Here is a 144179-nt window from a genome sequence, read left to right on the forward strand (position 1 = left end):
ATCTTAATGATATTTAGTGTTCCAGTCCATGAGCATGGAGTGTTCTTCCAATTATTTAGGTTTTTTAAAAAAATTTCCTTTAGCAATGCATTATAGTTTTCTGAATACATCCTTGGTTAAGTTTATTCCTAAATATTTGATTCTTTTAGTTGCTATTGTAAATGGATTTTTTCCTGACTTCCTCCTCAGATTGCACATTACTAGTGTGGAGAAACACCACTGATTTTTGTGTATTGATCTTGTATCCTCACACTCTACTGAAATCATTTATTAGCTCTAGCAACTTAGTTGTAGATTTTTGGGGACTTTCTGAATATACAACCATATCATCTGCGAATAGTGAAAATTTTAGTTTTTCCTTTCTGATTTGGATTCCTTTTATTACTTTTTCTTTCCTGATTGCTCTAGCCAGAACTTCTAGCACTATACAGAACAACAGTGGTGACAATGGGCAAGCTTGTCTTGTCCCTGATTGCAACAGGAAAGCTTTCAGTCTTTCACCATTGAGTACAATGTTCGCTGTGGGTTTTTCATATATAGCCTTTATCATATTGAGAAAGTTTCCTTCAATTCCTATTTTTTCTAGTATTTTTTATCAAGAAAGGAAGCTGTATTTTATTCAAATGCCTGTTCTGCATCAATTGAAAAGATCATGTGATTTTTCTTCTTTGATTTATTAATGTGTTGTTCTATGCTGATTGATATTCTTGTGTTAAAACAGCTTTGCTCAAATGTGGCCAGTCTTGAAGCCAAACTCAGCATGTAAATGCATTGCCTTCCCCCCAGTGTGGGACATGACTCCTGGGAATGAGCCTCCCTGGCATCGAGGGATTACTACCAAGTACCAGTTGATGATGTGGCTAGAGAACAACCTTGAATAAAAGGGTCAACTCAATCCAGCAGAATATCTCAGTCTACATATAATACCAGGAGTTAAAAATGCTTTTTGACCTTGAATAAAAGGGGAAAATGGAAAGGACAAATGAGTTTATGTGGCTATGAGTCTCCAAAAAAGAGCTGGGAGGTCATCAGAGGGTTTGCCCTTATGCACACCTCAGCAGAGTCCCAGAGACAGCTAAAGTAGATACAGCCCCAGGTATTGGTTCTTCTGTGGGCTACAGAGACCCACAGGTTCTGTGGTCATGGCAGATGGACTTCAGTGCCATCTCAATTGGCCCTACTTTGGAGTTTGTGTTCCTGAGTGTGATGGAGTTGGACTCGGGTGTGATCTTTGTTCACAATCCTCTCCTGTCACTTTTACTGGACCTGTGCTTGGTGCTGGGCTTTAGTGTATACTCAGGGGACCTGAATCTCTGGACTGTCCGTGTGATAGCCAGGTCCTGAGCCTCAACAGACTTGCAACTCCTTCCCTCTGGTTTATTGGACTTACCCCAGCCAACTAACAGGGAGGTGAAGAAGGTCAACCACCACACCAGGGAGCCAAGAAGTGCCTACAACTGCAAACAGGAGAATTGCATCCATCATCCAAGTGGAATCTAAGCACCCTCTTGATACAGAGGTGGAGCAGACATAACCATCCCAGGGTCCACAGAATGGAGGAATAGAGTATGGATTAGAGTGGACTTATGGATACTCTTTTCTGGAACTAATGTGATTAGTAATGGAAGTAAATGTAGCATTGAGATGGAGAAAGTGGCCATGGTAGCTGCTGAGGGTGGGGAGTGGGAAGAAGAGTGTGATGTGGGGGCATTTTCAGGACTTGGAGTTGTCCTGGGTGGTACTGCAGGGTCAGTTACTGGACATTGTATGTCCTCCCATGACCCACTGTGTGGACTGGGGGAGAGTGTAAACTATAATGTGGATCATTGACCATATGGTGCAGCAGTGCTCAGAGATGTATTAACCAAGTGCAATGAATGTCCCATGATGATGGAGAAGGTTGTTATGGGAGGAGTGGGGTGAGGGGGGTGGGGGGTATATGGAGATCTCATATTTTTTTAATGTATCATTAAAAAAAATTTTAAAAATAAAATAAAACAGCCACTTGATTATGATGAATAATTCTTTTAATGTGTTGTTGGATTCTATTAGCAAGTATTTTATTGAGGATTTTTTCATCTGTATTCATTAGAGAAATGGGTCTGTAATTTACTTTTTTTTGTTATATCTTTATGTCTTTGGACTTAGCGTGATATTGGCTTCTTATAATGAGTTTAGTACTGTTCCTTCTTGTTCAATCTTTTGAAAGAGCTGGAGTAAGATTGGTATTAAACCTTTGAATCCTTGGTAGAACTCATCAGTGACACCATTTGGTCCTGGACTATTGATTTTGGGGAGCTGTGTTTTGATGACTGTTTCAGTCACTTTACTTGTGATTGGTTTGGTGTGGTCTTCTATTTCTCCTAGGGCCAGTGTAGGTTATTTGTACATTCCTAGGAATTTTTACACTTCACCTATGTTGCCTAGTTTTTTGGCATAAAGTTGTTCATTGTATCCTCATATGATGTCTGATTTCCCCTTTTCATTTTTTATTTCATTTATTTGCATTTTCTCTCTCTCTTTTTTTAGTCAGTCTAGCTAAGGGTTTGCTGATTTTGTTAATCTTCTTGGAGAACCAACATTTGGTTTTGTTAATTCTCTCTGTTGTTTTCTTGTTCTTAATTTCATTTAGTTCTGCTCTGATCTTTCATTCCTTCTTTTTGCTTTGGAATTAATTTACTGTTCTTTTTCTAGTTCCTCCAGCTGTGTAGTTAGGTCATTGATTTTAGCTCTTCATACTTTTTTAATGTAAACATTGAGGGCTATAAATTTTCTTCTCAATGCTGCCTTTGCGGCATCCCATAGGTTCTGAAATTATAATTCATCTCAAGATATTTATTGATTTCTCTTGAAATTTCTTCTTTGACCCACTGATTATTTAAGAGTGTGTTGTTTAATCTCCTTATATATGTGAATTTTCCCTTTTTTGCCACTTGTTGATTTCCAACTTTATCCCATTATGATGAGAGAAAGTGTTTTGTATAATTTTGATTTTGTTGAATATATCAAGATCTGCTTTGTGACCCAACATATGGTCTATCCTGGAGAAAGATCAGTGAGCACTTGAAAAGAATGTATATCCTGCTGTCTTGGGGTGCAATGTTCTGTGTATGTCTATTAGGTTTAGTCCATATATCATATTTTTCAAGCTTTCTGTTTCTTTATTGATTCTCTGCCCAGATGTTCTATCCAATGCTGAGAGCGGTGTATTGAAGTTTCCAACTATTATTGTAAAGACATCTATTTTGGTGGCAGACTTGGCCCAGTGGTTAGGGCCTCCATCTACTACATGGGAGATCCACAGTTCAAGCCCCGGGCCTCCTTGACCCGTGTGCAGCTTGCCCATGAGCAGTGCTGATGTGCACAAGGAGTGCCCTGCCATGCAGGGGTGTTCCCCACGTAGGGGAGTCCCATGCACAAGGAGTGCACCCAGTAAGGAGAGCCGCCCAGTGTGAAAGAAAGTGCAGCCTGCCCAGGAATGGTGCCACACACACGGAGAGCTGACACAACAAGATGACGCAACAAAAAGAAACACAGATTCCCATGCTTCTGACAACAACAGAAGCGGACAAAGAAGACGCAGCAAATAGACACAGAGAACAGACAACTGGGGTGGGGGGGGGAAGGGAGAGAAATAAATAAATAAATCTTTAAAAAAAAGACATCTATTTCTCCTTCAGTTTTGCCAGTGTTTGCCTCATGTATCTTGGGGCATCCTGGTTAGGTGCATATATATTTATGATTGCTATTTTTCCTGGTGAATCATCCCTTTTATTAATATGTGATGTCCTTCCTTGTCTCTAATAACAGTTTTGCTTTTAAAGTCTATATCATCTAATATCAGTATTGGTACTGCAACTTTTAAAAAAAATTATTGCATGCATGGAATATTTTTTTGCAACCTTTCACTTTCAGTCCATTGGTATCATTGGGTCTAAGGTGAGCCTATTGCAGACAGCATATAGATGGCTTATATTTTCTTATCCATTCCCACAGTCTGTGTCTTTTGATTGGGGAGTTTAATCCATTAACACTCAATGTTATTATTGTAAAGGCAGTACTAATTTCATCCATTTTGATCTTTGAATTTTATGTCATTTTATTTTTGACACTTTTTGTTACTGTTGCTGATACAGTCATCATTTCTAGACTCTTCCAAGCACCTCTGTCCTGTTTTTTCAGGCTGTAACACTCCCTTTAGTATTTCCTGCAAAGTTGTTCTTTTTGTTATAAACCCTTTCAATTTCTGTTTATCTGTGAACATTCTAAACTCACCCTCATTTTTGAAAGATACTCTTGCCCAGTATAAAATTCTTGGCTCAGGTTTTCCTCTTGCAGTATCTTAAATATATCATACCACTCCCTTCTTGCCTCCATAGTTTCAGGTGAGAAATTGACATTTAATCTTACTGGGTACCCTTATATGTTATGCATTGATTTTCTCTTGCTGCTCTCAGAATTCTCTCTTTGTCTTTGACATTTGACATTCTGATTAGAATGTGTCTTGGAGTTGGTATATTTGGATTTATTCAGATGGGAGTGCGTTGTGCTTCTTGGATATGGATATCTATGTTCTTCAGTAGGGTTGGGAAATTTTGTACCATTATTTCTTCAAATATTCCTTCTGTCCCTTTTCCCTTCTATTCTCCTTCTGGGACACCCATGGCATGCATGTTTGTACATCTCTTGCTGTCATTTAGTTCCCTTAAATTCTGTTCATTTTTTCCCATTCTTTTCTTCACTTGTTCCTTTGTATGCTTGCTTTTGGAGACCATGTCTTCCAGCTCACAAATCCTTTCTTCTGCCTCCTCAGATCTGCTGTTATATGCCTCCAGTGTATTTTTCATTTCACTTATTGCACCTTTCATTCTCATAAGGTCTGCTAGTTTTCTATGTATGCTTTCAAATTCTTCTTTGTGCTCTTCCAATGTCTTCTTAATCTCTTTAGTTATCTCATTGAGTTTAAAGAGATTTGTTTGAACATCTAAGATTAGGTGTTTGAACTCCTTTATGTCACCTGTAGGCTTATCTTGTTCCTTTAACTGGCCCATATCTTCCTGCTTCTTGGTATGGATTGTAATTTTTTGTTGGTGTTTTTCCATCTGACTTGCTAGATGTATTTATTCTGGGTGCAATTTCTCCCTTTAGTTTAAGGCTTTCTTGCATTTTCTCCCTTGCTGGTTGGGTAGTAGAAGCCAAGGATGTAGTTAGTGCTGTAAGCTGTGGAGGATGAAGCTGCCCACATTGCCCCAGGAATTGGTGAAGCTTCTCTTAACTTTGTCCTCTGTCAGGGATAGGGACAGAGCTGCAGCTGTGTATAATAATTCAAGTTGGGCAGGACAAGACTGTCTGTAGTTGCCCATAGCAAGTGATGAAACTTCACACCCCTTCCTCCTCTACCTTGGGGGAGGAGGGGATGGAGCTATAGTTGTGAACAGCAATCTATCCGTGTGGGTGCAAAATGACCATAGTTGCTCAGGTAAACTGACGCAACACCAGACTCTCTCCCTGCCAGTGGTGGGTTTGGACTCTCTGGAGTGCCCAACAATCTAATCTGTGTGGGCCAAATATGCCTGAAGTTGCCCTGAGAGGCTAAAGGAGTACATTTCCACCCCTTCTGCCCTTTAGAGGTGGAGATGGGACCAGCAATGCCCAACAGTTCAGTTCCTGTAGGCTGAAAGTACCCACCATTGCCCAGAGTGGATGAGGAAGCACCAGCCCCCTCCTATCCCATGGGGTTGTGAGGGTGGTTCTACGGGTGCCCAGCAGTTCAGTCTTTTAGACTGCCATTACCTAAGGCTACCTGCCGTTGCCCAGAGATGCTGAAGAAACACCAGTCCCCTCCTATCTATTAAGGCATGTGGTTGGACCCACAGGCACCCAACAGTTCAGTACCTGTAGGCCAAAAGACTCACCATTGTTCAGAGAGACTATGGAGACACCAGACCCCTCCTATCTTATTGTGGGTGGGGGTGGATTCATAAGCATCCAACAGTCCAATTCATGCAGGCCAAAGGGCTGCTATTGTTCAGAAAGACTGTGGAAACAGACCGTTCATTTCCTATTGGGGGTGAGTGTGGATCCACAAGTGCCCACCAGTCCAGGCTATGTGGCAAAAGCACCTGCAGTTACCCAGAGAAGTTGGGCAAACAGAGTCCATCTCTTGTCCTTTTGGGGATGGGGGTGGATCCACAGGTGCCCAATGGTCTGGCTTGTGCAGGCCAAAAGTGCCTGAAGTTGCCTTGAGAGGCTGAGGGAACACCAGCCCCCTCTTATTCTGGGGGGGAGGGGGGCAGAGGTGAAGATGGGCTCAAAGGCACTCAACAAACCAGTTTGTGTGGGTTGAAAACATCTGCCATCATCTGGAAAGGCCAAGGATACCCAGCACTTTTCCTATCCTATTGGGGTGTGGGGATGTAGCCCCAGGTGACCGACTATTCAGTCTGTGCTGGCCGAGAGCACTTGCAGTTGGAAAGCCTGGTGCATGTCCCACCAACCTCCTCTCTGCTGGAGGTGGCTGAAGCTTAGGCTAGGGCTGCAATTAGATTTTGGTGGAAAGAAGCCAGTACCTAACTCCACTGGATTTTCAGTCAGCCCCGCTTCCACTCATGTCGGGGGCAGAGTCAAATGGCAGCTACTGGCTTCCCTCTGACCTGGACAGGTTCAAAGTTAGGTTGTACCTAGGATTATACTTCAGCCTGCTGAATCCACTAATCAGTAGCTGGAGTGGGTGCCATGCTGTGTCTTCCTCCCCCACTTTTTTGGGAAATGGAGCTTCCAACTTCAGACATGTAATATCTCCTGAGGTGGCTTGTGCCACAGGCACTGTGGAGGCTCTACTCATGAATCCTCTGTGCAGATGGGCAGTCTCCTCCTTCCACAATCTCAAGGATGTTGCAGGATATTCCTCTGGTCTCCTGGGGCCCCCAAACAGGTGCTTTAGGTAGTTCTGGGTGACCACCAACTGCCCTTTATCATGAGCTGACCCCAGGAGCTCCTTACTCTGGCATCATCTTGGCTTCCCCCTACCCCACCTATGTCTTTTGAATAGGGAGTTAATTCATTAATATTCAGTGTTATTACTATAAAGGCAGAACTGACTTCAGCCATTTTGTCCTTTGGTTTTTATATGTCATATCTTTAAAAATTTTTTTTTAATTTTTATTTTTTATGATGTACTGGGGAATGAACCTAGGACCTCACACATGGTAAGCTGGTTCGCAGCCACTGAGCTACATGCTACATTTGCTCCCCAATGAGAGTTGGTTTTTTTCATTTGTTTGTTTTTAGGAGGTACTGGAGATCAAACCTGGGAACTTGTACATGTGAAGCAGGTGTTCAACCACTTGAGCTACATCTGCTCCCTGCCGTATCTTTTTATTGTCTCTTTTTCCTTTACTGCAACCTTATTTTTTGTATAGTTGATCTTTTGTCATATATGTGACTGATTTGTTCCCCATTTTTCTTTCTGTATATTTAAAAATACTTTATTTGTGGTTACCCTGGTGTTTTTATTACACAACCTATATCAATATCATACTAATATGAAACGATACCAACTTAGCTTCAGTAGCATATATATTCACTTCTCCTATATCCCTGTTTCTAATTTTTATCTTGTTTTTCTCCTACTTTACCATTTTATATTTTGCACATCCATTATCAGGAAAGATGCCTTATTCCTGTTCAAATGTGTTCTGATTTTTATATGAATTGAAGAGTAGAATTGTATATTGAATATACAGTATTATTGGGTTTTGCATTTACCTTTTAGTTACCTTTACTTATGATATTCATTTCCTCACACTACTCCAAGCCACTCTCTCCTGTTTTTTCCTTTCAACCTGCAGACCTCCCTTTAGTAATTCTTGTAGGGCAGATCTTTTTCTTTTTTTTTGGTGATGTCTCTTGGTTTCTGTTTATCTGTGACTATTTTGAACACTCCTTTATTTTTGAAAGACAGTTTTGTTGGATAAAGAATTTTTTGGCTGGCAGGTTTTCTTTCTCAGTACCTTAAATATATCATACCACTGCCTTTGCACCTCCATGGTTTCTGATGAGAAATTGGCTCTTAGTGTTATTGAGGATACCTTGTAGGTGATGAATCACATTTCTCTTGCAGCTTTCAGAATTCTCTCTTTATCTTTGGCATTTGACACTTGGATTAGTATGTGTCTTAGAGCAAGTCTATTAGGATTTATTCTGTTTGGATACATTGTGCTTCTTGGACATGTATATTTACGTCTTTTGCAAGAGTTGGGAAATTTTTGGTCATTATTTCCTCGAATATACTTTCTGCTAGTTTTTCCTTCTCTTCTGCTTCTGGGACACCAATGATACATACATTTGTGTACTTTGTGCTATCACTCAAATCCCTGACACATGGCTCAATTTTTTTCTATTCTTTTCTCTATCTGTTCTTTTGACTGTATGATTTTTATTGTCTGGTCTTCTAGTTTGCTTCTCTGTCTTCTTCTGCCTGTTCACATCTGTTGTTGTATGCTTCTAGTGTATTTTTGATCTCTACAACTGTGCCTATCATCTCCATAATTTATGTTATGGTTTTCCTTATACTTACAAATTCTTTATGCTCACACATCATTTTCTTAATATCCTTTATCTCTTTTTTAACTTTTAAATTTTTATTTTAAAAAGAAACTTAGATTACATAAATGTTACCAAAAAATATAGGGGATTCCCATATGCTCCACTCCCTAGCCCTCCCACATTTTCCCACATCAACAACATTCGTCATTAGTGTGGTACAATTGCCACAATTGATGAGCACATCTTGGAGCATTGCCACCAAGCATGGATTATAGTTTACATTGTAGTTTACACTCTCTCCAGCTCATTTTTGCAATTTATTACAAGATACACAGTGGCCTGTATCTGCCATTGCAAGTCATTCAGGATATTCCCAAGTTCAAGAATGCCCCCAAATTACACATATTTTTCCCTCTCTCTTCCCTCAGAACCTCCCGTTGCCACTGCCTCCACATCCATGATAACTGTTCCTCCATTGCTAGGATCACAACAAAACCACAGTAGAACAACTGTAAATCTACTCTAATCCATTATCGATTCCCCAATCCTAAAGATTATGTGATGGTGATGCCCACTCCACCACTAAGTGAGAGGGGACTTAGATCCCATGGGGCAGATGGATAGGACTTTCTTGCTTGCAGTTGCGGACACTCTCTGTTCTTTGAGATGGTTGTTGTCAATCATCATCTCCTTCTTAGTTGTCCTGGGTGAGTTCAACGAATTGGAGAGTAGGTGTTTCAAATCTGTTGAGATTCAGGGCCCAACTGGCACATGGACAGCCCAAAGATTTAAGTCTCTTACACACATACCTATCAATTCTAGTACTAACTATAGGTTCAAATAGAGGGGCAGAAGAGCCATGTGTAGGGAAAACACAACTGAGTCCAACTTTATCACACTGGGGAGCACAAATTCCAAAGTATGGCCCACTGGCAGGGCACCAAGCTCCCGAGGTGTCTGCCTTTCTTATAGTGTCTGGATGTCTCCAGAGCCCTCAGGAACCCCACTATTTTAGGTTATATTTATTTTGGCAGTCAGTGAGTTCCTGCTGAGATGTGCTTAAGCGAAACCTCTGGAATGACCTCCTGACTCACTTTGAAGTCTCTTAGCCATATAAACTCATTTATCTTTACCTTTCCCCATTTCGGTCAGTCTTTTTCCAGTTGCATTGCTAGTTGGTGCTTGGTAGTAATCCCTCAATACCAGGGAGGCTCATCACTGAGAGTCATGTCCCATGCTGGGGGGAAGGTAATGCATTTAATGTGCTGAATTTGGTTTAAAGAGAAGCCACATTTGAGCAACAGGGAGGTTCTCAGAAGGTAACACTTAGGCACCTGTAGCAGTTTGATATATTGATGAATTCCAAAAAGAAATACTGGACTATGTTTGTAACCTGGTCTTTTCCTCTGGGCATATGAGATTATATTGGATTGTGTCAGTAGGGAGTTGCGTACCCGCCCCTTGGTGGGTGGGGACTCACAGATAAAAGGCATGGCAAAGGACAGAGTTTAGGGTTCTTAATGTTGGAGTTTTGATGTTGGAGTTTGATGTTGGTCTTAAGCTGGAGCCCTGGGGAGAGAGACAGAGCCATTCACCTGATAGTCCACAGCTGACTTTGAGGAGAGAGGCAAAGTCTAGAGAGCCTCATAGTCTACAGCTGACCTTGTGGAGAAAACAGAGGAGCTGAGCCTGGAGGAACCCAGGGAGCCTGAATCCTCACAGACATCGGCAGCCATCTTGCTCCAAAATGTGAAAAATAGACTTTGGTGAGGGAAGTAACTTATGCTTTATCTGTAAGCTCCTACCCCAAATAAATACCCTTTATAAAAACCAACCAATTTCTGGTATTTTGCATTTAGCACCCCTTTGGCTAATACAGCACCCTATAATACTATGCTAAGTTTCAATTTCCAAAGTAAAGGTTTGCAAGTACAGTCATCAATATCAAGGGCCCATCAGTGGTCCATCTTCCTTCACTAGTCACTGCCCCTTTACTCAGGGGATTATTGCTCTCCCATTAGAGAATGTGGCAGAGCTCTCCAGGATGGGAATTTGATATTCCTTTGGTTATTGTGTGAATCTCTGTCAACTATGACAATGCTCCATGATCACTTGAACACATTCATATGCCTTATAGTTATGTCCCAGGAGAACCTCCTCTCATGCATCCCCCATTTCTGACACCCCACACAAATGATCCTCCCCTGCCATAGTTGTAACCCTTCTGTGATCCAAAATTTCTTCAAAATTGAAGCCAACAAAAAACTGAATACAATTAATATGAAAATGATATAATAATGACAGTTTAAAATTAACATATAAAATACAAAAACATTTTTTAAAAGTTTGAAATAATAAAAAGTAAAAAATTAATTTTTTTTGATATTGTGTTTTTCATCCCTGTAAGATCTGTTGTCTTGTATGTACAGTGACATTTGCTTCCATTTATTTGCCGTGTCTTGTGTTTTTTTTTTTTCGTTTTGTCTTCAAAGAAGTTTTAGGTTACAAAAATGTCATGTACAAAATATAGGTGATTCCCATATACCCAACAACCTCTTCTGTTTCCCCTTTCCCCTATTATCCAAATTTTCCTTAGTCTCCTTAAATTGAATGAGATTTGCTTGAACTTCTTTGATTAGGTGTTCTAAATTGTGTCTCCTCTGAAGTTTTAATTTGTTCCCTTGACTGGGCCATATCTTCCTGTTTCTTAGTATGGCTTGTAATTTTTTGCAAACATCTAGTTATCTGATTATCTTTTTTTAAAAAAAATGCCCATAGTTAATTTATTGATGTTTTACAAATATAAACAATCAGATGAGAGTTCATTAAATATTATTTTAAGAACAACTGAATTTTTGACCAATAATACTATTGTCCAAAATCAGATATATCAATACTTGTACAACTCATGGACAGTAAGGTTATTGACAAATATCTAAGAACTTTATATAATTTCTGAAATGTTTATATTAATATTTTATCCTATAAATTTAACCAACAGAAAGTTACAAAATCCTTTTTAATTTGATAACACTTCCTATGCAACTAACATATCAAATAAAACTAGTTTTAAAACTTCTCTTTTTGCAACAAAGAAAAAAATCTTTTGTGATTTTCCAGTGGTCCTCTGGAAAATCCCAAAAGAGTTTGAGATCAAGCAGATATCATTTATAGTTCAATTTTTAGAAGGAACATGTCAAAAGTTGTCAGATTTTAACATTTTGTTAAACAGCATGCTATATCCTCTCTTAACTTTTTTTTTAAAGATTTATTTTAATTATTTCTCACCCCCCCCCCCCGGTTGTCTGTTCTCTGTGTCCATTTTTTTACTGCATGTTCTTCTTTGTCCGCTTCTGTTGTTGTCAGTGGCACGGGAATCTGTGTCTCTTTTTGTTGCATCATCTTGCTGCGTCAATTCTCCGTGTGTGTGGCGCCATTCCTGGGCAGGCTGCACTTTCTTTCACGCTGGGCGGCTCTCCTTCCTGGGTTCACTCCTTGTGTGTGGGGCTTCTCCACCCGGGGGACACCCCTGTGTGGCATGGCACTCCTTGAGCACATCAGCACTGCGCATGGGCCAGCTCCACACGGGTCAAGGAGGCCCGGGGTTTGAACTGCAGACCTCCCATGTGGTAGATGGACGCCCTAACCACTGGGCCAAGTCCGCTTCCCTCTCTTAACTTTTAAAATCTTTTGTTGTCACTTTCATTAAGTAGGGAACTAAATACTGTTTTCACAATTTCCCTTGATCCTGTTTAACAAAATGTTAAAATCTGATTATTCTTTTCTTTTTGTAAATTTTCTCTCTTTATTGAGATTTTCTTTTTGTTCATTCATTGCTTTCCTTATACAATTTAGTTCTTTCTGTGTAGTTGCCTTTGTCTCCTTGAGCACATTGAATATCATTTAATTTTTATTTAAAAATGTATTATTTATATCAATGTTACAAGTTGCTCAATAAACACAAGACAATAATTACAATAACAATAAATCTGCTTTGGGCTTTGGTCAGTGGTTACACACACAACCATTTTTGTTTATTCCTCAATCCTGAGGGTTTGTGGACAATGTCTGTTCCAACTGCTTCAGGCTGAGAAGGAATGCAGACATTATGGGGAAGAAGAAGAAATTGTTTTGCTTGCAGTTGAAGATAAACTTCATTTTTGGGTGGAGGTGGTCTATCTTCATCATTTTGTTATTTGTCTAGGGCAGGACTGAAGAACTGAAGAGTATAGTTGACCACATATCTGCAAATCTGCTTATCTTGATGAGTTAACTCTGACGGTCAGTTTTCCCCTCTTGTCTAGAATTTTATTGCATTAGGCTCTTCTTTGACACTTTTCCAGCTTATTCTAGACTTTCAGACAAGTGTGTGCTTAACTGATCAGATTTCCTTAGCTCTTCTTCATATGATTCTTGCCTGGATAAGTTGTGCAGTTTTTAAGATTGCACTTTTTGTGCAATTGCTTCGCCTCCAGGAGAAAGCTTCCTTTCCTCTGTTCCTTTTCTGGGAATCTTGATCTGTTCTGTTTGTTTTTGTGCAGAATTTCCCCCTAAGCTCTTATGATTTGTTTAAATTCTTTCCTTCACTCGTTTCCCCTTTTTCCTTCTTACATTTTTCAATTCTGAGACCTGTCCTATCTCTATAGCAGTTCAGTCCCCTCCCCCCTTCTTTTCTGCGAGGCTTATCTTCCTCTGGCTTCTTTCCCATTAGGGTATCCTGTCCTGGGGAGCCAAATGGGGTCAATCCAGAAAAGTGGGTCACTGTAGAAAAAATCCATTCTGCAATCAGGTCAAACAGCTGACTGAAACTGGATTGACTGAGGGCACAACAGTTCTTGCCAGCCGTTCTCTCACAGTTTTTCTCACCTCTCCCCAAAAGGGGCTCTTTTGTAAGCTGCAGTACTCAGCAGCTTGTGTTCTGCCCTGGGTGTCTGCAGACTTCCAGTTTCTGTGCCTGGATATGCCTGGAGTTCTGTAATCTCTGTCTGTTGTGGGAGGGATCCAGGCCATCTGCCTCTGTGCTACTCCCAAGGTAAGTGAAGGGGAGGGGAATGGGAAACGACTGGCAGTCTGGTACGAAATTTTTCTACCTGATATTTTCTTTTTCTTTGGCTCAGCGTTTTTGCAGTCTTTCTCCACACTCTACCATCCTCCAGAGTTCTAAGCAAGTGGGATTTGTCCTTTTATTTGATAAATCTCTGAAGAGGCTTTTTCAGGGGATGTCTTACACTGTCATATGGACATGTCACTATCAGGAGTTGTCTATGACATGTAGGCTAGGTTGACCTCATTTGTAAAGCTAATGAGTTGTATTTTATTAAGGGGAAATGTTTGAGTACAATTTCAGCATCTTCTCTGGTTTGGAGGTTATTCAGATTTTTACTTTAACTTGAGTCAATTTTGATAGTTGATACTTTTCCTAGAAAATTATCTACTTCATTTAGGTTCTCAAATGTATAAAGTTGTTCTTAACCTTTTAATATGTTCTTAACCTTTTTTAATATTTCCCTTGTATTCTAAGTTATATATTTTTTGTCATATTCTGATCTTCATTTTCAGGATGAGGTTTGGGATGGTTGTGGTTATTTTATTACACTGAAAAAGAAAAGAAACAGTCTGTTTTCTAATCTCTTCTCACCAATATCTACCACCTATCAACCCCCAAGTCTTACTTATCAGTGGCAAACACTTTAAATGCTTTTAGTTGTTTTTCCCAGTATTTACCTCCATATTTCTGAATGACATGCTTATCCTGTTGTTTCTTTTTTTAATTTTTGTTGTCTTTTGTTTATCCAATTTTTGAAGTAATCTATTAATGGCTTAGTATGAATTATGAGGTTTAGTGTTCTCACATGACTCCTCTTCCACACATTTCCCTCTGTATAGTCTGTTAATTAAACAATTTTTGGCTAAATCATTACTCAATGATTGCTTTATTATGATTCTACAGATACTTTATATAGGTAAATCATGGCATATACTATTGGTACATTTCCTTTATTATTGCATTTTTTACTTTTCCTGGAGTTAATAACTACCTTTTTTGTTTGTTTAGCCTATTTTTTTTATTTTATGTGTATATATCACTAATTTTTCTCTCAAACTCTGATAGAACTGTAAAACTTCTGTCAATATAGTCAAACATTTCAGATAATCTGAAGGTTCAATCTTTTATCTCAAGGGTATTTCCTTCTGGAGCCTCCCTTCCTTTATTTCTAATCTGAACTGGCTTTTTTTTCAGCTTGTGGTTCAGTGGTACAGTGTTGATCATTTGTGTACTGAACAACATATCTTGGTGTAAATAAAGTGAGAAATAGAGACATAGAAAGAAAGAGGAGAAAGAGAAATAAGCGATAATTGATGAATGAACAATCACAATGATATCTAAAATATCTAATAAAATGACAATTATAGTTGACAAAATATGTAAAAGTATAAAATTTTTTAATAACAATTAATGAAATTGATCATGTAGACATATGTATATATAAACAAATTTTGTACTCAACAGCCTATAAATATTGACCAAACGTTAAGCAGCAAAGGATCCATAAATCTCCAAAAGCAAAAATCATACAGACCATATTCTCTGACCAAAATGTAATAAAATCAGAAATTACTAATTAAAGTATAGCAAAAAATGGTTATATCTACTTATATTCTTCAAGAACAACTTTCTAAATAAATCTTAGGCTTATGAGAGAATCAAACAAAATTTAAATTTAGAAATGAATAAAAATGAGAAAATATACATCTAAAGAAATATTACATAGGGAAATGGATGTGGCTTAAGCGATTGGGCTCCCATCTACCATATGGGAATTCCAGGGCTTCCTGGTGAAGGCAAGCTGGTCAGAGTGGAGAGCTGGCCCATGCAGAGTGCTGGCCTGTGTGTAGAGCTAGCCCACCAGGAGTACTGGGCATGGAGTGCTGGCACAAAAAGATGATGCAACAAAAAGACACAGAGGAAATACAATAAGAGACACAGCAGACCAGGTAGCTGAGGTGGTGCAAACGACTGAGTGCCTATCTCCCACTCCAGAAGGTCCCAGGTTCAGTTCCCAGTACTGCCTAAAAAGAAGAGCAGACAGTGAGTGCAAACATGGGGGGAGGGGCAGAGAAATGAATGAATAAATAATTTTTAAAAAGACTATTTAAAAAATAAATATTATGTAGCTGAAGTGGTAAGCAGGGGGAAATTTAAACCTTAAATATAGTTGTTTAAAAAAACACAAAATCATAGAATGAATTGACAAAGCATTAAAAATCCAGAAAGAGAATCTAAATGGAAGGAATTAATAAATATAAAAGCAGAAATTAATGATTCATGGGTTGACAAATTTCTTCTGTGAAGTTTCAGATAGTATATATTTTAAGTTTTGCAGCTTTTATGGTCTTTGTCTACTAAAATCTGCCATTATAGCATAAAAGCAGTCATAGACAGCACATTATAAGTAAATGGGTGTGGCTGTGTTCCAATAAAACTTTATTTACAAAAACATGCTACCTTGGTTAAGAGAAATCAGTGTCCTCTGGGCAGTGCTGCTTTAACATTATTGATTGTAGATGTGCTGTTCAAAAGGAGTTTATGTAGAATTCAACCTTGTAACATTGATGAGCACCTGGAGTCATAATATTAATTGTTCCTTAAGATTGCCTGTGTGAGCTGCCTTTGTGAGCTGTTTCCAAAAGGAAAGCAGTTTCTCTTGGAGAAGTCAGGGAAATTGAATTGAAAGCCTAGATCCAGAAACTTTCTGATATAAGAATTTATCTATTTTAAATTACCTAAGTTCAGGAAACGAAGAAGGAACAGGAGATCTTCAGGACAAAATGAAGTGTTCCTAAGACCTGAATTAAGTCAACTTGGCCAGTCACAGTATCATTAGCTTCTGACAATTAAAGATTGTGTAAGGGATATACCACTCTGTCCAACAACCTCACTACCAGGTAGTATATAACAATATGATAGCAAGTGCCAGCCTGAATTCTACCCCACAGACAGGTATTTACTAGGAAGCAAGCAGAAACACCAACATAGTCCCATATTCACTGTCCTTTTAGACATTTCAACATTACTTTGTATGAAAAGCTCATTCTGCACATGGTGCAACCAATATTCTAGTGGCATGATTAGCCAAATTTCTAGCTAAAACATTATAGAGTCTTCTTTTAAGTGGTGAACAAATGCATTCAGGGTGCTGTTTGTAGGTGTTAGGCTGACGGTTTTGTCAGAATTTTAAATCTTGTTCATGTCAGGACAGAACACCTACCTGCTTAATATTTCTTGAACATGATTAATTTCCCCACAAAATTATTTAATTATATCCCACAGCCCTTATGCTAAATGTTGACTTGGGTGCGTATTTAGATAAGATTTTAAATGCCCTTGCCATAGCCATGTAAGGGGTATGGGTTCCTAATTAAGATCCTTCATACACTAATCTCCCCTGGAGTGTGGATTCCTGATTAGCATATTTCAAATGTAAACTAACTGCCTCTAGGATATACATTGAAGACTAACTTACATATCCATATTTATCATTATGTTTACACTGAATTGTTTTTTTGTCTGCCATAACAAAATCACAAACTTGATGGTTTAAAACAACAGAAATTAATTTTCTCACAGTCCTGGAGGCCAGAAGTCTGAAATCTTGGTGTTCAGAAGGCCACATTTCCCCCTGATGTTGGTAGGATTCTGTTGGTGACTTGCTGGGAATCCATGGCATTCTTTGGGGTGTGGCCTAGCTCAATCTCTGCCTCCATCACAGGACTGTTCTTTCTCTCTATGTGTCCACTTCTCCCTTCTTATAAGGACATGCCATATTGGTCCTAATCCAATTTAGACTCATCTTAATTAATCATATCTAATCCAATTTAGACTTATTTTAATTAATCATATCTTTGATGATTAATCCTAATCCAATTTAGACTCATCTTAATTAATCATATTTTCAATGATCCTATTTCCAAATAGTATCACGTTCACAGATCTGAATGTTGGGACTTGAACATATGTTTTGGGGGGACACAGTATAATTCATAAAAAGTAGTATAACCTCCATGACAGTCATGACCTAAAATATTTTTTACCCTTCAAAAATGTTCCCTTCTGCTGCTATGCAGACATTCCTTCTGTTTTTAGGCATGTATATTTATAAGTTTTAATAATTTTTATATATTCCAGATGTATTAACTCTCTTGTAATTAGGAAGTTTCCTGCTTTATCTTGAATTTTTTTGGTCTGATATTCATGTAGCCACTTCAGATTTCTGATGTTTATTATTTTCATAGCATATTTTTAAAGTCTTTTACTTTTCGTCTACTTGTGTGACAGCCATTATTTGAAAAATTTAATCTGCACAATCTTGGTCATTTAATTGGAAAGACTATTTACATTTTATGTAATTACTGATATGGTTATATTTAGGCTTGTGATTTACTATTTGTTTTTACTTGTCTTATCTCTTTTTGTTCTTCTGCTCTTTCATTCCTGGAAAATATATTTTTATTATTTAATTTTAATTCTTTTATTGGCATTCTAGATGCATTTCTTTGCACTATTTTTCCAGTTCCTGTTCTAGGGTTTACAATATACATTTTAAACTTAACATAGTCTACTGAGATTTAATATTGAATTTTTTCAGGTAAAATTTAGGAAACTTGTAACAATATATTTCAATTCCTTCCTGTCTTAGTGATATTATTGATATATAGACACACATATATTACATCTATATATGATATAAACTCATCAGTAATTTTGCTTTAAGCAATCATATATATGTTAAAAATGGGAGGAGAAAATATAGTATTTGCATTTACCTTCATATTGTGAATTTCTAGTGTTCTTCATTCCTTCCTGAATATTTGAGTTGTGATCTAGTGTTATTTCCTTTCAGATGAAAGAGTATTCTTTAGCATTTCATCTAGTGTTTCTGGTAATGAAGTCCTCAATTTTTGTTAATTTGAAAATGTCCCAATTTCCCTGTCATTTTTGAAGGATAGTTTTCTTCGATATAAAAATTGTGATTGGCAGAATATTCCTTCAGCACTTGGAATATGATATTTCAGTAGCTTTTGTAGGTTGTGATGAGATGTAAACTGTTAATCTTATATCTGGTTTCCTGCCTGAAACATGTCTGTCTTTCTGGCTGCTTTCAAAATTTTCTCCTTGTCTTAGGCATTCAGGTAATTGACCATGATGTGCCCAGGAGTGGTTTTCTTTATGTTATTTCTGCTTGAAGTTTGTTGGATTTCTTGACTTTGTAACTTATTTTTCTCTTCAAATTTGGGAAGTTTGGGCCATTTATTTAATAATTTTTATTCTCTTTTTTCCAATTCCCTTTTTTCCACTGGGATTACAATAACACTTTTTTTGCCAACTGCTTCATATTGCTCTATAGGTATTTTTTTGTCTATTTATTTTTTTAATGTTACATTCAAAAATATGAGGTCCCCATATACCCCCCACCCCCCTCACCCCACTCCTCCCCCCATAACAACAACCTCCTCCATCATCATGAGACATTCATTGCACTTGGTGAATACAACTCTGAGCACTGCTGCACCTCATGGTCAATGGTCCACACCATAGCCCACACTCTCCCACAGTCCACCAAATGGGACAGACATACAATGTCCGGTAACTGTCCCTGCAGCACCACCCAGGACAACTCCAACCCCAGAAAATATCCCCACATCTCATCTCGTCTTCCCATTCCCTACCCTCAGCAGCCACCATGGCCACTTTCTCCACACCAATGCCACATTTTCTTCGATTACTAATCACAATAGTTCATGAATAGAATATCAGTAAGTGCATTCTAATCCATACTTTATTCTTCCATCCTGCAGACCTTAGAATGGTTGTGTCCACTCCACATCTATATCAAGAGGGGGCTTAGATTCCACATGGATGCTGGATGCAATTCTCCTGCTTTCAGTTGTAGGCACTCTTGGCTCCCTGGTGTGGTGGTTGACCTTCTTCACCTCCATGTTAGCTGAGTGGGGTAAGTCCAATAAAACAGAGAGTAGGAGTTGCAAGTCTGTTGAGGCTCAGGGCCTGGCTATCACATGGTCAGTCCAGAGATTCAAGTCCCCTGGGTATACACTAAACCCCAGTACCAACTACAGATCCGGTAAAAGTAACAGGAGACGCTTGTGGACAAAGGTCACATCTGAGTCCAGCTCCATCACACAGAAACACAAACTCCAAAGTAGGGCCAACTGACATGGCACTGAACTCCATCTGCCATGACCATAGAAACTGTGGATCTCTGTAGCCTTCAGAAGAACCAATCCCTGGGGTTGAATCTACTTTATCTGTCTCTGGGACTCTGCTCCAGGCATAAGGGCAACCCCTCTGATAACCTCCCAGCTCTTTTTGGAGACTCATAGCCATATAAACTCATCTGTCCTTTCCATTTCCCCCTTTTATTCTGGTCAAAAAGCATTTTTAACTCCTGGTATTATATGTAGACTGAGATATTCTGCTGGCCCGAGTTGACCCTTTTATTCAAGGTCATTTTCTAGTTACATCATCAGCTGGTACTTGCTAGTAATCCCTCGGTGCCAGGGAGGCTCATCCCCAGGAGTCATGTCCCATGCTGGGGGGAAAGCAACACATTTACGTGCTGAATTTGGCTTCGAAACTGCCTACATTTGAGCAACACGGAGGCTCTCAGGAGGTAACTCTTAGGCACCCTGCAGCTCTAGGCCTTGTTCTTATTTCAGGTGCACAGGCTTAAAAGCATAGTTGCAAGGGCTCATTGTTGGACCTTCCTTCTTTTTTGGTCTTTGCCATTGCACTTGGGGGATTGTTGCTGTTCCTTTAGGTACTGTAATAGAGCTCCCCTGGCTAGGAACTCAGCACTCCCTCAGTTGTTGTTTTTAATTGTAACCACTATGAAAATATCCAAACATTTTTATGTACCCTGGATATATGCCCTGGAGAACTCCCTGCCAACCATGTGTACCCTGTCAATAACATTCCACACCAGTATTTCTCCCCTGCCATTGTTGAACCTCTCTGTGATACAAAACTTCTTCAAAAATGAAGCCCAATGTATTGCCAGGTTCCATTAATAGTATAATGGAATATAGTGATGAGTTTAAAGGTTAGATATAGAATACATATTCATTTAGAAAAATTACAGTAAAAATAATTTGGGGTATCAAAAAATTTAAAAATGCAAAACCATTGTTTTTGATGTTTTGCCTTCCATCACTCCAATAAGAGTTACCCTGTATGCAAATGGGCAAGGCAACTTCTTCCATCTTTTCCTCAGTGTCTACATCCTTTCTTTTTCTTTTTTTTCCTAATTATTAAGCTTATCTTCACAAAAGTTTTAGATCACAGTAATTCATATATACAATAGAGGGTATTCCCACATATCAAACATAAAACCCTTTTCCCTTCCACAGCAATAATCTCTTTACATATTCATACTATATTTACTGAAACTGATGTACAGATATTGAGACAACAGCTTTCAAACAAGGTAACATTTGGGTTTACATTATGGTTTATATTTTAGACTATACAATTTTCTAAATTTTTAGTTGTCTTATGTTTTACATTATGATTTACATTTTAGACTATCAGCCCCTATACATTTTTGGTGTAATTTAACATGTCATATCCATCCTTGCGTAAGCTTGTGGACCACTTCTATTGCACTCACATTTACATTGATTCCATCTATTCAATACCTCTTTCCCCCTCCTCTCAGGGCCCACAGTGACAGCCAATCTTCATTGCTTGAAGGGCCGTGTTCAGAGATACTTGCAATAGTGTTGAGGGCTTGACATGCTCAACTGCCCTAATGCATTGGGAACCACCATTTCTCTTGAGACATACAGTTCTCTCTATTTGAGAACATCAGTCCTCCCCAGGATGTAGGTATACCTTCCCTCTCATTATATGGGTCCCTATCCAGTGATATAACCCACTATGGCAAAATGAGCACACACACGCTCCCTAGAAGCCTGTCCTGCATCAGATTATCCCCTTTAAGCATCTTAAACAGGTAACCTTCCTTATTATATTTTTGAAAAAGTTTTCTCAGCATTATACTCTCAACCAAATACCTTACAATCTCCTATGTTCATATGTTCTCCTACTATCCCCCCAATTTCTTGGACAATATTACCCATCCTCCCATCCCTAACTCCCCTCAAGCCTGCAAAGCCCCACCCAAAGGTAACCCTATGCCCCCATTTTATCCCTTCCTTCTACAAATACTTACCTCCAGCTTATCATAGATTTCACCCATGTACGTGTCAGCTTATCACCTTCCTCTACCCCCCAATTTCCTTTAAGCCTATCATCCAGTCTCTAGCTCTCTGAGACAGCTTGGTTTACTTATTTCATATCATTGCGGTCATGTAGTATTTATCCTTCAATGCCTGGGTTGCTTCACTCAACATAAGGCTCTCAAGATTCATCCATGTTATCACATGTCTTTGTAGTATATTCATTCTTAAGCCGAGTAGGATTCCATTGTATGTATATACCACATTTTATTTAGCCATTCATCTGTTGATGGGCATTTGGGTTGATTCCAAATTTTGGCAAGAGTGAACAATGCTGCTATTGGTGTGCATATATTGGTTTGTGTCCTTGTTTTCAGTTCTACTAGGTATATACCCAGGAGTGGAATTGCTGGGTCATATGGCAAATCTATAGCTAGTTTTTTGAGAAACCGCCAAACTGTCCTCCAGAATGGCTGGATCCTTCTGCATTCCCACCAGCAGTGGATGAGTGTTCCAATTCCTCCACATCCTCTCCAGCATTTGCAGTCTTCTGTTTTTTTCCTAGCAGCCCATCTTATGGGAGTAAGATGGTATCTCATTGTAGTTTTGATTTGCATTTCCCTAATAGCTAGTGATTTGGAGCATTTTTTCACGTGCCATTTAGCCTTCTGTATTTCTTCTTTGGAGAAGTGTCTGTTTAAATCTTTTTCCCATTTTTAAAATGGGTTGTCTTTTTATTTTCAAGATATAGGAGTTCTTTATAAGTGCAGGTTATAAGTCTCCTATCAGATATTTGGTTACCAAATATTTTCTCCCATTGTGTAGGCTCTCTTTTCACTTTCTTGACAAACTCCTTTGAGGTGAAGAAGGCTTTAATTTTGAGGAAGTCCCATTTATGTATTTGTTCTTTTACTGGTCATGCTTTTGGTGTGAAGTTCATGAAGGCATTTCCTATTACAAGGTCCCGTAGATGCTTCCCTATACTGCTTTCCAAAGTCTTTATGGTCTTCACTATTATATTTAGGTTTTGATCCATCTTGAGTTGATTTTTTATAAGGTGTGAGATAGTAATCCTCTTTCATTCTTTTACATATGGATATCCAGTTCTCCAGGCACCATTTGTTGAATAGGCCATTCTCTCCCAATTGAGAAGGTTTGGTGGCTTTATCGAATTTTATATGACTATATATATGAGGATCTATATCAGAACTCTCAATTCAGTTCCATTGGTCTGTGTGTCTCTCCTTGTGCCAATACATGCTTTTTTCAGTACTGTAGCTTTGTAGTATGTTTTGAAGTCAGGTAGTGTGATTCCTCCAATTTCGTTTTTCTTTTTAAATATGTCTTTGGCTATTCGGGACCTCTGTCCTGTCCAAATAAATTTCATAGCTAGTTTTTCTAGTTCCTTGAAGAATGCTGTGTTGATTTTTATTGGGATTGCATTGAATGTGTAGATCAGTTTTGGTAGGATAGACATCTTAATAATATTTAGTATTCCTATCCATGAACAGGGAATATTCTTCCATTTATTTAAGTCTTTGATTTCCTTGAACAGTCTTGTGTAGTTCTCTGTGTGTAAGTTTTTTACATCTTTAGTTCAATTTATTCCTAGGTATTTGATTTTTTTTACTGTTGTATTTGTTTCTTGACTTCCTCCCAAGCTTCCTCATTATTGGTGTACAGAGTGCTACTGATTTTTGCACATTGATCTTATAACCTATGACTTTACTAAACTCATTTTTGAGTTCTAGAAGCTTTGTTTTAGACTTCTCAGGGTTTTCTATGTATAGAATCATGTCATCTGCATATAATGAACTTTTGACTTCTTCCTTTCCAATTGAATGCTTTTTATATGTGGTTCTTGCTTCAGTGCTCGAGCAAGTACTTCTAAGACAACATTAAATAGAAGAGGTGATAGTGGGCATCCTTGTCTTGTTCCTGATCTTAGAGGGAAAGATTTTAGGATTTCACCATTGTAAACGATTTTGGTTGTGGGTTTTTCATATATACTCTTTATCATGTTCAGAAAATGTCCTTGTATTCCAATCTTTTGCAGTGTTTTTATCAAGAAAGGGTGCTCTATTTTGTCAAATGCTTTTTCTGCTTCTATAGATATAATCATGTGATTTTTTCCCCTTCAATCTGTTTATATGGTTTATTCCATTGATTGATTTTCTTATGTTGAACCAACCTTGCATACCCGGATTGAGTCCCACTTGGTCATGGTGTATAATTCATTTAATGTGTTGTTGAATATGGTTAGCAAGTATTTTGTTGTGTATTTTTGCATTTAGGTTCATTAGAGAAATTGGTCTGTAATTTTCCTTTCTTGTGGTGTCTTTGTTTGGCTCGGTACTGTGGTAATGTTGGCATCATAGAATGAGTTAGGTAATGTTCCTTCTGTTTCAATTTTTTGGAAGAGTTTCAGCAAGGTTGACCTTAGTTCTTCCTGGAATATTTTGTAGAATTCACCTGTGAAGCCATTTGGCCCAGGGCTCTTCTTATGTGGGATGTTTTTTAATGACTGATTCTATCTCATTACTTGTGATTGGTTTGTTGAGATCACCAATTTCTTCTTTCGTCAATATAGCCTGCTTATGTGTTTGTAGGAATTTGTCCATTTCCTCTGAATTGTCATTTTTGTTAGAATATAGTTTTTCGAAGTATCCTCTTATGATAGTCTTTATTTCTTTGGGATCAGTGGTGATGTCTCCTTTCTCATTTCTTACTTTGTGTATTTGCATCTTCTCTGTTTTTTTCTTTGTTAGTTCAGCTAAGGGTTTGTCAATTTTATTGATCTTCTCAAAGAACCACCTCTTGGTCTTGTTTATCTTTTCAAGTGCTTTCTTATATTCTATTTCATTTAGTTCTGCTCTTATCTTTGTTATTTCTTTCTTTCTCCTTCCTGTGGGGTTACTTTGTTGTTTTTTTACTAATTCCTCCAAATGTGCAGTTAGTTCTTCAATTTTTGCTCTTTTTATGGCTTTAAATTTCCCTCTCAGTCCTGCTTTTGCTGCATCCCATAAGTTTTGGTATGTTTTGTTATCATTTTCATTAGTTTCAAGGTAGTTATTAATTTCTTTTGAGATTTCATCTTTTACCCACTGTTTTTCTAAGAGTGTGCTAATTAATTTCCATATCTTGGTGTGAAATCTGGGCCTCTGGCCCTTGCAGAGTTCCACCTTCACTTCACTATGGTCAGAGATATTATTTTGTATGATTTTAATCTTTCTGAATTCATTGAGCCTTTCTTTGTGGCCTAGCATATGGTCTATCTTGGAGAATGATTCATGTGCACTTGAGAAAAATGTATATCCTGCTGTATTCGGGTGTAATGATCTGTGTATGTCTATTAGGTCCTGCTCCTCTAATATACTGTTCAAAGTTTTTGTTTCTTTATTGATTCTCTTTTGAGATGTTCTCTCCAAAGTTGATAGTGGTGTATTAAAGTCCCCCAGTATAATTGTAGAGGAATATGTTCTTTCACTTAATTTTTCCAGTGTTTGCCTCAAATATTTGGAGGCACCCTTGTTAGGATCATAAATATTTATGATTGTTCATTCTTCTTGACACATTATCCATTTCACTAATATGTAGTATCCATCTTTGTCTCTCACAATTGTTTCTCATTTAAAGTGTATTTTGTCTGATATTAATATAGCTACTCCTGCCTTTTTTTGGTTATTGTTTGCTTGTAAAATTGTTTTCTGGCCATTCACTTTCAACCTCCCTGAATCCTTGGGTCTAAGATGTATTTCTTGTAGACAGCCTACAGATGGGCCATATTTCCTTATCCAGTCTTCCAGTATGAATCTTTGAAAAGTGAGTTTAATCCATTGACATTCAGTGTTATTACTTTCAAGGAATTATTTACATTAGCCATATTTTCTTTGGACTTGTGTTTGTCATATTTTGTTTGTTTTTTTCTTGTCTTTTTTTCTTTTTTGTTGCTCTTACACTCTCCTCCAACTCTGCCTCTCCTGTTTTTTTCTTTCTTCCTGCAGAACTCCCTTTAGTATTTCTTAAAGGCAGGGTTCTTGTTGACATACTCTTTTAATTTCTGTTTATCTGTGAATATTTTGAACTCTTCATCATTTTTGACTACTAGCTTAGCTGGGTAGAGTATTCTTGGTTGGAAATTTTTTGCTTTTATTACCTTGACTATATCATACCACTGCCTTCTTGCCTCCATGGTTTCAGATCAGCCCTTAATCTTATGGAGTCTCCCTTGTATGTGATGGTTCCTTTTTCTCTTGCTGCTTTTAGAATTTTTTCTTTGTCTTGAGCATTTGATAATTTGACAAGAATATGTCTTGGGGTGGGCCTGTTGGGATTTACGGTATTTGGGGAGCATTGTGCTTCCTGGACATGTACATCCATCTCCCTCAGTAGATTTGGGAAGTTTTCAGCCTTTATTTCCTCCAACACACCTTCTGTCCCCTTTCCCTTCTCTTCTCCTTCTGGGATGCCTATAATACATATGTTTGTGCATTTTGCATTGTCATTCAGGTCCCTAAGTCCCAGCTGGGTTTTTTCTATCTTTTTATCGGCCAGTTCTATTATTTGTTTGATTTCAGATGTACTGTCTTCTGTTTTGCTAATTCTCTCTTCTAATCTGTTGCTATTTGCTGAGAGTGTATTTTTGATTTCTTGAACTGTGATATCTATTATCTTTTTGTGTATGTCTGCAATTTCTTCTGTATTATCTCCAAGTGTTTTCTTCATATTGTTAATCTCTTCCTTTAGTTCATTATGTTCATCTCTAATATATGTTTTGAGATCTTTAATTACTTGTTAGATGTTCTGTTCCTCTTCCTGATTTTTAGTTTGTTCATTGGATTCATCTAGGTTTTCCTGATTATTGGTTTGGTTTGTAGTTCTTTTTGCTGTCTGTTCATCATTTTATCTTGATGGGTTTAATCAGTTCCTTAGCTTCTTTGTCTAGTCTTGGGGATTAATTAGTTGTTGTTCATGCATAAGTGTTATGTCTTCTCTTTGTCACTTTGTTCTTCTTACTCTATTTTCTTGTTGCTGGCTAAGTTCACTTTGAAGGAAAATATTAGGGCCAGGGAAAGAAAAATGAGTAAGAAAAGAAAATGTATAAAGCAGTATTGGTAATAAATGTTAACAGAGCAACAATGTGAGATCTAGGAGAATAGTATTAGACTCATGTAACTTGTGTAGAGTTACAGCAGTAAGTAGAGTACCTATAATGAGACAGTCAACTGAATATGGGGAGGAATATAGTATGAATTAAAAGGTCAGTGTTTTCATGAGAGAGGGAAAGAGAAAAGAAAGACACTAATATCAAGAGTGGATAAAAGACAGAAAACAGAACTGAGGTATTAGAAATAAAAAGTCAGACAATTTGGGGCCAAAGAAAGGGAGGTGGAATTTAAGAGAAACAGTAGATGATGGATGATAGAAAGATGTAGGGGAAAGTGGATAGTGTAGGTGGCCAAAATCAGTACACACAGATATTGGAAATGGAGGATGAGGAAACACAGCAACTGTGAAGTGTTCCCTGCAGAACCTATTATATAAAGAAAATAAAATAAAAAAGAAGAAAAAGAGAAAAAAGAAAAAAGAGAGAAGAGAAAAGGTGGGGGCAAAGAAAAGGGCAGCCGAATCAAGCAAGAAAAAGAAAAAGGGAAAAAACTAAATAAATGAAAAAGGACCTTGGGGGAGAAAATGAGAGAAAAGATCAGGAGACAATGCAATATTAGCAACCACGACAAAAAAAAAAAAAAAAAAAAGAACCAACGTTTCAAGCTAGGATACCACTTTGTAGTTAAATAAAATGCTTAGGGATCTGTCCTTCTCCCTTTCTCCCTTCCTCACTTCTCTCTCTCCCACGGCAGCAAGAAAGCTCCCTGAGAGGTCCAGTAGGAGATTCATGTGGGTCCTTGTTGGACCAAATCAACACAGAAGACTATGACTCTTTATTTCCAGTGTGAGAGCACCTACACCTCACCAAAAACCCCAAATATGCTACTGGAAGCTTGGATAGCATGTACTACAGTCCCTCCCCCTTAGGTGTGCTAGAGGAGGTCTAAATGAATTTCTGACTCCACCTTCTCCCAGACCGAGTTTTCTATCCCAGGACATTTAGGGAAATTGGGCTTCCTCAGCAGATTTGCCTCTGCTTTCTTCCCAGACTCTCCCCAGGTCAGCTGGTATACTCCTCCAAGCTCAAGAAGAAAAAAAAAACCAGCACAAAATGCAGAGGGCTAGGATAATCAAGGACCTCAGACAGACTTCAGGGCATGGTGGGTTCGGGAATGGGAAGTCCGTGATATTGCAGACTCAAGGTGTGTGAGTCTCTGGAGCATGGGTTACCAGGATTTAGGGGATACAGACCTGGGAACCATGCATCTAGTTAACACAGGGTTTGGGAACACCACAGCACAACAACAATTTCAGGGATCCTGTGGCTGGGCCATCAGCCCTAGGGGGAAGGGTCCCACCAACAACTTCTGACCTCCATGTAAGAGACCCAAAATTCTACTTCTTGCAAGAATCTCTTCTGTCACTGTCTCACCAAACCTATATCCAGACACCTCCTGCCCTGCAAGTACCTGAAACAGCCTGGTCCAGCAGGACTCTGACCCTACTCAGCTGCTTCTCTGCAGGAGAGATTATGAGGTGCACTCATTCAGATGCCATCTTGCCCCCACTCTATAGGTCTTTGAGGATCTTTTCATTATTCTCCAATCTTTTCTGTTCTTTGGACTAAGTGATTTATATTTATTTATCTTCAAGTTCATGAACTCTTTTTTCTGATAGCGCCAATATGTTATTGAGTTTATCTAGTGAGGTTTTTAAATTATTCAATTTTTCTTTATTACTTTCCTCCAAAATTCTTTACATATATTTAAGATTCAGAGTTCTTAATAATATGTCTTTAAATTCAGCTTATAACTAATGTTTTGATCAAGAAATGTAGCCTTAATGCTTCTACTATGTAAATCTAACCTAAAATCACAATCCTTGGTTTGTGATTTTAGCTTAGAGTTTTTATTTCAGTTATAGAATTTCCTTTCTTTGGTTTCTTATTCTCTGCTGAGATTCTCTCTCTGTTTTTTCATTGGCACCTTATTTTTCTTCAATTTTTGAACATAATTTTTGAAAACTCTTGGAATACATTTATATGATCTGTTTTGAAGTCTTCGATCAACTCAACATATGGAATATTTTGGAGTCAATTCTTTTGAATGCCTTTTCCCCCCTGATTATGGGCCACATTTTTTGTTCCTAATTATGTCTAGGGATTTTTGGTTTGATAACAAGACATCACAGATTAAACGTTTTAGCAAATCTCTATGTCATGTACTTCTGATGATATTTATTTTAAGCAATTAATTTACTTGGATTCAAACCGCAAATGTTGTCTTTAATATATGTAGATGCTGATATCTATGCTCTGTTCTTATATCTCTACTTCAAACTTCTAGATGTTTTCTCAACTCTTATCACTGACATCTCTAGCTGGGAAGGATGTAGTTTTATTCACTGCTGATTTCCACAGCTATGGCTGTAGGGGCTGAGCAGTGTTTTTTGGCTAGTATATTAGTTGTCCATTGCTGCATAAAAATCACCCCCAAACCAAGAAGCTTAAAATATGTATTATCTCATGTACTTTCTTTCTTTTTTTTTTTTTAAAGATTTATTTATTTATTTAATTTCCCCCCTCCCCTGGTTGTCTGTTCTTGGTGTCTATTTGCTGCGTCTTGTTTCTTTGTCCGCTTCTGTTGTCGTCAGCGGCACGGGAAGTGTGGGCGGCGCCATTCCTGGGCAGGCTGCTCTTTCTTTTCACGCTGGGCGGCTTTCCTCACGGGCGCACTCCTTGCGCGTGGGGCTCCCCCATGCGGGGGGCACCCTTGCGTGGCACGGCACTCCTTGCGCGCATCAGCACTGCGCATGGCCAGCTCCACACGGGTCAAGGAGGCCCCCGGACCTCCCATGTGGTAGACGGACTTTGGGTGTAAAGTGTATGAAACCATTTCCGACTACAAGATTTCATAGATGTGGAGCAGGTGTAGCTCAGTGGTTGAGTGCTTGCTTCACATATACAAGGTCCCTGCTTTGATCTTCAGTACAACCTTAAAAAGATCTGTAGATGCTTCCTTACATTATTTTCTTTTTTTTGTCTTTATTCATTTTTTCAATGTTACATTAAAAAAATATGAGGTCCCCATATATCCCCCAACCCCCTCACCCCACCACTCCCCCATAGCAATATTCTCCTCCATCATCATGAGACATTCATTGCATTTGGTGAATACATCCCTGAGCACTGCTGCACCTCATGGTCAATGGTCCACATCATAGCCCACACTCTCCCACGTTCCATCAAGTGGGCCAAGGGAGGACCTACAATGTCCGGTAATTGTCCCTTCAGCACCACCCAGGACAACTCCAAGTCCCGAAAATGCCTCCACATCTCATCTCTTCCTCCCATTCCCCACACCCAGCAGCCACCATGGCCAATTTCTCCACACCAATGCCACATTTTCTTCGATTACTAATCACAATAGTTCATGAATAGAATATCAGTAAGTCCACTCTAATCCATATTCTATTCCTCCATCCTGTGGACCTTGGATTGGTTGTGTCCATTCCACATCTATGTCAAGAGGGGGCTTAGATTCCACATGGATGCTGCATGCAATTCTCCTGCTTTAGGTTGTAGGCACTCTTGGCTCCATGGTGGGGTGGTTGACCTTCTTCACCTCCATGTTAGCTGAGTGCAGTAAGTCCAATAAACCAGAGTGTAGAAGCTGAAGTCTGTTGAGTCTCAGGGCCTGGCTATCATATGGTCAGTCCAGATGTTCAGATCCCCAGGGTATATATTAAACCCTAGCACCAACTACAATTCTGGTAAAGTAACAGGAAAGACTTGTGAAAAGAGATCACATCTGAGTCCAGCTCCATCACACAGAAACACCAACTCCAAAGAAGGGCCAACTGACATGGCACTGAACTCCATCTGCCATGGCCATAAAACCTGTGGGTCTCTGTAGCCCTCAGAAGAACCAATACCTGAGGTTGTATCTACTTTATCTGGGACTCTGCTCAGGTGTGCATAAGGGCAACCCATGATAACCTCCCAGGTCTATTTTAGAGACTCATAGCCATATAAACTCATTTGTCCTTTCCATTTCCCCCGTTTATTCTGGTCAAAAAATATTTTTAACTCCTGGTATTATATGTAGACAGAGATATTCTGCTGGTCCAAGTGGAACATTTTATTCAAGGTCATTTTTTAGTTATATCATCAGCTGGTACTTGGTAGTGATCACTTGGCACCAGGGAGGCTTATCCCAGAGTCATGTCCCACACTGGGGGGAAGGCAACGAATTTACATGCTGAGTTTGGCTTTGAGACTGGCCACATTTGAGAAACACGGAGGCTCTCAGGAGGTAACTCTTAGGCACACTGCAGCTCTAGGCCTTGCTCTTATTTCAGGTGCACAGGCTCACAAGCATAGTCATTAGTATCAGGAGCTCATTGTTGGACCCTCATTCTTTTTTGGTCTTTGACTTTGCACTTGGGGGATTGTTGCTGTTCCTTTAGGGACTGTGATGGAGCTCCCCTGGCGAGGATCGTAGCACTCCCTCAGTTGTTGTTTTTAATTGTTTCCACTATGAAAATATCCAAACACTTTTATGTACTCTGGATATATGCCCTGTAGAACTCTCTGCCAACCATGTGTCCCCTGTCAATAACATCCCACACCAGTATTCCTCCGCTGCCATTGTTGAACCACTCTGTGATCCATAACTTCCTGAAAAGTGAAGCCCAATATATTGCCAGGTTCCCTTAATAGTAAAATGTAATATAGCAATGAGTTTAAAGGTTAGATATAGAATATATGTTAATTTGGAAAAATTCTACATCCTATCTTTTTCTTTTCTTTTTTCTAATTATGAAGCTTATCTTCACAAGAGTTTTAGATCACAGTAATTCATATATACAATATACAGTACTCCCACATATCCAACATAAAACCTTTTTCCTTCCACAGCAATAATCTTTTATCATATTCATACCATATTTACTGAAACTGATGTACAGATATTGAGACAATAACTTTCAAACAAGGTAACATTTGTGTTTATATTGTGGTTTATATTTTAGACTATACAATTTTCTAAATTTTTAGTTATCTTATGCTTTACATTATGATTTACATTTTAGCCTATAAGCCCCTATATATTTTTGGTGTAATTTTACATGTCTTATATCCATCCTTGCATACTCTCGTGAACACTTCTATTGCCCACACAGTTACATTGGCTCCATCTATTCAATAACTATTTCCCCCTTCCCTTAGGGCCCAGGGTGACAGTCAAACTTCATTTCTTGAAGAGACATGTTCAGAGATACTTGCAATAGTGTTGAGGGCTTGACATGCTCAACTGCCCTAATGCATTGGAGGCCACCATTTCTCTTGAGAGATACAGTTCCCTCTATTTGATGACATCAGTCCTCCCCAGGATGTGGGTCTACCTTCACTCTCATTATATGCATCTCTACCCAATGATATAACCCACTCTGGCAAAATGAGCATTCACATATTCCCTAGGAGTCTGTCCTGCATCAGATTATCCCCTTTAAGCATCTTAAACAGTTAACTTTCCTTATCATATTTTTGAAAAGGTTTTCTCAGCATTATACTCTCAACGTACACCTGAAAATCTCCTATGTTCGAATGTTGCCCCACCCTCCCCCCAATTTCTGGGGCAATATTACCCATCCTCTCATCCCTAGCTCCCCTCAAGCCCGCAAAGCCCCACCCAAAGGTAACCCTATGTCCCCATTTTATGCCTTCCTTGTACAAATACTCACCTCCAGCTTATCATAGATTTCACCCATGTAGATGTCAGCTTACATCCTTCCTCTACCCCCTGATTTCCTGTAAGCCTATCATCCAGTCTCTAGCTCTCTGAGGCAGCTTGGTTTACTTATTTCATATCATTGAGGACAGGTAGTATTTGTCCTTCAATGCCTGGGTTGCTTCACTCAACATGAGGTTCTCAAGATTCATCCATGTTATCACGTGTGTTTGTCGTGTATTTGTTCTTAAAGCTGAGTACTATTCCATTGTATGTATATACCACATTTTATTTATCCATTCATCTGATGATGGGCATTTGGGTTGATTTCAATCTTTGGCAAGAGTGAACAATGCTTCTGTGAACATTGGTTTGCATATAGAGGTTTGTGTCCTTGTTTTCAGTTCTGCTGGATATATACCCAGCAGTGGAATTGCTGGGTCATATGGCAAACCTATGGTTAGTTTTTTAAGAAACTGCCTAACTGTCCTCCAGAATGGTTGGGTCCTTCTGCATTCCCACCAGCAGTGGATGAGTGTTCCGATTCCTCCACATCCTCTCCAGCATTTGTAGTCTTCTGTTTTTTTTCATAGCTGCCAATCTTATGGGAGTAAGATGGTATCTCATTGTAGTTTTGATTTGCATTACCCTGATAGCTAAAGATTTGGAGCATTTTTTCATGTGCTTTTTAGCCATTTGTATTTCTTCTTTGGAGAAGTGTCTGTTTAAATCTTTTTCCCATTTTTTAAATGGGTTGTTTATCTTTTTATTTTCAAGATATAGGAGTTATTTATATATGCAAGTTATAAGTCTCCTATCAGATATATGGTTACCAAATATTTTCTCCCATTGTGTAGGCTCCCTTTTCACTTTCTTGACAAACTCCTTTGAGGTGCAGAAGGCTTTAATTTTGAGGAGGTCACATTTATCTATTTGTTCTTTTGCTGCTCGTGTTGTTGGTGTGAAGTTCCTGAAGCCATTTCCTATTACAAGGTCTTGTATATGCTTCCCTACACTGCTTTCCAAAGTCTTTATGGTCCTGCCTCTTATATTTAGGTCTTTGATCCATCTTGAGTTGATTTTTGTATAAGGTGTGAGATGGTAATTCTCATTCATTCTTCTACATATGGATATCCAGTTTTCCAGGCACCATTTGTTGAATAGGCCATTCTCTCCCAGTTGAAAGGGTTTGGTGGCCTTATTGAAAATTATATGGCTATATATATGAGGATCTATATCAGAACTCTCAATTTGGTTCCATTGGTCTGTGTGTCTCTCCTTATGTCAATACCATGCTGTTTTCACTACTGTAGCTTTGTAGTATGTTTTGAAGTCCGGTAGTGTGATTTCTCCATTTTCGTTTTTCTTTTTCAATATGTCCTTGGCTATTCGGGCCCTCTTTCCTTTCCAAATAAATTTCATAGTTAGTTTTTCTAGTTCCTTAAAGAATGCTGTGTTGATTTTTATTGGGATTGCATTGAATGTGTAGATCAGTTTTGGTAGGATAGACATCTTAATAATATTTAGTATTCCTATCCATGAACAGGGAATATTCTTCCATTTATTTAAGTCTTTGATTTCCTTGAATAGTCTTGTGTAGTTCTCTGTGTGTAAGTTTTTTACATCTTTAGTTTCAATTTATTCCTAGGTATTTGATTTTTTTAATGATATTGTAAATGGTATTTGTTTCTTGACTTCCTCCTGAGCTTGCTCATTATTGGTGTACAGCAATGCTACTGATTTTTGCGCATTAATCTTATAACCTGTGACTTTACTAAACTCATTTATGTGTTCTAGAAGTTTTGTGGTAGACCTCTCAGTGTATTCTATGTATAGGATCATGTCATCTGCAAATAATGAAATTTTGACTTCTTCCTTTCCAACCGAAATGCCTTTCATATCTGGTTCTTGCCTCAGTGCTCGAGCAAGTACTTCTAAGGCAATGTTAAATAGAAGGGGAGAGAGTGGGCATCCTTGTCTTGTTCCTGATCTTAGAGGGAAGGATTTTAGGATTTCACCATTGTAAACGATGTTGGTTGTGGGTTTTCCATATATACTCTTTATCATGTTCAAAAAATTTCCTTGTATTCCAATCTTTTGGAGTGTTTTTATCAAGAAAGGGTGCTGTATTTTGTCAAATGCTTTTTCTGCATCTATACATAAAACCATGTGATTTTTTTCCTTTAATATGTTTATATGGTGTATTACATTGATTGATTTTCTTATGTTGAACCACCCTTGCTTACCCGGAATGAATCCCACTTGGTCATGGTGTATAATTCATTTAATGTGTTGTTGAATACAGTTAGCAAGTATTTTGTTGAGTATTTTTGCATCTAGGTTCATTAGAGAAATTGGTCTGTAATTTTCCTTTCTTGTGGTGTCTTTGTTTGGCTTTGCTACTAGGGTAATGAGGGCATCATAGAATGAGTTTGGTAATGTTCCTTCTGTTTCGATTTTTTGGAAGAGTTTCAGCAGGATTGTTGTTAGTTCTTTCTGGAATGTTTTGTAGAATTCACCTGTGAGGCCATCTGGCTCTGGGCTCTTTTTAGGTGGAAGGTTTTTAATGACTGATTCTATCTCTTTACTTGTGATTGGTTTGTTGAGATCATCAATTTCTTCTTTCATCAATGTAGGCTGCTTATGTGTTTCTGGGGATTTGTCCATTTCCTCTGAATTGTCATTTTTGTTGTAATATAGTTTTTCAAAGTATCCTCTTATGATAGTCTTTATTTCTGTGGGGTCAGTGGTGATATCTCCTTTCTCATTTCTTATTTTGTGTATTTGCATCTTCTCTCTCTCTCTTTTTGTTTTTGGTTAGCCTCACTAAGGGTTTGTCAATTTTATTGATCTTCCCAAATAACCAGCTCTTGGTCTTGTTTATCTTTTCAAGTGCTTTCTTATTTTCTATTTCATTTAGTTCTGCTCTTATCTTTGTTATTTCTTTCTTTCTTCTTCCTGTGGGGTTACTTTGTTGTGTTTTTACTAGTTCCTCCAAATGTGCAGTTAGTTCTCCAATTTTTGTGCTTTCTTCTTTTTTGATGTATGAATGTATGGCTATAAATTTCCCTGTCTGTACTGTTTATGCTGCATCCCATAAGTTTTGGTATGCTTTGTTATCATTATCATTAGTTTCAAGGTAGTTATTAATTTCTTTTGAGATTTCCTCTTTGATCCACTGTTTTTCTAAGAGTGTGCTGTTTAATTGCTATATCTTGGTGTGAAATCTGGGCCACTGTCTCTTGCAGATTTCCAGCTTCACTCCACTGTGGTCAGAGATATTATTTTGCATGATTTCAATCTTTCTGAATTCATTGAGCCTTTCTTTGTGGCCTAGCATATGGTCTATCTTGGAGAATGATCCATGTGCACTTGAGAAAAATGTATATCCTGCTGTATTCAGGTGTAATGATCTGTATATGTTTATTAGATCCAGCTCCTCTAATACACTGTTCAAATATTTTGTTTCTTTAGTGATTCTCTTTTGAGATGTTCTGTCCAAGTTGATAGTGGTGTATTAAAATCTCCCACTATAATTGTAGAGGCATCTATTCTTTCACTTAATTTTTCCAGTGTTTGCCTCACATATTTGGAGGCGCCCTTGTTAGGACCATAAATATTTATGATTGTTCATTCTTCTTGAGAGATTGACCCTTTCAATTATATGTAGTATCTTTCTTTGTCTCTCACAATTGTTTCACATTTAAAGTCTATTTTGTCTGATATTAATATAGCTATTCCTGCCTTTTTTTGGTTATTGTTTGCTTGTAAGATTGTATTCCAACCATTCACTTTCAGCCTCCAAGAATCCCTGGGTCTAAGATGTGTTTCTTGTAGCATATGGATGGGTCATATTTCCTTATCCAGTCTCCCAGTCTGAATCTTTTGATAGGTGAGTTTAATCCATTGACATTCAGTGTTAATACTTTCAAGGTATTATTTATGTTAGCCATATTTTGATTGGACTTGTGTTTGTCATATTTTATTTGTTTTTTTCCTTCTCTTTTTGTCTTTTTTGTTGTTCTTACACTGTCCTCCAACTCTGCCTCTCCTGTTTTTTACCTTTCTTCCTGCATAACTCCCTTTAATATTTCTTGAAGGGGAGGTTTCTTGTTGGCGTACTCTTTCAGTTTCTGTTTATCTGTGAATATTTTGAACTCTCCATCATATTTGGATGCTAGTTTAGATGGTTAGAGTATTCTTGGTTGGAAATTTTTTTCTTTTAGTACCTTGACTATGTCATACCACTGCTTTCTTGCCTCCATGGTTTTAGATGAGAAATCAGCCCTTAATCTTATGGAGCCTCCCTTGTATGTGATGGTTTTCTTTTTTCTTGCTGCTTTTAGAATTTTTTCTTTGTCTTGAGCATTGGATAATTTGACAAGAATATATCTTGGAGTGGGCTTGTTGGGGTTTATGATGTTTGCGGTGCATTGTGCTTCCTGGACATATACACCAGTCTCTCTCAGTAGATTTGGGAAGTTTTCAGCCATTATCTCCTGCAACACCCCTTCTGTCCCCTCTCCCTTCTCTTCTCCTTCTGGGATGCCTATAATATGTATGATTGTGCGTTTTGCATTTTCATTGAGGTCCCTGAGTCCTAGTTGGATTTTTTCTTTTTATTGATCAATTCTACTATCTGTTTGATTTCAGATGTTCTGTCTTCCACGTCGCTAATTCTTTCCTCTGCCTCTTCTAATCTGCTGCTATTTGCTGCGGGTGTATTTTTGATTTCTTGAACTGTGGTGTTCATTCCCATCATATGTGTTATCTTTTTGTGTATGTCTGTAATTTCCTCTCCAAGTGTTTTCTTCATATTGTTAAACTCTTCCTTTACTTCATTAAGTTGGTCTCTAATATATGTTTTGAGATCTTTAATTACTTGTCTGATGTTCTGCTCCCCTTCCTGGTTTTTAGTTTGTTCAATGGATTCAGTCATATTTTCCTGATTATTGGTTTGGTTTGTAGTTTTTTGTTGCTGCCTGGTCATCATTTTATCTTGACGGATTTAATCACTTCCTTAGCTTCTTCGTCTAGTCTTGGGGATTAATTAGTTTTTGTTCTTGCATTAGTGTTATGGCTTCTCATTCTCACTTTGCTCTTCTTACTCTAATTTCTTATTGCTGGCTAAGTTCACTTTGAAGGAAAATATTAGGGCCAGGGAAAGGAAATTATGTAAGAAAAGAAAATGTGTAAAGCAGTATTTGTAATAAATGTTAACAGAGCAACAATGTGAGTTCTGGGAGAATGGATATTAGACTCATGTAAATTATATAGAGTTATAGCAGTAAGTAGAGTACCTATAATGAGACAGTCAACTATATGGGGAGGAATATAGTATGAATTAAAAAGCCAGTGTTTTCATGAGAGAGGGAAAGAGAAAAGAAAGACAATAATATCAAGAGTGGATAAAAGACAGAAAACAGAACAAAGGTATTAGAATCCAAAAATTAGACAATTTGGGGACCAAAGAAAGGGAGGTGGAATGTAAGAGAGACAGTAGATGATGGAGGATAGTAAGATGTAGGGGATAGTGGATAGTGTAGGTGGCCAAAATCAATTCACACGGAAACAAGGAATTTGAGGATGAGGAAACACAGCAGATGTGAGGCGTTCCCTGCAGCACCTATTGTATAAATAAAATAAAATAAAATAAGAAGAAAAAGAGAGAAAAAAAAAGAGAAGAAAAAAAGGGAGGGTGGACAAAGAAAAGGGACGGAAATAAGCAAGAAAAAGAAAAGAAGAAAGAAAAAAATGTAAATAAATGAAAAAGGACCTTGGGGGATACAATGGGAGAAAAAACCAGGAGATAATCCAATATTAGCAACCAAGACAATAAAAGAAAAAAGATAAAAAGGAAAAAAACCACAAACACCGAGGTCTAGGACAATCAAGGACCTCAGTTGGACCTCAAGGCGTGGTGGATTCAGGGATGGGAAGTCTGTGATATTGCAGACTCAAGAGGTGTGAGTCTCTGGAGTGTGGGCCACCAGGGTTTAGGGGACACAGAGCTGGGAACCACGCATCTGGTTAACAGGGAGCCTGGGAGCACCGCAGTGCAACACAGCCTTCAGGGATCCCCGCAGCTGGGTGCCAGCCCTAGGGGGAGGGGTCATGCCTGTAAACTTTGACCTCTGTGTCAGAAATCCAAAATTCCACCTCTCACAAGAGTCTCTTCTGTCACTGTCTCACCAAATCGACTTCAGGACACCTCCTGCTCTGCAAGCCCCTGAAACAGCCTGCTGGGGGTGCCACTGTACTACAAACAATTCAGGGACCTCCGCAGACAGGCCGCCAGCCCTAGGGGGAGGGGCTCTAGCCAGAAGCTCTTACCTCCATGTCAGAAACCCAAAATTCCATGTCTTGCAAGAATCTCGTCTGTCACTGTCTCACCAAATCGACTTCCAGATACCTCCCATCCTACAAGCCCCCGAATAGCCCACTCAGGGCTTGGGAACTCCCCAGCGCAGCAAAGCCTCCAGGAATCACCACTGCTGGGTCGCTAGCCCCAGGGGGAAGTGTCCTGTGCACAGCCCTGATCTCCATGAAAGAGACCCGAAATTCTATCTTTTACAAGAATCTTCTCTGTCACCGTCCCACCAAGTCGACATCCAGACACCTTCTGCCCTGCAAACATCCGAATCAGCCTGGTGCAGCAGGACTCCAACCCCACTCAGCTACCTCCCTGCAGGAGAGACTATAAGGTGCAATCACCTAGATGCCATCCTGCCCCACCTCCTCCTTACATTATTTTCTAAGAGCTTTATGGTCTTGGTTCTTATTTTTATGTATTTGATCCATATTGAATTAATTTTTGTGAAGGTCATGAGATGATGATCTTCTTTCATTCTTTTGGATATGGATATACTGTTCTCCTAGCACCATTTGTTGAAGAGGCCATTATGTACCAGTTGAATGATCTTGGTGACTTTGTTGCATATTGGTTGGCCATATATGCATGGGTCTGTATCAGAACCCTCACCTTGGTTCCATTGGTCAGTATATCTATCCTTGTGCTAATACTATGCAGTTTTGACCACTGTGGCTTTATAGTATGCTTTGAAGTCAGGTAGCATGATTCCTCCAATATAGTTTTGCTTTTCCTATATCCTTTAAGATGTGCCAAGTTCTTTCCAAATCATAACTCATTTAATCTTCACAATAGCCTGGTGTGATAGGTATACTGTACAATTATCACATTTAGCAGATGAGGAAATCAAGCCATACAGAGTTTAAATTATTTGCTTAAGTGGCAGATGTTGGATTTCAGAGTCTGTGTGCCTAACTGCTACACATACTTTCATAATTACTGAGGAATTAGAGAAAATTTATTTTAGAGTCCTCAGAACATTATATTGACCAGTAAAATTATACTATTGCAACAATACTTTCAAGATTTTATCAAGACATGAACATTGAAAAATTTATCCTTTATGATTGAAAGAATATTGTGTGTTTCTCTCTCTTGCTTTTATTTTTTATTTTTCCTAGAAGCAATGACTTCTGCTTTAGGTAATGGGAAAATCCACTTTGCTCTATTTTGTACCACCCAACTTATACTACAAAGACCTGATTTTCCTCCTTTCTCTTTGGAAGAGCTTTTCTCCCCCAAATTTGTATGTAGAGTAGCTGCTGTCTATCTGGGGGCAGAGGAATTGACTTATAATTGAGTTGTGGATGTTATTGTTCTATGTTCATATTATCTGAGAAGTGACAATGGTTTTAGAGAGGTTTGAGAGTTTGTGAGCCTCAGGTGGTACAAAAAGGCTGGGAGGAGGGGAAGGCTTGCTTGTCAAAGGGATTTGGTCTGGAAAGAGTAATTAAGTCTGATCTTGAAGCTGCTCAGGGATTGAGTGGATTGTGGGACTGAAACAGCTGCCAGAGTTGAGAGTAGAAAGAGATTGGCTCCTGGTTACTAGGTAAAAAAAGGGTCTAGTTCAGACCATTTCTGCAGGCAAAGTCCAAAGTACACTGCTGACTTGAGAATCACAAAGCTTTAAGGAGAGCTGTTTTAGCTTGAAGCTGATGAGGAACCTGGGCCTGGGATAGAGACACCTCTGCTTTTTCGAGCATTTAGATATTAGAGAAAACTGGCACAACCCTGTGGATACGAAAATAGTATGAATGCCATAAAGACAAGTAATCTAAAAGGTCAGAGGTGGGGCCCTTGGCTGTAGAATACAAGGATTGTGAAACAGAGAAGATTTGGAAGAGACTAAAGAACAGTATTAACCCAAGATTGCAAATGAAAGATAAATAGTGAATGCCCTTAACCTGACTATAGATATGCTATATTGCAGTGGACAGCGTGAGACAGGAAAACGACTTGGGAAATGAATGCCAAGGGCTGGACTTTAGAGGCAAAATGGTGCTCTGCCCTCCATTTAGTATAGTACAATGTTACCTAGTGTCTGGAGTGGGGAACACTTCCTTTGGAGGATGTCCTGGAGTTATGTCACATCACATTTCTTCTCTATCTCATTTGAGAATTTTCACTGTTTCATGTATTTTTCTAGATGGCCACCTCATGGATGTTTGTCCTTCTGTTTGCTCCCTGTCAACCTTTTTAGCTCTGGCAATTTACCTTTTGATGAAGTGACTAGTCACAGTCTCCTTGAATTTTGTTTTAACCTCATGTTTTAGATCCACGTGGATCTTCTTCATTGGTGAGACCCATTATTCAACATTTGATTTCTTACAAAGATAAGACCTAGTATTTGGGGATGATTTCTATTTTTAAATGTGGTCATATATGTGATATTTCATTTAGTCCCCCAGATAACCTGTGACCAAGTGTATCAGTCATGATGTTGGAAGGAAATAGAAAGATGCTCCATTAGAGCAACTGAGGAGAGTTTAATAAAGGGACTATTTACAAAGGTGTGACTCACAGTTAAAGTGGAACCAACAAGTGATGTTGAAGCATCCTAGGTGGTAGCCATTACCGCTCCTAAGCTTCTAGTCCCCTAGACCTGAAGGAGCAAAGGAAGATTGGAGAGAGTGTAACTTTTTGGAGAGGGCCATCAGACAGTAGGTAAAGAGACCCTTACTCAAAGTAAGGATGCAGCCAACCCTAGATGACCCAGCTGGGAGGATGCTAGATGGAATAAATGCCTTGACCTCATTTTCTTGCTGACCTCTTATCTCCAGCAAGTGCCTCCCATTAACTGAACCCACTGGAAGCCAGTAATCAAGGGATCTCCTTGATGTAACCCCTATAAGTTAGCTTCCTGGGACACAAAGGATAGTGGAGAAGCAGGAAGAGTGTTATTTAGCACACCTAGGTCAGCCCTATATTATCTTTATCTAATCATTGATAAATTTTTTAGGATTAAATGAGATGAATGTGCCTGAACAGAATTTGCTAGAATAATGCTTCCATAATTAGTTCCATAATTTGTTAAGCTGCCTTTTGTCTATTATTTTATTTTTTGAAGTTGAAATAAAGTTTACTTTAAAAAATAACTAATGGGCATGACTGTGTTCCAATAAAACTCTGGTTACAAAAAAAGCACGCTATTAAATCCAAAGGTTTGGCTGCTCTTATGAAAGTATCTCCCATAATCTTTTGAAGAGTTTATTATCTCTTTGCTGGTAAAAAATCTGAGGCTCTCTAAGGTGAACAATGACTGATAAATTTTTGTAGATTGACTAGAATGGGACCCTAAATACAGAAAAGCAATAATTTGTACTAGCCTTTCAACAAATAACTAGAGAAGCCCCTAATTTTTGTTTTTTTTAAAAAATCTATATGCTCTTTAAAACACACATTATTGTCTGTTATGCAGACTTTCATTCACAATGCAAGCACAAAATTAGAAAGCAAGATCCTATTTGTGACTTAACCGGTAACTGGACAATTAGAATGCATGGTGCACTTGGAAAATTCTTTCCTAATGTTTATGTTTGCCGTCAATCAGAATTGGCCCTTCCTTCAGGGCTCGCTTAATGATGCAGTGAATAAAATGAATTCTATTTTCTACAGTAATAAATACTATATTCTTTGCAAGCATATATACCGTACAATTGTTGGAAAATTATTTGCTTTCCTGTTCCCGATATATCATTAAAGGACACATTGTCGCCTTCCAGCTAATTAGAAAATCTGTGTTTCTATTCATTTCCTTGATGAGATCTTGAATAGACTTTAGAAGATTCAGGAAGTCCTTTTGTTCCATTCCTTGCAGGAATGGTGTAACAGAAATAATCATTCATAATGAAAATAATCATGATCAAAGTCATGCTTCTTTAATATTGAAAGGACAGCATGTTCCAGTACTTTAAACAATCTGGTTTAAGGAATTCAAATCTTTTTCTCAGATCCCAGAAGCATTTTCTCTGAGCAGGAGTTCCTTACGCAAAAACTGTTTGTGTTGGAGTTTGAAGGGTAGCTTTAGCATATGCATTCCCTGGACAGGACTAAAACTCATTTGCATGTGTCATTTCTATAAATAATTATTATAGTGTTCTTCTTATGCAGAGATGATATTGCTGACCCAAAGTCATTCAAACATATTCATGGAGATGTGCTCTCAATAGCAGGGTGGGTTTTTACTATTTAACTCATACCCCTCCCTCTATTCTTCTTGTGATCAATGGGGCACATGGGGCCAGGTGGCTCCCATGAGGATTAAATATCTAACCTGGGCCTCAGTGATGTGATTCTCTAACTGAGCAAACTGCTTGGTCTAGTATAACCTATCTTTGAAGAATTTCCAACAAGTGTTGAATAACAGGGTGAAGAGCAATGGCAACATGAGATGGAATCAGACTGAGAATACAGGGTAGAAGATAAGGGAATGAATTGATGATGGAACTTAGCAAGAGGTCACAGAGGTCTGGAAGCAGATAGTCAATTCAGAATAGTGGTAAATTCAGACACCAAAGGTAAAAATAAAGCTGTGGGTCACATGTAAGTAGAAAAATGAAGGTCAAGATATGTGAAGAATTAAAGACAAAGACCAATCAAGGGTAGAAGATGGGTATATAGAAAAGAATCAGGGAAGCAGATTTGGTCTAACAGATAGGGTGTTAGCCTAGCACATGGGAGGTCCAAGGTGCAAACCCAGGGCCTCCTGACCCATGTGATGAGCTGGCCCATGCGCAGTGTTGATTCATGCAAGGAGTGCTGTGCCACACAGGGCTGTCCCCCAAGTAGGGGAGTCCCATGTGCAAGGAGTGTGCCCCGTAAGGAAAGCCGCCCAGCGTGAAAAAAGTGCAACCTGCCCAGAAGTGGTGCCACACACATGGAGAGCTGACACAGCAAGATGACACAACAAAAAGAGACACAAATTCCTGGTGACACTGACAAGAATACAAGTGGACACAGAAGAACATACAGTGAATGGACACAGAAAGCAGACAACTGGCAGGGGGGCAGGGAAGGGGAGAGAAATAAATAGAAAATAAAATCTAAAAAAATAAAAAGAAAAGAATCAGCATGTTTAAAAGAACACCTAAATGTAGAGGAAGATGGGAAGTTTGAAATCAAGGCAATTTGGAACCAGAAGATGTGTAGGGACCAATGGAAAAAATTGGTAAGGGATAGACATAAAATTCTAGTTAAAAGGAATGATTTCAATCTAAGACATTTTTGCCATCTCTGCCTCCTATTGGAGGGTGTTATGTTAACATTGGGTATTACCAAGAAGGAATATGGTGAGAGGACCTCTTAAACTATGCAAACCCTAGCCTAGCCACTCTTTCTTTCTATGAGAGATATTTATTTTTTTAAAGAAAAGATTTATTTATTTATTTATTTACTTTATTTCTTTCTCTCCCCTTCCCTGCCCCCACCCCCAGTTGTCTGCTCTCTGTGTCCATTCACTGTGTGTTCTTCTGTGTCCACTTGTATTCTTGTCAGCGGCACCTGGAATCTGTGTCTCTTTTTGTTGCATCATCTTGCTGTGTCAGCTTTCCATGTGTGCTGCACCATTCCTGGGCAGGCTGCACTTTTTTCATGCTGGGCAGCTCTCCTTACGGGGCACATTCCCTGCACATGGGTTTCCCCTACGTGGGGGACACCCCTGCTTGGCACGGCACTCCTTGTGTGCATCAGCACTGTGCGTGGGCCAGCTCATCACATGGATCAGGAGGCCCAGGTTTGCACCTTGGACCTCCCATGTGGTAGACGGATGCCCCATCCGTTGGGCCAAATCAGCTTCCTGCATGAGGGATAGTTAGATTCAGGTCAAAGCAAAGGAAACAAAATAATGATTTATTATTACCTGGGATTTTAGCTTTAAACCCTAGTGCAAATGTCAAGTGAGGAACTTCTGGGGAAGATGGCAGTGTAAGGAGCTCCAGGACTCAGTTCTTCCACCTAAACAACTATTAAATAGTCAGAAACTTTCTTAAATAACTAATTTGAAACTCCAGAGTCCAGAAGAACACTGTACAGTGTCCAGGCAAGAGCTGAAGGAAGAGACTGATAAATTATGGTAAATAACTAGTAAATTGCTCTTTCTATGAGGCAGCTAGTGGCACCCATCCCCCATTCTCAAGGCAGGCTGCTGCAGGGTCCAGTTCCTGGCTAGCTGCTGACAACAGAAAGGTACTTAAAAATCATCTTTCCCAAGAACAGGGGTGAACACAGCCAATCATGACTTTTTTTTTTCTCCTTCTTTATTATTTTTTAAATGTTACATTAAAAAAACATGAGGTGCCCATATACCCCCCACCCCTCTCACCCCACTCCTCCCACATCAGCAACCCCTTTAATCATCATGGCACATTTATTACATTTGGTGAATACATTTTGGAGCACTGCTGCACCACATGGATAGTGGTTTATCAGTGTAATTGTCGGGCAATGGAAGTGTTCCACAAGATCATGCAATGATGGATATAGGACATATTAAACTACACCGAAAATGTATAAAAGTCTATAGGCTAAAATGTAAACCATAATGTAAAACATAAGATAACTAAAAATTTAGAAAATTGGGATCATAGCTTTTGATTAGCAAATTTGTATCACTAGATCCTGGCTCTGAGGACCTTTATTGTTTCAACATATCACAGACAAAGGCATTAATAGCCATTGTTTCAGTCCTCCCCAGGCAGGGGAAGAGGCAGTGGATATTTAAAGATTCAGCACTTCCTCAGAGCTCTGGGGTACAGTTAACTGAAGGGCTGCATATGCTAGAAAGACCAGGAAAGCTCAGGTTTGGGGATCCATTGGAGAAAATTTTGGGACCCTTCCTGACCATCTCCATGGGGTACTTTGGAACTGGTCTGTGCCCTCTTCATGAGTCCCTGGCCCTGTTATGTCCCTGAAAGCCCAACTTGGGAAAGACCTCCAAGTGGTGATCCTCTTCCCAGAATTTGCCCTCTAGGAAAAAAGCATGAGACAACAAAAGGAGTGTGAAAAATGATCGAGGCAGACAGTCTATGACAAAAGTCTGCCATCTTCAAATATCTGAGAGAGGGAGGTTTTCCCCTAGGTTTTGAAACAGAGGGGACAACTAAACTCCTGTAAATAAGGGAACTCCAAAACAACCGACAAGCAAAAGGCCAGGATGAGACAGATGCCCAGAAAGCCTGGGAAAGCCTTGCACACTGATTTGCCTTGGACAGACTTTCCTGATAAGAGGGCTGATGGTCAAGAAAATCTCTCTTATCACCAGCTCGTTATGAAACTAAGAGACAGATATCCCAGGGAGTAAATTCAGAATTAATGTTTATTTATTTATTTTTTCTTCTTTTTTTAAAAAAAATATATTTTAAAAAAGATACTTAGATTACATAAATGTTACATAAAAAAATAGAGGGGATTCTCATATGCCCAATTCCATACACCTCCTGTATTTTCCCACATTAACAACATCCTTCATCAGAGTTAACATTTTAAAATATTAATATGTATGGTACACGACATAAATTTTAATATGTGTGGTGCACAGACAAACAAAGAAGCAAGAAGTAATAGCAAATCCAAAGGAGGAGACTGAAAGTACAGAAAATGAGAATGTGGACATACCAAACAACCTTTAAAAATGATCTTAAAAATGTTCAAGGAGATGAAGGAAAGTGTAGAAAATGAACTAAAGGGTATCAGGAAAACAATGAATGAATAATATGAGAGTTTAAGTAGAGTTAGAAATGTTGAAAAGGAACCAACCGGAACTACTGGAGTTGAAGACCACAAAAACTGAAATGAAAAATATCCAGGATGGTTTCAAGGGCAGACTGGAGCTATCAGGACATTATATATCCTGCCATAATTCTTGAATGGACTGGGAGAGAGTGTAAACTACAATATAAACACCAAACAGAATAAACATGAAGAAAAAATACCCTGTCACATATTTATTACATTATAAAAAGCAAAGCACAAGGAGAGATTTCTGAAAACCACAAGAGAAAAGCCATGTGTTATATATATAAATTAGATTGGGTCCCAACCTAATCAGAAACCATGGAAGCAAGAAGGCAGTGGGTTGAAAAAATAAAATGATAATGGAAAACAATTGTCAATCAAGAATTTCATATCTGATGAGACACTTCTCTTTCAAAAAATGAGAGTGCAAGTAAGACACTCTCAGAAAAAAAAAGCTGAGGGAGTTAATCACCACTAGACCTGCCCTATAAACAATGCTGATGGGAGTTCTTCAAACTGAAAAGAAAGAACATTAGACTGGGGTTCAAAGCAGCATAAAGAAATAAAGGCCTGTGGTAAAAGTGACCATTTGGGTAATTATTAATGCCTGTATTATTGTATTGTACTGTTTGGTAGGTAAGTCTAATTCTTACTTCCTACAGGTGCTAAAATACAAATGCATAAAAAGTAACAATAGATCTATGTTTTTGGAAATACAATGTACAAAGATATAAATGATAGAAAGTACATAAAAATGGTGGAGTGACAGAGGGGTATAGGAAGCATATGTCCATGCTTTTGAAGTTAAGTTGTTAGCAAACCAAATATAATTGTTATATACTTAGGATGTTAAATTTTAACCCCTTGGCATCCACAAGGAAAACAGATGAAAAATATATTTAGTTGGAAATGAGAAGACATGCAATATGGTACAACACAAGAAAGCAAATAAATATAAAAGTAGGCTTTAATGGAAACGATGGAGAAAAAATGTATTAGACTTAGAAAGGCTAAATAACAAAATGGCAGAAGAAAGTCCTCTATTACCACTAGTGATTTTAAATGTAAATGCATTAAACTCTCCAGTCAGAAGTCAGAGATTGGCAGAATCGATAAAAAGCATGCTGCCTATAACACACTCACCTTAAATTCAAAGATATAAGTAGGTTGAGAGTAAAAGGATGAAAAAAAGTATATCATGGACACAGTAACAAAATGAGAATTGGGGTGGCTATACTAATATCAGATAAGATAGACATAAAGTCAAAAACAGTTATGGAGGACAAGATGGTCATTACTTACTGAGGAATGGGACAATTCAACAGGAATATGTAACAATTATAAATATATATGCACCTAACAGCAGAACCCCAAAGTATATGAAGAAAATACTGACAGAGTTGAAGGGAGAAATTGACAGTTCTACATTAATAGTATGAGACTTTAGCATACCACTCTCAGTAATGGATAGAACATATACTCAGAAGATTAATAAGGAATTACAGGATTTGAATGATACATTAAATAACAAAAGAATACATAGATAAATGGGACCGCATCAAGATTAAAAACTTTTGTTCCTCACAGAATTTTAACATGAAAATAAAAAGACAACCTACACAATGGGAGAAAATATTTGGAAACCACATATCTAATGAAGGTTTAATATCCAGTAAGAAAAAAAATCCCTCAATTTAACAACATAAAGACCAACAACCCAATTTTAAAATTGGGCAAAAGTCTTGAACATACATCTTTCCTGAAAGCAAATGAAAAGATGTTCAACATCATTAACAATCAAGGCAATCCAAACCAAAACCACAATGGGATATCATTTCACACCCCTTAGAATGGCTACTATTTTTAAAAACCAAAAAAATAATAAGCGTTGAAGAGGATACAAAGAAAATGAACACTCATTTCTTCCTGGTGGCAATGTCAAATGGTACAGCCACTGTGGCTAACAGTTGGCGGTTTCTCATAAAGCTAAGTATAGGACTACCATATGACCTGGCACTCCACTACTAGCGTATACCCAAAAGAATTGAAAGCAGAGACTCAAACAAATATTTGCACACTGATGTTCATAGTGGCATTATTCACAACTGCCAAGAGATGGAAGCAACCCAAGTGTCCAACAACAGATAAATGGAAAAGTAAAATATAGTATATACACACAGTGGAATATTACTCAGCCATAAAAGGAATGAAGTACAGATACAGGGGACAACATGTATGAACCCTTAAGATATCATGCTGAGTAAAGTAAGCCAAATACAAAGGACAAATATCGCATGATATCACTGATATGAACTAAATATAATGAGCAAATTAATAAAGTCAGAATTCACAATATAGATTATCAGGGTATGTGGTGGAGATAGGGAATGTGACATTCAGGCTTGAAATGTACAGAGTTCCTATTTGGAATAAAGGAAATGTTTTGATAAGGGATGGTGGTGATTGTAGCACAACATCTAAAAGCACAAAAATATACATCCAAATATGATTAAAAGGGAAAATGCTAGATTGTATATATGGTAACAGAATAAATATTTTTAAAAGTCCATGGAACTACACTACTCAAACAGTGAACCCTAAGTTAAACCATGGACCTTAATTAATAGTACAATTATTAATATGTGCCATCATCAATTGTAACAAATGTTCCATAGCAGTGCAAGGTGGTATATGGGAATCCTGTATTTTATGCATGATTTTTCTGCAAACCCACAACTTCTTTAATAAAGAAAAAAAATGTCAAGAGAGCATGGCTGAAATATATTGGGGATTTCCTTTTTCTTCACCTAGAGTCCTAAGTGGCCCTCTTCTATAACTACAATCACACATCTCCAAATTTTACCATTCAAATGAGACATCACCAACACACTTGCAGTATAAAAAGGTTAAAGGAATTATTTCAGGCAAGAAGAAACTGTACCAGGTGGAAATCTGGATCTGTACCGGAGTGAAGAATACTTGAAATTATAACTATGTGCATAAAGATAATGATTTCTCTTATTATTTAAATATCCTTAAAAGATAATGGGGGAAGTGCATGTGGATCAAGTGACTGGGCTCTGATCTACCACATAGGAGGTCCTGGTTTCAGTTACTGGGGTCTCCTGGTGAAGGCAAGCTGGCCGGTGCGGCGAGCTGGCCTGTACAGAGAGCTGGCCTACGTGGTGAGTTGACACAACAAGATGACACAACAAAAATGAGAAACAGAGGAAAAAGACAATGAGAGGCACAACAAACCAGGGAGCTGAGGTGGCTCAAGCTATTGAGTGCCTCTTTCCCATGTCAGAAGGCCCCAGGATTGGTTCCCAGTGCCTCCTAAAGAGAAGTAGACAGGCAGACACAGAAGTATGCAGTGAATGGACACAGAGAGTAGACCCAGCACAATAATAAATCTTTAAAAAAAGATAATGGACTGTTTACCGCAATAATAATAACAAAATATTGTGGGATTTATAATACATGTTAAAGTAGAGTGCATGGCAATAGCCCAAAGGTTAAAAGAAGAAATAGAAATACAGTATTTTAAGATTCTTGTAGTGGTATAATAACATTCAAAGGTAGGATGTAAAAAAATTAAAGATTTGTACTATAAGTTCCTAAAATCACCACTAAAACAACACAACAAAATATAGCCAATGAGCCAAAAAAGGAGATAAAATGAAAATAATACTCCAAATAAAAAGGCAGAAAAAGAGGAGAGAGGGAACAAAGAACAGGTGCAACAGTAAGAAAACAAATATTATGGTGGTAGAGTTAAATTCAACCATATCATTAATCATATTAAAGATAAATGGTCTGAAAGCCCCAATTAAAAGATTGGCAGACTGGATATAAAGCAAAACTCAATTAAACTGCTGCCTAACAATCTCAGTTTAAATATAAAGAAACAAGTAGGTTAAAAGTAAATTTACGGAAAAAGAGCTACCATACTAACACTAATTAAAAGAAAGCAGCAGTGACATTATTAATAATATCATGTAAGTATATATTAGACTGAAGACATTTACCAAAGATATTTTATAATTATAGAGTTCAATTAATCATGAAGATATAACAATCCTAAAAGTTAATGCACCTATTAATAACAGAGCTTCAAAGTACAAGAAGGAAAAACTGTTAAAATGAGGACAAATAAACAAATCCACATTTATGGTAACCCCTCTCTCAATAATTGATATAGCAAATAGAAAATCTGATAAGTAAGAATATAGAAGACTGGAATTTTGCTGGGGGGGCGGGGCAAGATGGTGGCTGAGTGAGCTTACCTGATGGTCTCTCCTGCAAAGAAGCGGCTGGGCAGCATTGGAGGTTCTTCGGGACCAGGCTGTTTCAGGATTTTTGCAGGGCAGGAGGTGTCTGGACATCGATTTGGTGGGAAGGTAACAGAGAGGATTTGTCTATAAGATATAATTGAGACTCTATTGCACAGAGGTGGGAGCTGTGCACAGGACACTCCCTCCTGGGGTGGGTGGAGCCGTGGCACTGGCACTGTGGCTGCGATTTCTGGAGGCGCTGTGGTACTGGGGAATTCGTGAGCCCTGAGCGGGCTGTTGGGGGGTTGACAGGACGGGAGGCCTTCGCAGACCGATTTGGGGAGACAAATGGGGGTTTTGTTGCGAAGTGGGGAATTTTTGATTTGGGACACAAGTAATAGCGCTTCCGCCTGGAGCCCCACCCCCCCCAAGCCTGGCTGCCGATCTGCAGCAGACTTAGATTGCTGGCAATAAAGGGACGCCACCAGGAGGCTGTTACAGGGTCTGGCGGGGTGGGAGACGTCCGGAAGCCGATTGCGGAATATTTTGCGAAGTGTGGGAATTTCGGTTTTGGACTCTGTTGTCGGTGTTTCCAGCTGGAGCCCCACCCCCCGGGCCTGGCTGCTGAACTGCGTCATTAAATTGGCTGCAGTGTAGAGGCGCCCCCAGGTGGCCCTTCCGGGAGCTTACAGGGTGGGAGGTATCCTGAAGTCAAATTGATGATACATCCACTGAATAGACTCCAGTGAGTGAGTGAATTGTGGGGTTCAGACACATAAGATAGAGTTTGCGAATGTGACCTCACCCATAGGGCTGGAACCCAGCTGTGGGGATCCCTGAAGGCTGTGTTACACTGAGGTGCTCCCAGGCTCCCTGTTAATCAGATTTGAGGTTGCCAGGTCTGAGTCCCCTAAACCCTGGTGGCCCACACCCCAGAGACTCACACCTCTTGAGTCTTCAATATCTCAGACTTTCCATCCCTGAATCCATCACGCCCTGAGGTCCATCTGAGGTGCTTGAATGTCCTAGCCCTCAACGTTTCCTTTTTTTCTTTTTTGTTTTTTTTTCTTTTGTTCTTATTTTTTTATTTTATTTTATTTTTTATCCTTTTTAATGTCCTGATGGCTAACATTGCATTATCTCCTAGTCTTTTCTCCCAGCGTATCCCCCAAAGTCTTTTTTTGTTTTTTTTGTTTTTTGTTTTCAGTTATTTAGGGTTTATTTTGTTGTTGTTATTGTTGTTGCTGTTGTGGTTGTTCTATATCTTTTTTTCTTTTCCCTGCTTGTTCCCCTCCCTTTAGCCACCCCCTTTTTCTTTCTCCTTTCTTCTCTTTTTTTTCCTTTTATTTTTTCTTCTCTCTCTTGTCCCTCATTTTCTTCTTATTTTATTGTATCTTAATTATACAATAGACACTGCAGGGAACACCTCACATTTGCTGGGTTTCCTCATCCTCTGCTGCCTCATTTCTGTGTGAATTGATTTTGGCTACCTACACAATCCCCTTTCTCCTACATCTTGATATCTCCCATCATCTACTGTCACTCCTATATCCCACCTCCCTTTCTTTGATCCCCAAAGTGTCTAACTCTTAATTTCTAATACCTTTGATTTGTTTTCTGTCTTTTATCCACTCTTGAAACTGTTGCCTTTCTTTTCTCTTTCCCTTGCTCACAAAAACAATAGCTTTTCAATGTATACCATATTCCTCCCATATTCAGTCGACTACCTCATTATAGGTACTCTACCTACTGCTATAACTCTACACAACTTACATGAATCTAACATCCATCCTCCCAGATCTCATATTGTTGCTCTGTTAACATATATCACCAATACTACTTTACACTTTTTCCTTGCTTACACAATTGCCTTTCCCTGGCCCTAATACTTTCCTTTAAAGTGAACTCAACCAGCAATAAGAAATTAGAATAAGAAGAACAAAGTGACGAAGAGAAAATAAAACACTTACGCAAAAACAACAGCTAATTAATCCGCAAGACTAGACAAAGAAGCTAAGGAACTGATTAAACCTGTCAAGATAAAATGATGACCAGACAGCAACAAAAATCTACAAACCAAACCACTAATCAGGAAAACATGGCTGAATCCAATGAACAAACTAAAAACCAGGAAGGGGAGCAGAACTTCACACAAGTAATTACAGATTTCAGAACATTTATCACCGACAGATTTAATGAAGTAAAGGAAGAGGTTAACAACATGAAGACAAGACTTGGAGGGGAAATTGCAGACATATGCAAAAAGATAACAGATATGATGGGAATGAACACCACAGTTCAAGAAATCAAAAATACACTTGCAGCAAATATCAGCAGACTAGAAGAGGCAGAGCAGAGAATTAGTGATGTGGAAGACAGTACATCGGAAATCAAACAGATAGTAGAATTGGTTTATAAAAAGATAGAAAAAATTCAGCTAGGACTTAGGGACCTGAATGACAATGCAAAACACTCAAACATACATATTATAGGCATCCCAGAAGGAGAAGAGAAGGGAAAGGAGTCAGAAGGAGTGTTGCAGGAAATAATGGCTGAAAACTTCCCAAATCTACTGAAAGAGACAGATGCACATATCCAAGAAGCACAGCACACCCCAATCGTCATAAACCCCAACAGGCCCACCCCAAGACATATACTTGTCAAATTATCCAACGCTCAAGACAAAGAGAAAAGAAAACCGTCACATACAAGGGAAGCTCCATAACATTAAGTGCTGATTTCTCATCTGAAATCGTGGAGGCAAGAAGGCAGTAGTATGATATAGTCAAGGTACTAAAAGAAAAAAAAAAAGAAATACTCTATCCAGCTAAACTAGCATCCAAAAATGATGGAGAGTTCAAAATGTTCACAGATAAACAGAAACTGAAAGAGTATGCCAACAAGAAACCTCCCCTTCAAGAAATTCTAAAGAGAGTTCTGCAGGAAGAAAGGAAAAAACAGGACAGGCAGAATTGGAGGAGAGTGTAAGAGCAACAAAAAAGACAAAAAGAGAAGGGAAAAACAAACAAACAAAATATGACAAACACAAGTCCAATCAAAATATGGCTAACATAAATAATTCCTTGAAAGTAATAACACTGAATGTCAATGGACTAAACTCACCTATCAAAAGATTCAGACTGGGACATTGGATAAGGAAATATGACCCATCTATATGCTGTCTACAAGAGACACATCTTAGACCCAGAGACTCATGGAGGCTGAAAGTGAATGGTTGGAAAACAATCATACAAGCAAACAATAACCAAAAAAAAGCAGGAGTAGCTATATTAATATCAGACAAAATAGAATTTAAACGCAAAACAATTGTGAGAGACAAAGAAGGATACTACATATTAGTGAAAGGGACAATCTGTCAAGAAGATTGAACAATCATAAATATTTATGCTCCTAACAAGGGCACCTCTAAATACGTGAGGCAAATGCTGGATAAACTAAGTGAAAGAATAAATGTATCTACAATTATAGTGGGGGATTTTAATACACCACTATCAACTCTGGACAGAACATCTTAAAAGAGAATCACTAAAGAAACAAAATATTTGAACAGTATATTAGAGGAGCTGGATCTAATAGACATATATAGATAATTACACCCAAACACAGCCGGGTATAAAGGTTTCTCAAGTGCACATGGATCATTCTCCAAGATAGACCATATGCTAGGCCACAAAGAAAGGCTTAATGAATTCGGAAAAGTCAAAATCATACAAAATAATATCTCTGACCACAGTGGAGTTAAGCTGGAAATCTGCAAGGGCCAGAGGCCCAGATTTCACACCATGATTTGGAAATTAAACAGCCTACTCTTAGAAAAACAGTGGGTCAAAGAGGAAATCTCAAAAGAAATCAATGACTACCTTGAAACAAATGATAATGATAACACAACATACCAAAATTTATGGGATGCAGGAAAAGCAGTACTGAGAGGGAAATTGATAGCCATAAATTCATACATCACCAAAGAAGAAAGAGCAAAAATTGAAGAACTAACTGCACATTTGGAGGAACTAGAAAAACAACAACAAAGTAATCCAACAGGAAGAAGAAGGAAGGAAATAACAAAGATAAGAGCAGAACTAAATGAAATAGAATATAAGAAAGCACTTGAAATGATAAACAAGACCAAGAGCTGGTTTTTTGGGAAGATCAACAAAATTGACAAACCTTTAGCAAGACTAACAAAGAAAAAAAGAGAGAAGATGCAAATACAAAAAATAAGAATTGAGAAAGGAGATATCACCACTGACCCCACAGAAATAAAGACTATCATAAGAGGATACTTTGAAAACTATATTCCAACAAAAATGACAATTCAGAGGAAATGGACAAATTCCTAGAAACACATAAGCAGGCTATATTGATGCAAGAAGAAATTGATGATCTCAACAAACCAATCACAAGTAAAGAGATAGAATCAGTCATTAAAAACCTCCCAACTAAGAAGAGCCCAGGGCCAGACGGCTTCACAGGTGAATTCTACAAAACATTCCGGAAAGAACTAACACCAATCCTGCTGAAACTCTTCCAAAAAATCGAAACAGAAGGAACATTGCCTAACTCCTTCTATGATGCCAACATTACCCTAGTACCAAAGCCATACAAGGACACCACAAGAAAGGAAAATTACAGACCAATTTCTCTAATGAAACTAGACGCAAAAATACTTAACAAAATACTTGCTAATCTTATTCAACAACACATTAAACGAATTATACATCACGACCAATTGGGATTCATTCCAGGTATGCAAGGATGGTTCAACACAAGAAAATCAATCAATGTAATACACCATATAAACAGATTGAAGGGAAAAAAATCACATGATTATATCTATAGATGCAGAAAAAGCATTTGACAAAATACAGCACGCTTTCTTGATAAAAACACTCCAAAAGATTGGGATACAAGGATATTTTTTGAACACGATAAAGACTATATATGAAAAACCTATAACCAACATTGTTTACAAAGGAGAAATCCTAAAATTCTTCCCTCTAAAGTCAGGAACAAGACAAGGATGCCCACTGTCTCCCCTTCTATTTAACATTGTCTTAGAAGTACTTGCTCGAGCACTGAGGCAAGAACCAGATATAAAACGCATTCAAATTGGAAAGGAAGAAGTCAAAATTTCATTATTTGCAGATGACATGATCCTATAAATAGAAAACCCTGAGAGATCTACAACAAAGCTTCTAGAACTCATAAATGAGTTTAGTAAAGTCGCAGGTTATAAGATCAATGTGCAAAAATCAGTAGCATTTCTGTACATCAATAATGAGCAAGCTCAGGAGGAAATCAAGAAATAAATACCATTTACAATAGTAAATAAAAAAATCAAATATTTAGGAATAAATTTAACTAAAGATGTAAAAAACTTATACACTGAAAATTATACAAGACTGTTCTAGGAAATCAAAGAAGACCTAAATAAATGGAAGAATATTCCCTGTTCATGGAGAGGAAGACTAAATATTATTAAGATGTCTATCCTACCAAAACTGATCTACACATTCAATGCAATCCCAAAAAAAATCAACACAGCCTTCTTTAAGGAACTAGAAAAACTAACTATGAAATTTATTTGGGAAAGGAAAGAGGCCCCGAATAGCTAAAGACATATTGAAAAAGAAAAACGAAATTGGAGGAATCACACTACCTGACTTCAAAACATACTACAAAGCTACAGTAGTGAAAACAGCATGGTATTGGCATAAGGAGAGACACACAGACTAATGGAATTGAATTGAAAGTTCTGATATAGAACCTCATATATATAGCCATATAATATTCGATAAAGCCACCAAACCCTCTCAACTGGGAGAGAATGGCGTATTCAACAAATGGTGCCTGGAGAACTGGATATCCATATGTAGAAGAATGAAAGAGGATTACCATCACACCTTATACAAAGATCAACTCAAGATGGATCAAAGACCTAAATATAAGAGCCAAGACCATAAAGACCTTGGAAAGCAGTGTAGGGAAACATATACAGGTCCTTGTAATAGGAAATGGCTTCATGAACATCACACCAAAAGCACGAGCAGCAAAAGAACAAATAGATAAATGGGACTTCCTCAAAATTAAAGCCTTCTGTATCTCAAAGGAGTTTGTCAAGAAAGTAAAAAGGGAACCCACACAATGGGTGAAAATATTTGGCAGCCATATATCTGATAAGAGACTTATAACTTGCTTATATAAAGAACTCATATATCTTGAAAATAAAAAGATAAACAACTCACTTAAAAAATGGGAAAAAGATTTAAACAGACACTTCTCCAAAGAAGAAGTACAAATGGCTAAAAAGCACATGAAAAAATGCTCCAAATCTCTAGCTATCAGGGAAATGCAAATCAAAACTACAATGAGATACCATCTTACTCCCATAAGATTGGCAGCTATGAAAAAAACAGAATACAAATGCTGGAGAGGATGTGAAGAAATGGGAACACTCATCCACTGCTAGTGGGAATGCAGAAGGATCCAACCATTCTGGAGGACACTTTGGCGGTTTCTCAAAAAACTAACCATTGATTTGCCATACGACCCAGCAATACCACTGCTGGGTATATACCCAGCAGAACTGAAAACAAGGACACAAACCAATATATGTACACCAATGTTCATAGCAGCACTGTTCACTATCGCCAAAAGTTGGAATCAACCCAAATGCCCATCAACAGATGAGTGGATCAATAAAATGTGGTATATACATACAATGGAATACTACTCAGCTTTAAGAACAAATACTCTACAAAAACACGTGATAACATGGATGAATCTTGAGAACCTTATTTTGAGTGAAGCAACCCAGGCATTGAAGGACAAATACTACATGACCTCAATGATATGAAATAAGCAAGCTGCCTCAGAGAGCTAGAGACTGGAAGATAGGCTTACAGGAAATTGGGGGGTGGAGGAAGGATGTGAGCCGACTTCTGCAGGGGTGGAATCTATGATGAGCTGGCGGTAAGTATGAGTACAAAGAAGAGATAAAATGGAGGCAAGGGGCTGCCTTTGGGTGGGGCTTTGCGGGTTTTAGTGGGGCTGGGGATGGGCGGAGGGGTAATATTGCCCAAAAAATTGGGGAGAGGGAGGGGCAACATACGAACATAGGAGAGTGTCAGGTGTTGGCTGAGAATAAAATGCTGAGAAAACTGTATCAAAATATAATTAGGAGAGGGGGAAACCGACTTGGCCCAGTGGTTAGGGCGTCCGTCTACCACATGGGAGGTCCGCGGTTCAATCTCCGGGCCTCCTTAACCCGTGTGCAGCTGGCCCATACGCAGTGCTGATGCGCGCAAGGAGTGCCGCACCACGCAGGGGTGTCCTCTGCATAGGTGCCCCACGTGCAAGGAGTGCACCCTTAAGGAGAGCCGCCCAGCGCGAAAGAAAGTGCAGCCTGCCCAGGAACGGTGCTGCCCACACTTCCCGTGCCGCTGATGACAACAGAAGTGGACAAAGAAATAAGATGCAGCAAATAGACACAGTGAACAGACAACCGGGGGGGGGGGGTTTAAATAAATAAATAAATCTTTAAAAAATATGTATATAATTAGGAGGGTTACCTGTTTAGGATGCTCAGAGGGGATGGTCTGACGTGGGATGGACTCCTGGGGAATGTCTGAATGCTCATTTTGCCAGGGTGGGTTGTACCATTGGGTAGAGACCCAAGGAGTGAGAGTGGGGGTGGACCCACATCCTGGGGAGGACTAATGCCATCAAATAGAGGGAACTGTATCTCTCGAGAGAAAGGTTGGCTCCCAGGCATTAGGGCAGTTGAGCAAGTCAGGCCCTGAACACTGTTGCAAGTATCTCCAGACGTGGCTCCTCGGGAAATGGAGATTGGCTGTTGCTGTGGGCCCCAAGGGAAGGGGAAAATGGATGTTGAATGGATGGAACCAAGGTAAATGTGGGGGCAAGAGAGGAGTTTCACGGGAGTACACAAGGATGGATATAAAACATGTAATATTACACCAAAAACATACAGGGGATGACAGACTAATAATGTAAACCATAATGTAAAACATAGGATAACTAAAAAATTTAGAAAACTGTATATCCTAAAGTATGGACCACAATGTAAGCACAGATGTCACCTTGTTTGAAAGCTATTGTTTCGGAGTCTGTACATCAGTTTCAGTAAATATGATATGAATAAGTTAAAAGACTATCATTGTGGAAGGGAAAAGGTTTTATGGTAGATGTGTGGGAGTACTGTATATTGTATATATGAATTACTGTGATCTAGGGCTCCTGTGAAGAGAAGCTCAATAATTAGGAAAAAAGAAAAGAAAAAGATAGGATGTAGAATTTTTCCAAATCAAATATGTATTCTATATCTAACCTTTAAACTCATCGCTATATTCCATTTTACTAGTAAGGGAACCTGACATTATATTGGGCTTCACTTTTCAGGAAGTTTTGGATCACAGAGTGGTTCAACAATGGCAGCGGAGGAATACTGGTATGGGATGTTATTGACAGGCGATATATGGTTGACAGGGAGTTAAACAGGGCATATGTCCAGGGGGCATGGAAATGTTTGGATATACTCATAGTAGAAACAATTAAAAACAACAGCTGGGGGGGTACTGGGTTACTGGCCGTGGGGGTGGGGGGCTCTGTCGTGGTCCCTAGGGGAGCAGCAGCAGTCCCCCAGGTGCAACGGTAAGGATCAGGAAGGAATGAGGGTCCAACAGTGAGCCCCTGATACTAATGACTATGCTTGTGAGCCTATACGCCTGAAATAAGGACAAGGCCTAGAGCAGCACTGTGCCTAAGAGCTCCCTCCTGACAGCCTTCATGTTACTCAAATGTGGCCAGTCTCGAAGCCAAACTCAGCATGTAAATGCAATGCCTTCCCCCCAGCGTGGGACATGACACCCGGCACCTGGCACCGAGGGACCACTACCAAGTACCAGCTGACGATACAATTAGAAAATGACCTTGAATTAAAGTTTCAACGCGGACCAGCAGAATATCCCTGTCTACATATAATAACAGGAGTTTAAAATGCTGTTTCACCTAAATTAAGGGGGAAATGGAAAGGACAAATGAGTTTATATGGCTATGAGTCTCTAAAAAAGAGTCTGGAGGTTGTCAGAAGGATTGCCCTTATGCACACCTGAGCAGAGTCTCAGAGACAGATAAAGCAGATACAACCCCCAGGTATTGGTCCTTTTGAGGGCTAAAGAGACCCACAGGTTCTATGATCATGGCAGATGGGGTTCACTGCCATGTCAGTTGGCCCTTCTTTGGAGCTAGTGTTTCTGCATGATAGAGCTGGACTCAGATGGGATCTCTTTTCACAAGCCTTTCATGCTACTTTACTGGAATTGTAGTTGGTGCTGGGGCTTAAGATATATCTAGGGGATTTGAATCTCTGGACTGACAATATGATAGACAGGCCGTGATCTCAACAGACTTCAGCTCCTACACTCTGATTCATTGGACTTACTCCACTCAGCTAACATGGAGTTGAAGAATGTCAACCACCACACCATGGAGCCTAGAGTGCCCACAACTGAAAGCAGGAGGATTGCATCCAATATCCATGTGGAATCTAAACCCCCTCTTGACATAGATGTGGAATGGATACAACCAAGCCAAGGTCCACAGGAAGGAGGAATACAGTAAGGATCAGAGTGGACTTAATGATATCCTATTCATGAACTATTGTGGTTAATCTTCGAGAAAATGTGGCAATGGTGTAGAAAAAGTGGCAATGGTGGCTGCTGGGTGCGGGGAAGGGGAGGAAGAGAAGAGATGTGGAGGCATTCTCGGGACTTGGAGTTGTCCTGGGTGGTGCCCCAGGGACAATTGCCAGATGCTATATGTCCTCCCATGACCCACTGGATGGAACGTGGGAAAGTGTGAGCTATGGTGTGGATCACGGGACATGGGGTGCAGCGATGCCTGGAGATGTACTCACCAGACGCAATGGATGTGACATGATGATGCGGGAGAGTGTTATTGGGGGGGAGTGGTGGGGTGGGGGCGGTGGGGGTGAATGGGGACCTCATATTTTTTGAATGTAATATTTTTTAAAAAATGAATAAATCGAGTAGAATTTGAAAAAAAAAGAATATAGAAGACTGAAAAACATTTTGGATCAAGTTTACTTGGGTGACATTTATAAAACCTTCTTCCCCAAAATAACAGAATCTCTACTCTTTCCAATGTAGGAGATAGTCATAAGGTAGATGAAATTCTGGGCCGCAAAACAAGCCTCAATAAATGCAAAATGATTAAAATCTTACTTATCACAGTGAAATTAAAATTAGAATCCAATAACCGAAAGTTATCTGGAACATCATCAAAAATGTGAAAACCAAATAACATGTTTTTATATAACCCATGGGTCAAAGAAGAAATCAAAAGGGAAATTAGCAATTATTCTGAATGTAATGAAATTGAAAACATAACATATAAAGGTCTATGGGATGTAGCTAAAGCAATAGAGGGATACTACTAAGTTTCTATATTACAAAAGATCTCAAATCAGTGACCTCTACTTCCACCTTAAGCAACTAAAAATAGTAAAACAAATTAAACCCAAAGTAAGCTAAGCAAAGGAGATAATAGGCATTAGGGTGGAAACCAATGGAATAGAAAAAGAAAAAAAACAGAAAAAAAAATGACCTTTCGTCTGATGCCATGTATCTTGAAAACCATTGTTTCATATATATTTTCCAGTTCTTTCGTGGTTTCATGCTGGAGGGTCAATTAGATTCTACCAAAAAGACCATCAATAAGACAGGACAAGATTCACAGCATTTCCCCCAATCTGTTTCCAAAACTGTTTTGACCATTGCAAAGAGTGCCACCTTAAGCATCAAGGTAAGCATAAAGTAACTCACAGAGAGTGATGCTTATGCATATGCATATGCATACAAAGACCAAGTTTCTTTATATCATTCCCTAGGCTAAGTTTTCAAACATTTACTCTGTTCTGTATTTGCCTTGCCTAGAGTGGCGGTTGGCACAGGCCCTGCCCTTTCTGGGAAGATAGCTCTGGAAATGGGAGCTGTGGGGAGAGGGAGATCCATGGTCTTGGCTGTAGCAGTCTGGAGTGAAGTCTCTGCTTTGCTGAACTGGGGTCGGAGAGGAAGAGGTATACGTCAAGGCTTGTCTCCTCAGCTTTGAACTGCTCCATAGTGGGTTCAGCTCATCGTGGGCCTCTTTCTGTGCCTCTGTGCTCTACTGATTCCAGGTTCTGGGACCTCTCTCAGCCTCTCAGGGCTTCTCTGTCTTTCTGCAGCTGTAGGTGAACCTGAAGTCCTCTGTGTCTACTTTTTCCTTTCTCTCACATGGGAGGATCAAAACGGCAGCTTCCTTTATCTGTGTGTCTATCTCTTCTTCTGTGTCTCCATTTATATAAGTCCAGCAAGAGGGCAGAGTCCCAACCTGAGTCATGTCTCACAAATCAGTGAGATCAATCAAAAGCAGTCTAATCAAGTCATCTAATCAAGGCCCCTTAATGAAATCTAATGCAATCAAATGGTCTCATACCCAAAGAAATGTATTAGTTCAAAAACATAATCTCTTTTTGGGATTCACCAAATTCAAACTGTCACAGAGCTTATGGGCATATAGTTTATAAGGGGCAGAACCAAAATTCGAACACAGGATTGTCTGACTCCAAAACCCGTGTTTTATATGACATTACCTAACAAATGGGGCTCTTGTATCCCAAGGATAGGCACAAGCTGGAAAGAAATCTCTTTCATATATATATATATATATATATATATATATATATATATATATATATATGCATCTTAAAAATTATTTAATTTACTATGCTACTGCACAAAATCTCAGGTTGGTGGTTGGGGTTGGGAAAAAGGATGAAAAAAAGATAGAAAACAAGGTCTGAAGTGCCTATTACCTCGCTAGGGAGGAAAGACACAATTAGAGCACAATATTCAACAATATCTAACCTAATGTTGAACTGTATGGTGGAAACGATTAGGACAAAGTTTCTCGAACATAGAAAGCAATGTACCTGGAGTTCTTGGAGAAGGCTTCAGGAATGAGCCCAAAAAAAGCATAGAGAAGATTTGGAGAGTAAAAGTTAAGTTCTATAAAGCTGGATTTTTGTTTCCATTATCTCTTCTTTCCCCCAATCCTCCTTTCAGTGCCAGTCACATAAAGTACCCTCCATCAGTGTCAAGGGTAATGAGATGTAAGGACAGACCAGGAGGGGAGAAAATAAAAGAATGGAATTGAGGCTGTAAAAATGAGTTTGGTGGCAGGTAGAGAATGGAGGCTTATGGGATGATAGCTGAGGGTTTAGATGGGATAATGACAGCATATATACCTTAGGATAGCTGAGATGATGTCATGAGCAAGGACCAAGAGATGGACTCTGGCTAATGAAAGATATAGGTATATATGAAGGATGCATATTAGAAGGATACAGGGTAGCTCACACAGTTGGAAGAGAATGTGTAACAACCAGATCTTAGGAAGGACAAGAATCAGGGCCACAAGAACTAAAATACATACTTCATTCTTCAGCATTCTTCTCTTAGAGGAGATAAAATCTCAATAACTTTCATTCATTTAGGTTGAGCCTAAAATTCCATGGAAAGTCTGATTGGCTTGGTTGTGGTTATATACTTAGCCTTTGGCCAGGGAAAGGTGGGATAGCATCCAATCGGGAAAGGGTTGCTTCCCCAAAAAAAACATGATGACTACAAAAAAAGGAGGTCATGCTTGCTGTGTAACTAGCGACACTAGAGGCACATTGTACCACTGAAGGTGATATTTAGAAAAAACCATTTTCTAAAACTTTGCAAGATGGACTACAGGGAGCAGGGAGGCAAATTAGTAAGCTCTTATAATAGTATAATTGTAATAGCCTGTATAGGGTGGAAGACAGTAGAAAAAGGGAAGAATCAATAAGTTTGACGGCAGAGATAAGATCTGCCAAATGAGCTAGAGAAGAAGAAGCAGAAGAGCAAAAATATAAAAGAAATCATGAAAGGAGCAGTTTTCAAGAAAAAAGGATATTATGAGCAGTGTCAAATAATCTAGCCAAGGAGAATACAACTGAGGGAGAAAATCTGATTCTTTTTTTTTTTAAGATTTATTTTTATTTATTTCTCTCCCTTTCCTCCCAACCCCAGTTGTCTGTTCTTTGTGTCCATTTGCTGGGTGTTCTTCTTTTTGTCTGCTTCTGCTGTTGTCAGTGGCATGGGAATCTGTGTTTCTTTCTGTTGAGTCATCTTGCTGCGCCAGCTCTCCGTGTGTGCAGCGCCATTCTTGGGCAGGCTGCACTTTCTTTCACGCTGGGTGGCTTTCCTTACAGGGATGCACTCCTTGCACATGGGGGTCCCCTACATGGGGGCACTCCTTGCACGCATCAGCACTGCGTGTGGGCCAGCTCCACATAGGTCAAGGAGGCCCGGGATTTGAACCGCGGACCTCCCGTGTGGTAGACGGTCGCCCTATCCACTGGGCCAAGTCCACTTCCCCAGATTCTTTTGAAAACACTTACCTATACTTAATATTGCAGCCAAGTAATCTTCCTAGCATATAAGTCTCCCCCTGCCCCCTACTTAAAAATTGATTCTATATTGCTGGCAGGAACAGGATTAAAAATTCTTAATATGATATCAAACTTTCTATAATCTGGTTCCTTCTTCCCTCTCAATGCAAATCACCTGCCATGCTATTTCATGCGCTAGCCATGTTGTACCTCACCTCTGTGTCTATGTACCCTGTGACTGCTATCCAACCCCTCCCCAATTAAATTTTCCACTCATCCCACAAAACTCAGTTCAGATGTCATCTCTATCAGGAAAACTTTTCTGATTATCCCAGTCCTTGTACTCTCATAACACATATCCTCTCTTGTTCCATCCCAACACATAGATAGTGCTCAAAAAATATGTTGAATAAAAGAATGAATGAATGGTTTTCAGTATCCATGGGAGGTAGTTGCCAGAGCATGGTTGCACAAAAGACAGCTTGTTACAGAGAAATAATAGAGCAATAGAGAATAGGTATGGGAAATGTTACTTTGTATTTGTGAAGGATATCAAAAGTTATTTAATCTTCTTTAAAATGGTGAATCTGTAGGTTCTTGACTAACTTTCAATTAGGATCTGTACTTTCTGAGCACTACCTAAATTGTATAATTTCTTAAAATTCAAAAGTAGTCTACTGTTACTTTTGTTTTTGTTGCAGCAGTAGCCATATGACTCCCCATCTTCTTTATGCTGTACCCCAGTGTTCATGGTTTCTATTTTATCATGGTGTTGACTTCCAAACCATCCCCTCAAGAAAACTGCTAATGTCCAGGAGCTTCCAGTACTGTTTTGCTTTGTTGCTGATGGAATTTAATGTGGTCCAACAACTCTTGCAAAGCAGGGTATGTGATGAAAACTTCTTGTCACATTGGGCCTTTATACACATTCGAGCATGGAGCTACTCCTCTCCACTGATAATCATAAGAAGAGGACTTTTTTTTTTTTTAAAGTGCAGAGCATGCATCAGGCTATTAATGCATGGAATCATATTTTAGGCTTCTCTTTCAAATCTGGCCTCATGACCAGAATATTTTTGATGACTTCAAGATTTTCTTAAATGGCCTATAAAACACAAACAAGGTTATCAATTCACTTTCAGGCTATTAAATGTGCTTTATCTATTCCAGTCTGTTGCTGTGGAGATAGATACAACACAGGAGCCTTGGCAGTATGACAAGCAATTAAGACACCAAGATGTTTAGCCATGTATGAGTATTTTCTCACAGCGAGACCTCAAAGCTTAGCCTGCCACTGACATTGTTAGTCATTGAATCAATTCCACAAGATGACGTTGACAGGTGTAATTATATATTTCTATGGTGATTGTGTATGGCCTGCCATAGAGACCAATGAGCCTGTTTCTTTGCCTTTACTTTAGAAGTCACTTGTCTAGCAAAGTGTCTGGAGTTTGAGAACCTCTTTGGAGAGAGGGAAATCCAAAACAAAGTCAAAATCCATTGCCAACTCTACTTAAAGTCAATGGATTGAGGAACATTGGCATTGCCTTAGGCATGATGTCCAGCTGCCAGGTGATTATGCCCTCACGTGTTCTATAAACTATCTGTGGGTGGTTATAGAACACAGGAGCAAATATAATAATTGATAGTAAAAGTACAAGATGTTTTACTGAAATTAAATCCAGGTTAGTAATTTGTTCAGAAATTGAAAACAATGCTTTTAAAAAAGGAATTCAAAATAGTTGCATGTGCAGACACAATTTGTATCCCTTTTTCTTTCACCAATTTAAATGATTCAGATTCTATGGAGAATAACCATGTGGCATGGTTTAATATACAACTTGCTTTCTACGTACATCATTCCTGCCAGAATAGCCTAAGTTTGCTTTGGGAGATTATTCTCTTTATATTCCCATTTTCCCTCAAGTGAGATTTCTTGAAAAGGTGGAATTGGACCAAATCAGCCTCAAAGTATTTCACAAAGAACAAGGGAGGTGATTTAAGAAATGTAATTGTCTTTTTAATCTGCTTCCAGCTTCACCAAGGCATCCCTCAAAGGCTAGATATTTTTGTCATTAATGAAATCTTAATTAGCATATGTCTGGATCAGTATTCAGTGCTGATCTGGGTCAAAGGCACCTCTGAGGTATCTGTGTTACCAGAGGGTTAAGTTGAGTTCTGTAAATTAGGTCTGTGCTCCATGTGTGTGCATATTGGGAACTATCTAGCAGCAATCAGCAAATGCATACATTGTCCCCTTGTTGTCACATCTGTTTGCAAACTAATTTTACAAATGTAATTGTTCTCAGGAATTCTCAGAACATGAGAGAAATCCAGAACAAACAAATAAACAAAAACTTGAAAACAAACAACCCTAATTAGCCAAAATATACCATTTATTACTGTGCCATGCTTCACTAGTTTTAAAAAATATGTTGAACATTCTTAATTAATAAAGTTGTATTTTAAAACAGCATGTATATTTGTAAGTAAAAATTAATGTAAATATAGAAACATAAAAAAATGAGGCATGCATTTATTGAGTACTTATTATTTGTCAGGCACTGCCATGGGTACTGAAGGAGAAACTAATGAACTATTGTTTAAAACGAGATCCTTGAGGGAAAAAAGTTAAACCAATAGGAGATATAGGTAAAACTACTCAACTTTCAGCCTTCTAAACTGATGGGTAAAATTAGATGTTCTATTGGCCTTTATAGAAGGAGGAGATTAATGCAGCTAGAAGCATAGGGAAAGGCCATTTAGAGGAAATGGAGCAGGAGCCAGAAGGCTGTGGATTTTGATGGGTAAAGGAAAGGTGAATGTATTTCCTTTTAGGGTAACGTCAGGAAGCAAGACTTAAAGTCAATGATGAGAGAGGTGAGTTCAGGGGCCAATGAAGAAACCTTCCTGGCTGGAGCAGAGGGTTCATGCTAGTGTGTAGGAAGAGATGAGGTTGGAGGGAGAACTTACGGTACCAAGCGCGAGAGTCTAAACATTCTTGTGTAGGCAATTATGAGAAAATATTTGAGAAGAGTGATACAAACAAAATAAGTGGTTTCAGACCATTGCTCGAAAGACTGTATGGCACTTGTTTTCCAAGTGTGGTCTCCTGAGCAGCAGCATTACTATAACCTGGGAGCTAGTTAGAAAGTCTAACTCTTGATCCCCACTCCATACCTACTGAATTTGAAACTCTGAAGGTGAAGACCAACAATCTGTGGTTTAACAAAACCCACAGGTGATTCTGTGCTACATTTTGAGAAGTACTGCATTAAGGGAGGTCAGTCAAGAGGCTCTGGTGCATAATTCAGGACTAGGCAATAAGGACCTAGTTTAGGGTCTTCATCTTACAAGTTAAATAAACAAGCCACTTACTTGAGATCTAAAGAGGTAGAGGTTGTATAACTTACTGATTTTCTCATCCCTGAAGTAATTAGATGGTTGACAGGCATACTTATATACACATACATATGATATACAACACAGATACATATGTGTTATATATCACAGATAAATATATATATATATACACATATATATCTTTATATATATTTATAAAACACGTGAGAGGGTGAGGTAGCCAGCGAATAGAAAGTTTTGTTGACTTCTGAATTTTCAGAGAGCTTTTGAGTCTCTCTGCCTGGCTCACCAGACAGATATTTATCTTGCTCCAATGTTTTGTCTGTCATCTATATCATTATAATATCTACCAGTTTTTTTTTGACAGGGGCTTGTCATGACTTATCCATAGAACACTACTTAAGATTTTGTCTCTCTGATAACTTGTTGTTAATTTCAATGCCATTTTTATGGTTTTATGGTTTGGATTTCCTGAAGGATAAAGGTCATGTTTATTGCATTTGGAGTTTGAGGAGGGCTACTCCTACACCTATAACATATAGACTATGTCTGCATGACACTAGACCAACTGGTCAGTCCAGTCAACGAAGGGTTGGAGGTGGTGTTGGAGATAGGAACTTTGGAAACTGGAAGTTCAGCATTGAGAAATCAAAGCAGTTCATTCCTTTGCTTTCCACTGGCCACCTTAAGAAAATGAAGGCAAAACCAGTGACTTGGCACTTAGAGGATGATGTGTTGAACTTTGGAGTCAATAGACCAGAGTGTGAATCTCAACGTTACCACTTATGGAGATGTATGACTTTGAGCAAGTTACTAAATCTCCCTGAACCTCAATTTCCTCATTTATGAGGTTTGGAAGGATCACAGGGTAGTTATATACAGCATTTACAAACTATAGAGTGCTGTAAAAGTTTTAGTGATGTGGTGCTTAATTAGGCAGCATGAGCACTGGTGCCAGAATAGCAGAGCCAATCCATGCCCTCTGCTTGAGCCACCCACATAGTTCCAGGTGGTATCATTTTCTGTGATCCAGAAAGGGATCAAGGGAGTGGTGTCCCTTGATAGTTGAGTAAATGTTGGGGTAATTTGACCCTTATAATTAATTACTCTGTAAGTTCTTGAGTTCATAGTTTTACCTAACTTGGCTAGAACCCCAAAACCTCTAATATTCAAGGATGTTTGAACACTAGGCAAGTATAAATTATACTTAGTTCTAGGAGAATAACAACTAGAGGTATAAATTAATCACAGGGTGCCCCAGTTCAAATTTTTGTAAAGAGATTCCACTGAAGAAGTAGTGAGGTTTGTTGTAGAGTACTGGATTTAGAATATGACAGGTCAGAGTTTGAGCCCTGTATTTGTGGCTGAGCGTGAGGGTCTCGTCCTCGCTCGGGCCCAAGAGTCGGGGGGGCTTGCTCCTGCCAAACCACTGGCGGGGGGTGCCCCAAGAGGGAGCACCGGTTCTCCAGGCGTGGGGGACGCGCGGTTGGGGAAAAACCACGGAGACCGCTTGAGCGCAAGAACAGGTCTGCTTTATTACGGAAGTACACTTGGTTATATAGGGTTGGGTAGAGGGAGGAGTAAGATATAGGGAGGGCTAGCTGAGAGGTTTGGAATAGGGGAGGGGAAAGGGGGAGTGAGAGCTGGCCGGATGTTGGGCTAGGCGGGAGATAGAAAGGGGGAGGGCAGCGCCGGCCAGCCGCTAGCAGCAAAGGCCTAGTCAGACGTGGTCACCTTATCTAGGCCCAGTGGGCAGAGGCGGTATCACTTCTTGCCGCACCGTTTGCTACTGTGGCAAGCCGGGTGCCCTTCCTCCCACATGTATTGATCTAATACCTGAGGCTCAGTTTTCTCATCTATAAAATGGGGATGACATTGGAAACTAACTCAGAGTTTTTGTGAGAATTAAAGAATATATGTGCAGATCCCCAAGTCCTCTAGAGATTATAGTATGAGAAATCTTTGAAAGGACAGTTCTGAGACTCAGCCAATGAAAAACCCTATTAAGAACAAAAGTCTCGAGAATCTGGAGACTCAACCCTTGCTCCATATTTTTCCAAGTATGACATTTTCAACATGTATATGTTACCAAGTTCATGCAGGACTTCCATGATTAGGCACCTACCTACTATAAATATGATTTCCTATTAGTCTCTGAATTGTGTTCCTGTCAAATTGGCTTATTGATTGTTCCCCAAACACACTAAGCATGTTCCTACTTCTTCATCTTTGCTCAGGCTCCCCTCCACTCTGGAACATCTTTTGTCCTCCGTTGTGCTTTGTACAACTGCCATCCTCAAGGTGATAGCTTCAGGATTTCCTCCTTCATAGGGCCTTGACTGACCAGCTCATCCACTGGAGGACCAGTTCCTCTGAACTCCTGTAGCATTATTAACCATGTTGGTTGAATGGAAGGTTTGGGGGGATAAATGGTCAAGGCTTACACCAATCTGGAACTAACCTGGTTCTTTGGGTAAGAGAGTCTTTTGGATGGGAAGACCTCTTTCACATTTTATTCCTAAGAAGATACAAATGTGATCTCCTCAACTGAAGTATAAGTTTTCTGTGAGAAGAGGGATTTTGGCAGCATGCAGGGCATGTTTAATGGTGTTATGTACAAAATTAAATATTACTCTCATAGTTCTGATGAAAATCTACCTTTTAAAACAATAGCATATATTCTAAAATTGGCCCCAAATATTACCTTTTGTGTGAGGTTGATGGAAAGCTTCATCTTTTAGCAATAAATGATTATCTCCAAACATTAGCATCTAATTGTTAATGTAGAAGGAATAAACACACATGTTCTGAGCACCTACTTGGCACCAGGGATTTTTCCTGGTGGCTTTACAAATTGCATTACAGAAACCCTTGCCACAGACAGCTTTGAATTACAGTTATTAGTGTTCTCGCCAGTCTCTTTCCTTCTCAACCCCCAAAAGTGTTATTCATCTTTTTTTTCTTCCCAGCATTTGGCACAGTGCCTGGCATATAGTAGTTGCTAAATAAACATTGAACAAGTGAATGTATGTACACATGAATGAAAATTGCTCAAAACGTAGACTTTAAAGTCTTCAAATTTTTCTTCCAGATATGAACTGAGCAAGCCCCTATATAATGTTTCAGTAAAAGATAAAAGTCTAAAGTCTTTCCATCAGTCATTGCTCTGTCTTTTAGTGCTTGGCTTTATGAATTTTTTCTTTTAGTTTTCCTTGAAAAACTTTCACTCAGAAACTACCTAATGGGTGCCCGCCGCCCCAGGTTTTATGAACACTTTGATAGAAACTACATTAAATAGAAACACTGGTTTGCACATCAATCTTGCCATGTTAAAGCCCAGCTTAGGCAAGTGGGGGAGTTCAGGCAATATTGATTTTTCATCATCATCATTGCAGAAAATATGATTTGGTCTGGATCAGTCATTAGCAGACATAAAACAGAATAATCTCAAGGTGACTTAAGAAAACTCAACTTGGGAAAACGGACTTTGGCCCAGTGGTTAGGGCGTCCGTCTACCATATGGGAGGTCCGTGGTTCAAACCCCAGGCCTCCTTGACCCGTGTGGAGCTGGCCATGCGCAGTGCTGATGCGCGCAAGGAGTGCTGTGCCACGCAAGGGTGTCCCCGCGTGGGGGAGCCCCACTCGCAAGGAGTGCGCCCGTGAGGAAAGCCGCCCAGCGTGAAAAGAAAGAGCAGCCTGCCCAGAATGGCGCCGCCCACACTTCCCATGCCGCTGACGACAACAGAAGCGGACAAAGAAACAAGACGCAGCAAATAGACACCAAGAAGAGACAACCAGGGGAGGGGGGGGGGGGGGGGAAATAAATAAATAAATAAATCTTTTAAAAAAAAAAAAAGAAAACTCAACTTGGTCACAAAGTTTCTTCACCTTTGGAGTGCAATGAAGCAGGTAAGGGTCAGGGATTACCAGAGAAATATGCAAATGGTTCCCTAAGTGTTAGTGACAATTGGGCCGTTTCTCCTTTTTGTAAACTGTGGTAGCTGTATGGCCTCCCCAGTGCTAATGGATTTTTTTTCTTTTGCTGATTGCCACTGCTTTGCTATTTCTCTTTGGTGCAATCTCTGAACTTCACTGGTTCCAGATGTTTCACCCTTTTGCCTCTACTGGAACCTGAGTGGGAGAGGGTACTAATGGCAACCACTTAATAGGTTCATATGGAGAAAGCAATAGGCATGTCTTTTGAGCCACATAAACCTATATTAGAACTCTGATTCTGGCAAGGGCTAATTGTGTGCCATTAGTAAATCACTTAAGTTGGAAGAACATCAGTTTCTTCATTTGTAAAATGGGAATAAAATGGTACCCAATGCGGTTGTTAATCTGGGTGGGACAGTAGTTAAGAGCACAGGTTTAGAGCCAGGGAGAGCCAGGTTTGTCTGCTAGCTCTATCCCCTACTATCAGTGTGATCCTCTTTCAACTTGCATTTCTCATCTGTAAATTTGGGCTAGATAGTACCTCACAGGACTATGGTGAGGATTAAATGAGATAATACATATAAAGTGTCTGGCACATAGTAGATGCACAATAATAACAGCTATTGCGACTATTATATAAGTAAGACAAAGGAGGACAGGGTATATGGTTGACTATGGCGGTACTTTCTGGTGAAAGATTACCCTAATTCAGTGGTTCTCAGCAGGAGGCAATTTTGCCCACTCTCCAGGGGACATTTGATAAATGTTTAGAGACTTTTTTTTTTGTAACTAGTTGTGGGTTGGGGGCAGGGATAGGGTGGGGAGGCTACTGGCATCTAGTGGGTAGAGGCCAGGGATGCTGCTAAACATCTTAAAATGCACTAGACTGCCTCCCACAACAATTATCTGGCCCCAAAAGTCAATAGTACAAAGGATTAGAAACTCTTTCCTAATTTGAAAAACAAAATTGACTGAGCTTATTAGGACTTTTTAGAAAGTCATTTAAGTTAGTGGCTAGCCTTATATATTTCTTCTTTCTCTCCAATTCATGCAGATTGTGAACTTTAAAATATGCAGTCACCTATGATCATAGATTCCATCCATCATGGTAAAGTCAAAGTCCCCTTTGGAAAAGTATTGCTGTTCATTGTCACATTCTGTTGTTCCCAAAACAGATTATTTTAATGATCAGATTAGTACTTAACTTTAGTCAGACTCTTTTTACCCTAAACCAAGTAAACAACTTCTGAAGGCTGGCTAAACTCTGTCCAATATTCCGTGATACTGTTTTCTTCCCTTTAGAGATGAGTAGAGGGCCAAATGAGAGTCTGCAACCTCATGGAACCAGGTCTCATGGGAAAGGACCTGATTCACTTTGCAGAAGTGGTTTGGCTCTGCAAGTGAGTCTGCCTTGGAAACCAAATGCTTTTTATTTATTTATATTAGCTATCACTATCAACATTTAAAAAGGATTTTTAAGTAGTTTATAAGACAAAATATGCATATAAATGTAGAGGACAGTTATAAATGAGAGAAGACTGGAATTACAAACAAAAGGAGGTATGGAATTAGGCTAGGAAGAAAGAATGTGGTAGGTCTTGACATGGAATATCTGAGAATTTAGTTTTGAGCTTCCGGAAAGCCAAGATTAAAAGAAAAGAAAATATTGGTTCTGGTTGTCTAAAATTTAAAATGCCAGATAGGTAAAAGAGATTTTTTGTCTTGGAACTAGATTCCAGGAAGACTTTATCATATATATTATGATATAAAGAACATTGTATATACAACATTCCATTGTACTCTGCTGAAATTTTGTTTTAGATCAATTTAATTTTGAATGATAACCTAAGGTTTTTGTTTTTTGTTTTTAAGATTTATTTTGTATTTATTTCTCTTCCCTTCCCCCCCCCCCCCCCGTTGTCTGCTCTCTGTGTCCATTCACTGTGTGTTCTTCTGTGTCCACTTGTATTCTTATCAATGGCACCAGAAATCTGTGTCTCTTTGTTGAGTCATCCTTTTTTTTTCTCTCTCCCCTTCCCTGCCCCCCCCCCCCCCCCGTTGTCTGCTCTCTGTGTCCATTTGCTGTGTGTTCTTTTGTGTCTGCTTGTGTTCTTGTCAGCGGCACCCAAAATCTGTGTCTCGTGTTGTTGCGTCATCTTGCTGCATTAGCTCTCCATGTGTGCGGCACCACTCCTGGGCAGGCTGCACTTTTTTCGCACTGCGTGGCTTTCCTTACGGGGCACATTCCTTGCACGTGGGGCTCCCCTACGCCGGGGACACCCCTGCGTGGCACGGTACGCCTTGGGCCAGCTCATCACACGGGTCAGGAGGCCCTGGTTTTGAACCTTGGACCTCCTGTGTGGTGGGTGGACGCCCCTATCCCTTGGGCCAAATTTACCTTCCCCAATAACCTAAAGTTTAATGAATGCATTCCTATGTGGCACTAAGCCAAATCAGTCAAAAGAAATTTCTTTCTGGTTATTTAATTTGGCATAAAATTAGTGCTTGGAGAATCTAAAGGCTTGGATGGTCAACATGCCCTTTAGGCTATCTTTTCATTATTACTTATCTAAATCATGTTTTCCACTTGGTAAAATAGCTTTTCAGTCAGGATTAGGCCATCCATTTGATGATTAAAGTACAGCTCTGGGACTGAACGCAGATGATAATAATTGTATCAGTCAGAATAAGCTAGGATATGTTACAATAACACAGTCTACCAAAATCCTAGCAACCTAACAAAGCAAAAGCACTTCTATCACTTATATTACATGTCCAGCATAGATCAGGAGAGAAGGTTACTTCAAATCTACAACATCTCTACAACATCTCATGATGTCATCTCAGCACCACGTTTCAGGGTTTAACAAGTCAGGCCAAGAGAGCTCTGGAAGGTTTGGCAATTAAATGGTTCTATCCTGAAGTAATATTTATCACTTTCACACACATTTCACTGGCCAAAGAAAGTCACATGGCCATGCTTAACTTCAAAGGTACTGGGGATTCCATTCCTCAGGCATGCCCATTTCTTATTCTAAGGAAGAACTTCATATTGCTTAGCAGTTTTAATGCCTACTACACTGAACAGCCAGCCAGTTGACAGGGCAGCATTCTGTTTTGAAAATTAAGCAGTGTTTCTGGTATTCTCACACAGATGGAGGCCCATCCCAAACTGCACAGAATTGGACTTCAGTGATATCTGCAGACAGGACCACATTTCTTCTTCTTAAAAAAAAAAGAGCTTAGAAGCTCCTCAATGGCTTCTTGAATTGACATTTATTACTCAAAACATTTCAATTAGTTTCTGTGACATGCCATTTCCACTGATTTAGAAATGGGGATATCCTTTTGGTGCCTGGCCTAGATGATCATTCAGGTCTGTTCTTTGACTGATAGATTAGGATGGAAGATTCTTTGCATAGTCAAGCAGGCCCTTGAGTTTGTATGACTTTGAAGGGCTGCTTAGCTCCTTGTAGCAGAGTCACACTTAGAATTAACAGGTCTTGCAGTTTTGTGCTTTGCAAACTCACTCCTTATAGGCATCTGGCTTAAACTCTGATGCAACTTAGGGCTTCTGCTGCCAGCTTATTGGAATGAAATAAGGTGTGGTTGGATAGTCAAGACAAGATAACCGTTGAGGCCAAGTAATCTCCAAGTCACAAGCATAGAAGCCCCTTCACCTTTTGCCTGTGGCCATCCCTCAGGTTGCAGAAAGGCGGTGTCCTGGTCCTGACCCTCAACCAATAACAGGTGTGCCATATTAATTTTGGAAGTATTGACAATGCTAGAATTTTTGACAGGGATGGCATTACAGCTGTTATTCTTCCTTACTCAATTTACTTGACTGCATAACTGCGATTCAAATTGTTTATTGTTGTACAAAATTTATTTAATCTTAGTGCATTCATGATAATATATAACATGGGCAGCTGCTGCTAGCTGATGTGGCTCTCAAAATTTTCCATTTGGTTCTGGTATAATTATCCTCCCTACTTCTGTAATCAGGAAGGTCTGCAAATGATTGGGAGGGAACTTGAAGGAGAAAGGAAGCAGGACCTCAAAAAGTGAAATCCATTGGGAGAACAAGACTTATTAGACTTTCCAGGAAAATCCAGGGAGGGGGAGCAGTGCATGGAGAGGAGTGGTTAGGAGCAAGGGGACCGTAGGCCAGAAAAAAAAGTTAAGCTGAAAATATCTCATGGGGATGTGAAAAAGTAAAGGCTTACTCCATAACATCCATTCTGTAAATCTAATTTGCTGAAGTAACTGCCCCCACTACTCCACCTTCTCCCTCCCCCCACCTGCACTTCTTTTTTTTTTTTATAACTGCTACCAAATGGCTTCAGTTTTTAATTCTTTACTCTCTGTTTTACGGCTTACAGCTTCATACAAAAGTGTGAGTGCCCTCTCCAGATGGACTGTGTACCTCATTTGGGAAGAAGGGCAGCCGATTTTCATCATCTGGGCCTTTAAGAACTCTCTAGGTAGCCCTAAAATACATAAAAGTGCAAATGGTGGACAGGAAATTTAGCAATGTCTCTTGCTGAAAGTCAGAATTTGGACTTTAGGCATTTAGTTTTTCTTTTTACTGTTAGTTGGAACTACTAGCCTTGCAGGCAGGCTAGAATGCAGTGGGGGAGGGGCGGAGGGAAGCAGAGAGGGCTTGGGTGTGGGGAGTTGGTGGTGGTTGTACACAGAACACAACTTTGCTCTTCCTAGGTGAAGCTTTTTATGCTGAAATTTCTTTCAGTGCAGACTTTCCCAGTGATCCTGGGTTCTTCATTCTGATTTTCGCCATATGGCTCTGCTCACAAAATTCCTCAGGCTCTTCCAACTGATGTTTTCCCACCACGTGGCCACAAATTGACTACTTGCTTTGGCTAGATCTTTTAATTGGTTTAAATAATAAACTCCCCAAGTCTTTGTTTGTTGGCACACAGAACTGAGCACACAATTGCAAATGAGTTGGGCAACCTGCTTTGATTCAGTGATTAGTCATTGCTCTTAATTGTTTTTACAATTTCCACCTGAGCGATCAGGAAATGAAGCACCGCCTCACACTTCCAGCAAGTTGCAAAGAGCGTAACTATGGCATTTCCTTATTGACTGTTTCCTTGCCTGGGAGGAGGCTGCATTAAGATGTTGTGGCTTGGGAGTTGGGTGCAGCACAGCTGAAATCAAGCCTTGGCATTTTAAGCGGATTCCCACCTGACTCTGGGAAGTAATGGAGACAGATTAAGCCACGTAGCATAAAAAGGGACAGACCTCCAAGAGAACTCTGAGGCCCTGTCACACCACAGCATAAACACGGAAAACATGAACATAGCTTTGGGAGACAGAGCTTTCCTCCTGTCTCAAAAGAGGATGCTTTTTGTTTAAGGCGTTTTTGTTTTGTTTTGTTTTGCTTAGCTTGCGTTTATTTTCCTACCTCATTGGTGCAGATGGCAGATTAGCGATGCCTTTGGTTTTTTGTCTAGTTCTGTTGTATTTTCCTTTGGTGGTCAGTTCTCTGAACTTCTGAAGCGGAACAATCTGCAACTGTATTATAGACTTTTTTTGAAGAGAAGTTTACTTTTTCATTTTAAACGTTTTCATGAAAATTCCCACATGGACCCTGTTTCCTGTGTCAGGAATGTACCCCCACCTACCAATCAACTACTCTTTTTCCTCTTGGTGATTTTTTTTCAATACTCAGTCCAATGGGTTGTTTCTTTAGAAATTTTCCTGACCAGCCCTCCACCCCAATCTCCAAGCTGACATGACACTTTCTTCTCTTTATGCTCCCACCATCCCTGGAGCAATCCTCGAGTCTAACTGTATTTGAATTTTCTGTGGACATGTCCCTCCTTTTCTCTTAGAGTATGTGCCTCCATTGCAGGGACCAGGAAGCAATGAGCACAGGTTTATTGAGGCTCTGGGATGTAGTGGAAGGAATAAAGTCCACAGATTTTGGAGTCAGCACAAACTAACCTTGAATCCCAGCTCTGCTAACCAAATAATTGGGTTACTCTCTGACCCTCAATTTCTTAATCTGTAGAGTAAGACTCATAAGATCTACCTTGTGGGGATGTTGGAAAAGTTCAATAAAATATTGTATTATTATGAACTTAACACAGTGCCTGGCATAGACCAAATCCTCCTGAAATGGCAAATTCACCCTGAAATCTTTGTTCCTGTCCCGGAGAAGGGATGGATCTTCTCTGATTCAGACCCAGCCCAGCCTTTCCTTCCTTGATTCTCACAAAATCCAAGATAACATGGTTGATTTTCCCACTTCCATTTTTATCAACCATCTGGTTGGGAACAGTCCTTTACAGCCTCTTCTGTCCCCATTTTGATGTTCCCTGACTAAAAGTGTGATTAGATACATCCATCTGAAGCATAAAACTGCCTTTTAAACTTACATATCCTCTTTCATCATGATGAGCCAAAAGTGCTTTGGAGATATAAAGAGCTCTGGCAGGAAGAGATGATACTCAAAAGAAGGCTCCATTCTCAAGTACATTCACAGTGTCGCTGCATATTCTAGCTCTCCCTTGGAAATTCACACTGCATATTGACATCCTTTTAGAGCTCCTGCAGTAAGGAAACACGTTTTAAACTTTGTTTAATGCTATAATTCCCAAACTGGTGTCGCAATATGACTACTAACTTCCTCAAATCCTTGTGTGTTCCCCAGAGCATGCTTTGGAAACTGCTGACTTCTGGGAATGCTATTTCTCTTTGATGATGGAGCCTTAGGATACTGAGTGGCAAAACAGCTTAGGTAAGTCCTTGCGAGGGGTGCAGGGTGGTCAGGATGGCCCTGTCCTCCCGACGCTACAAACTAGTGACAAACGCTTACCTTATCTGAGCTGTTTTTTTTATTTCTTGCCTGGTTCCCTGCCCAGGGCCTCACCCATCAGAGATGAAACTTTGATACTAATCTTAGCATTTCTCCTTAGTCCAGATTGGCACTCAGCCCATGAACCAGTTCTGCATCTGGCTATTTCAGGTACAGAACCCTTGTGATACATCCAGCCTCAGCCATCTAAAACCAGCCATGTCAGTGGGTCGTCCCAGAGGCATTTACTGTTACGGCAAACACTTAGAATTTATTTGTGTCAGGCATTCTGGCTCCAGAGTACAAACTCTTAACCACAATGTTGATCTGCTTCTCTTTACAAAGCAGTGGAAGACACTGCTATCCTTCTCAGGGATCTTACATTCAAGCTGAAGCCACCAGATAAGATTGGTGGAACAGATCATTAGAGCAAAGGAAATTATGCAATCTGATGTAATACCACATGGAGCAATAGTTCTAGAAATTTATGTCAAGAGAAACGTGGGCTCCATTTAACCAAAACCAAACAAAGATGCAAAGCTAACCAGAAGCACAGACAAGCTGCTATTTAAAGCTGCCAACAGCTCCTTCCTATGTCTTCAAGTATTCATCCCTGGAACTCAAGCAGATACTTGTATACCACTGTTCATGCAGCATTATTCACAATAGTCAAAAGGTGGCAACAACCTAAATGCCACCTACTGATGAATGGATAAACAAAATGAGGTATATACATTCTAAGGATTACTATGCAGCCATAAAAATGATTGAAGTTCCAATACATACTACAATATGAATGAATATTGCTAAGTGAAAAACTAAGACACAAAAGGACAAATATTGTTTGTTTCACTTATATGATATACATAGAATAAGCAAATTCATAGATTCAGAAAGTAGAATTGAGAATACCAGGAGCTAGGGGAGGGGGAATGGGGAGTTATTGGTTAATGGGTACAGAATTTCTGTTTGGAGTGATGAAAAAGTTTTAGTAATGGAATGTGGTAATTATAGCACATATTTTTATTGTCTTTTTTAAAAAAAGATACATAGATCACAAAAAATGTTACATTAAAAAGCAGAAGAGGTTCCCACATATCCCACTGCCCACCCCACCCCCACTCCTCCCACATCAACAACCTCTTTCATCAGTGTGGCACATTCATTGCATTTGATGAACATTTTGGAGCACTGCTACACCACATTGATTATTTACATTATAGGTTACACTTTCCTACAGTCCATTCAGTGAGTTATGGCAGGATATATAATGTCCTGCATCTGTCCCTGCAATACCATGCATAAGCATGACTCCTCTGATGACCTCCTGACTCATTTTGAAGCCTCTTAGCCATATAAACTCATTTGTCTTTACCATTTCCCCCTTTTATTCAAGGTTCTTTTCTAGTTACATCACCAGATGTTGATTGGTAGTAATACCTCAGTGCCAGGAAGGCTCATCCCTGAGAGTCATGTCCCACGTTGGGGGGAAGGTAATGCATTTATATGCTGAGTTTGGCTTAGAGAGTGGCCACATTTGAGCAACATGGAGACTCTCAGGAGGTAACTCTTACACACCCTGCAGCTGTAGGCCTAGTTGAAATTTCAAGTACACAGGCTCATAAGCTTAGTCATTAGTATCAAGGGCCCATCACTGGACCATCCTTCTTCACCGATGTTTGCCCTTGCACTTGGGGGATTTTTGCTGTTTCACTGGGCAATGCAACAGAGCTTCCCCAGATGGGAACTCAGCACTCCCTCAGTTGTCATGTGTAACTACCAAATATGACAATACCCAATGAATATCCAAACATATTTATATACCCTATATGCATGGCCTGGAGAACTCCCTCCCACCCATGCATCCCCCATCAGAAACATCCCACATCAGTGCTCTTCCCCTGCCATAGTTGAACTCCTCTGTGCTCCAAAGCTTCTTAAAAAATGAAGCCTACTATATTGCCAAATTCAATTAGTAGTAAATTAAAATAGTAATGATAGGGTTAAAGATTAGAAATAGAATACATAATAATTTAGAAAAAATAAAATAAAGTAAAAAATAAATTGGGGTATTAAAAAATGGAAAATATCATAAAACTTTGTTTTTGACATTTTACCTTTCTTTACTGTAATAGGTATTGCCCTGTCTGTACAGTGGCAAGGCAATCTCTTCCATTCCTTCCTCAGTGTCTACATCCTTTTTAAATAAAATTTTGTTTTATGTCTTCAAAAAAGTTTTAGATCACAGTAAAGTCACATATACAATATAGGGGACTCACATATACCCAACATCAAACCCTTTTCCTCCTTCCCCAGCAATGATCTTTTTACATGTGGATGTTATATTTGCTACAGCTGATACACAGATATTGAAACATAACTATTAACCATGGTTCTATTATGGCTTATATTTTAGACTGTACACTTTTATAAATTTTTGGTTACATTATGGTTTATACTTTAGACTATTCAGTTCTATAAATTTTTGGTGAAATTTAACATGGCCTATATGCAGCATTGCACAATCTCGTGGAACACTTCCATTGCCCCCCAGTCACCCCTTCTTGCATTTATTCTATTCCTCTCTCCCCCTCTCTTCAGGGCCCACAGTGAAAACCAATCTTCACTGCCTGAAGGACAAGATAATTGCAACAATGCTGAGGGCTTGACACACTCGTCTGTCCTTCCCCATTGGGATCCACCCATGCTCTCCAGAGACACCCTCCCCTCTGTTTGAGAATATCAGGCCTCCCTGGGTTGGGAGTACAACACCTTCCTGCTCATTGTATAGGTCTCCACCCACTGATATAACACACTATGGCAAGATGAGCACTCACATACTCTCTAGATGCCTGTCTCCAGTGTACTCTGTGCCAGGTACGCCCCCCCCCCCCCCCCCCCCCCGTCAAACACCTTAACCAGTAACCTTTCCTTATTATATTTTCTGAAGAGTTTAGTCAACATTATAGTTTCAAACATGTACCTCTCAATCTCCCATGTTCACCTGCTCCCCCAAACCCTCCCACAATTCCATGAACCTTCTGACCCATCCTCCCAACCTTAGTCCCCTTCAAGCCTGCAAAGCCCCACCCAATAATATCCCTATGCCCCCATCTTACCCCTTCACTGCATAACTACTTACCTCGACTTTATCATTTATTTCGCCCATGTAGGCATTAGTTCACAACCTTCCTCTCCCCTCCATTTCCTGTAAGCTTATCTTCCAGTCTCTAGCTCTCTAAAACAGCTTGATTTGCTTAATTCATATCAGAGAGGTCATGTAGTATTTGTCCTTCAGTGCCTGGCTTGCTTCACTCAACATAAGGTCCTCAAGATTCATCCATGTTATCCCATGTGTTAGTACTATATTCCTTCTTACAGCTGAGTAGTATTCCATTGTATGTATATACCACATTTTGTTTATCCATTCATCTGTTGATGACATTTGGGTTGATTCCAACTTTTGGCAGTAGTGAGTAATGCCGCTATCAACATTGGTGTGCATATATCAGTTCATGTTGATGTTTTCAGTTCTTCTGGTATATATCCAGCAGTGGAATCGCTGGATCATATGGCAAATCTATAGCTAGTTTTTTGAGGAACTGCCAAACTGTCCTCCAGAATGGCTGGATCCTTCTACATTCCCACCAGCAATGGATGGGAGTTCCTATTCCTCCACATCCTCTCCAAAACATCCTCTGTTTTAATAGCCACCAGTCTAATGGGTATATGATGCTATCTCATTGTAGTTTTGATTTGCATTTCCCTAATAGCTAGTGATATTGAGCATCTTTTCATGTGTTTTTTTAGCCATTTCTATTTCTTCTGTGAAGAAACATCTGTTCAAGTCTCTTGTCCATTATTTGGAATGGGTTGTTTGTCTTTTTGTTTTCAAGATATAGAATTTCTTTGTATATGTTGGATATTAGGCTCCTATCTGATATATGGTGACCAAATATTTTCTCCCATTGGGTAGGCTGTCTTTTCACTTTCTTGAAAAACTCCTTTGAGATGCAAAAGGCTTTAATTTTGAGGAGGTCCCATTTATCTATTTTTTCTTTCACTGCTTATGCTTTGGGTGTGAAGTTCATGAAGTCATTTCCTATTACAAGGTCCTGTAGATGCTTTCCTATATTGTCTTCCAAGGGCTTTATGGTCTTGGCTCTTATATTTAGATCTTTAAAAAAATGCTGTGTTGATTTTTATTGGGATTGCATTAAATCTGTAAACCAGTTTGGAGAGGATAGAAATCTTGATGATATTTAGTCTACCTATCCATAAACAGGGAGTATTCTTCCATTTATTTAAGTCTTCTTTGATTTCCTTGAACAGTGTTTTGTAGTTTTCTGTGTATAAGTCTTTTACATCTTTGGTTAAATTCATTCCTAGGCATTTGATTTTTAAAAAATTTACTGTTGTAAATGGTATTTTTTTCCTGATTTCCTCCTCAGATTGGTCATTATTGGTGTATAGAAATGCTACTAGGTTCTGATCTAGAATGAAAAATTTGTGAAAATAAAGAGCAAAACTATCCATCAGAAGGGTGTACATGGTGGTCTTCCTGGAGGCAGAGTTGTATCTCTGCAGAGATTATGTGTCAACTGCAGACATGGAAGGCTTTTCTTCTCTCTTTGGGTCTTGAAAAAGGTCAAATAGTGACCTCTGGGCAGTATAAACAAGGTAGAAGAAAATCCTGTCCATGGGAGCTAGGCTAGCCTTTCAACATGGCAGTAGGCAATGAGAATAAAGAAAGAACTAACCAACCAGGGCCATTTTGGACAGGCCTATCCATTAGAGCCTAGGAAACATGACAATGAATAAGCTTTCCACCCCACTGCATTGTAATTCCCCTCTGTTATCCTCAAGCCTGCAGTAAATTTTAATAAGCTCCATAGCCTGGTATTATCTCTGTTGTTACTGGTTATGACTTAGTTTAGGCAAAACAGCAGCAATTTGAGGAAACTTGCTTACAAGGATGCAAGAGGTGAACAGCAAAGAAACCTGCAACAGAAATCTGAATCTACAGGTGGCAAATGATAACAAGAATGGATTTATATATTTTAAGCATTTGTCAGGGACTCCCAGGAATTTTTGGCCAAGAGAAACTGATATAAGTTTAACCTTTCTACAAATTAGGTGATCCATCAGTTAGGTAAGGCTGTGTTATTCAGAGATAACAACCCCAAAATTTCAGTGGTTTAAAACAACAAAGTTTGGCTTCTTACTCATTACATATGTCCATTGTGGGTTGGTTGGCTCTTTTCCATTGAGTCCTCACTCAGAGACCTAAACAGAGGGAGGCTCCATCTCCCTGCTGCCACGATTGCTGACACATGGAAAGGGGACCTGGAGAAGCATGCACTGGTTCAGGAAAATTCTAGTCATGTTTCACCGGCTAAAGCAAGTCACAGGGCCATACCTAATATCCAAAGGGGTAGGGAGTCCTGTTCTGATCAGGATGGTATATTGAGAAGTTTCACAGCATCCCCTCACAGAAGCTCTGAACAATCAGCAAGAGTAGGCACTCACGTCTTTCTTAGAGTTCCAGAAAACAGGTAACAGACAGAAGTAATAGGGTGAGTGCCAAATAAAGAGGTTACTTAAAAACCATAGGATCTTGTGGTGCACTGGCTGGACCCTCCTCTACCCATCTTCAGTGTAGAGCTGGACTGTGCTTCCAGTGTGGATCCCTGGACCAGGTTCCAGAGGGAGTGGAGTAACCCTTTTGTACATAATGGGAGCATATATGTACAGCTCAATTTGTCTGATGGTGACCTGAGGGACTTGTCATCTCAGAACTTGCCCTGTGTATAGAAGATGGTTCACAGGGTTCTCCTACAGAATGCTGTGGAAGAGGGGTCAAGTCAGGTTGTCTGGGGCAAAGGATTTCGGGCTGAACGACATACAGGCAGTGCCTGGGACCATGAGGAGACTGTTTCCTAGGAAAGAGGAGACATTCTTACCTGCTTAAATGGGGGGAATTTCTAGGCCACATATGCATGTCCAAGATGAGATGCATGTGCAGAAAGGATCAGGGCCTACACTTTTGTCTGGAGCTATGCTCCACACTCTTTGTATGGATAAGTCCTGAAGGGGAGGACTGGCACAGGTCAGTATGCAAAGACTAGGAAATGTGTTTTCTTCTTTTCCTTCTTCCTCTTTTATTTTTTTCTTAGCTCCTATAATCAAAGACTTTTAAATATTGGTCCTAAGTTTGTTCAAAAAGCTAAAGTGGTCCTAAGTGTGTTCAAAAAGCTAAAGGAAAACATAAACTAAAACTAAAAGAAATTGGGAAAACAATAGAGGAACACAAAGATATATCAATAGAAAGATGTAAGTTATGAAAAGGAACCAAACAGAGTTGAAGACCATAGTATTAAAAATTAAAGTACATCAACAGCAGATTGGAACTGGCAGAAGAAAGAAACAGTGAAATTGAAGATCAGACAATTGAAATGATGTCTGAGGAGCAGAAAGAAGAAAGAATGAAGAAAAGTGACAGAGGCTGAGGAACCTGGGGGAAAACATTAAGCATACCAATATATGCATTGTGGGAATCCCAGGAGGATAATAAAGGGAGAAAGAGGCAGAGAGAATATTGAAAGAGACAATGGTTAAAAACTTTCCAAATTTAATGAAAAACATGAATATATACAACCAAAAGCACAATGAACTCCAAACAGGATAAACACAAATAGGTCCATACCACGACCTGTTAAAATCAAACAAATGAACCCTAAAGATAGAAAACTCTGAATGCTACAAGAAAGAAACAATGTGTCATGTACAAGGGAACCACAATAAATTAAAGTGCCCATTTCTCATCAGAAATCATGGAGGCAAGAAGTCAGTGGGATGACATATTTAAAGTGCCCAAAGCAAAAAATTGCCTATCAAGAATTTTATATTTGGCAAAACTGTCATAATGAGGGAGAGACTAAGACATTCCTTGATAAACAAAAGCTGAGGGAGTTCATCACCACTAGCTTGGCCCTACCTACAAGAGATCCTAAAGAGTGTTCTGTAGTGTGAAATAGACAATAGATCAAAGCTGCTTGAAGAAATAAAGAGCCCCAATAAGGGTAATAACAAGGGTAAGTATGAATGCCAGTACTACTATATTTTGAGTTTCTAATTCCACTTTTTACTTCCTTGTAGAAGGATCTAAAAGGTATAAAATGTAATGAAAAATCAGTGGCTTTGTATTCATAATGTATAAGTATGTAATTTGTGACAAGAATTACCTAAAGGTGGGGGAATGGAGTGGTATAGAAGCATAGTTTGGGTATAAAAATGAAGTTAAGTTAGTATCAAAGCAAACAAAATTGTCATAAATTTAGGATATTAACTCTATGCCCATTGGTAACTACAAAGAAAATATCAGGAATATGTGAGCTCATAGAGACAGAAAGTAGAGTACAGGTTGCCAGGTTCAGGAGTCAGAGGGAAAGAGGAGTGTTTTAGTTTGCCAAGGGCTGCCAATGCAAAGTACCAGAAATGTGCCGTCTTTTATAAAGGGGATTTATTTGGGGGTAACTGTTTACAGTTCCAAGGACAAGAAAAGTCCAGAGCAGTGCACCATAAGAGGTGCTTTCTCACCAAAGATAGTTACTGTTGATTCTGTTGTCTAGGCACGTGACAAAGCAAGATGGCTGCCAATCTCCACAGAGGTCTCAGTCTTCCCCTCTGGGCTCACTGTGTCCTCTTGAGCTGCTCTGTGAGACCAGCCTCTGTAAGCTGCACTCCTCTCTCTCATATTATAGAATCAAATATGCTGCCTCTCTTTTCTTCTATCAGGATCTCTCTGTGCCTCCGTTTATATCATACCCAGTAAAGGGGTAGGGATTCAACCTGAGTCACACCTCACTGACCTAGTCCAATCTAAAGCCCTAAAGTGAGCTTATCAAGTAATCTAATCAAAGGTCTCTCAACTGAATTTAATTGGATCAAAGGGGATCACACCCAGAGGAATAGATTAGTTTATAAACATAATCTTTCTCTTCTTGGGATTCATAAAATAATCTCAAACTGCCACAGGGAGTTAGAACTTAATGGGTATAGGGTCTCTGTTTGGAGAGATAGGAAAGTTTTAGAAATGGAGGATGGAGAGGTCACCACAACATTGTGAATGTGATTAAACCCACTGTATGGTATGCATTGAAGTGGTGTGTGTGTATATATATATATATATATATATATATATATATATATATATATATTCCCACAATTGATATAAAAGAAAGAGCAACTAAGGAGACAATGACAATTAAATGCAATATATTATCCTGGATGGGATCTAATAAGGGAGGACAAAAGGCTCAAAAGGACATTATTGGGATGTATGAAAAAATTGGAATCTAGACTACATGCTTTAAATCAATATCAGATTTCTTGAACTTGATAACTGCACTTAAGGTAATTACATAAGTGAATATCCTTGTTCTTAGGAAAGGTACATGGCAAGATTAAATGTTCAAGGAGCATGATGTATATACACTACACTCAAGTGTTCAGAAAATGTATTGATAAATAGACAAATGGGTAGATAGCGTGATAGATGGTTATGTAGAGAGCATGATTCAGCAAATGTGGCAAAATGTTATAGTTGGTGGATCTAAGGATTTTGGGAGGATAGGGGTGTGTTGGAGTTCTCTGTATGGGGTGTGTCTTATTTTTGTAACTGCCCTCTAAGTTTGGAAGTACTTTTAAAAAAGGGTGGGGCAGGGGAGGGCAGTGTAATCTTGCCCAGTGCCTGGAAAACAGAGGGTTGGATTTAATTTGGCGAACAACCTTAATGATGGTCAAGGGAAGATTGGGATCTCAGTCTCTTATTTGTATGTTTTAAGATGGAAGAACTTGAAGACATCTGGGTTGCTGCTCAGTAGGAAACTTGACTCTCATTCATTCATTCATTCATGCAAAGCATGAGTTCAAATATTTATTTAACACCTTCCTTGTGCCAGATACTGTTGTAAGCACTGGAGATATATTCTTTTTTTTTAAAGATTTATTTATTTTTATTTATTTCTCTCCTCTCCCCACCCCCCAGTTGTCTGCTCTCTGTGTCCATTCGCTGTGTGTTCTTCTGTGACTGCTTCTATTCTTATCAGTGGCACAGGGAATCTGTGTCTCTTTTTGTTGCGTCATCTTGTTGTGTCAGCTCTCCATGTGTGCGGCGCCATTCCTGGGCAGGCTGCACTTTCTTTTGCGCTGGGCAGCTCTACTTGTGGGGCACACTCCTTGTGTGTGGGGCTCCCCTACATGGGGGACACCCCTGCGTGGCAAGGCACTCCTTGCGTGCATTAGCGCTGCACATGGGCCAGCTCCGCACAGGTCAAGGAGGCCTGGGGTTTGAACCATGGACCTCCTATGTGGTAGATGGATGCCCTTTCCATTGGGCCAAGTCTGCTTCCCTGGAGATATATTCTTGTACCAAACAGATATGGTAACTGCATTGCTGGGAACTTACATTTCAGGTGGGGAAAAGAGAAAGGAAATCTGTTTCTCTGGAAAAAGCAATGCTTGCACTGATACTATATCTGAGAGCTCTTTGCATTCTGCTAGATAACTGAGGGATGAGGGGCTCTGACCTTCTGGCTGCTGCGTGGTATGCTAGACAGCATTTGCCAGCTTTCCAGAGTTCCCTTTTTGTGTACAGCCCCCAGTGGCCTGGGTCCACTGACTGGTCTTATGGGCATTTTGATCTCTTGTTCTTGTTCCTTCCATTTTTCATTTCTCTTTGCAATTCTAGGGCTTTGCTAGTAACTTTGTCCATGCCAAACTATTGGTGTCTATGAGGCATTCTCTTTTTTAGGATTCAGACCCCTTGGAGAACTCTGGTATATACAACATTCCGCTCTTTTGGTCTTGTTCAGCTCTAGTCTGCTGGAAACTTAACAAAGACCCAGGATTTCTGATTCTTTTGCTATTTCATGCAGCATGGTATAGTGGTTAAGAGAACTAGCTTTTGTCTCAAATGAACCTGAGTTTAAACACCAATTCTGCCATTTCCCAAACCTCAGCTTTTTCATCTGTAAAGTGGCAGTAATAATAATATCTACTTTATAGGGTTGTTGCAAAGATTAAATTAGTTAAAGTACTTAGCATGAGACAAAGCACATGTTAAGTATTCAATATATGCTATATATGCTAGCAGTCATCATTTATTGCCTTTGGATCAACTCATGCTCTCAAAATAAATAACCAAATTCATATAATTCGAAGAGTCAATTACATGCCAAATCTCTCCTTACATATTCTTTATAAGACACAGGGTCTCATATGCAAATTGAATGCTAGGAACAACTCAGAGGCCCCCATATACCTAAGAAATATACAATATAAACGATAATGATAGTGTTATCTAGCCTCATGTCCTCATTTGTCTGTCTTTCTGCTTCTTTCATTTTTCTTGGCTCCTTCTTCCTCTAGGATTCTGAAATTTTCACATGTACTTCTTCTATTTTAAATGTAATGCCATTCAAATAGTCTATATTTCTGAATGCATTCTTTGTGGCAGGGAAATAAAGAAAACACATTACTTTTGTCATCGAAAATATGCCTGTGAACTTGCCTAAAACAGATGCCAAAGAGTTAATGCTTCCAAAATACTGCACATGTTTTGCAGTATGGCTATGACCATAATAGATGAAACAAGAAGAGATTTCTCATTTTATGGCTTCTCTATCCTGTGATCAATGTGCGTGGCTCAATCAGGTCTTTCTTACTACTTGTCAGTGTTCTAACACCTTCACATTGTGGAGGGTAGTCCTGCAGCAAACTCATCTACTCTGAAAACATGTGAAAACTAGCAAGAAAATTGAAGGGATCCCCCCAAGTGGCTGAAACAACCACCACAAAGCTGACCACTAAAGAGCTCCTCATATAATACCTGTGATGGTTTGAAGCTCTATGTAGCCCAGAAATGTATGTTCTCAAAATTAATCTGTTCCTTTGGGTGTGGACCTATTGTAAGTAAGATCATTTGGTGAGTAGGACCTTAAGATGTGACAAAGCTCATTCTGGCTGGGTCTTTGGGCCATGCTTTTTTTTAAAATCCATTCTGCCAATATCTGCCTTTTGATAAGAGAATTTAATCCATATACTTTTTTTTTTGAGGTACCACAGCAAGGGATTGAACTCGAGACCTCATATGTGGGAAGCTGGCGCTCAACCACTGAGCCTCATCGGCTCCCAGAGTTGGTCTTAATCCTCTTACAGGAGTCCTTTATAAGAGACTGAAATTCAGAAAAAGAAAGAGAATGCCACAGAAGCAAGAAGCTGGAAGCCACAAAACCCGGAAGAGGAGGGAGAGATCAGCAGATTCCACCAGGTGCCTTGTTATGTGACAGAGGAGTCCAGGATTACCGGCAACCAGTCTTTAGGAAGAAGGTATTATCTTGATGATGCCTTGAGTTGGACATGTTCACGGCCTCAGAACTGTAAGCTTGTAAGTTAATAAATCCTCATTGTAAAAGCCAGGCAGCCTAGCAAACTAGAACAATGCACAAGTTGCAGGCAGGCTTTACAGTCTTCATTCTACAAACATGTATAAATGGCTTATGACCTGAAGAGCACAGGGTTGGAAACCACTCTCCAAGCTTGTAGGAGATTAGGAAGGGGAAAAAGAGCAGCTCTAGTGGCCACATTAACAAGGAAGGAGATAGAAAAATATCTAATAAGAAAGCCCAAGAACACCAAAAGTGTAGGACTCTAAGACCATTTGGTGTGGGAGAAACTGGTCCTGCTCACTTCAGTAGCCTTAAAGACATGTGTGATAAATGTACCTGGGTGCAACTAAAACTTGAGTTGCTAACTAAAGTTGCTCTTTCCGAACTTTAAGTCATCCAGAAAAGTCTAAAATATTTTCAGTATCCTCAAGAAGGTACAGACAAGCATCATATATCTTAGGTGGCTTTTTACCCTGAATAGTTATAATAAAACATTTTTGGTGTTTTATTCAGGTATTTTGGCACCCTGATAAATCCCCTTCCATCCAGTTGAGTTGTGTCTGTAGATTGCTTAGTACTTTTGTCAGTCTTACTGTAGAAGAATATCCAGAGTTTTCTAGAGGTAGCTTTTTTTTTTTTTACTTTCTAAGGGAGGTAGAAAGAAGTGAATAATTCCACTAAATCAGACGTCAGCCTGGAAAGAAGCAAAATATGAAAAAATGTCCACTGCATCAGCACAGATTGTCAGCTTTATCTTCAAGATACAATCTGAGTTCATCTTCTTCTCACCTTCTTCACTACTACCACTATAGGCTGAGCCCAATCATCTCTCACCTGGCCTCTGGTCAGGTGTCTGGCTTCATTTTGACTCCTTCTGTCTAATCTGAATACAGTAGTCAGAGTGAACCTTAACCAGTGAGACTCAAATAAGATTATTCCTGGACACCTTCCTGTAGATCCCCATAAGTCTCAGAGCACAATCTGAGGTCCTTACCCTGCCCTCCAAGACCTTGCTTGATCTGGCCAGTGTCTAACTCTTGGCTCCATGTCTTACTACCCATTCCCCCACTCTTTCTGCTGCCTGCTGATCCTTGAAAACCCACAGGGCTGTTGTCTTTGTTTTCCTCTGGCTAGCACACATTTTACCCAGATTATATTGTGGCTTGATCCTTCACTTCTTTCAGATCCCTGTTATATACCATCTCCTCAGAGATGATATCAGCCTAAGGTAAACCACCTTCCCATTCCTGTCCTGAGCTCTTTTCCTCCTTATACATTGCTTCATTTTTCTTGGTAGCTCTCCAGATTACATATTTTTAAAAAAATATTACTTATTTATTTTTATTTTATTTCTCTTCCCTTCCCCCCTCCCCCCCCCCCCCCCAGGTTGTCTGCTCTCTGTGTCCATTCGCTATGTGTTCTTCTGTGACCACTTCTATCCTTATCAGCAGCACCGGGAATCCATGTTTCTTCTTCTTTTGCTGTTGTTGCATCATCTTGTTCTGTTAGCTCTTTGTCCATTGCGCCACTGGCCCTGAGCCTTCTGTTAGCTCTTTGTGTGTGCAGCGCCATTCTTGGGCAAGCTGCACTTTCTTTCGCGCTGGGCGGCTCTCCTTTCGGGGCGCACTCCTTGTGCATGGGGCTCCCCTACGCGGGAGACACCCCTGCGTGGCAGGGCACTCCTTGCACTCGCATCAGCACTGCGCATGGGCCAGCTCCACATGGGTCAAGGAGGCCCGGGGTTTGAACCGCGGACCTCCCATGTGGTAGGCAGGCACCCCATCCATTGGGCCAAGTCTGCTTCCCCAGATTGCATATTTATTAATGTGTTGATTGTCTGCCTCAGTCCCCTGGATGGTAAGCTCCATGAGGTCTGGGACTTGTTCCCCACCTGATTCCTCGCATCTAGAGAAGTGGCAGGTTGATAGCATGTGCTCACTAAATGTTTCCTGAATGCCTATCTATACACAAGGGCTCCTTTAAAAACTCTGAGACCATTGCATGAGACCCCTAATGAAGGCAGCCAAATGCAGCGGTGCCAGGCACTACTATCTAAATATGATACCCAAGTCGTTTGCTCTCTTTTATTGAATCCTTTCAAGTTTATGTGGTAACATCCAACAAGAGTTTACTCAAGCGCTTGAGAAATTAGGTTAATTTAATGTAATCACAGCACTTGGCTGTTTGGATGATTTTTAAATACTAATGTGACTCTTCACACTTACTGGTAGAGAGCAATTATAGCATTTCAGAATGATTTTTACAGACCACGATGTCATGCACAGCCTCTTCTTCACATGGAAAGCTCCAGGGAACTTTCTCTCAAGAGGGAGCAGCTGGCAGCTGTAGCGTTTCTCCTAGACTCTAGTGGGCATGGTGACCTCTATAGACTAGGTCCCCAGGAGAGAGGACTTCCACCAGTGAATCTAGGCTGGCTCAAGAAAAGTGTGCGAAGTCTGAGTTGATCCTCTCTAGATCCCTGCCTTCCTTTTCTGGGTCTCTACCCACCCTCTTTATCCAGTGCTCTCCTGGGGAACTTTTACTAATAGGAAAGTCTGTAACACACCCCAGCTTGGATGGAGCCTCATAGGGTCCTCCTCAAAAACACATTTGCATTTTAAAAAAGAAGTGCCCTGGAGAAGAATCCCAAAGCATTAACAATAGTAGCTACAATAAGTTAGCACTTATTGACAGATCAGGCCCTATGCTAAGAATTTAATCTTTTACATCACAATCACAGTTCATCCTTACAGGTTTCATGTGAGGCAGGTATTACTGTTTTCCCCATTTTACAGATGTGGAAAGTGAGGCTCAGGAAATCAGTAACTCACAGTCATGCAGCTGGTGAGTGGCTGCCAAGGTGTACAGGGAAGGCTCCTCAGGGTGTATAGCAAAAAGCTTAGTAAAGGCCCTTGTTCAGAGTAAGTCAACAAATATTTGTATAATTATGTTTCATAATGAAGAGTTTGGACTTTATGCTGGAGATAACAGCGTTATTGGAGGCTTTATTTTCTTGTAGAAAGTCAAGGAATGTTCAATGAGGACAGGTACCATTGTGATATTCATGTTTGTACCCCAAAGTACACAGTGCAGCATCTGGCATGTAATAAGTGCTCAGTAAAAACCTGTTGCATGAATAACAGAATTCATCACTGCCTATGTTTTGAAAAACCATGTTAAATGCAGTCCCTAGAACTATGACTACATACAATAACTTCCTGTCATAAAGTGGTTAAGGCCATAACATAGATACAATGATCTTGCCTACAAGCACTGGAGAGAAGGGTTCCAGTATAAAAATTGTAATTCTTAGTAAAATGACATGGGTATACTTAAAATCAGGATAATTGTTCATTTTGAGCACTAAAGCATGAGTTCTGATAATTCCACTCAGCTTTTATCCTCTCACCTCTTTTCCCTTGTTATTTAAAGCTTTTAGGCTAGGGAGTGACATGATCAAGCCTGCGTTTTTAGAAATCTCTTTCTCATGGTGGATGTGGAAGACTGATTATAGGGGGAAGAAATGGGAGACCAGGGGCTGGTTCAGAAGCTGTTCAGTGGGGCTGGGGGCACAGGGGGCCTGAACAAGGAGGATATTCGTGAGACTAGAAAGGAGGAAAGGGATTAGAGGAAGACTGAGGAGGATGAATTTATTAATACTTGTCAAGAAATATTGACAGATGATTGGATGCATTTTGAGAGAGTTAGGAAACTGTCAGGGATGCCTCTGAAATTTTGAGTGGGATGTGGATAGAAATAGGGAAATCGGGAGCCAAGCCCTTTTTGCAGGGGGTGGGGATAAAGATGAAGATATTGGTTTGGAGCATCTTAAATTCACTGGGCCAGAGGAATATTCATTGGAGATGTGGAGCAGGCATGTAGAAATTATAATCCATGAACAATTCAGGGCCCTCTTTCCCCCCCCCCCCCCCACTGCCGCCCATTGCAAGGATTAATAACCATTTTAAAGAAACTGATTCTACAAAATGCAGAGTGCCCAATATTTAGATGTCCTACATGCACCAGTTTTTCATAGGCTGGTGCTCTAGGGAGTGGTATTTCTGGGCTCAGATTCTTTTTCTTTTCTTTTCTTTTCTTTTTTTTTTTTTTTAGCTGAGGGCAGATGTGAAGAAGGGGTGGTAGGGCAGAGTTGGAGAGGGAATGGGCTACTTTCCTTATTCAGGGAAACTCTGTGCTTTCACCTCTTTTCATCCTCCTGAGGCAGGCTAGTGAGTGGTGATTTCGAAGACTGATAAGGCACTTAAATACTTAAGTACTTGATAAGTAAGATTCTATATGAGCAATCAGTTGAAGCAGCAAATAAGATTCCAAGGGGAGCATTAATCATCTCTGTGTCTAATGGGTCTTCCCTAAGGCCACATCTACACGAGCATGGAATTTTAAATAGGCTTTATTTTAGAAGATTTGCAAAAAGACAAATTTTTTAATCGATATTTTCTACACGAAAGTGACCTTTGAACCAAAGATTGTTTTGAGAATGCACATGAGGGGCCTGCAAATCTTTCCTTGGGCTCTTGTCCCTTAAGCTGAACAAATCTGCTGCAACTCAAACATTTGCAAGAGCATCTGGGGAGCTCAGCTAAGCTGGAAGGTTTTCCAAACTTTACCAAAAAAACTCTTGCAGTTAAGATGCTTCTCCCTGAAAGCATTTGCGTCTGTTGGCAACAGCTTACCAATGTAGACTTAACCTAGCATTTCACATCTTCCAGTTGAATAAATTATATAGCCTGGTTTCTTTCTTCAGGATTTGTGGCTATTTCACTTTCTTTGATATAAGAACTGAAAACATATTGGCAGATGTTAAGAGTTACCTTCGTTTCTTCTGAAATGTAGCTTACTTCAAAAATTGAGAGGTTGTAATGTGCTCATGCCTCTCTTGCGAGAAATACACGAGGGAGACTGTTTCCTCCTTTCCCCTCAATGACAGAAACATGCAGGATTGTTAATAAAAGTTGTCAGCATTGAAATTCATAAAATGACTTGAAAGGAGAATTTGCATAGGACACCACCACAGAAATTCAGTCCAGGTGTGGCTACTTTTCTGGCTCACTGACTGGAAGGAGAAGGTACACGGGACTCGGCTATGATTCTTAAGAGACTTCTGGAAAAAGGGACGTGACCTTCTCATTAGAAATGATCTTTTGGTTTGGGAGGAGTATTACTTGCTGTATCTTGAGTTTGAAAATTAAGCAAGATTTCCATAGCCTCAACAAGATTCCCAGGACTCAGTGAAACATAAAGCCTATGTGGAGCAAGACAGCCAAGATTTTATTATCACGACCTTCCATTTCCCCCTCTGCTATATGATAGCAAAAGTGTAAGGCAAAGTCATTAAAACTACCTATGTGTAAGAATCTATTTCAGAGATAATTTTGTGTTCCAGTAACTTTTGATATTTTTGAAGGGAAATCCACTATAGGCAAATTCATCTAAAAGGTTTAGTTTGAGTTTGAATCAGTTCTGGGAAGGCTGTGCACTAAACTTACTTTCAAAAGCCTGAGAACACTCAGATAAATAACAGAGAAAACAGACATTTTAATGGTCATGTCAACCTTTGGAATACTAAAAATTGCCTACCACTTTTAAATTTATGCCAAATCTGTGTCCAAATGAATAATCTATCCTACTTGAGAACAAATGATGATGATGGTGGTGGTAATAATGATTATGCTAACCACCAGCATCATCATCACCATCATAATAGCGGCCATTACTAAGCAATTACTTTATACAAGGCACTATATTAAGCTCTTTGCATGCATTTTTCTTATTTAATCTTTATAACAATACTGGGGAGTAGTATATAAGCATTCCTATAGTAGGCATGAGAAAGTGAGGCTCAGAAAGGTTTAAATAATGTGTCCCAAGTCCTGCAATTAGTTAGAGACAGAGTTGTGATCCTGAACCAGGTCAATCTGAGTGCAAGACCTGTATAATTAACAACTAGCTTATATTGCCTATGTAGTTCATATAGAAATGCCAAATAAATCATAATATACTGAGATGACCTCAGCAAACACTTACTGAGTGCCTATTATGTGGCAGGAACCTTATTAGGTTATAGGAAAACAACCTGACTCTATATCTCTTTCCTCAATTGATTAAAAAATACATGATATGTTTATTTTATGTAAATGAATACTTATCAAGTTTGAAAACACAACTCTTTTCACCAAAATCATAGAATGTCAGGACAGAAATTAAGATTATGTAGACGAGTGCTTCTCAAACTTGAAGTGTATCAGAATCATCTAGAGGGCTGGTTAAAACACAGATTGCTGGGCCCACCCCCAGTATTTCTGATTTAGTAGGTCTGGGGTGGGGCTCTAACAAGTTCTCAGATGATGCTGATGTTGCATTTGGGAACCACTGATCTAGTGATGTGGAAGACAACTTAACAAATGAATCTATGAGCGGCAACTATCCAATGGCTTTATATTAGGTTCTAGCCCAGGCTCTTTAACTACTTATGCAATCTTTGGAAAGCCACTTCCCTTTTTATGGGACCAGCTGTTTCCTCCTTGGTAAATAAGGCAGTTAAATAAGATTATCTCTCTCTCTTTCTTTCTTTTTTTTTTTTTTCAGTTCCAGCATTCTATGAGAAAGAGTGCCAGATTAATAGAGCTCATTTGAAATTCAACACATTATCTTTGGTTCCTGGAGAATGATATCTATTTATACTGGCATCAAATATTATAGAGATGCACATCACATAGCTAGCTTGAGTCTAAAATTTATTTTTCATTTGTTAATTCATCACATCAATCAACAAATAGTTATTAAGCACCTACTATGTGCAGAGTGCTGTCCTAGGTTCTGGGAATCCAGTGGCAAACAAGACAACATAATTCTTCGCCTCATAGAGATTATAGGCCATACCAGGCAACTGCAAGCATTTTATATAAAATAAATAAAAATAGAAGTGCTAGTATGTTATTTTCCTGCCTGAATAAATCAACTTCCAAACTCCTAATTCCATAATTAAATTAACTACCCAAATAATGTTAAACATTTGTATGATATATGATGTCCCATCTACATTTGAAAACAAATCAATATTAAAAAATGAGTTATAAAGCAAAGAGTTACTTGAGACCATATCAAACTACAACTGAAAGAAATAAACTGCAAATATCCTAGAATTTTTAGAAGCAATAGCTCAGTTGAAAAAGCTAGCTATAATTAAATATTTAATTAATATTAAACATTAATATCCTCAGGTTTAAAAGAATAGCATTATATTCCAAAAATGTTTTACTTTCTGTGTATATTTTCTTGTACACACACAGGGGCATATGTGCACACACACCCCTCACAGTCACGGTAAAAGGCAGTAGGTATGTTTATGACATGTTTTTTACAAGACTAGTAGAGGAGAAAATGTGCTATGGTGGTAGGAAACCTGGGTTCAACACTCAGCTCTGCCATCAACAGTGACCTTTGGCAAGTCATCGACCTTTTTTGGGCCTTGATTTCCCAATCTGAAAATGAAAGGTTTTCAAAATGGGCTTCATGATATCCTTCCCTTCTGGCCTTGATGTTTTGTTAAGTCAGATACTAACAAGCTAATTAGTGGAAAGCAGTACATTTCCTCTCCCCCTTAAGAAAGTATTTAATGTAGTTAATTCAGCATACATATTTCAAGTGTTGAAATCTCATATCATTGGGTGTATTTTTAAAATTAATTTATGTTATTACATTGTCCAGGAAAGCCAATTGGGCACATCAAAGACTTCCTTTAAATGATAATTTCAAAATGGGACACACAAACACAGTGGGCCTAGCAGGTCTGCTACCAAGACAGCCACCGGATGGTTCAGCTAACAGTTGTAATGTTTCCTCTCATACATGCAACTACTGCCCAATTGGCTATAATATGGAGAGAACCACGGTGGCGATTCTGCACTGGACTTCTCAGTTTCTCTGATTAGTATCTATGATTTTAGTCCAACTGTGTTGGTGTTAGAAACTTCAAAGCAAATCCAAAGCCCAGTGTTTAGGGGAATATATTTTAAAGGAATACTCACTACCAATTAGCCTAAGCAGTAATGAAAATCATCATATATTTTCAATGATGAAAGATCCCAGTAGGAGGTCGCCTAATGGATGACAGGTGCCAGAGTGAGAAGTGTCCGGTGGGAGGAGGGCAAAGTCTGTTCTCAGTCAGTTGTAGAGAGCACAAGACACCCTTTAAGCTGGACTCAGAACACATATGGAGTGCAACCCACTGTTTCTAGTTGTATTTCATTCTGAACATTGCAGCTTGCAGTCAAATCACGGGAAAGCTTCTAGGACAACTGGACAGGTTACTAGTTTCCCATCCCTGTTGGTGTCTGACATATCTACTGATTGCCTAAAGCATTCCACCACATAATATAATTGCTCAGGATTTAGATTCAGGGATTCCTTTATGTAGTCAAAAGGCTACCACACTTAATGCTGATGGGATATGCCTGCCACTAGAATGCAAGTGCCAGAAAGACAGGGGCATGTGTTTACTTCACTGATGTGTCCCAAGCATTTAGAATGGTGCCTGTGACACACAAAAAACGACATTAATTAAATGAATTAATATTATAATTATAAGAATAATCATTTGCTTCATTCTCTCTTCTCTTTTCTTTCTATTTCTCTTCCATAACAGCTATTTCAAGCAATTCAACCACCTATACCTGTTTTTGTTTTGTTCCATTCCTATTTGTGCCATTTAAACAAACAAACCTTTATGCAATAGGCTTTTTGGTATTATACTTTATTGAACTTTTTAATGAACTATAAAATTTATGCAGAAAAGTAAAAAAATCATGTCAGCTTGATACATTTTCATAAACTGAACATGCCCACGTAATCTAGCACTCAGATCAAAAAAACAAAATATGGCCAGGATTTAAAGACCCCTTCAGTCACTGCCCGCACAAAGATAACCACTATCCTGACTTCAAACATCATAGATTAGTTTATCCTGAGTTTAAACTCTCTATAAATGGACTAATACGGCCTGGCCTAGCTGATATCTGGCTTCTTTGGCTCCACACTGTGTTTGCACAATTCATGCACATTATTTGGTATGTCTGTGGTTCATTCATCTTCATCACTGTATTACATTTGAATATACTACAGTTTAAATTATCCATTCTATTATTAGTGGGCATTTAGATTATTTCCAGTTTGAGCCAATTATGAACAAGGTTATTACAAACACGCTGGTACTTGTGTTTTGGTATACTTATGTATGCATTTCTTTGGGGGTATATACTTAAGTTTGCCCCATTTTTTAATGGAATGCATCTGAACTATTCCTCTACAGCATTTCTTTTCCATTAGGTTTTCCCTCTATCCTAGGGAGTCTTGGCCTTGCCAGTTACCATAAAACAGCCATTACCAGGAGTAGAAGACTGTTGAAATTAGACCAGACTGAAAAGGCCTGGCTACTTCCCAATATAAGGCTGATATTCCTACCCTTAATATCCATTCCTAGGCTGTTTTTCTTTTCCTGGGAATCATGCACTCATACAACCAAGAAGTTATTGGTTATCTGAGTGCATCAATGTATGGAAGTCATTATATTTTACTGTTTAAAGCACTGGGTTACCTGGGAGGGGATCTTGGTGATACTTGAGCTAATGAGTTCATCTGAATTAACCCATTACTACCCATTGAAATCTAGCTGAGAGCCAGGTCTTGAAAAATGGGGACAATGATGAGAAAAGTTTTGAATGGGCCCACTGGGGAAGGGCAATGGACTAGTGCAACCTGGAGCCCATCAAACTAGCACATCAAACTAGTGCAAGCTTGAGTCCATCAAACACCTGGAGGGGGACTTGGGAGGGCAGGAGGGGAAAGGCCTTCAAAATGGGAATGGAAGTGCCACTATGTGTGGCAGAGGCAACTAGAGATCCAAGAATTTTATAGACTTTGTAGCCTTGCTGAGGACTTACACTGATCCTAAGGTACGCTTCATCCACAGTGACTATCTGATGAGGCCATATGGAGGTGAAATTAAAAATTTTTTGAAAGCATCCCTCTACACAGCAGGAAAAAAATCAGGAACAAATGAATGATTTCATAGTAGTATGGGCAGACCCTTTATACACTAATGATCTAGCAGCCCAGGGGTACTTAAGCTTAGTACTTAAGTATACAATCTGATACCAGGACTGTATTTACATGGTCTGGTTTCTGTTTATAAAGAGCATTTTTACCACCACAGCTGTCGGTCAGCTTTGACTACAAACCCACCAGGTAGCAATCATGGGAGCTTAGGTCAAAGGGGGAAGGGGTCAAATCAGCTGACTCTGAATGTTTTTAGAGACAAACACATTTGAGGTGATGGATAGATTCTGTCAAGGCTGAAATCAAGCATTCTGAGTATTGTAAATTGCATCCATGAAAAACTGATCCAATCATTTAGAAAGTCAGCAGGATTTAAATTTTTAAAAATTTGTATTTTATTTGAGGTTTAATAAAAATTATTTTTTCCCTATCACATCCCCTTTAGCTGATATCCTGCCTCAAGCTAATAATGATGTTTCTGGCAAAGATATATGCTTATGAACCATGTCCTCTTTTATTATACAGGTATTTCATATCAAGACAGACTTTCTACTAAGTCATATGGCAAGTCAAATGCTATAACTCCTAGCATGGATTCATTCATTCACCCAAGTGTATCTTTAGTGTCTAGGGGTGAGGCACTACTAGGCATTGTTTGGGGAAACCAAAACTGTATAAAATCTGCTCTGTGCCCTTAAGGAGTTTACAGACTAGCAGGGGAGCTGACACGGGATTACAATTCTAATATAAGATGGAATGGGAGAAGTGCCAACAGAGAAGTACAAAGGGCAATGATGTTCAAAGGAAAGTAAGATCATTTCCAGATGGGGAGATCAAAGAAGGCTTCATGGAAGAAGTGGCATTTGTGCTGAGCCTTGAAGGGTAAGATTTCTACTAGACGAGATGAGTGAAAGAAAAAGGAAGCATTATAGGGACAAGATGAGTGAGAGTTTAGGTCCTTGGGTAGGTAAAGTGACTGGTTTGGGAAAATATCAGTTCCTGAAAGGACTGGGGACATTGCAGTGAGTTCTGCTAACATTAGTTAAGTAGTCCTATTAAAGCCCAGAGCTCCTTAAATTTCCACAGAAAACCATTATTGTTGATGAGAAAATATAACGGAGACATTCTTAGAGACATCTGAACATGTACTATCCATGATAGGTCCAAACACAATGATATGTATCATTCCTAATGTATCATACATAATCATAACGATACACAATCATCATTCATTATTATTAATAGATCATTAATAAATTAGTAAAAACAACCTATTCATTTATTCTTTGAATATACCTAGTTCCCAATCTGCTAAATGCCCTGGACTTGGAATTAGAGGGGAAGAAGTCACACATGGCTGGAAAATATGATTCTGGCCCCCTGGGACCCTATCCTGTTTTGTTTATTTCCTTGCCCTTTTTGGTGAAAACAATTAAGTGGCAGTCAAAATAGCCCAGAACCTCAGAGCATCAGATAAAATTCAGGTTTAGGAGCTAAAATATCCTCACGGTCTTCCCGAATAACAACAAAAACAGCAATTCTAATAGCTACCACTTTTGAGTCCCACTTTCGTGCGAAGCACTGGGATAGGCATTTCATGTTCATGGCCTTTAAATTTCACAACTGAATTCCCATCTTGCTGTGTTGCCTCAGTAGGGTAGGTACTGTGGGGGCAGGCATTCTCACACGACCCTGGGTGTGTGTGAATGTGAAAGGCAGTGCTGGTGAGCAATGGGACAAGATGGATTCTCCTTAAATTTCCTTCATCCTTTCACAGCTTACTTAGCAGCATGTGACAAATTTTTCCCATAGTGTAAAGCCTGGGGAAATGAGGTGTAGCCTCAGGGCTACTTAGGACAACCTGGGAAAGGACAATTCCTTACAAAGTAGTCAAAAAGCCGCTCTCTATGAGGCAGATTTGATAATGATGGAAGCAGACTCTGTGCTCCAACCCCTTTACAAAAGCACTGACTATGCTCACAGACTGTACTAGATACTTAGATAACTTGGCATACATGACTTCACTTAATCTTCACGAGAGTCCTGAACAATAGCATTACTGTTTCTCAGGTGATAAAACCAAGTCTCAGAGAGGCTGGGAGAGTTCCCTAAGAGTACATAGCCAATATGAAACCATATTCCGATATTTTGGCTACATTTAATCCATGCTGACTCTATGATTAAAGGTGCCATATTTGATCCCACTGCAGTGACATTGGCTTCTAGAGTCTGGGCTTCCAACTGGCCACAGAAACCTAATCTATAAGTCAGAAAAAGAACATCTGTTTCTCTCGAAGTGCTGCATGTCTGAATTTGAGAGAGGCAGAGCGGGGAGGGGAGAGAGAGATATGATTAAGAGAGCCCACGGAAGGCTCTCCATAGATCAGCCTGAAGTTGGTCAGCAGACTGAGGAGGCCTTGAGGAACCCCCAGGAAGCACAGCCAAGGCTTTGCTAGGAAGGTTCAAGTTGGTTGACCTTTCCTTTCATTTCCTTTCATTTCTTAAGAACTTCACAGACATCTTGCTCTTGTCTTCAGTCTCTATTCAGCCTGGGTTTGGTTGACTTTCCCTGGAGATTTATATTTTGTTATCAATCATCTTACTTTTTGTCCTCCTAGCTATGATAGCGTTGGGCAAATCACTAGCTCTGAACATCAGTTTCCTCACCTTTAAAAGGGGTGCAATGTTGTTAAAACCGTAACAATAGCAACTGCAACAATAATAAAAGGCTGCCTCATAGGCTGGTGGTTATGAGATTCAAAGTAAGCCATGTGCGTGTGAACTGTAACACGCTATGAAAACATTAGGTCTTGTGATGATTTCTCCATTCCTTGCAAAGGCATTCTTGTTAGAGAAATTTCACTGTCTAAATATCAAGTTAAGTGCTCCACCCCAGAACCACACCCATCAGGGAATTCACTGTCCATAAATTTTTTGTCTCTGGGATCAGAAAAAGTTAACAGCTGCTCTCTATCTTTTACAAGTCAACAGACTCAGTTACTTCTCAAAGGGTGAAACATGCTTCTGATGTGCTGGTCTTTCTTTTATTTTGTCTTAATGTTTTTCATCAAGGGAAATATAGAGGGTGTATGAGGCCATTAAAATGATAGCAGATGATTAATAAGTTCTCTTTAATCCCAATAAGCTCAGTAGTGATTTGCTTATAGCTTATCTCTGATCTTTGGAAGCTTTAATTTTGAAACAAGACACCCACATCTTAGAATCCATGTATCCTCCCACAACTCTACCTGAAACCTCTTTGCTATCTGGCATGAACTCTATATTTCTAAGGATTTCTCACTAAAATGGTGGAGTTTTTGCTATTGTAACTTTCTAGGAAAAATCCAATTGTTTAAGCTTATAGTGTCACTATAGTTAACTTTCCAGAAAACAAATCGGCACTGAATTATTTTTAAGATAATTGTGTCAATTAGGTAAAACAGCAGTTTCCTAAAACAGAAGGGAATTACAAGAACCAATTTAATCATTATTCAAATAACTGAGGATGCCTAGCAAATGTTCTTCACAATGACAGAACTGAAGAAAATTATCTCAGACATAGTCCCAACATTCCCTAAGCTTGGGACAATGGGTTTGCCTGATTTTAGTAAAAGATGAAGCTTGAAAAACCTCACTGAAAATTTCAAAAGCCTTCTTTAGACATCAAATGCCTCTTAAGGATCAATATTGGGAGGATTTTGGTATAAATGAATAAAGAGCATGCAGATTAAATTTCCCACAAATATGTACAGTTAAAACTAAGTGGAAAAGAGCTTCAACAAAATGTGCTTTAGGTTTTGTTAACTAAAATGATGGTATAATTAGTGGCATCCTTAAGATGTCACACAGTGAGTTGGTTTGTTTCTAATTCTCCAATACCTGTGGTGCACACTTCACAATCAGACACACCCTCTAATGTACTGACTGCATGACCTTGGACAAGTTCTTTTACATCCCTGAGCTTTCATTTCCTCATCTTTTTAATGGACTTAAAAATATTTAATTCATAGTACCGTAGTGTGTATTCAATAGAATGTCCCCTTTATGCACAAACCCTTGATAGATACATATGTGTATGCATTTGTGAGTATATACATGACTGTGTATAAATGTATATATATATGTGCTTTATGTGTATGAGTGTGCACGAGTATACATGTGGGTATGAGACTGCCGAGTGTGAATGTGTGAGTGCGCATGAGCCTCTCTCTATGTTGGTGGAATGTGTGTGATTATGCAAATGTATATGAAATTGTGTATATGAGTTTGCACATGCATGTACATGTATATTTATGTGCCCCTGTGCTAGGTATCTCTTTTCTCTGTAGAAGTGACAGATTATGGATTATGAATCAATATAACAGAATATGTCATGAGGTAACATGGGATCCACATTGGCATTTTCCTCAGTGGTAAATTTTGTCAGCTGATAATGGAAAGCAATCAATTCATATTAACCATTGAGTTTCCAGAGAGCTGCCATTTAATGATTAATTTCTGAAGGTGTGATGATTTCCACTGGAACTGGTACATTTCAAACCTAAAGAATGCTCTAAGTTGCCACATAGTGTGTATTGTGACACCTTCTGAAGTTTTATTCATCTTCTGCAGTAAACCTTTTATAAGTTTTAAGTTAGAATAAAAGTGGTTTAACAAAGAGCACAATGTATATACTTGAATAAAAGTACAATTACTTATTACAATACACTTACATTTTTGTCGTTTCAGATGTCAAAAATACTTGGGCAGAAAAACACTTAAAAAGGAGGTCAAGCCACTTATTTATCATGATGTTAGCAGCTACTCCCCTGTTGTCAGAGAGGACTTCTTGGGCTGGAAATGGTCTGCTGTAGTTATCACCACCAGCCTTGCAATGCAACCTAGCCCAAAACCCCATCCAGGGATTTCTTCATTCTGTCATAGCCCAACAATGAATGTGCTCTCTGGTCTCTTGGGGATGGGAGGGTCTTTCCTTAACAGAAGCCATGAGGTCTTCAGCAGTTCCTGGACTACTCACTGATCTCCTCCAGTATGTTTGCCCTGCTGTTGAGACTGTTCCACGGCCCCAGTTTTCTCTCTCCTGTGGTCTTCTCGACTCACTTAGGTCCCAAATCTACCAGAGAGGATTATGTCCACTGTTCCAGGATATAGTCTGTTCAACTAGTGAGGATTAGCACACATAGTTCGGAAACAGACTTGGCCCAGTGCTAGGGTGTCCGTCTACCACATGGGAGGTCCACTGTTCAAACCCTGGGCCTCCTTGACCCGTGTGGAGCTGGCCCACGTGCAGTGCTGATGCACGGAAGGAGTGTATTCTTCCAAGCATCCCATCCTTTTGTGAACACCCCCTTCCTGATTTGTCCAGTGGTTTCAGTCTCTTTCTGCCTCCCCACCCTCTATAGTAGGGCTCAGAGCTGTAGAAATCTACAAGACTCTTAGCCCAGGGCACTTTCCATCTTTTCTCTGTGCCCCTGGACCATCCCTTTGTTCTCAGCTCCATGGCTCCTGAACACAAAGATATACCTAAGAGCAGAGGTTAACACAGCATCCTCTCCTCTGGAGATCACTCTTGTCCAACTCTTGACCTCCTTGATTAGGTCGCAATCTGCTTCTGTGAGGTACTGGAACTAATTATGCAGATTAAGAGCTTGCACGCAAATCCAGATAATCACCATGGGTTAGAGCAACAGGAAATTCAAGTGGGTTTTAGTACAGGTCTGATCCTTTACGTTAAGATCTAAATATCCTGTCCATATTCTTTGTTGTCCAAAAAATTTGTATCAAACATGTCTCAAATTTGTGATAGGGTAGCTAGGATTTGGACATTTTGTGAAATAAAGAGATTTTGGTTGTAACAGAAATTGGCTTGTGGCATTTTGATATGCATAAACTATAACTGGTTAACAAAGTTAACTTACTTAGTATTTATTTCCATTTCCATCTATCAATAACCTTTATGAGTGAAGGGAAAAATCATTTCCAAACTTGTATAGCTTTTATAACAGTTTGTTGAGTTATATAGAGATCATAAAAGAGTAGTCATTAAAGAATCAGTCCAGACCTTGAGAGGTCTTCCACCGCATGCCTTGACTGTACCCAAGGCAAATGCAGTGCTGGGTTTGTGGATCAGCTCTGCCACTATCTAGCTGTATGCCCTTGGACATTGGCTTAACTTATGTGAGCCTTAGTTTCATCATTTGTGGATTTTTTAGTTATGTACAGCATTGTTTTGTTAATAATAATGGCTGCTTTATTAAGTCTAAATGGTGGGTACTGTGCTGAACTGCTTTACATGAACCATCTCATTTCATTTGCATGGCGATTCTCAAGTCAGGGATCATTATAAGTCCCTAATTTTATGAATGAGAAAAGCAAGACATACGAAAATGGAGTGATTTGGCCCAAGTCATCTAGTTGAAGAATAGTCACATTGAGACTTGGGCCAGGTGATAGTGTAAAGATTCTGATATGCTTTGTTCTTAACTACTGTAAAGTGTTGCTATGAGGACAACCTGAGATGAAATTGAAAATTGAGAGTGTATTATAGAAGATAAGTCACTATATAGTTATTAGTATAAAAGCTGCAATGATTAGTCTTTTTTTTCTCAAGTCTCTTCAAGCAATAAATTCTAAAACCATAGTCATATAAACATAGAAGGATTATAAAATATGACTGTACAAAGCCAAAATCCCATCTTCACTGATTCTAAGATTTGTGCTCCCATTTGTTATTCCCAAATGACAAACAATGGTATACAATCACTGCTTTATTGAGGGAGACTGGATGCAGCGGGAGTCTTTTTCTGCTTTGTTCAAGGGACACTGCTGGCTGCTCTTCTAAGTGCATTGGTGCTTTCCTAAATTTTTGTGTTTCCTGACTCTATTTTGGAGACTGCTCCCAAGGGGTCTATGATTTTACCCAAGATGATCATGAAATTATAATATATATAAAGTACAAGTGATTTTTTTTTGTTTAAAAGAAATGCGTACAGGCTTGTTAAAGAGAAGTTGTAAAATCTAATAAGGCCCCAAAAGCTTCCTGGTTATGAGCATAGGCCTGGTATATGACCTACTACTTACTACCCTTCCACTTACTAGTTGCATGACCTTGGGCAAGTTAACCAATGCCATCAAATCTGTCTCCAATTATATGGTACATCACTATTTAGTATACCATTAATAAAGAAAAAATTCCAGTTCAACAATTATATGCCTTAAAAATAGTGCTGTGCAATGCATGAGTTGGTCACACAGGTCTCTGACTGTACACCTTGAAATTTCTCCATAGAAGGATTTGGCAATTTCTCCTGATTCCAGTTGTTTTGCTTGGCAATCCCTTTGAACCTATCAGTAAGAAAATGTACCAAAATCTTCTATTATTAGGCATCTTTCTTAGTACCCATAAATTACCTAATTATTACTTTGCAAGAGAATAAGGAGTTGGGTACATTCTTCCAATTATATATATTTGTTTATATATATATTTGTTTCACTATTATCCAATTGCTGCCTGCCACTCTGTTTTCAGTGCCTTTCAGCATACAAATGCCTTTTCCTTTCAATGTCAATTCCGAGTAAGCTCTCTGAGAACATTTAAAATGGCAATACAACTCATCATGTTTAGTAATAATATTGAACATCAACTCAAGCAAAGTGATAACAGTATAAACAACTATGACCAAGCATGCACACAAAGGTAATAACTACTACATAAGACTGTCACCTGGGTGATAGTGATTGGAAACCACTATTTATGATAAGAAACATTCCAATTTCACAGAAGTAACGTGTATCTTCAAATTAATGGGGAAAAAAAGTCCTTATGCTCACTCAGCCTATTTCTTCATTTGAAAAAAAAGAAGAGACTAGTCATAGTACTTGCCTCTGGGGAATATCATGGGGATACAGATAAATCCCTTAGCACAATGTGTAGTACCTACTAAGTGCTCAGAGATATTAGAAAAAGCCCTACATTATAGTGGACATTACTGTGAAAACCAAACAGAGACCAGGAGATTAAAGGGCAGTTAAACAAATGTCTTAGCAAAATACTAATGTCGTTATGAAACTAAAGACATAAAACATCATTTGCTGACAGAGGCTGTGACTTTACAATGCCATAGTGGCAACTTGCAAAGGGGACCAAAACTGGTTGTTTTAATGTTAGCGAGAGGCAAGCTTAGCTTGGGCAACTTTAAATTCCTTCTAGGATCCCCAAAATTCTAATTTAACAAAACCCCACATATGAAATTCTAAGTATTGTTTCCTCATTTAAAATATTTTAAAAGCTCTCAGCAATTCTTTCTTGGGAAAGAATGAGGGGATTCCAAAAGCATTACTTGCTTTTCCTCCAAATTCTCTTCTCGTCTTTCTTCTGAAAGTGAGAAAATATTGTGTTGAACAGAAGATGTAAATGCAAAATCAAAATAATAATTTCTATTCATTTCAGAGCAGAATGGAATGAAGGGTGATTTAAAATCAGGTTACAGAGAGTGTTGCTGTGGGGGGAGTGGGGGGCGGGGGCGGTGGGGTTGAATGGGACCTCATATATTTTTTTTAATGTAATTAAAAATAATAATAATAAATAAATATTAAAAAAAAATCAGGTTACAACTCTGTTTGGACTTCTCTACCCTCACTGAAATTAAGCTAGAAAAATATATATGTATTTGTAAATTAGGAAACACTTCTAAATAACAAACTTACGGGTCAAAAAAGAGAATATGAAGGCAAATATTTAGCACTAAATAGTGAGGAATAGAATACATTTGAAAATTCATGAGTTACAGTGTTCATGGATAGGAAGACTGAACATTATTAAGATGTCTATCCTACCAAAACTGATCTACACATTCAATGCAATCCCAATAAAATTCAACGCAGCCTTCTTTAAGGAACTAGAAAAACTAACTATGAAATTTATTTGGAAAGGAAAGAGACCCCGAATAGCCAAAGACATACTGAAAAAGAAAAACGAAATTGGAGGAATCACACTACCTGACTTCAAAACATACTATAAAGCTACGGTGGTGAAAACAGCATGGTATTGGCATAAGGAGAGACACATAGACCAATGGAATCGAATTGAAAGCTCTGATATAGAACCTCACATATACAACCACATAATATTCGATAAAGCCACCAAACCCTCTCAACTGGGAGAGAGTGGCCTATTCAACAAATGGTGTCTGGAGAACTGGATAGCCATATGTAGAAGAATGAAAGAGGATTACCATCTCACACCTTATACAAAGATCAACTCAAGATGGATCAAAGACCTAAATATAAGGGCCAAGACCATAAAAACCTTAGAAAGCAGTGTAGGGAAACATCTACAGGACCTTGTAATAGGAAATGGATTTATGAATATCTCACCAAAAGCACGAGCAGCAAAAGAACTAATAGATAAATGGGACTTCCTCAAAATTAAAGCCTTCTGCACCTCAAAGGAGTTTGTCAAGAAAGTAAAAAGGGAGCCCACACAGTGGGAGAAAATATTTGGCAATCATATATCTGATAAGAAACTTATAACTTGCATATATAAAGAACTCCTATATCTTGAAAATAAAAAGATAAACAACCCATTTAAAAAATGGGAAAAAGACTTAAACAGACACTTCTCCGAAGAAGAAATACAAATGGCAAGAAAGCACATGAAAAAATGTTCCAAATCTCTAGCTATCAGGGAAATGCAAATCAAAACTACAATGAGATACCATCTTACACCCATAAGATTGGCAGCTATGAAAAAAACAGAAGAATACAAGTGCTGGAGAGGATGTGAAGGAAGGGGAACACTCATCCACTGCTGGTGGGAATGCAGAAGGATCCAACCATTCTGGAGGACAGTATGGCGGTTTGTCAAAAAGCTAGTCATAGATTTGCCATATGACCCAGCAATACCACTGCTGGGTATATACCCAGCAGAACTGAAAACAAGGACACAAACCGATATATGTACACCAATGTTCATAGCAGCATTGTTCACTATTGCCAAAAGTTGGAATCAACCCAAATGCCCATCAACAGATGAGTGGATCAATAAAATGTGGTATATACACACAATGGAATACTACTCGGCTGTAAGAACAAACACACTACAAACACATGTGATAACATGGATGAATCTTGAGAACCTTATGTTGAGTGAAGCAACCCAGACACTGAAGGACAAATACTACATGACCTCAATGATATGAAATAAACAAGCTGCCCTAGATAGCAAGAGACTGAACGATAGGCTTACAGGAAATCGGAGGGTGGAGGAAGGATATGAGCTGATGTCTGCAGGGGTGGAATTTAAGACGAGATGGTGGTAAGTATGAACACAAAGAAGAGATAAAAGGGGGGCAAGGGGTTGCCTTTGGTTGGGGCTTTGCGGGTTTGAGGGTGGCTGGGGAGGGACGGATGGGTAACGTTGCCCAAAAGTGGGGGGAGGGAGGGGTAGCATACGAACACAGGAGAGGGTCAGGTGTTGGTGGAGAGTAAAATGCCGAGAAAATACTAAATTTATCTAAAAAAAAAAAACAGTACTTAGAGGGAAATTTATAACTGTAAATGTTATATCGGAGAATAATAGTACATTTTAATGAACTGAGCATTCAATTTAAGAAATTAGAAAAAGAACATTAGATTCAACCCAAAGAAAGTGAAAGGAACCAAAGAATATAGATAAGAACAGAAATCAGTGAACTAGAAAAGAAGCCTTTAATATAGATGATCAATAAAGCTTGGAGTTTGTACTTTGAAAAGTCTAATAAAATTGACAAACCTTTTACAAGAATGATCAAGAAGATGGGGAAGTAGATATGGCTCAAGTGATTGAGCTCCCACCTACCACATGGGAGGTCCTGGGTTTGTTGCCTGGTACCTCCTTGAGAAGACAAAAAGACAGTGAGCTGGCATGACAGGCAGGCATGGAGAGCTGACACAACAAGATGACACAACAGGATGACACAAAAAGGACAGATAATGAGAGACACAACAAAGCCGGGAGCTGAGGTGGCTTAAGTGATTGAGTGCCTCTTTCCTAATGGGAGGTACCAGGTTCAGTTTCTGGTGCTTCCTAAAGAGAAGATGAGCAGACACAGAGTACACAGCAAATAGACACAGAGAGCAGACAGTAAGTACAAAGAACAAGGGTGGGGGGAATAAATAAATAAAATAAATCTTTTAAAAAAGGAATAAAAGATGGAAGGCACATATAAGCGATATTAGAAATAGAAAATGGGGATAATTAAAAATGCTTCGGAGAATATTAAGGTAATAAAAGGATAATTATGAAAAACATTAAGCTAATAAATTGTAAAATTGTAGATGAAGTGAACAAATTCCTACTGAGTTGTAGTAAACACTCAAGGAATAAATAATTCCAATTTTATGCATATTATTTAAGATTTTAGGAAAAGAGGGAACACTCACAAACTCCTTTCTTGAAATTAGCATATGCTGATATCAAATTGAACAGAGACACAGAAATGAAGACTGCAGGTCAATTTCACTAATGAATATATATTCAAAAATCCTAAACAACATATTAGCCAACTAAATCCAGCAATGCATAAAACCAGATAATACATCCAAACCAAATCACTTTATTTCAAGAATGTAAAGTGGGTTTAACCTAAAAAATCTATTAACGGAATCCCCCTCAATAAGAGATTAAAACAAAAACAATATTATTATTTCAATAGAATCTGAAAGCCTATCTGATAAAATTAACATTCATTGATGAAAAAATTCATAGTAAACTAGGGAGCTAAGAGAACATCCTAAATGTGTTTATTTGTTAAAAAGCATACAGCAAACATCACACTTACGGTAAAACACTGCAAGTGTTCCATTTGCAATGGGAAAAGGCAATGGTGTCTGCTATCACATCTTCTACTCAGCATTGTATTGGTGAGCATATCCAGTACGATAGGGAAAGAAAAATAAATGGCTTTAGGATTGCAGAGGAAGAAGCAAAACTGTTGTTGTTAACACATCATGATTATCTACATAAAAAATTAGAAAGTTTAAAGATAAATTATTAGGATTAAAAAGAGTAGCAAGGTTTCTGGATGTAAAGGCAATATATGACAATTAATTGCTACATACCAAAAGAGGAAATATGAATGACCAATAAATATATGAAAAGTTGCTCAACCTCATCAAAAATCAGGAAAGTTAAATTGAAACCACAATGGGGTAACTATTTCACACCTACTAGATTAAGAAAAATGTAAAATTTCTGACAATAACAAGTGTTCATAAGGATATGCAGTAACTACCATTTGACATTATCTAGTAAAGTTAAAAATGTGAATTTCCTTTGACCAAACAATTCCACTAGCTACCCTAAATTCTTGCACATTTATGCTATGAAACATGTACAAAAAACATTCATAACAGCACTATCGTAAGGGGGAAATAAAAATGAGCAACAATCTAAGTATCTGTGAATATTTAGAGGATGGATAAATACATTTTGCTATATACATCAGTAGAATACTGTACTTCAATGAAAGTGACTGAAGTCTAGCTACATGCCATAGCATAGATATATCTTGGGAACATGACCTGAAGGGGGAAAATTTGCAGAAGACTGCAAACAATATTATTCCCTTTTATAGAGTTCAAAACGAGGAATACCCAGCAATATACTGACAAGGGATACAAACACATGTAAAAACACTATAAAGAAAAGCAAGTAGTTGATAAACACAAACTTCAGGACAGTCTTTACCTTTGGGTGCAGAGGGAGGGATGTAAAATTGGGAGGGGTAAACAGAAGATTTCCAATGTAATGTAGTATTTTCTTAATCTAGGATATGGATAGACAGGTATCATTGTATCATTATTCTTGACTCCTTAAATATATTTTATACATATTACTTTCTTATTTCCTCCTTTGTATAATTTAATAAAAGTCCAACAATTCTGTATCCCTATTCTAGATTCACTGTTTTCCCCTCTGTCAATATTAAGTCATTAAAAAAATAACTGGTTAACACGCCTTTTGATATTCTGTCACATGAGGGAGGAGGCAAATCTTTTCAAGCAATGATCACGTATGGTGCCCTTGAGTGGATGACTTGAAGCTGAGAGAGGACCTTGATAAGAGCAGAAAAAGTTGGGGGAGAGCTAGTGTATTAGCAATATAAGCAAATCGACTTACAGAATCCAGTTGTTTTCTCAGGTAATTGTCGATAGTTCAAAACACATTTTTGTTCCACAACTTTTAAGAGCTGCAAACAGACTTACTGGCAGATTTTCCCATCTATTATGGCAATGGAAACCAGCTGATGCCTGTTTTCAAATGTGTTTGCAGATGGCCAGACCTTCTGACTCAATTAATAAAACAAACCTGTCTATGAACTTAATGTAATCCTTTTGACCTTAATAAAGTCTTAAATCCTGAGTAAATCTGTTTTAAGATTGAAAAATGTACACAAAAGCAAAACATTCCATACACTTGCACTGGAGTTTATGATCCTTGCCTCCTACCACTGCTCCCTGGCTAACTTAGTGCCATTTAAAGTGCTTCCTTTGGTAGTAGCAAATTATAAATCCATATCTCTGTAAGATGCTCTCATCAGCTCACAGGCTTGCACATAAGCATACATACTTGCATGCACACAGAGTTCTTTCTCAGCATTGATTTGGCTGGCAGGTTGAAAAATGACTGAGGCCTTTCTGTTCTAATTCCAAATGTCATTGTTTGTAATGATAATATGCTGTTTCTTTTCCTGGATTTTCCACCATGGAAATGCTAGACACATTATAATAAAATATATTCTTATGCAAATAATCCAAATAGGGTTTTTTTTTAACCCCCAGAATAAATGTCTGAAAGGAAGTCCTGTCAAAAGCAAAATACTAGACTAAAAGTTTCCCAATAGGCCACTATGTACCATTCTTTAACTGAGCTGTTAATTCTCTACGTTATTATATTATTACTGAATTGAAAGAATAATAAAATAATACTGGATATTCAGCCCCTAACCCCTCCTTATACATAGCAATTACAACTGCAGCTGAAAATGACTGAAATTTTATCACATCAAAGAAGACGCCAGCCCTCCATGGCCTCATGAAAGCCTTTCTGGAGTTTTGAGTTAGATTCAAAAAGGGTGTTGTTTAGTATATTCTTCCATTGTTTCAGAGGACCCTGTCAATCAACACAGCAGTTAGTGGGGAACTCAACCTCTTGCTACCACCAGCCAACAAGCAAACTGGTCTGGCTCTTTCAACCAGTTTTCTAATCTATTTTTATTATGAAAAAAGAGTAGAGCTAATAGATTTGGTCAAGGCTGAAACTAAACTGGGACTTTTAATGACAGCCAAATCATTCCTTATATTATGTTGCCTGCAATCAAACCTGTTTTGAGTAATTATATGAGAGGGCAAAGGAAGAAAGATCGCTGAACTGAAAGTAAGGGACCCCAGGTTCTATTCTCCCCATAATTCCCCATTACATAATTCTGGAGATGCTTTGCAAGAAACCTTGAGGTTCCTGGCTTCATTTTGGGAAGTGGTGGTAGCTTCTTACTATTGTCTTAAAAGAAAGACTAATCATTTTTTCAACAAGCCAATATAGCAGGATTGAAATTGAAATAACAAAAAGGTCCCATATTTGATATTAGGTTTTTCCCTAAAACTGACTGCATCTTGTTCTGGTGTCGCCAATATTGATGATAGAAAACTTAAATTTGCCACTGAAGGCAACTCAGTTTCTTCTAATTTAAAAATCCCTTTTGTGTAACTCTCTTTCAGGGCTGTGTCCAGGGGTTTTCCATTACCATTTCTCCAAGATAGTGTCTATGTGCAGAGGAAAACCTAGATATGGTGGCAGTAGCAGCACAGCAGATGAAGCTTACTGGTCTTTCTGGAATATTCCTCTTCCTGCTGAGCCATGGAGCATCTAACACTAGTTTCTGCTGAGGTATGAATGTTTTACTGTAGTGTCCACTGCTATTATCCAGGGCCCCTTTGATCTTGAGGTCCCTGTACCTCCTCAACATGTACTCAACTTTTTCCAGTTCATTACTTCTTTTCGTGTCTCCCATCCTCTGCCACTCACAGGCATTTGGAAGTGCTATCTCAGGGCCATCTACATAGATGTCTTTCCTGCTGATGATTCTGCCACACTTAATATTTATACTATATCATAATTTTTATGTCTGTATTAGAACATGGCAGTGAAAGTAGACTACCACCCAGGATCCTCTAGATTCTCTTAATATATTGAGGGTTTCTGCTGTTTCATGTTCTCAGGAATAAGGTATCTTCTCACTAGTCTAATGGGCTTGAAATTTCTTCCCCACCACTCTTCCTCTTAACACAAGAAAGCAAACTTTTCTTATGGTGTATTGTTTATAGTGTCTTATATTGTGGTTAATAATAAAGCCTTAGTCCTAGAGCCCCAAGCTCAACTCTTGTTTTATAATGGATCTAGAATGAGATTTAGAAACCCTTTGCTTTCTCAAATGAATCAGGCTTTTAAGATCACTGTCTTGCTATTGGCTTGAAAAAATATTAATTTGAAATCCAAGCTGAGCAGTTTACCAGCAATAGTACTGCTGTCCGCTCCCCTGCTGTAAACAATTAAATAGTATTGATCCAATGAATGAGGAGCAATGGAAAAACATTTATGGAGAGTAAAATACATAGTATTTTAATAACTTCATAAACATTGTCCCCATTACATAAATAACTCTTTCTCTTCATGTATTTCCCACCTTTCATTGCATAATTTTGATGAACTGGCCTGCCTGCTAGGGAGCCAGTGGTTCTCAGCGTAAGGTATCAGTCATCCCACAAAGAAACAGAGAGGACGAACACAGCCTTCATTTGCCAAGTAAGATTTTTCAAGTTGAAAAGAATCACTCAGGGTAACTCAGTATTCCTAAACCTCTCAAGAAGGTGTTTGTGAGTATGTTCTATACAAAGTGCTGGTACATTCAATGACACAATTATGTTCACGGAGATATTGGAAGCGTATGAAAAGCAACCTCTTAAAGTGTTTGCTTGGGGAAGAAGTAGGGTTGAAACTATCCCTGGAAAGAGATACATAGACTGAAATTTATTGTTCATTTGTTACTCATGCTTCTTCTGAATTGGTCCTATCATTAACCATGCAGAAACTAACTAGTAGTGTTTGAAGGAGAAAGCAATCCAACAACCTCATACTTAGTGAAGAGACTGTTGATCCACAAACATTTTTGCATTTGCTGCATTTAAGAGTTCATTGCCATCCAACATTATTTACCCCTATAGATAATAACAATAAATCTTATTTTCTTTATTTTATTAGTTAGAAACTGAGATCCAGGGAGGAAAAATAAGTGATTTTCTAAGGATGTAACTCAAATCTGTGCTACTCCACTTCTCAAATTTTAAGCACAAACTAACTATACCAAGCATTTGTGTTTCATAGTCACAGTATCGTGAGGTCATCGTACAGCTACATTTTATCATCCATGTCTTTTCAGAGCCTGAAAGAAGGTGTAAAGAATAGAGGGTATGGGTCAGATCAAATGCGGTGGAGGTAGAAAGCAAGGAAAGTATGGGAAATGTTCAAATCATTTTGAGATTAATTTTCAGTTTTTGGAGTTTTCAAGTGTAATTAATGATTTTCTATCAATTTAGACATTGAATTAAATTTATTGAAAAAGTACTTTATTGAGAGCTAGGAGATCTTGATCCTAGTGCCTGCCCCACCACAAAATAGATTTGTTGACTTGGACAAGTCAGTAAATCATTCTGGGTCTCTAGTTTCCTTGTGGATAAAATGAGAGCATTTAACTGAATGATCTCTATGGATTCCATGTCATAAATATCTATCATGTCTTGCCAATCCCAGATCCAATCAAACACCATCCTTGGCAGAATTTATCTCCTAAATTTTTCTTGAATTTATCTATACCCTTCCACCCCAGCTGCCACTCCCCTTGTTGACAGACTCAACGTTTTTCATCAGCCTCCTAGCTGATCTCCCTGACTTCATTCTTGTCCCCATCCAATATCTCTTTGATGGTGCTATGGCGATTTTTCTAAAAATGCTAACTTGATTAGCCATCTTTGGCTGCTCTATTCCTACAGTATGGAGCAAGGTTTACATGAACTGGCTCCCTATCTCTTTCTCAACCCCTCTTCCCCTATTTTCAATTATTGGGCCAAGCTGTTCCTGTCACACCCCTGTTTCAAAAACTGCCGGAAATATGTCTGTATTCCCAGTGCCTAGTCCAGGGCTTGGCATGTAGTAGGTGTTCAATAAAAATTTGTGGACTGTATTGAATGAATTCAATTAGAAACTTGGCTTTACAATGACTATGTGTTATGGCAATCACTCCCTCTGGGGTTCTTTATGCAGAGCCCCTAGTGTGGTCTGGGTGCCTCCTTTGTGCTTCCTCAGCTCCCTCAGCTGACTTCTTTAACAGCACTCATCACACTGGATGGTAATTGCCTGCCTGCTGTTCTGCCTCTTCCTATAGACAGTGAGCAACTTGGGGACAGGAACAGGTTATGGTCAGTATTCCATTCCCATTGTCCAGCACATGGCAGACAACAAATGAATGACTGAATAAATGAATTAATGACAGAATGTCAGAACGAAGGACTTGGTTACATTGATAAACACCCTTTCATATCCCACTGAGGCTGTGACTTTTTCCAAAACAAGTGGTTAAAAGCCTTATTTAGAGAAGAAAGTGACTTTGCCCTAGGATCAAATGCCCAAGCAGAATGGGTTTCCACCCTTGGCACTCTCTCTGACTTCATGCTAGCTGACCCATTGAGGTGCTAGTGGAAGAGGCTGCTGTTGGCTTCTGTGGGTGACTGGTGGGGAAAGGAAAGGCAGTACTCTCTATATGATAGGGAATCGTTCTAATTGTGGGGATGGTGCAGGCACCTTGAGATAGAATGGAGAAATGAAGAGAAACAATCAAGCAGCAAAGGTTGAGGACCAGTTTTCCTTGTGTGACTGTGTCAATTTTTAAAATGAAAAGGTTTTTATTTTACATACTATGGTAATTAAGCAAACAAAAACCTATGTGACCAAAAAGTAAAGATTGATACATGCATTCATTGAGAGCAGGGAAAATTACATTCGCGGAGGAAAAGATTCCATATGTTCTCCAATACCTAGGCACAACTGGGTGCCGCTTTAATGACTTTCCAAATGCACCCCGTTGCTCTTAGGTATTGAAGAACATATGGCACGTTTCCCCTTTAACTGTGAATTTCCTTGCTTTTGTCAGTTGGTGTCTCAAGCTTAATGTATTTTAATGCAGCTTTTGTGGATGTGAATACAGTCCGAAGTTGTTATTGGAGAGGCCATGCTAACAGTATATGCAGATGTTATCTCATAGTTTTCCTCAAATATGCTGCGAAAATCTACATATACAGGTCTAACTTTGAAATTGTTAATAAAGGCCCTTAGAGAGTTCCCAAATCGTTCTTCTTAGCTCCAAAGGTAGCATGGATGATAAATGACCATTTAGTTGCCAATATAGCACAATATTTCAATTTCCTGCCTTCCCAAAGGTATTTGAAAGGTTGTATGGAGTTCATACTCACAGTATGTGTTGTCTACAACGCTGTGATCTCCGACTGGCTAACTTTAACCAAAACCTTTTCAATTAACTCAACACATTCCTGGAGAAAACCAGCCCACTCTACACTCTTTGTACAAATATGTCTTTATTGATTTTCTTGGCAAAGACTCCCTAAATTATGGTGAAATCTGCTCTTTTGGGTGATGGAAAAAAGAGGACATTGTTTTCCATGTAAGTCAAACACTAAAGGAACAGAAGGACAATCAACATTTTATCTACACAAAGTTTCCAAATTAATTGTCTGTATCTCTTGCACGGTCTCTGAGAATGGTAATGAAAATATAAAGGAAAGTGACCAAAAAAAACCCCAAAACAAAACAAACCCTCATTCATAGTCTTGCCACCCTCTACAAATCAAATTGTTTTCATTTTTCCCTCATTTGCTCCTGGTCCCTGTCCATATGCATACATAATTTTTACATAAGTACAGTTCCAGTGTGGAAGCAATTTTGTATTTTGTATTCTGCTTTTTTCCCCCTTTTTTATAGCAATTGGATTCTAAGGAAAGCTATATAGCACATTCTTGTGGACAAATAGAGCAGAATCCAGAACAGAAAACTGAAACTAATAATGTACTGAGGTTTGCTGGACAACTAAAGCCCAGCATTTCAAAGTATGGAAAGGTCCCCGACCAGACTAGGTTGGCGCATTGTTTGCTTTTGAATTCTCATCGTGAGCAAAGGAGCCAAGAGAGGGCTGCCTGTTATTGTCCCATTATGCTGAGTACCAGACTGCCCAGAGAAAGGAGCTCAGTGCTGACCAGTCGACAACTCCATCAGGGGCTTAATATCATTCAAATAAAAGAACACAAGGTTGATTTTTGATGGCCCACCATTAGGCTAGTTGCAGAAAGAACATTTCTGATGCCGATTACTTGGAGGAAAGCTATTCCTTTCTGGTGACGAAGGGCTTTAGCACAGTAAATTTAGGTGGAAATCATGCCCTAACAGTTATTAGAGTGATAAAATTCCCAAGTAAAGCTTTGTCATAGTCCACCAAATGGAAGCCACTTTTAAACATACAGTTGGTAGATGCAACACTTAAAAAAAAAAGTACATAAGATATGTGAGTTTAAAGTGTAAGCCAACATCCAAACTCTGCCTATTTTTATTGGTTGACTGATCCAAACAGTAGTTCATTTGAGGAAGAAACTTTCTATTTTTTTCCACAAAATTAAACTGGCAATATTGGAGAAATAACTAGAATTTAGCTTCATAGGTTCTTTCCGAGTCCATGTAATTGAACCAATCCTCTCTGCTTATCCTTTGTAAGCTATAACATCAAGCAGCTCTTTCCAGATAATGCCAGGTCTCTTCAGCTAACTATGATGTTGGCCAGAATGTGGATGGCAGCTATTGCACTATCATGTTTACCAGTGTCTGAAAAAATCTATTTGGTTTTTGTTGCTTAAAGAAATATAGGCTGCATGTTCTGTGAGCAGTCAATGAAGTGTTCTGCCACAGGCTTGAAATTTCTTTGAAGATTCTGTTTTTTTATCTTAGAGGATCATGGGGTTTTGCATACTAACTTCATTATAGGTTCATATTTGATGTGTCCTTTTAAAATACTTTACATTGTCAGATAAATTAACTGACTATTCTTTCCTAATCTTTGAGGAAAACAGATGTTCCAGGAAGATGGGTCAGCTTTATTCCGTGCTTTACGCTGGTTGCGTTTTCCTGTTGAAAAGCACAACACGTTTTAAGATTTGTTCTCTCAACTATTTGAAAGTGACTTTAGAATTAATGAAATACCATGGAGCTATTGCCCTGAGCATTTTACCACTGAACTTTAGACCACCACGGTTACTAATATGAGATAAAAGGTGAAAATGCTTTGAAACAGTCCTTGGTATTGTGTTTGCGCTAGGTTTTACAATTTGGTGATTTCCTTTTCCTCTTTGTGGAGAGGCACACTTCAAGCTTCCAGAACTCAATTATTTCTGAGAAGTTTTCATGCTAGTGTTTTAACATGGACTTTGAAATGGGACAGACCCAGATTCAATTCACACCTCTGCCACTTAACAGTCCTGTCACTTAGTTTCCCTGAAGCTTAGTATTCTCATCTGCAAAATGTGAACAAGAGTATCCATTTCCAAGAATTGTGAGGATTAAATGAAGCAATGTATACAAAGTGCCTAGTATACAGAAAATGCCCCAATAATGCTAGTCCCCCTCCCTATATACTTAATTCCCCCCCTAGTATCTCTGGGCTGGATTTTTTGGCTGCTCATACTCTTGGACTCTCTGAGCTGGTATAGTTGGGTAACAGAAGTACTCTAGTTCTCTTCCATTAGCATTCTCATTGTTCTCTTTCCTAAATACAGGGCTTGGGGTGCTTTATTTGTTATTTTAGGGCAACTGGTGATAATAGAGAAGTACTTGTTCGTGCAAAAACCAAAAGCAATTCCAGCTTAAAGGAGTTCCTTCCTAGGCACAGTCTCGAATGTATCACGTGTGATTTTGACATTCCCAGGATTCTAGGGTTTTCTTTGATGATTAGATTTGCATATTGAAGTATTAAATGTTTCTTTTTTAAGGGACGATTTTGATAATTTCTTCTGAACACAAAGATTATTTGCTTTGGATAAGGATTTGAAGGTTTAATCTGCAATCCAAAAACTTGGATCATATAATGATATCAGACAGTGATAATATACCAGACAATGTTCTAAGAGCCTTACAAATATTAACTCATTTATTCCTACCAAACATTCTTTGCGGGGAGGTGTCTTATTATCATCCCTACTTTATAGGTGAGGCAATTGAGGCACAGAGAAGTTAAATAAGTTGCCTAAGACCACAAAGCTAGTAAGTAGCAGAGACAGAATTTGAACCCAGAATGGGTGGATTCAAAATCCATGATCTTAACACCACACTCTCCACTCTGTTCCCTTTTATAGAGTAGTGGTTAAACCATTTTACACACTCAAAAAGCACAGCATAGCAGTTTCATTGCAGTACTATCTTAGGGGAATGGTCTTTATGTTCTACCTTTTTCTTAGTGAAGCAGCTGGTGTCAGATTGTCAGGGCTCAAATCCCAGCTCCGACATTACTTAACTTCACATCAGTTTTTCCACTGACAAAATCGGGAAAATAGGACCCCCTTTGCCAGCCAGCATCCTTGGTCGCAAACAACAGCAAGAGAAATTTCTTGGAAGGATGTTAGGAGGCTCACAGGAAGATTGGCAAACTAGGCTCAGAAAACAGCAGAAATCAAAAGAAACTGGATGGCCAGGTTAAGAACTACTTCCAGAGCTACTAGACTGTAGAAGCCATTTTTTTTTGGCACCATCCCTAAGGATTGCTTGATGGTCCTGCTGCTAAAAGGCATCACGCATTTCAGATGCCAGGTTCTTGATGGGATTATCCAACTGGCCAGGGTTAGGGCTCCTGCTATACTTTAGTCATCATGGAGCAAGGAAAGTCAGAATCTGGCCTTTGGGGCTTCTCTAGTGGGAAGTGGAACTTGCTTTCCATCAAGACTCACACAATGGTAGTTTCCCAAAAAGGAAGACAATTCAGATTCTGGGCATCCAGAAAACAAATCAAAACAATATGAAACAAGCAAACCGACAAAAATCTCTAGACAAAAATCCATGGTCTACCTCCTAAGGTTATTGTAAGGATGAAATGAGGGGCACATAGTAAGAACCCCATAATTGTTACCCACTATTATTGTTACTTACATACTGTTGTAGTAAGTTGTAGTGTAGAACTATCTTTTCAGCTCTGAGTTGGTGACATTTTGTCTAAAATTTTCATACAATAATTAGTAATGCCCTTAAAGCATTTTTTAGATTTGACTCTACCCCACAAAGATAAAAATGGTTGTAATAAAAAATAATGGTGTCATATTTATATAGCTCAAAATTATTTTAATTTGTAGCATGCCATTTCATCTTCACAACAGCCCTGTGAGGTAGGAATTATTTTCCCCTATTTCTGAGCTGAAGAAACTGAGACTCAGTGAATTAATATAGATTGCCTAATGTCACAGCTAGTTGGTGATGAAGCCAGGATTTGAATGCAAATCTTCTGACTAGTCCAGTGCTATTCTGCCATAGTATGCCCACTCAGGGGAAGAAGAGACCCTTTTTTCCACATTTGGATTTTGTCTTGATTTACTGACCTCAGAAATGTTATACCAATTTTTCTGATTGAGCAATTGATAATGTAGGTTGGCAATTAAGAACAGAGGGCAGAAATTAAATTTTGCCTCTACTACTTCCTAGCTGAGACCTTGAGCAAATAACTAAACCTCACTGAGCCATAGTTTCCTCATCTATAGAATGAGGATACTACTACCTCACTCATAGTGAGGATAAAATTAGATAATGGATGAGAAGTACCTAGCACAGTCCTTTGCATATGGTGAATTCTCATTACTCAGGTATTATTAGTATCACTGGATGAATGCAGGGAGAGAAGAGTACTCAGAATAAGGTATCCACTGCCATAATGATCTTGGTAATCAAGGCATCACTCCCTTTTTACTTGAATTCCTCTTATGTGCTTAGATATGTAGTCTCTTTCCTTAGACAATTCTTAAGAGTCTTTTCAGGAGTAGCCTAAGTTCCATCTCTCTACAAGGTCTTCTCCAACTTCTCTATACTCTATTAATCTTTCCTTTATCTGGATGCCTACAGAATCAGTACTTTTTGGACCATGTAGTCCTTCTAAAATCATTTGTCTGGTCCTCAGATAGATTATAAACTTCTTGAGGATGGTGGAGATGCTAACCTCTTCAATATGGAGCATGCACGGTTGCCTGGCTGTCAACATCCAGCAAGCAGGAGGAGAAAGAGCACAGTGGATTGTACATGGGAGGTTTTCAATAGGCCTGGAAGTGGTTCACATAACTTTTGTCCACATTTTATTAGCCATTCATGACTATTCTTAACTGCAAGGGAGGTTGGAAAAGTAGTCCAGCTGGGTGCCCAGGAAAATAGGAGAACATGGATATTAATAAAGTCATCTGTTACACAGATGATAATAATTATCCTAATTAACATTCTGGAAGCATTTATTCTGGGCCAGGTTCTTGCAATGTGCATTTATATGCATTATCTCATTTAATCCCTGCAACCCAAATGAAGTAGGCACTGTTATTAGCTCTGTTTTTGAAATGAGGAAACAGGTTCAAGACATCCAGCAAGTGAGTTCTAAAGCTCCATTTTGGACCTGAGTCTATCTGACCCCCAGAGCGGAGGCTCTTAACCTTCATACTCTTGTAACCATCCTACTTGGTTGCTCTATGTTGGGATATATTCCAGTGGGTTGTAACCTAATGGAAACACAGATCACTTAGTAAAAGACTTTGTTCAACTTGTTGGGCATTTATATCATGTTATAACTGGCTAAGCTCCCAGTCATATTTCAGCTCTCCACAGGTAAGCCTTCAAAAAATGTCCACAGATGAAATACACTGCCTCATGCAGATCCGTATCCACAGTTTCTCTTGGAACATTGTCCACACTGGGTATATGAAGTGTTTATGAGCCTAGGGAATGATGATTGGAAATGAGGTTGGAAATTTCACAAGCTACTTCTCTGATGAGGTTTCCAGTTCCCATTGAGTCATTTGGGACACTGATCTAACTGTACTTTCATGATATTGGGAAAGTTCTGGTTTGGGGTTTGGCCATCATCAGAAGGGCTGGGAAGCATAGCATTCAAGGATGCAAATGAGTCATGCTGTGGCCAAGGCTATAAAGAAACCAGACTGCCTGAGGTCAGGAGCCTCACACACATCCAAGGCAATCTTGGGGCCATGGTTTGTTGGGGAGGAGTGTGCACCTGGAGAGAGCAGAGACCTGGATATGGCAAAATTCTGCTCTGAGAGGGGCAAGAGCTGTATCAACAATACAAATTGAAAAAAGATGGTGGCCCAGATAAGTAGGTTTAGAAGCCTGCTATGAGGCTAATAAATGTTGGAAGAAAAATATATAGAGTCAAAGCATTGAAATCCCTGAAAGGTCTGCTTTTCAACCTGTTGTTTTGGTATCTTGTAAGCATACTGGTTTTCCTTACATACTTTTACTAACTCAGTCTTTCAATTCTGAGAAAAGCAAATACTCTTTCAATTAGTTCTTGTGACTTGGCCATAATATGAAATTTAAGAAAATTCTTCTAATCCCTCACTTTTTATCCCCCTAAGTTGTGATGCCAGTACTTAAGGTGGAAATTTTGCATCTGTTGTTTAAATTAGGAACAGAAACATCTAGTATAAATGCTCATGATGGTTCCTCAATACAGGCAGCAGATGCAACTATCTGTCCCATGGAGTAGAGGGCACACAGAAAATTCTGGTGCTGGTCAGACAGCTTCATTTAAAATGACTTTGAGGCCTTTGTTCCAACCATCTGCTAAGAAAATATTTGCCATTAGTCAATGGAGGCCAGCCAGAAGGCTTCAGGAACTGTGCAAAGAGCTGGAGACACAGATGGAAAGGACATGGATCCTACCCTCAAGGAGCTCAAAGTTCAGTGGGGGAAGTGGAATTGGCCCAGTGGTTAGGGCGTCCGTCTACCACATGGGAGGTCCGCGGTCCAAACCCTGGGCCTCCTTGACCCGTGTGGAGCTGGCCCATGCGCAGTGCTGATGCGCGCAAGGAGTGCCCTGCCACGCAGGGGTGTCCCCATGAGGGGAGCTCCATGCGCAAGGAGTGCACCCTGTAAAGAGAGAAGCCCAGCGCAAAAGAAAGTTCAACCTGCCCAGGAATGGTGCCACACACATAGAGAGCTGACACAGCAAGGTGACACAACAAAAAGAAACACAGATTCCTGTGCCACTGACAACAAAAGAAGCGAACAAAGAAGAACACTTGCAGCAAATAGACACAGAGAACAGACAACTAGGGCGGGGGGAGGGGAGAGAAATAAATAAATCTTTAAAAAAAATGTTCAGTGGGACAATACAGTGTGATAAAGATTAGGATGAGGGAAGGGAAATGGGGACAATAGCAGCAAGGGGGGGTGGTGCCCATGGGCAATGGGGACATAGACGGTATAAGGAACTAACACCAGGGTGACTTATGGTAGTGGGTTTTATTTATTTCTTTCTTTTTAAAAGATTTTATTTTTTTATTTATTTAATTCCCCTCCCCTCCCCTCCCCCGGTTGTCTGTTTTCTGTGTCTTTTTGCTACGTCTTGTTTCTTTGTCCGCTTCTGTTGTCGTCAGCGGCACGGGAAGTGTGGGCGGCGCCATTCCTCGGCAGGCTGCTCCCTCCTTCGCGCTGGGTGGCTCTCCTTATGGGTGCACTTCTTGCGCGTGGGGCTCCCCTACGCGGGGGACACCCCTGTGTAGCACGGCACTCCTTGTGCGCATCAGCACTGCGCATGGCCAGCTCCACACGGGTCAAGGAGGCCCGGGGCTTGAACCGCGGGCCTCCCATGTGGTAGACGGACGCCCTAACCACTGGGCCAAAGTCTGTTTCCCTGGTAGTGGGTTTTAGAGAGCTGAGTCCCAAACTCAAGTGTTTCCACCAATTCTCAAGCAAACCTTCAAAAATTTTATTTTGGACACTTGGAAAATATGTTTCCTTTTCCATGCCTTTGGTCAGGAAATATTTTTCATTTCTTTCATCAATAATTATTCTATACCTAACACAAATCATACATTGTGCAAGGGCTACAGAGAGAGTTAGCTGTGAAATTGATGGGATTAGGAGGTAGGGAACAGATGGATAAACAAATAATATGGCAAATAGATGTTAGGGATATGCACATGGTATTATGGGAGCACAGAAGAGAGGCACCTAATACCACCTAGGAATTGTAATGGGAAGGTTAGTGGTCCCTAAAGGTGTTTTGGAGGTGTGAACCTGAGGAGAATCTTTTTTTTCTTTATTTTTAAAGAAGTTTAATGTAAAGTTCTTAGAGCAGGGCCTGATACCTAGTTAGCACTCATAAAAAGTGTGCTATTATTATTAATTTTATATATCCACGATTACTTCCTGAGGATAAATTCTTGGAAGTACAATGGTTGGTGTATTATTTTGCCAAAAGGCTGCCGATGCAAAACAGCAGAAATGGGTTGGCTTTTATAAAGGGGATTTATTTGGGGTAAAAGTTTACAGTTCCAAGGCTATGAAATATCCATATTAAGGCACCATCAGAGGTGCTTTCTCACCAAAGTCAGCTGCCACATGGGGAAGCAAGATGGCTGCCGATCTCTGCTGAGCTTTCAGCTCAGATGAAGGCAACTAGGCATAGGGCTTGTCTCCTTCTGGGCCTCCTCTATCAAGTTTCGGCTGCTCTGCATTCTTCCTGAGTTCAGCTGTAAACAGTCAGGCATGTGGCTCATCTCTTCCTGGGCCTCAGCTCTTTGGGCCTCTTGCGGGTTTTTCCCCTTGCAGCTCAGCTGCGGGAAAAACTGTTGTCCTTTCTCTCACAGGGCAAGATCAAATATGGTGGTGGCTCCCTTTTCCTGGGTCTCCGTTTTTTTTCTGTTGTTGTTGTTTTTTTAGGAGGTACCAGGGATTGAACCTGGGGCCTCATACATGCAAAGCAGGCACTCGACCCCTGAGCTACACCCACTCCCCACTCTGTCTCCATTTTAATCAGACCCAGCAGGAGGACGGAGACTCAACTAGAGTCACGCCTCACTGATATAGTCTAGTCAAAAGGATCTCACACCCACAGGAATGGATTAATTTCTTTTTGGGATTCATAAAATAATTTCCAACTGCCACAGTTCAGTTAAGGAGCATATCTATTTCTAAGATGTTTAATGCATATTGCCAAATGGCTTATCGCAAAGGGCAGACCAACTTAAGCTCCTATCAGCAGTGCATGATAGTGCTTTTTTCTGAAATTCCCTTATCACTTGTCTGGTCTGCCCCCATCATCATGCAAAAGCACCATGGGGTAGGGACTATGTCTAGCTCACCATTGTATCTTTATCCCTTAATACAGTGTCTGGTAGGTAACAGCTGCTGAATAAATGTTTGTGGAATTAATGACCTACACTAACTCTTGGTATTTTTGTTTTAAAACCATGACTTATTTGAAGCAAATACTTTCCCTGATTTTGTTTTTTGCCTTTGAACTTTATGACATCATCTTAATTTGCATTTCTCTGATTAGTAATGACATAGAACATTTTTCGTCATGTTTATTGGCAATTTGTATTACTGCCCATATCTTTTATTTTTCCATTTGCAGTATTTCCTTTTATTATTGATTTGCATTTTCTATGTATTAAAGACATTGATATTTTTCATACATAATGTATTTATTTCTCTGAGTTATTTTCCTCTTAATTTTGTTTATGGCATTGTTTTGACATGCAGTACATTGAAAAAATATATTATCAAAACTTTCAATCTTTATCTTGATAGTTTTCTTTGGTATTATACCTAGAATCACTTCTTAAAGATTGTATATTCTCCTAGTTTTTATGGCTTCATTTTTTTACATTTAACTTTTAAAATTCATCTAGAATTCATGTTGGTTCAATTTACCCCAAGAGAGTTACCAATTGTCTCAGCATCTTCTTTTCCCTGCAGATTTGAAATGTCATCTTTATCATATACTAAATTGGTATGCCTCTTGAAGGACTGTTTCTGGTCTTTCTTTCCTGATCCATTGATCTGCCAGTATTTTCTTATCATGCTGTTTTAATTGTTGTTGCTTTAAGAAACATTTAAGTATGTGGCAGGGAAAGTTCTTCATTATGCTTTTTTTCCCCAAAAAATATCTTGGATATTAGCAGATTAGTAAATATAAGAAGTGTGTATGCATGCATCTTCTCAGATTCACAATTCCCACACTTATTTTTATCTTCTTTTAAAATAATGCAATCCTTTTACAGATAGTAACCTGGGAAAAGCTGCAGCAGCAGAGGCACATGCTTTTTTCCCCCTGTGAAAACATTTCCAGTCCCTTATTCTGCAGAGTATTGAATTTTTGAGCTAGAAATTTCCTTTAATATCATCTAGTCCAGCTATCTTATTTCACTGATGAGGCACTCAAAGTTCAGCAGTTAGGCAGGTAGCTAGTGGCAGGGCCAGGGTGAGAAACAAGGGCTCCTGACTCCAGGACAGCAGCACAAAAGAGGAGGTAACAAATAATTATACTATCACCTCATGTGCTGACATCCATGAGAGCATTTAGCATGTGCCCTTTGACACAGAAGTCTCCTGAAATTTGCTGTTTCTTTCCCTACTCTTTCCCACATCCCAATTTTAAAGGTCTAAACAAATCTCTTTCTGCCTCTATCATAGACTTTATAAATATAAATGTTGTGTAGTACATAGTATTTTACCAGGAAACTACAATAAGATAAATTTAGACTATGGTTTGAGCATAAAATTATAGCATGTCATGAAACAAAGAGAGTTAAAAATACAAAGCTAAGCCCACAGCAACAAATATTGTACAAGACCCTCATTACTTTACAAGAAATCCAAAAGCATTTGCAAAATCTTTTTGAAGAGTTTCATTTGGCTTTGTGGTGCAGAAGCATCGACTTGAGCTGTGCTTTTGGAATTGCCCAAACTGTAGCTTTTAAAGTGTTAGCAGTTAAGGAGATTAGATTGCAGGGTTTTGGGAACAGATACATAGCCTCTCAGGTTTAGCTCCTTTGGCCCAAATCGGTTTTGACAAGCGGGGACCAAAAATTATGATCACCTGAAATGTACATGGTGGTCTCTTGAGGAATATTTTGATTGTAACATTTGATACTCTGAACCCAGGTAGCATGGCCATACTCCAGCAACCAGCAGGCTAAGAAATAGAGACTGTTAAGGGGAGTTCCTGCCAAGAAGCCAATATTTCATAGGCATAGATAAAGTTGAGAAATAATTATATAGCCAGAATTTAAATTGGGGGAGGTTTGAAATCTTTGGATGGGGACCTATGATTCCATTCCTCATTAAAAATATGTGATACATAGGTGCACATTTCAGCGTCAACATTCAAGAATGTTTTATATCATTTGCTAAGGTAACTGTTTTATAGAAAGGGATGAAGGAGATCTCTGAGAATCTTGGAGAAGAAATTGCCTTAGTGGAAGAAATTGCACCATTCAATTCCTAGTATTGGGTTACATTAAAGCGTTATGCTGCTCATTCTCATCAGACCCTTTGAGCCTGTGTCATGCCATCAGGCACAATGGGAACTTACAGACTGGGGCCTCAACCATAAACTTCCATGGGGAGAAGTTAGGCAAAATGAGTTTTTGTTCCAATTCAGCCACTATGTGGGCATATCAGTCTCTGTCCTTGGGCCTCAGTTTCCTCACATGCTACTCTTTATGGGTCATGGACACCTCTGAGAATCTGATGAATATTATGGCTTGCTGCAGAGAAATTCACACATGTAGATACCCCATCCCACTCCCACCAACACATGCATGCACACACGTGTGCACACTCACAAACCAGGTTCAGAATCTCTGGATGAAGTGATAGCCAGATCCCTTCCTATTCTATTAGGACCTCTGCTTCAAAGTGATCTTCACAAATAAGTTATAGATGGGAAGTGAAAAAAAAAAAGTGACGGGGTAATCTCGAGCATGTAAAAGTGAATGATCTTTACTTAGTGGTTACATTATTCATAACAGACTTTTCCATATTGTGTGTGCATGTATGTGTGTGAAATGGCAGCCACACAGCAAAACCACCAACATCCTCTCATTTTGGGTAAATTTGGTAGTTGGTCTTCACTTGGAAAGAAGGTAAATCAATGACTGAAGTGCAAATTTTAAGTTTACTGTGGTGCATAAATTTTGAAATATCCTGTATTTGTCAGTATTATATAGATGTGCATTTGCTAATGAGAGAGAGCGAATATCTGTTACCTAGTTATATTTATTTGGGGAGGTCTTTAGGTTTCTTTATTAATGTATCCATTTCAAAATATGGTAATTAAGAGGAAGGCAAGAATATGCCTAGATTTTTTTTAGGAGTACCAGGGGTTGAACCCAGGCCCTTGTACATGGGAAGCAGGTGCTCAACCACTGAGCTATATCTACTCTCCAATGAGAGTTGGTTTTTAAATTTGTTTTTAGGAGGCAGCAGGGCTTGAACATGGAATCTCATATATGGGAAGTAAGTACACAACCACTTGAGCTACATCTGCTCCCAAGAATATGCCTAGATTTTTAGGAACTTGAGTAAGAATGGGTTTTTATCCTGCATCTAACTCTCAGTCTATACCTACTGCCTAATTGCCTCTATTTCCAACACCCAGTTTTCTTATATAATGTCTTCCTGAAAGTTTGAGGGAGAGTCCAATGTTGAAGAGTTCAATAATAGATTTACATACTCTGAATGTGCTCCTCTTCTCAGAAAGCCAAACTACTATTCATTTGATAATTACACTTTGCCTTTTAGACACAATTTTCAATAGCATATTTCTAAATTTCCACATATTTTTTAATTGAATTTTAAATTTGCAATTAAACACGCAGTCCATTTAAGCTCTCTCTCTATATATAAATATCAGAAAGAAGTTAAATATTTGTCACTTTGCACATGTCTGATGATATTTGTCTCAATTGGGTTATATTTATGAGATACTCATTTTCATTTAGTCTTATTTTTTTAATTTTTAATTTTTAAAAATTTATTGAAGTGTATCACTCATACATAAACATACATAAACAATAAGTGTATAGTAATAGTTGTGAACTTACAAAACAAACATCATACAGGACTTTCATAACTCACCCTACCACCAATACCTTGCACTATTGTTAAAGTTTTTAACTAATGATTACAGAGCATTGTCAAAATATTACTACTAACCAGAGTATTTTCCCCCAACACTCCCTATTATTATTATCTTTATATCATTTATATATGAACAAACATAAACAATAAGTGTAAAGTAAAAGTTATGAACTTACAAAGCAAACATGCATAATATCATACAGGGGTCCCATACATCAAGCCTCTACCAACACCTTGCATTATGGTGAGACATTTTTACAAATTATGAAAGAATATTGTCAAAATCTTGCTATTAATTGTAGTCCTTATCTTACATTTGGTGTGTTTTCCCCCAACTCACCCTATTATTATTTTTTAAATATATTTTTTATGACAGAAGTTGTAAATTTATTTTAAAAAATCATGCACATGTACAGAATTCCCAAACAACACCCCTCTATCAACACACCACACCGTGGTGGAACATTTGTTACAGATAAGATAATATTATCTGATTGTTACCACATCCACAGTGTACATTTGGCATACATTATCCATACTGCCCTTTATCAACACACTACATCTTTGGCATAGATGCAAGAATATTGTATTATTACTGCTAACCACAGTCCAAAGGTCACTCCAAAGGTCAGTCCAAAGGTCACCACCACCCTGCGATAGTGATGTACATTTGCTCTAGATAACAAAGGACATTCTTGCATCTGTACCATCAATACAATTCTCATCCACCTCTTGGTTTACTGTGCTATTCAGTTCCCAGATTATTCTCTAGCATTCTATCAATTGGTATTTACATACCTAGACTACCTTTTACAGCCACATCCCCATTTATAAAATAACTGTTAATCACTATGTGTTACCATCCACTCTACACACTTCCACACTTTTACACTAAAACTAATTAAAACTTCTACATATAGTAAACATCAGTAGTCCATCTCAGTCTTCCTCCTATCTCCTTTAAGAATCCACCACCTATCACCAGGTCTTGAAGGGAAATTTTCTTCTAGAAGCTTTATGGTTCTTGCTTTTATTTTTAGGTTTTTGATCCATTTTGAGTTACTTTTTGGATAAGGTGTGAGATAAGGGTCCTCTTTCCTTCTTTTGGCTATGGATATCCAGTTCTTTCAGTATCATTTGTTGAAGGAATGTTCTGCCCGAGCTGTGTGGGTTTGACAGGCTAGTCAAAAATCACTTGACCTTACATGTGAAGGTCTGTTTCTGAACCATCAATTTGGTTCCCTTGGTCTATGTGTCTGTCCTTATGCCAGTACAATGCTGTTTTTACTACTATAGCTAGGTAATATGATTTAAAGTGTGGAGATGAGGGTTAGCTTGTCCTTTTTTATGATGTTTCTGGCTATTCAGGATCCCTTACCATTCTAAATAAATTTGATAATCATGTTTTCAATTTTTTAAAATGCTGGTGGAATTTTTATCGGGACTGCATTGAATCTATATCAATTTGGGTAGAATTGACATCTTAATGATATTTACTCTTCCAATCCATGAGCATGGAATATTCTTCCAGTTATTTAGGCCTTTTTTCCCCATTTATTATTATTATTATTTTTACATAGATCACACAAAAGGTTACATTAAAAATATAAGAGGTTCCCATATACCCTACTCCCCATACACCCCACTCCTCCCACATTGATAACTTCTTTCATTAGTGTCGTACATTCATTGCATTTGATGAGTACATTTTGGAGCATTGCTAAACAGCATGGATTATAGTTTATGTTGTAGTTTATAGTCTCTCCCGGTCCATTCAGTGGGTTATGACAGGATATATAATGTCCTGCTTCTATCCCTGCAATATCATTGAGGACAACTCCAAGTCCCGAAAATGCCCCAATGCACCTCTTTTTCCCTCTCCCTGCCTTCAGCAACTCCCTTGGCCACTGTCTCCACATCAGTGAAATAATTTCTTCCATTACTAGAGTCACAATAATTCTATAGTAGAATACCAGTAAGTTCACTCTAATCCATATTTTATTCCTCCACCCTGGGGACCCTGAGATGGCGTTGTCCACTCCACCTCTAAATCAAGAGGCATCTTAGATCCTTCATGGCTGATGGATGGAATTCGCCTGCTTGTAGGTATAGACTCTCTTGGTTTCCTGGTGTGGTGGGTGACCATCCTCACTTCCCTGTTAGTTCAACAAACTGGAGAGTAGGTGTTGCAACCTTGTTGAGGCTCAGGGCCCAGCTGACACATAGACAATCCAGAGATTCAAGTCTTCTGAGGATACACCAACCCCAGCACCAACCACAGGTTCAGTAAAAGTAACAGAAGAGGCATGCATAGAGAGAAGAGCACAAATTCCAAAGTAGGGTATTTAGGTCTTTTTTTTTATTTCTTTAAACATTGAGTTGCAGTTTTCTGAATACAAGTGCTTTACATCATTGGTTAAGTTTATTCCTATTTAAGTTCTATCTGTCATATTTTATTTTCACCGCTCTTTTGACACTTTTAGTTACTTTTATTGATGTAATCTTTATTTCTAGACTCTCTTCCAGGCCTCTTTCTCCTGTCTTTTCTTTATAGGCTCTAGCACACCCTTTAGTATTTCCTGGAAATCCAGTCTTTAGGTTAGAAATTCTCAGTTTCTATTTATCTGTGAATATTCTAACCTCGCCCTCATTTTTGAAAGACAGTCTTGCTGGATATAAGATTCTAAGCTGGAATTTTTTCTCTTGTAGTATCTTAAATATATCATACCACTATCTTCTTGTCTCGATGGTTTCTGGTGCAAAAGCATCACTTAGTCTTATTGGGTATCCCTTATATGTTATGCATTGCTTTTCTCTTGCTGTTGCCAGAATTCTCTCTTTGTCTTTGGCATTTGACATTCTGATTATTATGTGTCTCACAGTTGGTCTATTCATACTTTTTTGAATGGAAGTACATCGTGCTTCTTGAGCATGGATATCTATGTCCTTCAATAGGATTGGGAAATTTTCTACCATTATTTCTTCAAATATACCTTCTGCCCCTTCTCACTTTTCTTCTCCTTCTGGGACACCCATGACACATATGATTGCATGCCTTTTGCTGTGATTTAGTTCCCTGAGACCTTGTTTAATTTTTAAAAATCTTTTCTTCATCTGTTCTTTTGTATGTTCACTTTCAGAGGCCATTTCTTCAAGCTCACCAATCCTTTCTTCTGACTCCTCAAATCTGCTATTATATGATTTCAATATATTTTTAAAATTTCATTTACTGCACCTTTCATTCCATGAGATCTACTATTTTTCCATATATGCTTTCAAATTCTTCTTTGTGCTCATACAGTTCCTCTTGAATATCCTTAATCTCTTTAGCCATCTCATTGAATTTATTAAGGAGATTTGTTTGAACATCTATGATTAGTGGTCTCAACTCCTTTCTGTCATCTGGAGGCTTATCTTATTCCTTTAACTTGGTCATATTTTCCTGTTTCTTGGTGTGGATTGTAATTTCTTGTTGTTGTCTTGGCTTACTAGAGTATTCATTTGGGTGCAGTTTTTCTCTTTAGTTTAGGGCTTCCTGCCCTTTCTCCCTTGCTGATTGTGCAGTAGGAGCCAAGGATGTAGTTGGTGCTAAGAGCTGTGGAGGCTCAATCTACCCTCATTGCCTCAGGAACCCATCAAGTTTCTCCCAACTTTCTCCCTTGCCAGGGGTGGGGACAGAGTCACAGCTATGTGAAGTAATCCAAGTCATGCAGGCCTAGACTGTAGTTGGCGAGAGAGACTGATGAAACTTCACACCCCTTTCTCCCCTGCCTGGGGCAGGGATGGAGCTGCAGGTATGGGCAGCAATCTAAGCAGTGCAGGTCCAAGATGACCACAGTTGCCCTGGTAAACTTCTGATTTTTCAGTCTGTGCCAGCCAAATGTACTTACAGTTACCTGGATAGGCTGGTGCAGGGTCCATTCACCTCCTCCTTACCAGAGGCAGGGCTGAAGCCTAGTCTAGGGCTGCAGGCCGATCTGGGTGAAAGAAACCAGTTCCTACCATCACTGTGGTTTTCTGTCAGCTGGCTTCCCGTCAGGCTGGGGGCAGAGTCAAAACGCCAGCCACTGGCCTCTTTCTGACTTGGACAGATTCATACCCTAGCTGTTCTTAGGATTATACCTTGGCCAGCTTAGTCTACTAATCAGTAGCTGAAATTAGTGGTCAACCCTCTTCTCTTCCCCTGTTTTTGGGAAATGGAGCTTCCAATTCAAGCCCCAGAATAGCTCCTGGGGCAGCTTGCACTGCCTAAGTAGGATAATCACTGGACTCCGTGGCTTGGCCGGCAATTTCCCAAAGAGGCTGGTGCAGGTCCCCGCAGTTTCCTCCCTGCTGGAGGTAGGGTTGGGGCCTAGGCTAGAGTGGCAATCTGATCTGCATGGAAAGAACCTGGTCCCTATCAGCTCTGGGATTTTCAGTCCATCTGTTTCCCCTCATGCCAGGCATGGAGTTAGGATGGTGGCTCCCAGCCTCTTTCTGACTTGGACAGGCTCAAACTTTAGCTTTTCTTCAGATTATACTGTAGCCTGCAGAATTTACCAATGAGTAGCTGAAATTGGTGCCCAACCGTCTCTTCCTCCCCCATTTTTGGGAAGTGGAGCTTTCGATTCCAGCCACAGAACAGCTCCTGAGGTGGCTTGTGCCTCCAGTGGAGGATGGGCTCCAGCCCCCATGGCGTGGAGCACTCTATTTATGAGTCTTCTCTGCAGATGGGCAGTCTCCTCCTTCCATTACTTCAGGGATGTGGTAGGATGCTCTTCTGGTCTCCTGGAGGCTCCAAACTGATGCTTCAGCTAGCTCCAGAGAGCTCTGGGTGTTTACTAATTGCCCTGTAGCAGCAGCTGACTCTAGGAGCGCCTTACTCCGCCGCCATCTTGCTGGTTGTCCTCATTTACACTCATTTTTATAAAATAAAGAACAAAAATGTAGTAACATATTCAAATAATTGCACAGCACTCATGTTTGGATAAAGATGGTAACCCACTTAAAAATGTAATTGTTAGTTAGTGCAGGTCGCAAAAAAATTCAAATGTGTGGAAGTCAAAGATCACCTTTAATTTTTAAGTTAATCTAACCTTTGGTAAAGTTAACACTCATCATATTCCCCACATAGCTCTGGGAAGAGGTGTCCACAAATAGATCCATTCAGCTCTTTAAAAAAATAGCTATTTTAAAAATAAAAATGTCATATAGAAAGAGTTTTAAAAGCCCAATTATAGTAAAAGGTCTTTAATGAAAAACACCAGTCCCTTGCCCCACATTGCCCCACCCCATTCCTCAGCAGCAACCTCTTTCAAATATGTAGTTATTTCTTCTTATAGTTATCTCCATTTTTCTAAATAATATGTATATTACTGTTTTTTATTTGAGTTTAGACATTATCTAATAAATTTCTATTATATCAAATATAGATTTTAGCTCACATATACATTCTCATTTCCTACCTCTCATTTTCTCAATGTATCTCTTTTGTTGTTTAAATATATATTGTATTTTTACTACTGTGCTTGGCAAATGTCATTCACTGATGAGCCAATTCGTGAACTATGACTACATTTATTTCCTTTTTCAGCATTTTATTTTTCCTGGAGTTACTTATTGACTAACTCTTTAGTTAACTTTTTGTTTTGTTTCACATACGATTTATTCTTCCAGACTACTTCAACAGTTTTGTAAAGAGACTTGTTTGGACAACATAATTTGCACTACAATGCAAATTTCAAGAAGTCAGAAACTTTGTTTATATTTGTACCTCCAGTGCCTGGAACATTAGTTAACTCTCTATAGATACTTGTTAAATGGAAAATAAAAAGAATTATATATAACTTGTATTTCTCCCTGAAGGCATTCCTTCTGAAATCCTCCAATCTCCTGCTCCAAGCTGGACTGATCACTTGCTCCATAGCTGTTTTTTTTGGACTTCCCTTTACTTCTTTATTGCATTGGATTTTCTTTTTCCATGGATCCTTAACTTCTGTTTTCTTGGTTTACTCCCTCATTTTGGTAGAACACATGTGTCGGAAGATACTTCAGTTTGAGAGTTTTCATGGAATAAATATTTTTCAGCTCTTGCACATCTGAAACTGTCTTTACTCGTTTGATACTTTGCATATCAAATTATTTTCATATTTTCACGCAGAATTTTGAATGCGTTTCTCCTTTGTCTTCTATCTTCCAGGGTTGATTACCACTCCTCTACCCTTTCCAAGCACTTATGTTTTATTTTCTCTCTCTCTGATGATGTATTTGCATTTCTCCATTCACTTTCCACTTCCAAATATTGCTTGGGGATTCAGACACGTCCTAGTATTTTGGTTATCTATTGCTATAAAACAAACTACCACAAAACTTAGTGGCTTTGAATAATGACCACATTGTTTTTTCTCGAAGTTCTGTGCATTCACTGGGCCCTCTTCCATGTGTTGTCATTTGAGAACGAAGTCATCTGGGGACTTGACAGCATTGGAATGCCCAAGATGGCTAATCCATAGTACTGGCAATAGGTGCTGACTCTCAAGTGACAGCTCAGCTGGAGCTGTTGATAAGAGTCTTTCGTTCTCCTCCATGTGGCATTTACATTTGGTTTGCACTTCTCATAGGATGGCACCTGGTTTCCAAAAGGCAAATAATGGGAGCTCCCTGTCCTTTTAAGGCTTGTGTTCAGAAGTCTCAGAATATCACTTTTTGCTCTATTCTATTGGTCAAAGTCAGTCACAAGTCCAGCAGGGAGGGAGCTATGATCTAACTGTTGCTCGAGGAACAGCAGGAGTGTAAACAGAGGGGAAGAATTGTTGAGGGTCGTCTGTGGAGACTAGCTAACACACAGTTTCACTGAAGATGGAGTTTGTATTGATGGTTTTTGTTCTTTTTTGAAAGAATAACTATTGTACTGTTCTGTTTTGGCATATTAAGAACTAGTGTAGATATATGGGAACCTCTTATGTTTTTATGTTTCTTTAAAAATGTTTTTTGATGTAACGTTCTTTGTGATCTATTAACTTTAATTAAAAAAGTGTAAAATTTTTTTTTAAAAATTAAAAAAGAACTAGTGTAGAAAATAGCTCTGTGAGATGCACTGTGTTGTAAGGATGTTATTTTATTTTATTTTATTTTTTCCTTTCTTAATTTTATTGAGCAGTTGTAGGTTAGTAGAAAAATCATGCAGAAAGCACAGAGCTCCCATACACTGCCCTCTCACAAACATGGTTTTCCCTATTATTAACATTTTTCGTTAGTGCCATACTTTTGTTAAAATTGATGAAATGAAATTATAATTTTGCTAGTAACTTTAGCCCACTGTTTACATTAGACTTCACTCTGTGTTGTACAGTATAATGTTTTCTTGTGGTAACTTATAAACAACTTAAAAATTCCCTTATTTTTTATCCCTTTCCAAATATACAATTCAGTGGTTTAATTACAGTCATAGAACTGTGTCTCCATTACCATCATCCATTGTCAAAACTTTTCCATCACCACAAACAGAAACTCAGTGCCAATTAAACATTAAATCCCCCTTTCCCTCCCCTCCCCAACCCCCAGTAAAGTGTATTCTAGTTTCTAACTTTATTAATTTCCATATTCTGCTTATTTCATATAAGTGATATCATGCAGTATGTGTCCTTTTGTGTCTGGCTTATTTCACTTAACATGATGTCATCGAGGTTCATCCATGTTGTAACATGCATCAGAACATCAATTCTTTTTATGGATGAATAATAGTCCATTGCATATATATATACCACATTTTGTTTATCCATTCACCTGTTGATGGACACTTGGGTTGCTTCTACCTTTTGGTAATTGTGGAAAATGCCACCATGAACATCAGAGTGCAGATATCTGTTTCAGTTCCTGCTTTCAATTCCTTTGGGTAAATACCAAGAAGTGGGATTGCCAAGTCATATGGTTATTCTATACTTAACTTCCTGAGGAATCAACAAACTGTCTTCCACAGCAGTTTCCCATTTTACATACCTGCCAAGAATGAACAAGTATTTCTACTCTTTAAAATCCTCTCCAACACTTGTTATTTCCCTCTTTTAATAGTAGCCATTCTAGTGGTCTTATTGTGGTTTTGATTTGCTTTACCCTGATGGCTAATGACCTTGAGCATCTTTACATGTATTTATCGACAATTTGTATATCTTCTTTGGAGAAATGTGTATTCAAACATTTTTCTAGTTTCAAATTGGGTTCTTTGTCTTTTTACTTTCTTGATAAAGTTGTTTGATGTGCAAAAGTATTTAAATTGTTGATTAAGCCCCATTGATCTGGTTTTTTTGTTGTTGTTGCTGGTGTTTTTGGAGTAAACTTTAAGAAACCATTGCCCTAACCCAAGGTCCTGAAGTTGCTTCCCTGTGTTTTCTTCTAGGGATTTTATATTTTTAGTTCTTATATTTAGGTTTTTGGTCCATTTTGAGTTAATTTTTGAGTAAGGTATAAGGTAGGAGTATACCTTCATTCTTATGCATATGGCTAATTCTCCCAACACCCTTTTTTGAAGGGAATATTCTTTCCCCAGTGAGTGGACTTGGCACCCTCATCAAAGATCAATTGACTGAAGGTGTGAACGTTTATTTCTGAACTCTCAGGAGGTCTATTCCATTTTTCTATAGATCTGTCCTTGTGCCAATACCATGCTGTTTTGATTACTGAAGCTTTTTAATAAGTTCTAAAATCGGTAGTGGAGTCCTCCAACTTTATTCTTCTTTTTGAGATGGCTTTGTCTCTTTAGGGTTACTTACCCTTCCATATGAATTTGATTATTGGCTTTTCCATTATTAAGATGTCTGTTGAAAATTTTATTAGAATTACACTGAATCTATATATCACTATTTTTTTATTGACTTTGTAATAATATTACATTAAAAATATATATATATGTGAGGTCCCATTCAACCCCACCCCCCCACCCCCCCTCTCCCCCCCCAACAACACTCGTTCCCATCATCATGACACATCCATTGGATTTGGTAAGTACATCTTTGGGCACCTCTGCACCTCATAGACAATGGTCCACATCATGGCCCATACTCTCCTCCATTCCATCCAGTGGGCCCTGTGAGGATTTACAATGTCCGGTGATTACCTCTGAGGCACCATCCAGGGCAGCTCCATGTCCCAAAGACGCCTCCACCTCTCATCTCTTCCTGCCTTTCCCCATACCCATCGTCCACCATGTCCACTTTTCCCAATCCAATGCCACCTCTTCTATGTGGACATTGGATTGGTTGTGTCCATTGCACCTCTATGTCAAGAGGAGGCTCAGATTCCACATGGATGCTGGATGCAATCCTCCCATTTTCAGTTGTAATCACTCTAGGCTCCATGGTGTGGTGATTGTCCTTCTTCAACTCCATCTTAGCTGAGTGTGGTAAGTCCAATAAATCAGATTGTAGGTGCTGGAGTCTGTTGAGGCTCAGGACCTGGCTAGCACATTGTCAGTCCAGAGATTCAAATCCCCTAAATATATCTTAAACCCCAACATTAACTGCACCTCCAGCACATTAGCATGAAAGTCTTATGAAGGGAGATCCCATCTGAGTCCAGATTCATCACACATAAACACCATTTCCAAAGAGGGGCCATCTGCCCTGGTAGTTAACCCCATCGGCCATGACCATAACTCTCATGGGTCTCTTTAGCCTTCAAAGGAACCAATATCTGGGGGTTGTATCTGCTTTATCTGTCTCTCTGACTCTGCTCAGTTGTGCATGAGGGCAATCCTTCTGCCAGCCTCCAGACTCTTTTTTAGAAACTCGTAGCCATATAAACTCATTTCCCCTTTCCATTTCCCCCTTACTTTAGGTCAAACAGCATTTTAAAGTCATGGTATTTTATGTAGACATGGATATTCTGCTGATCCGCATTGAACCTTCCGTATAAGGTCCTTTTCCAGTTGCATCATCAGTTGGTAGTTGATAGTGGTCCCTTGTTGCCAGGGAGGCTCGTCCCCGGGTGTCATGTCCCACGCTGGAGGGAAGGCATTGCATTTACATGCTGAGTTTGGCTTCGAGACTGGCCACATTTGAGTAACATGAAGGCTGACAGGAGGAAATTCCCAGGCACAATGTTGCTCTAGGCCTTGTTCTTATTTTAGGTTTATCAGCTCACAAGCATAGTCATTAGCATCAGGGGCTCACTGTTGAACCCTCACTCCCTCCCGGTCCCCGCCGCTGTACCTGGGAGACTGTCGCTGCTCCCCTAGGGACCACGACAGAGCACCACTGGCCAGGAACCCAGTACCCCCCCTGCTGTGGTTTTTAATTGTTGCCACTATGAGTATATCCAATCATTACCATGCACCCTGGACATATGTTCTGTACAGCTCCCTGTCAGCCATATATCACCTGTCATTGGTATCCCATACCAGTATCCCTCCATTGCCATTGTTGAAACACTCTGTGATCCAGAACCCCCCGAAATTTGAAGCCCAATATAATGTCATGGTCCCTTACTAGGGAATGGCATATAGCGATGGGTTTAAAGGATAGATAAAGAACTTGGATAAAGTTAGATAAAGAACTTAGATAAAGAATGTTCATTTGAAAAAATTCCACATCCTATCCTTTTTTTTTTCCCCCTAATTATTCAGCATTTCTTCACAGGAGTCCTAGACCACAGCAATGCATATATATAATATACAGCACTCCCACACATCCACCAGAAAACCTTTTCCCTTCCACAGTGATACTCTTATGCCCTATTCATATCGTATTTACTTAAGGTGATGTACAGAGTCTGAGATATTAGCTTTCTAACAAGGTAACATCTGTGCTTACATTATGGTGCATACTTTAGGATACACAGTTCTTTACATTTTTAGTTATATATATCACTATTGTTAGAATTAACATCTTCACACTATTTATTCTTCCAATCCATGAACATGGAAATTCTTTCCAGTTATATAGGTCTTCTTTAATTTCTTCCAGCAATATAATTTTCTGTGTATGAGTTGTTCTTTACATCCTTTCTTCAGTTTATTCTTAGATACTTGATTATTGGATTTGCTACTGTAAATGGATTTTTTTCTTGATTTCCTCTCTGAATAGTTCATTCCTATTGTATAGAAGCACCACTGAGTTTTGTGTGTTAAGCTTGTATCCCTCCACTTTGCTGAATTCATTTATTGGCTCTAGTAGTTCTCTTGTGTATTTTTCAGTACTTTCTATGTATAAGATCAAGTCATCTAGGAATAGAGATAGTTTTACTTCTTCTTTTCCAATTTGGATGGCTTATTTCTATTTCTTGCCTACTTGTTCTGGGTAGAACTTCTAGTACAATATTGAATAATGGTGCTAACAGTGGGTGTTCTTATCTTGTTTCTGGTCTTGGGGGGAAAGTTTTCAGGCACTCACCACTGAGTATGATGTTAGCTGTGGGGTTTTTATATAATGCTCTTTTTTATGATAAGGATGTTTCCTTCTCTTCCTAATTTTCCAAGTGTTTTTATCAGGAGGGGATGTGGAATTTTATTAAATGACTTCTTTATGAATTGAGATAATTCTATTAATGTGGTGTATTACATTAGTGGATTTTCTTATGTTGAACCTCTCTTGCATAACTGGGGTAAATCCCACTTGATCAGGGTGTATAATTCTTTAAATGTGCTGTTGGATTTGGTTGACTAGCATTTTTTAAGGATTTTTGTATCTATATTCAAGAGGGGTTATTGCTATAATTTTTGTGATCTCTTTATCTGGCTTTGGTATTAGGGTGATGCAGACCTCATAGAGTGGGATGGAAAGTGTTCCCTTCTCTTAAACTTTTTAGAAGAGGTTAAGCAGTATTGGTGTTAAAACTACTTTGAATGATTGGTAGAGTACACCAGTGAAGCTGTCTGGTTCTGGACTTTTCTTCGTTGTGAGGTTTTTCATTATTGATTCAATAGCATACTTGTTATTTGTCTGTTGAGATCTTCTATTTCTTCTTGAGTCAGTGTAGGTAGTTTGTGTGTTTCTATGAATTTTTTCATTTCATTTAAATTGTCTAATTTGTTGGCATGTGGTTGTTCATAGAATCTGCTTCTGGTCCTTTTTATTTCTTTAAGGTCAGTAGTACCCTTCAATCCAGATTTTAGTTTTTTGTGTTTTCTCTACTTTTTTTCTTTGTTAGTCTAGCCAAAGATTTGTCAATTTTATTTTATTTTCAGGGAACCAACTTTTGGTTCTTTGACTCTTTCTATTGTTTTATTTATGTCTTTTATCTCTTCTGTAATCTTTGTTATTTTCTTCCTTCCTCTTACTTTGGGTTTAGTTTGCTCTTCTTTTTCTAATTCCTCTAGGTGTGAGGTTAGGACTGCGATTTGAGATCTTTTTTAATGTGAGCATTTAGAGTTATAAATTTCCCTCTCAGAATTGCCTTTGCTGCATCCCATAAATTTTGGCATTTTGTGTTTTCATTTTCATTCACCTTAAGATATTTCCTAATTTCCCTTGTGCTTTCTTCTTTAACCCATTGACTAAGTGTGTGTTGTTTAATTTCCATATATTTGTGGATTTTCCAGTTCTTCCTGTGTAATTAACTCCTAGCTTCATTCCATTTTGATTAGAGAATATGTTTTATATATTTTCAACCTTTTAAAATTTATCAGTTCTTGTTTTGTTACCTGTCTTGTGGTCTGTTCTGGAAAACAATTTATGGCACTTGAGAAGAATGTGTATTCTGCTGTTTGGGGGTGCAGTACTCCATATATGTCTGTTAGGCCTAG

Source organism: Dasypus novemcinctus, chromosome X (assembly GCF_030445035.2).
Source record: "Dasypus novemcinctus isolate mDasNov1 chromosome X, mDasNov1.1.hap2, whole genome shotgun sequence".
Taxonomy (NCBI): Eukaryota; Metazoa; Chordata; class Mammalia; order Cingulata; family Dasypodidae; genus Dasypus; species Dasypus novemcinctus.